This window comes from Tursiops truncatus, chromosome 13 (genome assembly GCF_011762595.2).
Source record: "Tursiops truncatus isolate mTurTru1 chromosome 13, mTurTru1.mat.Y, whole genome shotgun sequence".
Taxonomy (NCBI): Eukaryota; Metazoa; Chordata; class Mammalia; order Artiodactyla; family Delphinidae; genus Tursiops; species Tursiops truncatus.
Genome location: NC_047046.1, coordinates 25,552,377 through 25,672,379, shown reverse-complemented (window position 1 = coordinate 25,672,379; position 120,003 = coordinate 25,552,377). Strand labels below are relative to the sequence as shown.

Below are 120,003 nucleotides of genomic sequence, written 5' to 3'. Positions count from 1 at the left end.
TGCAATGTATCCGCACAGCTCTCGGTGCCTCTGGGTGAGTCCCATCTGCCGTTGGAGCGCGGCCGTTCTCCCGGCCACGTCCCCAGCTCCCGGCTTCCACAGAGCCCGCTGCTAAGTGACTTGAAGACGGTTCTTGCACCTTTTCATGAACTATTGAGCCTTTCAGGTCTCCTTCCATCTCCAACTGCGTTTCTTTTTTCTTGTGAATTTTCAAGATTCCTTTGATTGTCTAAAATATTAAGCTTTGGTTGTTTTTGCTATTGCAAATATTTTTTCTCAGCCAGTCCTCTGCTGAAAAAAAATCCTAATTTTGATGTGAGCCAAAGTTTTATAATTTTGTATCCTGCTTTTTTTCTGTTATTGCAGGTTTTTTTTTTTATTGCAGGTTTTTTAACATTTTTCCTGGCTGCTCAATATTAACCTAAATATCTAGCTATGAGTGGTAGTTGGGCACTTCGATTAGTTTTGCACTATTTCTTCAAACCCCTTCATTCTTTGAAAAATTTAGCACGAGATTCGCTGTAGTTCTTTGCATTTCCTGGCTTCCTTCTTGGAGACACAGCTTTCCCTTAGAATGGAAGTGAGTGCAGCCACAGTGCCCTGGCCTGTCAGCTCACTGGCCCTCTCCTGCAAGGATCTTGCCCTTTGTGCGACCCCAGACACGAACCCCCTCGCTGGCCACTGACCAGTGCCTTTCAAATGTTTTTAACTATGACCACAGTAAAATTTACATGTTATGGGTACAAAATTTCTGTTTCGGATGATGAAAAATCGGGGGGATGGTTGCACTTAAGAATGTGCATGCACTTAACACCACTGCATTACAAACTTAAGAATGGTTAAAATGGCAAATGTTACGTTATTGTGCTTTACTATAGTAAAAAATAGTACAAAACACATTCTACATTATGATCCAGCACCCACATGTATAGAACAAGTTTCATGATCTAATCTGCATCCTTGTGCAAGGCCCTAATATTTTCTATACTCTCCTGTTTTATTTTACTTAACCACAGCCTGCATATGACTCCCTACACAATTTCACAAGCCCTCCATCCGCCACAGCCAGCAGGCTGCCACCCACTGCCTGGTCACCACCCTCCATACCCTCAGTTACGGGCAGCCCGCTCTGGGACACCACTCTGCTCCCTGGCCCCCTCCTGCTGGCGTCCCCACCACAGCCGCCGTCACCACACTCAGGGCCACACTCACTGTCCCCCCCCACCTACCCACCCTCATGTCTCACCTCCTGCCTCAGCCCCCTTCTCACACCACAAACTTTCTGGGAAGACCCTGTCCCGGGTGGATGGGACTCTGCGTGGCTCGGGGAGACTGGGTTCCGGGGCAGTGCCCTCCTCCTGGCTACCCTACCTGCCACACCTCTTGTGTCCGTCTAAGCCCCCTTCCTGGATGGCACTCCTCCCTCCTTCTGCTCCTCCCCCTCTGCTGTGTCCTGCTCCCAGCCGTCTCCCTGCCCACCTGCCACCACCAGTCCATGTGGTCCACCAGTGCACACACCCTTTCTACTGTATCCTCGGTCCCCTCTTCCCTGGGTGGTCCCAGCAGATTATGGGACCTGCTGTCATCTCCACACCCCTCTCCGCTGTCACCATGCTTCCCCGCAACCCTGCAGAGCCAGCCCGGCTCCTCCCACTCTGAGATTCCCATCCCACCCTCCCCACCAAACCTCGGGTCTGATCCTAGCCACATCTGACAGGACAGTCCGAGCAGCATTTCACTCAGCTGGTCACCTTCTTTAACCGCTTTCTCACTCTGGTCCCGGGCTCTGCTCTCTCCTCCTCTCTGGCCCCGCGTCACCGGCTCTCCCACCCTCCTGAGGATGGGGCCCCAACAGCTCCCAGCACAGACAACTCCCTTGAGCCCCGCACTCCAGGCTCACGTCCAGCTGCCGACTGCATCCCCCTCAGAGGTCCATGAGACCTCAAGCTCTGCACACCCTCCATCAAGCTGCCTTCTTCCTCACCTCGGCAGAAGGTGCTGCCCCCTCCCAGCACCGGCCAGAACCCCCAGCCCCTCACCTCCTCTCTCCCCATCACACCCCACAGCCGCCCCCACGCCCAGGGCCACACCACACTCCTCTCGTCTAGATCCTTGCCCCAGCCCACGTGGCCCTGAGCTGCAGGCTTTGCCTCCTTAACTGTGTTCTCTGTGGACAGATGCTTTTAAAACAACAACCAGATCCGCCACCTCTGAAAGCTCCCAGGAGCTTTCTGCTTTGCACAGACTAAAAGCCAGAGTCCCTCCAATGCCCCACGTGGCATGGCTGGTCCCCAGCTCCCCTAACTTCCCGCTTCTGTCCCCTCAAGCTTTGAGGCAGCTGGACGTTGGGAGAGGACTTCCGACACCAACTGCAGGCTTGGGGTCTCCAAGATGACCCTCAGGTTTGACCGTCTCAGAGAAGGACTCGTGGAAAGTGTTACACACTCATGGTTTCAGTTTACAGCAGAGAAAGGATCCAGATTAAACTCGGACTTCACAGGGTCAGGGCAGAGTTCTTCCTGGGGCTCCATCACACAGGCATGACTTACTGATCTCAGGCTCCAGTCCCCCAGGCAAATGGACGCTCTTGTGAGGGCTGAGAGACCACCTCCCAGAAGCAAGGGGTGATGGTAAGTTCTTTCCCAGGAAGCCCCCCCTTGCTCACCGCCTCCAGACACAGCGCCTCCTGCCATTCCGCTCCGTCTCATCTCTGGGACTCCGCACCTGCCATCCCCTCTCCCGAAGGCCCTTCATTCCCGGGATTCTTCTCAAATGTGTCCCCATGCCCTCCAAGCTTGGGGGACAACCATGTCCACCACTCACCCCCTCACATCCCCTGGACTTGTTTTCCCTCCTTAACACTCCCCAGCAAGCATCTTCTTGGTTTGGTTTCTTGCCCCCTCCCCTCACCTGGACACCAGCCACGGAGGGCAGGGGCTTGGTTCCTTCTCAGCTGTGTCCCAGAGGCAGGGGTGCAGGCAGCCTCCGCGAGGACCCAGTCAGGTGGGTGTCAACGGGCTGAACTGTGTCCCCCCAGATGTGACTATACTTGGAGATGGGGGTCTTTAAAGGTGATTAGATTAAAATGAGGCCGTTACGGTGGGCCCTAATCTAGTCTGACTGATGTCCTTATAAAATAAGAAGATGGAGACACAGAGGGTGATCATACAGGGACACAGGGAGAAGATGACTGTCTACAAGCCAAGGAGAGAGGCCTCAGGAGAAACCAAACTGGCGGACACCCTGATCTGAGACTCCCAGCCTCCAGACCGTGAGATATAAATCCTGCTGTTTAAGCTGCCCAGTCTGTGGTGCTTTGTTATCGCGGCCCCAGCAAGCAAATACACTGGGTTTTAGGGGTAGACAAAGACCAAAAGCAATTCTCCAACAGGGTCCCCCCACCTGCCTTCCATCCCTGTCTGCCTAAGACCCCTGGGTAGCCTGGCCAAGCAGCCTGCGTAGGGAATTCAAGGCAGGCTGGTGTGTGGCTGTGGGGCCTGGAGCCCTCAGCCAAGAGAGGGGACGAAGGTTCGCTGTAGCCCCTTGAGGTCTAAAATCTATGCGTCGCTGCTGGTTTCCTGTGTGATATTCCAGCCCATCAGGAAGTAGCTGCTGTCGGCATAGCAACCACAAGCCATCTTACGTTCCTTCCAAATTAAAAAAATTTCCCAGCTTCAGGACTGATGAAAGAAAGATGTAAAAGCAGAGATGAAATTAAATTACCGATGGAAGCTGTTGCCATGGCATCCTGCTGTCCTTGGAGCCTGTCAGCTGCTGCTGTGATTTCTCCATTCTTGGTCCAAATGAAGGGGTCCGAGAGAAGTTAAAACCAGCCTCTCGCAGTGAGGGAGAAAAATCAAGGCTGCGTTTTAACGAGAAATTGTAACTAACGATGGAAATTTATATTTTGAGAATAACTGTATAATCAATGGACAGAGACTTTCAAAATTTAAACAAATCACCTGGGAATTTGTTAAAACGTTTGCCGAAATGCAGTATGTCTGAGGTGGGGCCTGAGATTCTGCATTTTAATGTTTAATTGTGGGAAAATAAACATACCGTCAAGTTTGCCACCTTATAGCAGAGATTCTGCTTTTGAATGGGCTCCAGGTGACAGTGATGCTGCTGGTCCACAGCCCATTATTTTGAGCATCAGGCTTCAGTAGAGACTTTCTCTGTACCAGAGTCTGAGAGAGGCGACGGCCATACCCGAACGAGCAAACCACGCAGCATGCTTTCCAGGAACTTCCTGGCAAGTGGATGAGAAAAGAGGCAAAGTCACTCCAGAGGAGTGGACAGAAAGCTACCTGATTCCCCAGTGAGGCTTGGCTTTGCATGTCGGGGAAGGGGAGGTGAGTGAGGACACGCGGACTCTGTCACCACTGTGTCCACTCGCTAAGTCCCCTAGATCATTCCCTAATGCTGGGCATGCAGGCTACTGACCTTCTTTCTGCTCTTACAAATAATGCTGGACAAACACCTCTGTACACGTGGCCGTTCTCCCTAGAATTACTGTCTGGGAAAAAAATCCCAGTAAAGGAATTACTGAGTCAAAACACATCTTCTGATTTGTTCCTGTCACTCTGCCGGACATATTCATTTACAGCACTGTTAGCAATGCCTTACAACCTCACAATGTTCGGCTTTTATAATTTCACCTTTGCTTAAAAAAACAAAAAAACAAACCACCAACAACAAAACCCCCAGAAAGTAGGGTGTGCACAAAACGGCACTGTGTCTTTATTTTCATTTGCATTTCCCTATTGACTAATGACACTGGGTACTTTTCCTCTTGTAAGCAGACAATGTTCTTTGATCGCCTATCAGCTGGGAATGAGGCAAGGTGTTTGTATTTTTGAGCTTCTTTTATGTTTTGGAAAATAGACTTTTCTTGTTGGGTCCCCATGGCAGATGTGCCCCTGGCTCCCGTGGTGTCTCCTGCACTGTTGTCCTTATGGGTCTGTGTTGAAATCAGATGTGGACATGTTTTTCTCCAATCCTCCAGTTTGTCCAAGACACTGGACTTAACAGTTTTCTACAGCTACATCTGCTGCGCCAACTCCTTGCCCTTCTAGATGCCTTTGTTAGGAAGGGCAGCAAGTGCAAAACTAACTTCCAGTTTTAGCTTCAACATGTAAAGAGCTTGGAAGTCATCACCTGCCCTCACAACAAGAAAAAAGCTGAATAAACTGTGACTTCTAGATCCATCAGATGGTTGTCACAGGACAACCCCAACCCCACAAACTGGAAGAGAGAATCACAGCTTACCAGCAACAAAAGCCACAGGGCCAGGAACTGGCAGGAACACTCAAATGACCCCATAAATGGTAACATCAAAGATGTTACCATCGAAGGAATGCTGGAGGCTGAGTGGACTGGCTTGAAAGTTAAAAAGTCACAGGGACCCAGTCTAAGAGGGCCCCACACTTTCACAAGTTTTACCTCCAAGGAACCCCACCAGGTTCTCACAGTGAAGACTGAAGCAAAATCCCCTGTGCATGACTAGGGACGGGGGAAATTACCATCGGGAAACATGCCCAGATTGTTCTCCACAAGGTCGGTCAGCTAGCAAGGAAGGGAGAGGACTTTCTCAGAGCTTCATCCGACACAGGGGAAGGGTAGACCTAAATCACCTCCCTAGCCTTTCTGTCTTACTTAAGGGGGCCAAAAAGCCCCGAGAAGCACTTGTGAGGGTCACAGGCCCACTAGGAGACTGAGACCTAATCATATGATCAGAAAATGCTTCCTCTCCCTCCGTTTCTTCTGACTGATCAACAGGGCTCCTGTATACTGCAGAGAATTACCGCTGAAAGAACTGCAAGGCTCAGATTCCACCTAAGAAGGAGGAGTCTCTAGGGAAACCCAGGGACAACAGGGGAAACAAAGCAGGGATACTGGAGCACATTTCAGCCTCTGACACCTACAGCTGAACAAACAGTAAGCAGAGCCTTACCTCTAGCCAGAAAAACAAAAACCTCACACTAAAGGCCGGTCTACCCCATTTCTATTACCCAATAGATTGTGTCTGACTTTCAACAGAAAGTTACCCATGTGCTGAGAGAAAAGGAAAAACACAGTCTGAAGAGCAAAGGAAGCATCAGAACCAGACCTAGACATGAGATTTTGGAATTACTGGACTGGGAATTTAAAACACTTACAATTAATATGCTAAGGGCTCTAATGGAAAACATGGACAACATGCAGAAACAGATGAGTAATGGAAGCAGAGAGATGGAAATGCTAAGAAAGAATCAAAAGAAAATTCTAGGGAAAAAAAACCTAACAGAAATGGAGAACGCCTTTCATGGGCTCATATGTAGATTGGATGCCACTGAGGAAAGCGTCAGTGAACTTGAAGATATGCCACTAGAAACTTCTCAAAGTAAAACACAGAGAAAAAAGAATGAAAAAAAAAAAAAACAAAAAACAAACCAGAATGTTCAAGAACTGTGGGACAACTGTAAAAGGTATAACATGTACACAACGGGAATTCCAGAAGGAAAGGTGGGCAGAAGAAATGGTTAAAGTAATAATGGCTGAGAATATTCCAAAATTAATGACAAAACAAATCGTGATTCCAGGAATCTCAGACAACACTGAATGGGATAAATACCCAAAAATCTCCATGCACGTATATCATATCCAAGCTGCAGAAAACCAAAGACCAAGAGGGTATCTTGAAAGAAGCCAGAATAAAACAAACAACAAACAAACTCTCTTAACTATAGAGAAACAAGGATAGGAATCACAGCAGACTTCTTGTCAGAAGTCACACAAGCAAGGAGAGGACTGTAATATTTTAAATGCTTATATGGATCTAAATTTCTGATCTGTATCATTTTCCTTTTCTCTGAAGAATTCTTAAACGTTTTTTGCAAAGCAGATCTACCAGCAATAAACTCCTTTAGTTTTTGTCTAAGAAAGTCTTTCTTTTTTTTTTTGGCCACACCACACAGCATGAGGGATTCTAGTTCCCTGACCAGGGATCAAACCTGTGCCCCCTGCAGGGGAAGTGTGGAGTCTTAACCGCTAGACTGCCAGGGAAGTCCCTATTTCTCCATTTTTGAAGGATAATTTCACTGGTACAAGAAACAAGGATTTTTTTTTCTTTCAGTACAATGTTTAACAGGAGTGGTGAAAGGAAACATCCTCACCTTGTTCCTCATCTTGGGGAGGAAAGCATGCAGTTTCTCATTATCATGTGACCTGTAGGTTTTTTATAGATGCTTTTTAACAAGTTGAGCAAGTTCCCCTCTATTCCTAATTTGCTGAATTTTAATGATGAATGGGTGTTTGATTTTGTCAAATGTTTTTTCTGCATTTATTGATGTGCTCATATGAGTTTTCTTTAGCTTGTTGATGTGATGGCTCACGTCAACTGATTTCCAAGAATTGAACCAGCCTTGCATGCCTGGAATAAATCCATTTGGTCATGGCATATAATTCTTTTTATACATTATTGGATTCCATTTTCTAGTGTTTGGTTGAGCACTTCTGCATCTACATTCATAAAAGATACTGGTTTGTAGTTTCCTTTCTTGTAATGTCTTTATCTGGTTTTGGTATTAAGGTAATGATGGCCTCATAGAATGAGTTAGGTGTGTTCCCTCTGCTTCTATTTTCTGGAATAAACTTTAGAGAATCCATATAATTTCTTCCTTAAACCTGTGCCTGGTACAGTTGTGGTCCTTGGTATTTACCTGAATGACTTGAAAACCTATGTCCACACAGAAACCTGCACACAAGTGTTTATAGCAACTTTATTATTGCCCCAAACTGGAAGCAACCAAGATGTCCTCTGTAGGTGAACGGATAAACAAACTGTGGTCCATCCATACAGTGAACTTTGTTTGTTTGTTTTGCGGTACGCGGGCCTCTCACTGTTGTAGCCTCTCCCGTTGCAGAGCACAGGCTCCGGACACGCAGGCTCAGCAGCCATGGCTCACGGGCCCAGCCGCTCCATGGCATGTGGGATCTTCCCGGACCGGGGCATGAACCCGTGTCCCCTGCATCGGCAAGCGGACTCTCAACCACTGCGCCACCAGGGAAGCCCCATACAGTGAACTCTTCTTCAGTGATGAAAACGATGAGCTGTCATGAACTAGAATAGAATGGTTACCAGGGGCTAGGGGGTGGGGGGAATGGGGAGATGCTGGTCAAAGTGTGCAATTCTTTAGTTCTTCTTCAGTTCCGGTGGCAGGGCTGTCACGAAGGGGGGCTTGGCCTCCATCCTGGGGGGGCCTCAGCTCTCTGCTCCCTGCCTGTGGTCTCCAGCCTCCAGTTTGTTCTGACACTGGAGCCAGGACAGTGGGTGGGCTTGGAGGGAAGAACCAGGAAGGGCGTGGGGTCATGGGGCTGGAGCAGTAGGTGGGCAGCAAGGCAGACCCTCCACAGGAGGGGAGAGGTTTTGAGTAGGAGACTACCATGACCTGGGGATCTCATCCCCGAGGCTCGTGGCTGCTGTCCAAGTGGATAGAGGTGGGGATGTGGTGTCGAGGACCAGAGGGATGGGGGCAAGCTCCCTTGGGGGCCTGATACTGCTTCCAGAACCAGAAATGTACACCTGTTACTTCAAGGAAAAACAAAAGGCAAAGCCAAGCAGCAAAACACAAATGACAAGGAAGGTGTGGGGGGGAGGGGGGAAGCATCGGTGTGGAACCCACTGCAGATGCAGGACACACCCGCCCTCCTGAGTCCTGGGAGCCACCATCCCAATTTCACCAGTGGAGACCCCAAGGGCCTGAAGTACCTCAGCTACAGAGTCAGGCTTAGGCTTCCATCTCTTCCCACCCCTCCCCCACCGGGCTGCGCCCCTCCCCCCAGCAGGGACCAAAGTGGGCCTGGCCAACGGCTCAGCGGCCAGACAGCGGGAGCTCAGGGGACTAGGGGTGAGTCTGCCTGCCTTTTGGAGCCCCTGCTGCCTGTGGACCTGCGTCCTCTGAACCCAGGCGGGGCATCCCACCCTGATGGCCGCACGATTTTAAATCAAGCGGTGGGTGGGTGGGCTGAATACCCGCACCTGCAGCAGCCAGTGTGGGAAACTAGAGAATGCACATTACAGGTCATTCCAGGTCGGCGCCCTCGCTGGCCACCGTGGGGGATGGGGTCAGACCCCACAGTCACCCAGCTACGTGTCTCTGGCCAGGCCAGTCTAAGCCACCACATCTGAAAAAGGGCGAGACGAGCCTGTGATCCCTCCAAAACTCTTAGGCTCCAGGCTATTCTAAGACCTTGTTCCTTGTGGAGCGGCCGGGCCATCCCACGACCCGGTGGGCGGTCAGGGAGGGGCCCCGTGCCCAGCCTCCGTCTGGGAGACAGCAGACTAGGCGTCCTGTTTGCTTGGCCGTCATGACATCCATCATCTGCCTTTTTCGTCCTCCTGACTTCACCCACATGCTCTGTCTGCACTGTCTGCTACTTGTCTTTTCAGGGAATGTACCCTGGTGGCAGCACACACCCCCCGCCTGTTCTGAGCCCCCCGTACCTCCTGGCCAGGGGAGGCCTCCTCTGACGGTCACCTCCTCCTCCTTGCAACCTGCTTGGCCCAGCGTTTCCTTCTGAACCAGCATGTTCACAGACGACGCAGCTGCCTCTGCAGACATGCCCTTGCCAGACGCTGCATCAACACTGGACACTTCATTCTCCATCCTTACAAGCTCTTCTTCCTTATCATCTATCCCCCCACTCCCTATTTGTACTTCTCAGTGGTCTTAACAATGTTTCCTGCCCTTTTTAAAATATATTTTGTTTTTATTAGAATACGATTGCTTTACAATGCTGTTTCTGCCACACAGCAAAGTGAATCAGCCACATGCATACACACATTCCCTCCCTCTTGGACCTCCCCCACCATCCCACCCAACTAGGCCATCACAGAGCACCAGGCCGAGCTTGTTTCCTGCACTTTTAAATCAGGAGGCTGATTTAAAAGTGAGGGAGTGAGGATGACCTGCAGGGTCTCCCTGATCTGCTCAGAAAAAGACAAAACTTTGCTTTCTGATAAAAATGACTCGTTTTCACATTCCTGTTGTCATCATTCAGATTTTAAATCCACACATCTTTGTGGACCTGCACAGACATGGTCATTATCGCACAGCTGGTAGACTCCGGTCCTCTGGGCCTCTTCTGGCTGAGAGGTCCCCCTTCCCTCCCAGGCCGGCAACTTCACGGATTTCCCGGCAGGCAGGGCCTGGCACCCAGTCCACTGCGAGCAGATCAGCCTTGAGGCCGGCAGAAGGTCTGCGTGACCGGAGTCTTCCAGGGCTGGTCACAGCTCAAGGTGATGGGTCTCTCCCCTCCCCTCACTGTTGTCACCCCCCAAGGGTGACCTGGCGAGCCCCAGGAGCCTCATTTGCACAGGACCCGGGTATGACAGCATCAGATCCCCTCCTACCTTCCTGTACCTCCCGCCACGCATGCTCAGCAGTGGCAGGTGCCTGTGCAGCCTTGGTGGCCGTGGCTGTCACTCAGCCGTCTCTCCCAGGCCCCGTATCGTCCAGCCGTGGGTCACCGCTGATGACGTGGCCCCTCAGGTCAGCTCCACTGCAGGCCTCCTCGGATCTCCTCCTCCTCCTCACGACACCGTTCCATTTCACCTGGACAGACATGTCGTGAGCACTGCCACCCCTTCTAGAAGATGAGCTTTGTCCTCAGCCATCCTTGGCGCCCCCATGGCCTGGGTCTGCCTGGACCCACACCCCCAGCCTCAGCCCTGCAGGTGGCCAAGCCCCCATGACACCAGGCCTCGCTCGGCTACTCCTCTGCAGACACCCCAGCTCCTCTCCCGCTCCCTCCCATCTCCACCTGCTCTGCAGTCACGGTCAGCCCTGGACACTCTGGTTCTGACTGAACACAGTGAACTGGGCCAGCCGAGATGCCATCTACAGTGCCAACCAGAATGGCTGCACTGCTGCTAAGGCCGGGGCTCACGATTAAAATGGGGAACGTAGGGTTATCAGACTCCTGTGTCCACTAACAGGAGGATCATTTGAATCGTCTAAAGGATTGGGACAACAGCAAAGCGTGTTCACCTCTCCAGGGAAAGCAAATGCAATACCAGTGCTTCAAACACCCCTCAGAAACTCCCAGTTCAGGTGGGATCCGCTCATTTGCCTGAAGAACGTTTGGGGCAGTTTTCCTCTCAGATGAACAGAAAATAGTTTGCTTAGCAGACACTCTCATGCTGCCTCACAACAAAACTTAAAGAAATAAAAAAACATTTAGGAAGATTTACCGCTTGCTTGGAGGTACTACGCTAGGCACTTGAAGTATCTGTATATAACCTTCACCGTGCTCAAGGGGAGTGTGCCAGCTCCACGGTGCAGCTGTGGGTCCGAGGCCCAGAGCCGAGCTCCTGCTGTCTCACCGTGGACACTGCTGGTATCTTTTCTCGTAAATAAGCCACTGCACGATGCCCAACAGTGACAGGAACCAAATGTCCAACAGTCCCTCCCGTGGTCATGATTTCTTGGTCTGAAAAGAGGCGGCCAGTGACACCTGCCCAGCAGCGGGGGTCGCTTAAGTTCAGGGAGATGAGAGGAGATGCGTGTGGCAATGCCTTCTCCCCCTACGGCCAAAGGTCTGAAGACCACTCTGGACAGACTAGGATTCCAGTGCCTCCAGAGCACCAGCTGACGGTACTACCGCCATGTTCTACGAGCAAAGTCAAACCAGAAGACGCACTTGCTTGGGAAATGTAATAAAGGACCAGGTGACTCCATATCTTCATGTATGAAATTCCAGTTAAACTAGACATGCACAGTACTATGTTATTTTGGTAACACGGACACAATTTAATGATTCTAATTTTTTTGTAGTTTTTGTTTTTTTACAAGTTAGGTGCCATAAACAGTCAAATAATCCATCTTTTAAAAAGTACGTTTACAACATCAAAAGAATTAAGATGAAATATAAACCTTTCTACTTACAATTTTTATACAGATTAACCAAATCACAAATACCACAAATAAATGTTAAGTTGTAACAATATAATGAATAAACATTCAGATTCTTAATAAAATCTTCCCTTAACATTTGTTTTTAGCTTACCATTATACTAAATAATCTATGCAGAGTTTTGGGGTACAATACCAAGAAGGCACCAACAGTACAAAGCAGGTAACAAAGCAGTTTCAGATCTTGAGTGCTCTACACGGATAAACAGCACAGAAAAGGCCACGAGCTTCAGGGAAGCTGGTGCAAGCCTACAGCATCCCTCTGGATTTCCCGTTTCTGACCCACGATGCCAAGCTGGCTGCAGTGAGGAAGACAGCGCGCTTCCTCTGCTGGGACATGCCTCTCATCTGTACTAGGAGGATCATATTTCAAACACCAGCACAACAATTTTAAAGCACAAATGCTTTAAAACATAAGCAAAAGGACTGCTCAGATTTTCAAAACCACTACATTTACAAAAATATTTCCCTTAAACTTGGGATTGCTCCAAAACATTGATTTACAAATATAAAAGTATCATGGAAGGACCCAAAGCATGTGTGCATATGTATGTGTATTAACATACTATTACCATACTATAGAAAAATTACCAATTTAAAATCTGTATTAACACGTAAGCAAATAAAGGTCAGTCTCCTCTGAATGGTCTGCGCATGACTGTTACTCGGCTTGTCGTAGGCAGTACACCTGTCTGCCTCAGGGACAGCCACCGACTACTGTGGCCCCGCCACACCCGTCGCTGTGCATGCAGTAGCAGGAGTCACGTGAACACACCGCACACCAACGCAGTGATCTTCTACCCTCATGTCCACGGTCTGCGTGTCTCTACCAGCTTTGAAGGCTGTGTCTGCACAGTCCTCCTGAGTTCTCTCAAGTCCATTCTGCTGGCTTGCTAGGTATTTTGTTTCATACTAAGTGAAAGGACTGGAATGTTTCGACAGGAATTTTTTGCTTACATTTTAGACACCAAAAAAGCCATCAGTCTGAAACTTATCTGCGTGGAGCAGTAATGGAGGCATTCGGGATCACCAGCATGAATTTAGATGACCTAACCTGTACATTTTTAGAGATGAAATATCCAAATGATGAGTCTTTCACACCTAACAGCTAGTACTTTTCACAGGTACCTTGGTTAAGACAATTCCTGACCTGTTAAACCAAGTTTAGCATGATTAGTAAAAAGCACACAACCTGTGGCTACAGGGACTCTAGGATGCAGTTAGTGGTTTCATGCCCATCTGACTCCATGGTACCAGTGAGGTGGGGGGGGGAAAAGAGCCTAGAGTCCCCAGGGATTAGTAACCAAGGCTATGGCTTTCTTTCTAGTTAGAGGACTGCAGGTTAACCTCATAATACTGCTAACATTCCATTTAAAAAGTACAAAGAAACGAGAGCAATAAAACTATCAATGCTCCTTTAAAAATGTATCGAGGAACAGTCAAATCTCTGTATCTTTTCAATGCTGTGTGGACCTTCACAAGGCAGCTCTGTGCATGGAGGTGAAAATCACGTATCTCAGGGCAAAAACCTAGATGTAGTTTTGATTTCTGAGGATGAGTCAGCCACCTGCTCTGGCCCGTGAGGTGTGAGCACCAGCACGCTGGGCTGGGGGGTGGGGGGTGGGGGGGTGGAGCCCTTTCCAGCACTCAACTGGGACACAGGCCGGCCCTCTTTAGAAAGAATCAGAGAATCCAACCTGAGACATTTGGGCTGCTTCATCAGAGCCTGACAGAACACTGTAGACCTATGATCTGAAGAAACGAACATGTCAGAATTGATTCTCTGCTGTGTGGAAGGAAAAAAGAACCCTCCAGAAATGCTTTCTAAATCACCTGACGTAAAGCTAAGTGTTCGGGCAGTGCCTGGTGGGAAGGGGAGGCCTGCAAGCCTCTCTGTTCTAAAGCACAGACTGAGCCTGACTGTCCATTTGGACCCGCTAATCCAGAGGAAATCAACACCGAATCTTAACATGAATATGAAGATAGAAGATGTACATTTATTTCCATGAATTACAAGTGCATTGCTGTTCATATTAGCAGGCAGTCTTTATATAACCCATTCTCCATTGCTGTCAAAAATCAAACAAGAAAAAAAGGACAGCTGAGAAATGAAAAGCTAAAAATAGAATTATTTTTCCTAAGTGATCTGCTGGATAGCATTTTCCGTGGAACACAACTCAGAGGTAACAATAGATTTTTTGTTTCAATCATAGGCATGTGGCACTTGGGACAGTCATCTCCGCACAGAAAGCTGTAACAGTCATGCGAGGGTACAGTAATTACTGAACAAGGCAGATTTCTCACCACACAGAGCAGTGGGGGAGTCAAGAGGAGGCACCGCACGGGGACAGAACACCGAGTCCACACCACAGGGTGCGGCGGCGGGAACAAACACTAGAGGGCTCAGGAGGGCAGGGGCTAGGGCTCCTTGCACGCAGGACCTAGTGCTAGCTGCTCCTGACGGCCTGAGCTCGGTGACATCAGAGACATGAGCGAGCACTTGACGAAAGAACAGTGCTCCAGTCGTGAGCTCACGGAGGCTTTATTACAAACTGTTATATCGTAGGTTGAAAATGAACTTGAGATGCTGACATGCTGTAGGAGGAAAAGGAAGTGTACACTTTCTCATTGAAAGACGCAGTGTTCCTCTCCGCTAGACCCTCAGGCATCGAGCGTGGCTACAGCGCCCGTGGCACCTGTGCCCACTGGGCGTGGAGCTCAGCCCCACACCACCTGGGCAGCCTGCATGACCTCGCGCACCTCTCACCAAATCCCGAGAGAAGCTGCCACTTTACGTCTTTTTGCATAAGTCTTGCAAACACCCAGAACTGTATATAACACATTTTGGCAAGTGCTGTGCCCCTGTAAATGGTACAGGTGGAACTGCCCGATGCAGGATTTCTTCCTTTTATTTAGAAAAAGGGCTGAATTTTCTAAAAGTTGGGCAAGCAGTACATATACCTTACATCTGCTAGAGATTAATATGACAAAAGGAGAGGTGCTGACGAGCACCCACAGGGTCCAGGGGCGGGAGCACGAGCTGCAGGGCCCCGGCAGGGTGGGAGAGGAGTGCAAAGAGGGGCCGTCACTGCCTTAAAGTGCCCGAGGAGCGGCCACCCTCCCGGAAGGTGAGACGCAGTGACCGACGGTGAGGGCGGGGTCAGCAGGGCATCGGGAGGGAGGACTAGGGAGGGTGGAACCACTGCATCTTTCAAACCAGAAAGCGATTAGTGACTAAAGCAAGGTGAGCAGTAGGTGCCCTGAAGTACATACTGCCACAGGTCACCGGAGGGCGACACACACAGGGGTGCCAGGAACAGTTCTCTGGACTGAAGGAATTCTTTGAAAGCATAAAAGCCACAACTACCAGAAACTGCCCCTCCGAATGGCTCAAAGGAGTCAGGTGGACACGCCGAGACAGGCTGGAGACGGGCCCGGGGTCAGGAGCTGGGAGGAAGAACAGCGATGCCTGCGCGTGGCCCGTCCTCGGAGCCCGTGTCCTGTTGGGAAACAGACAGACCGACTGTGAGCTAAGGGTGAACCACGTGGGAAAAGCAGCAGCAGCAGTGCTAGGAAAACGGAAGAGTGAAAAAGCAAAGGAAAAACACTCCTGCAGAAAAGGTCATCTCCCTCAGAACCACGTGGCACGAGTCACACCCGAGGCTCCTCAAGGGTGGGCTTGCCTCCACGCCCCCATCCCCGGGCACCTTTTCTCTCAGACGTTTCACAGAGGATGTTTCCAGAATACTCAGGGGGAGACACGCACGCTCGCTCACAGCCAGGCCGGCGTCAGTGTTCCCCAGATGCCATTAACCAACGGTCCAAACCAGAGTCTGAGAATCTTTGTAAACACATGTGTGAAGTGGAAAACGCTTCTGCCTCCTATTCTCAGCACGTCTCTCTCTCTGGATGAGCAGGTAGGTCAGAATCAACCACACAGGAGGCAGAAAGTGTTTTTTTTTTTAATGCTCAAGTTTTCTGTGACTAAGCACAACAAGCACAACCAAGTGCTGGTAGGAAGCGTGAAGCTGGTGGGCCTGGACCCTGGAAGTGCAGGAGGCGACCCAATGGCTGCTGTCCCACCAGGCCCCCCTGGCCCTGCAGATGTCCGAGGATCCCTCAGGAGGCCCCTGAGGTCCCCCATCACTCTCCTAACATCTCTATTTTACTTGAGGAAATTATATTCTGGGTTAAATCCACTCCACCTGTTTCCAGACTAGCAGTTCTTGGCTGTGAGCACAGACGGCTGGGGGTGGGGCGTGGGTGGACGTGGGAATTCCCTCCACCCCGAGGACCATTCTGGGGAGGAGAAGCGCACGTTCTCTGTCTCACGACGAAGCCGCGTGGAGACAGCATGAGGGTAATCGAGTGTGTCAGGATGCGAGCAAAGCAGACCTTCCTTCCCCTGGAGACGTGGCCTGTTAAACGCTCACCGGCAGGTGTCACCTGGCTCACAGGCACTGCCAGGTGGATAGTCCTTGTCTGCTGCTCGGGGAGACGAGCTCGGGGGACAAGACGTGACCTCCCCCTAGAGGCGTGCCACCATGAACTGCAGCCACACCTAGCAGCTGGCAGAAAACTAAAACTGCCCTAAATGCTTTTATCTTTAATGAAACCAAAGGGAAACAACAGATGAATGCCCCTAGTAATCAGTCCCCCACCACCCCCCGAGAAAGTCCAGCGACGGGCTGGAGAAGGAGGAAGAAAGGCAGGTACCACCTCCTCTTCCCCAGCTTCTCAGGGAAGCAGGTAAGGAGATGGTCTGTAAGGATGAGGCTGAGACCCAAGGCTGGAGGAATCGGAGACTTGTCACAATGTATTAACCACTTATACCTTTTTACCTTTCCAGTGAAAACATTTCTAAAATAGAGCTCCTTAAACAAAATATAATGAACATACTTTGACCCTTTACAATCACTCAGAGCCGCCACTAAGAACATCAGCGAGCAGGGGACACCTAGGGTCTCCTCTGGAGCGGTCCCTGCTGTCCCCTCCAGCAAAGCCCCCACAGCTGTATGAGCACGTTTCCCCGGCGGCCCCGTGTGTCACAGCACCAACACCTCCAGGCTCTCCTCTGTGCAGTTCCGCCCTCGCTGCAGACTGGGAACTCACACCCCGGTCCCTCCACCTCCCTGGGGAGCAAATCTAGGTGAAAAAAGATTTCTGAGTCTAAAGGACCTGGACTCTCTGCCTAGTTTTGCCACCGATGTATAATCTTGAGCAAAATGCTTAAACACACTCCTTCAGTTTCGTCAAGCGTAGACCTGGGCTGTGTGCTGACTTCAGAAAACGCTGCTGTGATCATCAAAAGGCAATGTCTGTGAAAGAACCTGGCCCAGAGCTTAACAACGCCCCCAACCCACCCTCCTCTGCACTCACTCTTCTATCCTAGATGACTAAATTATAAGTCAGTCTAGATGTTGGAAATTTCCTTTGAAATGCACAGAAAAAAACAAGATGGATTGATGGGCAGATGGAGGAATGCATGGACAGATACGTGAAAAGGCAAAGAAAGTATAATAAAACGTTAATCATAGGATCGGGGTGGTGGGAATATGGGTGTCTACTGTAAAACCCTCAACTTCTCAGAATAGGTAAAAATTGTCATTTAAAAAACGTTTGGGAAAAAAATCAGGCTACAAGCACATTCTGTGCCTTCTGTGTGCCTGGAGGAAGTGAACTAAACACAGAGCAACCCCCCTGCCACCGCCTCCACTGGTGACAGGCCCCAACCCTGGATACTCAGAGCTGGGGTGGGCCCCGGGTGGGCTTGGTCCCCGTGTGCTAATGGCCTCCAGTAGGCATCCAGTCAGCAGCCTTGTCCTGTGGCCCAGGACCCTAGTCACTGTCACGTTCCCCTGTGCCTGCTGCCTGACCAGCCACCCCACAAGTCCCTGCTGAGGTCCCGCCACCCAGACTGCCCAGTGTCAGATGCCCTGACACTTCAGGACCTGAGACCACCTGTGAGGAGAGGCGGGCCCCTCCCCACCAGCGGGGCGCCCCCTCCCGGCGCTCTGCATCTTTGGGGTCGAACCCTCCCCTGGTGCAGCACCACAATGCTGGGCCTGACTCCCCGGGTCCTGCCATCAGGCTGCTAGAAAGCAAAGCCTGGGTCTTACCCATCCGTTCCCTCCTACCCGGCACTAAAGTACGTGACAGGGATTAAATGAACAATGACAAACTGATAGCTCCATCACCCCCAGATGTTCTACACCAAAGATGTGCATGATGGTCTGTGTCTTTCTCCCCTCTCAGGCCACGTGCTCCTCGGGGGCCACGTTCAGTCCTGTCTGTTCTGCTCACTGGGGTGAGCACACAGCATGTATGCCCTGAAACCAGAAGGCAGGGAAATCAGGGGCCATGAACACACAGGAAAGCAACCCATGGAAGGGACCATACAGAAAGTTGCTCAGCTCGACCTTTCAGGCCAGGGGTCAGTGGCCTAATTTGTAAAGAGCCAGCCAAAAGCTTATTCACCCAACGCAGCCAGGCTGACCTGGCACGGACACGGGGACGGAAGAGCAGGCCCCTGGCAGAGACAATCCCCCCACTGTGAATGCAGGCAGAGAGGCCAGGAAGGGGTGAAAACGGCTGGGTCCCAGGGGCCGCTTTCCTTCTGTTGGTGAATGACCGCACAGTGCCTTGTGTGCAACAAATTCTTCAAGAGATTGTCCTGATGTGAGGTGTGGACGGATGAACGCTTCCAACCCCACTGGACTGGCCTCTCTGTCCCCTGCGGCATCTCCCCTTCCTGCTCAGACACTTCCTGAAGGTTGGCTGCTAGGGGCACATGTGCTCGGGCTTGGAGTCTGGCCTCCAGTGTGTCCCAGCAAGGGCCTGCCAGTCCCCCTCCCTTGCTTGGTTAGGGAATCGGGGTCTTTTAGGCTCTGCTCCCCTCACTCCCCTGCAGTCACTGCTTCTCCCGACCACACCCCAGTCTGAGCCCCAGGTCTGGAAGCTCCTCTCCCACCCTCTCCTCTGCCCTGGTCCAGCCCTGGTGGCTCTGTGAGTAGGTGAGCTGATCGCATCTGCTTGTAGCCCCCCTTCCGCCCTTCCCTATCCCCTGATCTGAGCTCCGGGGCTGGGACCCTGCCTTAGCACCGCTGCCTGTCCTTGGCAGCTGCTTCTGGTGGGACTGCCAGTGGCAGGCACTGAGAGGAAAAGCCTTCCTTCTTCTGCCTCTAGTGACACATGGCTCTTCGGGAGGGGTGGTCCTGGGTTTCAGAGGTACTGGAGGGTGGTGGTGACTCAGGCCCCTGAGGTCCCTGGGTCAGTGGCAGTCGGGCTCCTGACCCTCCTCAGCAATGGTGATGCTCTAACAGCTGCAGTTCTGGCAGGGGCCCGGCACCCTCCGGGCCTGCTGACCAGACAGATGCTGGCTCACATCGCTTCCCCTCAGCCCCTGCAGACCCCCGTCTGCAGGAAGCCCCACCGCCCCGCTCTTGCTCTCCAGCCCTTCCACAGCCTCCTGACTGATCACACACCCTCTGTGTGAAATAGCTCAAGCAGCTTCTGATCTCAAGCCTGGACGCTGCCCAACACAGGCAACCTCAGACCAACCCTCAGCCTGACCCCAGTATGTGAAAATAAATAAAAAGGCCCAGGCAGGAGAGAATGGACTTAAGATCCAGCTGAGAATCCCCAATGCCCACTGCTGCAGAATCCCCCACTTCGTAACCCTGCCTGGAGCCCCCTCGGTCACCTGTCTGCAGACCCCACTGCCAGGCCATCCAGCTGCCCCGGGCTGGTCTGTCCAAAGCATTTCCCCAGCAGGTGCCTCAACCCTTGGTCATAATTCTTTATCTCACTGCTCATTTCTACAGAGTTCTAACACAACAAGCCCCACTCTCTCTCCCGTTCCGTATATTCTCTAAAATTGAGATCTGTGTTTCCTCTTTTTGAACACTTTTTACCTGTCTCCTCTGCTAGGATTTACTATATGGTTAAAGCTCCAGGTACCTGAGAAATTTAAGATCTGTATCCTGGCTGGAATCTAGCGGTCTCTTCAAAAATGAGTTCTTTGAGCTTTTCCTTGGGCAAGTCATCCAATTCCATGTCAAACTTGAATGGTGCTTCGGCGATGGGCTTGAAAAGAAAATAGAACGTTTAGACAAAAGTGGTTGCGGCTGAGGCAGTCATTCACTGCTCCACAAAAAGACCATAGCTCAGGCTTTCGAACTGAGATGGCAGGACTGGCACCTGTGATGAGCAGCCCTGTGCTGCACCCCAGTCATGGAAGTGCACCTCCCGAGAGCCCTGAACCAGTGAGAGGGAGCGTCCCCACATGATTCTCCAATGTCTTCAGGCACTGCATGCACATGGCAGCCACAGGAATCTGCTGTGATGGGAGGGCTGCTGCTGGTGGTAGTATGTGTATACAATCAAGACCCTCAATACTTGAATAAATGCATTTGATTACATACATTACGGTATCTTTATATGAAGAAGTAATACGGAGCCATTAAAAAGTGAAGCCGCAAGGAAGGTGAAAATCATGGCAAAATGCCCATATTTGTGTTAAACAGAATGAACTCTATTTTTAAAATTTAGATATAGAAATATAAGACTGAGAAGGAAACACTCCAAAATTTTAATAATGATAACCGCATAACAAGACTACAAAGTGATCTTTCTTGTATTTTTCTGCAAGTTTTTGCTTTTCTTTAGTATACTTTCTCTATAAATAACCAGAAATCTAATACTGTCTATTCATATCAAAAAACCTCCATGCATACTCAACGACAAAAGAGGTAGTCAGTTAATATTTTGATTTGTAAGCACCCCCCTCCAAACGAATGCAATGTTACAGAACCTGATGACGATACAGCTGTTACCAGGCACCCCAGACCTTATCCATGTCACCCTCACACCATGTATTAAGGGAAAGGAAACGTGCACCCCAAACTCTGCGCTAGGCCCTGGCCTCTTGAAAGGGGGAAAAGAGAAAAACAAGCAGCTCCTCTCCCTGAAGGAGGGCTCGACGTACGGGACCCTACACATGCCACCCTTCTAATCCGCCTGGCCCCCTTTGGGTGTGGGGTACCACCCCAGCCTGAAAGTAGGACGTGGGGCTTAGGAAACCGCCAGCTCACAGGGCAGTAAGAGCCCCAGGTCCCATGTTTTCAGCTGCTCCTCTGTTATGTACCACGGAGGTCGCGTCAACTGTTTCCGGGAAAGGCTGTGGAAGGGGAAGCTGACTGATATATGTTTGATTTCCTCTTTCTCTTTTTCATGTAACTGCTTTTCACTTTTGTAGTTAGTTCTTCCTTTCCTCTTCCATTTCCCCTTTAACACATTCCTCTTGGTTCTCCCTTTTTAAAAAACAGAAGTGTGAAGGCTTACTGTCTATGCATTTGAACCTCAACTAGAAAGATCCACATTTCTGGTTCCTACTGCACTTTCCTTCATTATCCTCCAGAGAACAAAGTTAAAAGTGAGTCCCCAGAGGAATCAAAGAGCCAAGGAACGGGGACTTTTGGACAGAAGATGCCCGACATGCAGCACCTTCACCTGCATGCCCGGTGTGCACTGGAGACTCGCGCACGCACCTCTGCGACCAGCATTCCTCATCACGACAGGCTCTCGTGTCTCTAGGGAGGCACACACGGAGGCAGACACGAAGCCACCAAGCTCTGGTGGGACTGTCCTGGCTGACCTGTCCCCTCCTCCGCTCCACCCTCAGGGTGGGCCCTGCAGTTCCATGTCTCTTCCTGCCACAGGCCATGACCACAGTCCTGGGATCCCTTTCCTGCCTGTGCTCCCCTCCCCTTCCATTTCCCCGGCCCCACCCGGTGCAGGGGACCTAAAGGAAGGGGTTTCAGGCTGTGGGGACAGCACTAGTCTCAGGCACATGATGGCAGGGCCACTCAGCCGGGGGGGTGCAGGCTCTCACCTCGTCACTTGGGTCGTAGTACTGCTCCAGGTACGGGTGGGCCAGAGCCTGTTCCACCTCAATCCTCTTATGAGGGTTGAACGTCAACATCTTGTCCAGTAAATCCAGAGCTACAAAGAGAAAGGTTTTGAAGAGGTGAGAAGCCAAAGAAAAAGTCAATGAAATACTCTCTCGTCTTCCTGTTTAAGTCCACTGACCCACAAGACAACCGAGCTAAAGGAGCCCCCACCACCCAGGGGTGCCTGTTCCATCTCTGAGCTTGAGTCTGAGCACCTGTTAGTAGAGACCCAGACTCAGGAAGGTGATATGCTCAGCAAAGGCTCCACATAGTGGCCAGGATTCAAGCCCAAGTCTGCCCCCAAAACCTGGCCTTGTCCTAAATCACAGCTCTGCTCGCAGGGTCAAAAGCAGAGGTTTTATGTATGTACCGCTCTTAAGTCAACTCCAAAGTCAGTTCTGCAATGGTCACTGCCTCCCATGTGGTTTCAGCCTCCTCCTTCCAGGTCCTGGCTGAGAGGCATGTATAAAGCACAGGCCCCCTGGCCTGCTCTGCAGCCTGGCGTCTTTCTCCAAGGCCCCAAACTACAAGTATTCTCTCGACCTGGCCGGCAGTTCAGCCCTGACCACCTTTTTCATGTCGACAATGCAGCAAGGCAGCAAGTGCAGGGCCAACAGGAACAAGCCGGAGGCGGTGGCCAATGAGCAGCCTGCCCTGGGGCCTCTACAGAGTATCTAGGCACCACCTCAGGCCGCGAGGACAGCCAAGGGGCACGGCTGACAGTGGCTGGGACCAGGGTTAAGGGTCATGTGACAAAATACTTCCTGTATTTAGTGTCAGAAGTAGGTTTCAATGAGGGAGAATACATGCTAGAAAAGACATCACTGTTCTGGTAAAGAGGTAACAAAGAGGGCTTCTTTTAAAACTATCTCCTTTTATTTAACAATGCTCAGACCAGTGGTGCTCACGGCCCTGAGACACCCCTGAGAAATCCAAGGGCTCCAAGAAATAAATCTAACAACTACTAGGTAGGGCTTCCATGGTGGCGCAGTGGTTGAGAGTCTGCCTGCCGATGCAGGGGACACGGGTTCGTGCCCCGCTCTGGGAAGATCCCACATGCCGCGGAGCGGCTGGGCCCGTGAGCCATGGCCGCTGAGCCTGAGCGTCCGGAGCCTGTGCTCCGCAACGGGAGAGGCCGCAACAGTGAGAGGCCGCAACAGTGAGAGGCCCGCGTACCGCAAAAAAAAACCTACCAGGTAATTATTAAGAACACACATTTTTAGAAAATGTATTGACACTAACAAAAACAAAAGCACTGGCATCTACTTAATGAAGCCTTGTTACTCACGGTGATAGTTTCTTATTAGGTTATCAACCTCGTCCATCTGCAAATGAGCACCCGACTCTAAGCTCTAGGATAAAGAACGGTGATGGAAAATCACTGTAGTCACTAGGAAATGTGCTCCCCGATGGAGAGCAGCTGGCAGCTGGCCAGGAAGTCGCCAGGAGAGAGCGAGTGGGTGGAGTGCCCCACTGCCCGAAGTTGTGGCCCCCACGTGCACATCCCTGCACACCACCCCTACTCACCTTCAATCAGGAGATCATCGATGTGGTACACTGTGTGATGGACATAAGAAATTCCACACAACAAAGGACTTTTTTCATGTCCATAAAGTGAAGTGTGAAAAACAGTACGTTTTTTTTAAAGCCCACATAATGAATTTCTACAAATAGTACATTTTCAAACTGGTAGATGGGCGAACACACCTGCTGGGCCTCAGAGCCCTACCATACCTAACACAGGTACTAAAACCGACCTCAATTCCCGCTCCCGCCCCCCTCCCCTAGAGCTCACAGACATTTCCCCAAGGAATGCCTTGAGATCAGATAACCTCCATCCATGTCAGGAGAAGCCGAGGGCCCAGCCACAGTCAAGAGTCTAACAGCATTATTTTTAAATTCCAAGTCTTGTTGATATTAAGGAGGGATGCACTCCAAGGCAACTGGATGCTCTGCAGCTGACACACTCCTAAAACAGACCTTTCAGTTCCTTCAAGTTCAATCCTAGGCAACACTTTCAAAAGAAAAGAGCTTTTTAAATTTTTTTTTTTCTACTTGAAAACTGACTGGCTCTCCAGCCTCTTTTGACTGCAGCGCTATTTCTGCACTGCTTGCAGCTACAGGAGGGGAGGGGGGGAGATGGGAAGCAGCTGGCAGGTGCTGCTCCCACAGTCAGAGAGCCCGGCCTCCCTCCTCCCACATGCTCAGCATCCCGCTGGCACCACTCCGACGTATGAATCACACTGGCTGTGCATAGGATGCAGATTTTATTTTCCCTAAAAGACTGAAGCCCCTTCAAGGCCAGGATGACATCTGACCACGATCCTGACTCTCCCTGGTGGCGGCCATGAGCCCACACCTCCCCTCTAACTCCGGGGGGTGTGCAGCAACATGACCCCACCCTTCCGGCTCATCAGTCACTTCTCCTTCCAGGTCCTGGGGCGGGTCACCCGGCTGGCAGCACTGCTCTGGGGCCGTCTCACCTACCCAGCAACACTCTGATCCCAGATTAAGGTTGCCATCTGTCATTTCCATCCTCAGCTCGAATTTCTGAGCAGAGGCAGAGAAAAAGCCCACCTGTGCAGACTGTGCCACCGCAACAGTGCTTCTCAAACTTTCTGATCTCAGAGCCCTACTCTTGAAAACTGAGGATCAATTATTAAAAAGCAGCGAATTCAACTCACAATTCAAACAACTGCACAGCACCATCCTTTGAGGAAACCACTGCACTCAGTACGTGGCAGATGTGTTCTGCGTGCACTTATCCCGCGCTGTCACATGGAACACTAAAAAGACTGGCACAAAGGACAGGACACAACAAAGCGACTTCTCTGTGCTGCTTAACCAAAGGCACCTCACACGCAGCTGCCCTGGTTTTAGCTGGGAGGCTGGCACTGCCGCCTCGCCCTGCGCTGAGCACAGATGGCAGCACAAGGGACAGGGTGCAGGATGCCTCAGTGTCATCATGAAAGGAGTTTTCACCTCACCAACCCCCTGGAAGGATCTTGGGGACCTTAGAGGTCTAAGGAGCATACTACCAAGAACTGCTGAGCCACAAAAACTCAAGATCTTTAATCTTATCATGGTCCCCAAGAGCTCGGGGAAAGCCCTGGTCAGCCCTTCTCTACTCACATGGGTGGATCATGCCCTTCCTGCCCACCGGCCCTCATTCCTCTCAGCACAACTTTCTGAGAAAATCAATATCCCCAGGGGTGACCTTCCTGGGCATTCCTCCACCAGATCCACATGCATCCTTCTGTTCAAAGAGGAGACCCTCTCCCCACCCAAAGCCGATCCTCCCTGCTGCCCTCACCTGGCCCAGTCCTTTCTGTCTCCATGTTCCCATTCCTCTTATGTGGTCACCCATGACCTGAACTGGAGGCCTCTATGCCATGTGGAGGTGCTGAACTCGGCCACATTCTCACAAGGCATTATCTGTGTCCATCTCCTCTACAGGTTGCGAGAATCCCCATCCCTCCTGCACTGCCCAGGGAAGATTCTTGTCCAGTTCCTTACACATCTCACTCTTCACCTCCCCAGCCTCTTCCAGGATTTCAAATGCCATCTGTTAAAAAACTCCTAAATCTACTGTCAGCTCAGGACTCTCACTCTCTGTATACAGAGACTCTCTGTAGGTAATGAAATAGAATACAGCTTATCCCATTGAGAACATATATATGTATATGCATTTACAGGAGCAGTAATAAAGTCTGGAGGCTTTTCAAATACCAGGTTATCTGAGAAATGGACACAGACTTCTCACAAGAACGGCATTTTTTAAAATTTCAAAAAATAGGGGAATTCCCTGGCAGTCCAGTGGTTAATACTCCGCTCTTCCACTGCAGGAGATACCAGTTTGACCCCTGGTCGGGGAACTAAAATCCCGCATGCTGCATGGCATGGCCAAAAAAACCCCCCAAAAACTAAAAAACGAAAAACAAAAGTGGGACCAAGAGAACAGAATTCCTCATCTTTCTTTACGCGCTGACAGCCGTCTGCTGGCTTTGCGCACCTGACCTCTAACCACACGGAGCTGCACTTGCCATGGGGGAGCTCTCAGGATTGCCCGTGGGAGCGGTGACACCAGCTCGGCCACATTCACCAGGTTCTCTTGGCCACAGTGACTGTCAAGGGTGTGGACACAGAGGCAGTGAGTGTCAGCCCCACACTTGGGCTAAAACTATCAGGAAACAGGTCAGCGTGAGCCTGGAGATGCTGGTGGCCATCGTGTCACCATGAGAAAAGAGGCTGGTTAACAAGAAAGATGGAACAGAGGAAGGCAATGCTGAATGACAAAGTCCAGATTGTGGTCAAAGGAGCTACGCCTGGAATCAAAGCCCGGCTGGGCCTGTCGGTTCCGAGAGCCGGTGAAGTCCTTCTTCAGGCCAAGGCCAGTCCCAGTGGGTTCTCATGAAGTGGACAGAGAAGGCCTCAAAGAGCCGACCCTCCAGTCTGTGATGACTCACCCCACGCCCACAGCCCCATTGCTCAGTGGGAACCACTGCTCATCTCTGGACACATTTTGTAGAATTTCCCTGTGCATCTTCTTTCACACAGTTGAGATCATATTATACATAACAAAGGCTGTGTTATCTCCTCAGTCAACTCTGCTCATTAGTATTTTCCCATGCTACAAAAACTTTGTAAAAATCACTTTTAGGGACTTGATATAATATTCCTTTGAGTAGATGTATCAGTTGACTCTGATCCATGAACAATGAACAGTTAGCGCTGAGGTTGTTTCTAACAATTTTTTAAAAAATTTATTTATTTATTCTTGGCTGCGTTGGGTCTTCATTGTTCCGTGTGGGCTTCTCACTGTGGTGGCTTACTCTTGTTGTGGAGCACAGGCTCTAGGCCTGTGGGCTTCAGTACTTGTGGCACGCAGGCTCAGTAGTTGTGGCTCGCAGGCCCTAGAGCATAGGCTCAGTAGTTTTGACGCACAGGCGTAGCTGCTCCGCGGCATGTGGGATCTTCCCGGAGCAGGGCTCGAACTCGTGTCTCCTGCATTGGCAGGCAGATTCGTAACCACTGTGCCACCAGGGAAGCCGTTTCTAACAATTTAACACGGCCCAGACTAAACTCGCAACTGCTAACTCCCGACTGGCTCCTCCCACAGTGACCCTCGGCTCAGTACCTCTTCGTGGAAGTTGTGTGTTCTTGTCCTCTGGCTCATGTATTTTATCCACTGATGTCTTAGAGTTCTCTCTGCTCTTTAAACACTAATAACATTAACGAGAAGTCTAACATTAAGAACTACTGCTCTTAACCCTGCCTAATATTCTTAGCTCTCAACCTTCCCAATTATCCTATGAGGTAGGTAAAACTTGCCCCAATTTTGAGATGAGGAAAATGTGAAAAAGTGAGGTCACAAGTCTGCACTCAGGAGGCAAATTGTAGAGCACAGGACCTAACCACCATGTGTGTGGCCATCAACAAAACAGGACAGGGATTCTTTAGATGTTATTCAATCTAGAACAAATTATACCTATTTGTCCACACCTGGTCTAATCTAGTTTAAATTTTAAACTTTTAAATCTACTACCTTTCATTTATGTTTGTCTTTTTTTTTTAAATTAATTAATTTATTTTTGGTTGCGTTGGGTCTTTGTTGCCGCGCACGGGCTTTCTCTAGTTGTGGCGAGAGTGGGGCTACTCTTCATTGCGGTGCGCAGGCTTCTCCTTGCGGTGGCTTCTCTTGTTGCGGAACACGGGTTCTAGGTGCGTGGGCTTCAGTAGTTGCAGCATGCAGGTTCTAGAGTGCAGCCTCAGTAGTTGTAGCACACAGGCTTAATTGCTCCGCAGCATGTGGGATCTTCCCAGACCAGGGATTGAACCCGCGTCCCCTGCACTGGCAGGCAGATTCTCATCCACTGCGCCACCTTGGTTTGTTTTTAAAGCTTAGGAAGATATTCTTCCCCCACGCAGAGATCAGAAAAATACTGAATGCTCTAAATATCGCTAGTTTTTAATAGTATGATTTTTTTAAAAGTATTTGCTCATCAATTGTTTTGGAATTCACTTTGATGTGTGAATAGTGATTTAAATTGGTTTTCTTCCAAACAGCTATTCAACTAGCCCAGTACCATCTGCTGAAGAATAATCATTTCTTCCCCCTCACAGGAGTAATTTTGGAGAGAATCCTAAGCTAGATTCCTTTGAAGAAAAATCTACAATACTACTGGTTCAAGGGACTCAGCAGTCAGAAATTTCCAACAAACATGTGAAAAAATATTCAACCTCACTCTTAATTAAAGAAAAACAAATTAAAATGTCACTTCCCCCCCATTTGGTTGGCAAACCCAAAAGTGCAATACCCAGAATTGCTGGAACAAAAGACATGTGACAGAATTGCCAAGCTGCCTTTCAGAGAGACTCCACAGATTCACACTCCACCAGCTGCCTCTGAGAAGATCCCCTGCCTTGACCACACAGTGGATTATCAAACTCTGTGATTCTTGCTACTGTGATGAGTGGGAAAAAAATGGAATTACTGACCTTTCAATGTTCATATCTCATATAATAAATAACAATGAGTCCCTTTTCCTATATTTAAGAGACATTTACATTTCCTTTTCTGTGAACTATTTGAGTTCACTTGGGTTTTCCCATAAGATCTTATGGAAAAATGTGAACAAACATTTTGGCCAACCCAATACTATTGACCAGACTTAAAAGCGCCAGTGTTTCAGCTTGAAAGTTTTAATTTCTTGAGATCCCCGAGGTCTTCCATTCATTTCTTCCTGTTATTTTCATGCAAATCTAGACTATTAGCTACCTGCATGCAGGTTCTTAAATCTGTCTTATTGCTGTTCTATGTCCAGGGCCTTAGAACAGACACCCATCTATTTATTAAATGAATACATTTACCAATGCTGTACTAAGAAACCAGAAGCAACCTGGTGGCATATAAATATGGCCCCCATTTCTTTGCAGCTCCTCCCATGAAGGGGTGGATTCATTTCTCCCCCTCTTGAGTCGGGCCTGACCTTGTGATGTGCTCTGACCAACGGACTGTGGCAGAAATGTCCATTTCTGAGACCCAGCCAGGAGAGACCTTGCAGCTCCTGCTCTGGTTCTTTTGGAATGCTGTTGCCAGCATGAGAAACCCAGTCTGGTCCACTGCAGGACGAGAGCCAACAGGGTGCTAGGTGCTGTGAGGCACCCTTAGGCCATGCAGCATGAGGCGAGCCGAGCAGACCCGCCCAGCTGCACCAAGCCCCGTGGGCTTTGGAACAAATATGTGCTGGTCGGGTTTTTAAAATTTTTGGTAATAAGGGTCAATTTTAGTAAGATCCTCTTCTATATCTTATTTCACAAGGTGCCACATTAACCTAGTTTTGGTTTGGTTTGGTTTGACTGAACTGTTTCTAAGTTTCAGGTGTGCAGCATCATATGGGGTGATCTGAAGGCCCGGGGTTGTGGAGAGGTTTGTTGCACAGCAACAGATAACTGATGTAAATGTCAATGTCCAACATGAGGTTGTGAAAGACACTACAGGCCACCCACAAGGGAATGTTATGTACCCATTCTTTATTACAGAGACATAGAAAGGACCCAAGATATATAAATGAAAAACTTTGTCTTGAGATCTCAGAACCTAGTCCTACCAAAACCAGTAGTATAGACATTCACACAACCCTGTGATGCAGGTACTAATATTTTATAAATGGGAAAACAGAGGCCCAGAGAGGTTAAGTAGTTCGTCCAAAGGATGCTCAGCTGGTAAGCGGCTGGGCTGTGGACTGAACCAGGGAGGTCTGGCTGTAAAGCCTGTGCTCTGGACACATGATATTTTATGCCCATTTCAGCACTAAACTCCATCTTTCCACTTGATTCTATGTATAGTTCTTCCCCGCTTTTTCATTATATTCACCCAATACCTACAATTCAAATTTAACTGGATTTTAGTGGGGTTAATTATTACCTGAACGAACCAATCTCAAAGTTCATGACCTTAACCTAAGGAAAATAAGCTAAAAAACCCTCAAATAATTTGATGCAAATTATGACTAACTAGAGAAAAGAATGAGGAAACAAACAGGAGAAAAGCCTAAGAGTTCTGTTTCTTGTAAGGTCTTAATTATACAGTTTTGTTATGTACACACCTCTTAAAAAAGGCAACTCAGGAAATCAGATCTAGGTAACATGCTTGGGATGGACGATACAGCACACAAGCCAATCTAATCAGCAACATGTGCAAGGCATGGGAAATTCTAATTTTGAAGATTCTGCAACTAGAATACATTATATAACTATAACTAAATAGGCAGAAGCTGTGCATACTTTGGTAGAGCAAACATTAAAGGTTATTTTGGGATTCTGATAATTAAAACTATTTCTTATTCTCTGACTTATTTTTTCTATACGTCCAAACTGTCTACCATAATCATACACTACCTTTATATCAGAGAGTTTAAAAGACAGTTCCTCTTATATCCAAAAGAAATTCAATTTTAAACCAAGTGTTTCTGAAACTTGGCTCAGGTCAACACATAAAACAAATTTAACATCTAAGTAAATCGTTGTTAACGTTAAAAAATACACACATATGTACACACACACACATACATATGCATACACACATATTAGAAAAAGCTAAAATTCAGTCAACAGCAGACTGGATGTAAATATTGTAATATCACTGCACCAACATGTCAGCAAGCTGTTCTTGGGTTCCCTCCTCTGACCTCTTCCTTCCACTCTAAGGACTCCTGTGATGACAACAGGCTCACCTGGACAACCCATGCTAATTTCCCCACCTTAAAGTTAGCTGATGAGTAATCTTACTCCTCTCTGTCATGTAACCTAACATGGATTCAGTTTCCGGGAATTAGGACACGGACATCTTTGGGCATGGGGTCATTATTCTGCCTACCACACTTTTATGACAGCATAAAGGTAAAAAAAAATAGCTGCCTAATATATTTAACAGGTACATGTTAAGCAGGAATGAAGGATAATATAATTATTAAACAAAATTAACTTATAAGATATCAAAGACTGGGGCTTCCCTGGTGGCGCAGTGGTTGAGAGTCCACCTGCCAATGCAGGGGACACGGGTTCGTGCCCCGGTCCGGGAAGATCCCACATGCCGCGGAGCGGCTGGGCCCGTGAGCCATGGCCGCTGGGCCTGCGCTCTGCAACGGGAGAGGCCACAACAGTGAGAGGCCCGCATACTGCAAAAAATAAAATAAAATAAATTAAAAAAAGGGGCTTCCCTGGTGGCACAGTGGTTGAGAGTCCGCCTGCTGATGTAGGGGACACGGGTTCGTGCCCCAGTCCGGGAAGATCCCACATGCCGTAGAGCGGCTGGGCCTGTGAGCCATGGCCACTGGGCCTGCACGTCCGGAGCCTATGCTCTGCAACGGGAGAGGCCACAGCAATGAGAGGCCCGCGTACCGCAAAACAAACAAACAAAAAAACAAAACAAAAAAGATATCAAAGACTAAAATCGAATGTATGACCTTTCTCTGTTATGGAACATGCTCTTGGAACATATCTAAGATATCTTCACCCAACCTAAGGCCATGAAGATTCTATCCTGGTTTTTTCTCAAAGCTTAATAGCTTTACTCCTTCTATTTAGGTCCATGTTACTTATTTTTTGCACACAAATGTCTAATTGTTCCAGCATCATTTGCTGAGGAGACTGCCATAGGCACCAGTACAGATAAATCTAAATCTGAAATGCATTCTGCTGACTGGAAGAATCCAGACATAAAAGGCTACATATTACATAATTGCAATTCTATGACATTCTGGAAAAGGTAAAGCCATAGGGACAGGAACCAGATCAGATGTTGATTGCCAGGGACTAGGCGAGGGAACTGACTACGAAGGGGCACAAAGCAACTTTTCGGGACAATGGGAATGCTCCAAAACTTGACTGTGGTGAAGTTACAGGACTGCATATGTTTGTTAAAATTCAAAGACTTGCACAACTAGAAAGGGTGAATTTTACTCTATGTGAATTATTCTGTGATAAACCTGACTTTCAAAATGATCAAATGACAAGATGACCTTAAAAAAATTGAACTTAATCCAAGTTAAAAAGTAGCAAAGAAACTAAAACGTGGAAAACTAAACAGTCACCTCCAGACTCCCTTACCCTATGGCTACCGCTCCTAAATAAGAGGGAAGAAAGCAATGAAGAGTGAGCACCAAATAAGGCATTATCCAACAGCCACAGACTAGTGACCTACTGCTTTAATGAATAAGACAAAGAAACAAATAAAAGCTAAGCCTAAGAAAAATAATCAATGAAATCACATTTACCTTTGGAGTCAGCATTTGGGAACAGCCTGTTCCATGGCACCTTATTTTTGTGCGGAAGAGAAAGCAAATAGTTCCTAGCTTTTAAATTTATTATACAATTCAGGTCTTCCTGGGATGGGGATCCAAGAATACCTATCAGATAAAATAATCAGCTGTTAATTATCAAGACCAAGGTAAACCAGCTGCATACCATCAGCAGTGGGGCAGAATGGGCACTGACATTCAATGTCTTCTCACTACCTCCCAATGCTTTTTACAAAGTCCTTAATGTTTTAAATCAAGGAAGATTTAAAAAAAGCTCATGTCCATCACAGGCTGAAGAGTTGCTGGAACTCTTCTTAATTTCCTGAGGGTACTCTGATGTACACAGTGGGTCCCCAGAATGCTCACGAACCTTACCCAGAATGTGGTTCAGCTGGTCGAGGTAATGCTTCCCCGGGAAGATGGGCCTGTTGGAGAGCATCTCTGCCAGGATGCAGCCTACAGACCAAATATCAATGGACTTGGTGTAGCCCTGCAGTGGAAAGGAGAAAAGATGGAGAATGACCTCTGCTGTTCCATGACACAACGAGACCTTTCTGCATGACAGACACAGGGCTGCTGGAGTGTCAGCTTCTCCTCTGGCTCTATAATTCAGAAATTAGGGACCATGGAGAGACAAATATCATTTGACTTTCTTATAAGACACTAAACAACCCAGATTGCTTGATTTTATTTCTCTCTTCAAAGTTGATTAACTTGTTAAGTTAGAATTTCTGCAGTATACTTTATATCTTTTTTTTTTTTTTTTTTTTTTGCGGTACGCGGGCCTCTCACTGTTGTGGCCTCTCCCGTTGCAGAGCGCAGGCTCCGGACGTGCAGGCTCAGCGGCCATGGCTCACGGGCCCAGCCGCTCCGCGGCATGTGGGATCTTCCCGGACCGGGGCATGAACCCATGTCCCCTGCATCGGCAGGCGGACTCTCAACCACTGCGCCACCAGGGAAGCCCTACTTCATTTCTTTTTTCAAATGATTTGAGAGAAAGAATCAGAATCCTTGTAAGCTGAAGATGGAAAAAGAAAAAAATAGAAACAACCACTGATTGCTTTAGGACATTTGTGGCCCACTTATTTTGGAAACCTGGACTTCCCTGGTGGTGCAGTGGTTAAGAATCCGCCTGCCAATGCAGGGGACACGTGTTTGAGCCCTGGTCCGGGAAGATCCCACATGCCACAGATCAACTAAGCCCGTGTGCTACAACTACTGAGCCTGCACTCTAGAGCCCGCAAGCCACAATTACTGAAGCCCGGGCGCCTACAGCCCATGCTCTGCAACAAGAGAAGCCACCACAATGAGAAGCCTGTGCACCGCAACAAAGAGTAGCCCCACTTGCCGCAATTACAGAAAGCCTGCGCGCAGCAACGAAGGCCCAAAGCAGCCAAAAAATAAAAATAAAAAACAAATAAATTAATTATAAAGGTGGGGGGGCATTGCTACATTTCCAGAATATCTTTATCCATTTTGAAAATCATTAAAAACAAAACACAACAATTACCCATGATCTCTGCCGAAAAGAAGCATGTGCTGGCTCCATCATGTCTCACTGATCCCTATTGCTTATCTCCTTTTTCTATTGATTTTTCAGGTATATTTTTTCTTTTAAAGGAGTTCAGTGAAAAGACATGGAAGAATTATCATACAACAGTAAAAAAAAAAGATGTTACTATATAAGTTGAGTTTTATGGAGAATGCTTAGGCATAGTGATAAATAGAAGAAGAAATGTGGAGAAAAGCTAGAGGGAAAAAAATTTATCCAAATATTAAAGCTTATGGAAACATAGCAAAGTATTTTTTGAAAATCAAAGAATTAATGATCAGATCTACAGCTCTGATAAAATGGGTTGAATTTCAAAACAATTCTCATCAATAAATTACAGAGATTTAAAGTATCTTCCCACAATTTCCTAGTAGATTGATTCATTCATTCATTTATTTATGGCTGCGTTGGGTGTTTGTTGCTGCACGCAGGCTTTCTCTAGTTGCAGCGAGTGGGGGCTACTCTTTGTTGCCGTGCGCGGGTTTCTCATTGCAATGGCTTCTCTTGTTGCGGAGCACAGGCTCTAGGCACACGGACTCTAGAGCGCAGGCTCAGTGGTTGTGGCGCACAGGCTTAGTTGCTCCGCGGCATGTGGGATCTTCCCAGACCAGGGCTCGAAGCTGTATCCCCTGCATTGGCAGGCGGATTCTTAACCACTGCGCCACCAGGGAAGTCCAACGTGGTAATTATTATTACTATAGTTAACGGTAACTATAACCATAATGATGGTGGAGACCTGGAGGACGCCATCTTAACCAAAAGATCAACAAGAACTTCACCGATACCGACACAAACCAGGTGTGCCTCCTGATGTGACAGATGATGCGCTGAGAAGAAAACACTCTTTCTGTGGTATTCACGCCCCAAATGCATGACACAAAACTGAGGCACGTGCTACAAGTAGCTGACCCGCACCCTTCAAAAACATCAAGGTCAAGAAAGGCTGAGGAACTATTTCAGATTAAAGGCGACTAAAGCAACAATGCAACGTGTGAGCCTTGCACACATATTGAGAAAAGCTATAAAGGTTATTATTGGGACAATATCCAAAATCTGAATATAAACGGGGCATTACTATTGGATCACTGTTAATTTTCCCACTTTTGATTACTGTACTATGGTCATGGGAGAGAACACCCTTCTTTCTCACCTCCACTGCTGCCGCTCTGGGCTGGACAAGTCTTTGTTGGAGGGCCAGCTTGCGCACCTCAGGGTGCTCACCACTGCTCTGGCCTCTCACTGCTCGATGCCGGCAGCACCTCCCCTACTAGTTGTGAGAACCAAAAATGTCTCTAAACACAACCAAATGTCCTCAGGGAACATTCGAACTACTGTTCTAAGGACACACACGGTGAAATGCTTAGTGCTAAAGGTGCACATCTATAATCCATTCTCAAATGACTCACAAAAACAGGCACACAGAGAGAGAATGAAAAAGCAAATGGGACAAAACATAAAGAGCTGGTGAGTGTGCATCTGAGGTGAAGGGTGGACAGTTCCAGCCATCAGCTCTGTGAGGCGGCTTCCCTCTGCTATAATACGACTGTGATTCTGTTTTCCTCTTCACTCATTCTCTCACATGTGTACAGGAGATTTTTCTAGAGGTTACATGACATTACAGGATATTATACGTGAAACGTGACAACAGTGAACCGTGCTTCCCTAACGCTCAGTGTTACAGAATTACGCATGGGTGTCGGTGTCAGGAAGAGCAATGGATGCCATGGTTTCAGATTTCACGTGGCAATTAGCCTTTCCTCTGCTGGGTTTTGGTGTGGTATCAATGATGAGCCAAGAGTAGCTGAAAAGACTACTAACTCTCTCTTTCCGAGCTTCGTGCGAAGACTCTTCACTAACTCTTTGCTAATTTCACCAAAACAACATATTTGACAGACTGAATGCAGAACCAGGTGAGAATCCGGCAGTGTTCAAATCAAGCCAGACGCTGAAGAGATTTGCAAAGATGAGAACACCACTCTTCTCACTAAAATGTTTTTGTTGTGGAAAATAAACATTTTTAAAATGAGAACTATCTAACTTTTTAACATTTATTTTAAAATAAATTTAAAAATTAATAAATACTTCAAAAAGTTTCAGTTTTGGGGCTCCAAACTGGTGGCTCAGCAGTTAAGAATCCGCCTGCCAATGCAGGGTACATGGGTTCAAGCCCTGGTCTGGGAAGCTGCAACTACTGAGCCCATGTGCCCTAGAGCCTGTTCTCCACAACAAGAGAAGCCACTGCAATGAGAATCCCGTGCACCACAATGAAGAGTAGCCCCTGATCGCCACTAAAGAAAGCCTGCAACAGACCCAACGCAGCCAAAAAAAAAAGAAAAGTTTCAGTTTTAATTTCTATATAGTAAATATTGATAAATAAAACCCACATAAACAAAACCTGCTTGGGGTCTTGGATAAATTTTTAGACATTCAGACACTGAAGGAGTCTTGAGAACGGAATGTTTGAGAACCCCTGCCTTTTCTTGCAATGTTTCTGCGAATTGAAAATTCTATCAAAATGAAATGTTACAAATACACACACACAGAGCGCTCTAGCTGGCCAAAGCTGGGAAAATGAGTATATTAAAAAAAAAAGATAATGGACAGCAAACAAACAAAAAACCCCCACAGCCACCATGAGTCCACAATCATGTTTTCAAAACAAAGACAGGGGTCAGAGGAAGAGAAAGAGAAAAGGGGGAAACCTCTTCTTCACAGATGAATGCCAGCTCATCGATGTAAAAGAAACAATCAATTTAGAAAATCACGTTTTGCAATGGAGACAATGGTCCTCAAGGGCGCACCCCTGGGGGAGAGGCTGCCAGGAAACAGAGGGGCCACACACATGGCTTCCAAGACTCTGTGGGGTTTGTGCCCGAAACGTGTTACCTAAACCTAATCAGGAGGAGCCAGTCCCAAGAATTCAGAAAGAGACCCGCTGGGCACAACACCACCTCTGTGCTCTGCCAAGTATTCTGTGTCATGGAGAAGCCAGGAAGGCGGGAGGACTGTCCCAGATGGGGGGGGACACACACAACTGGGATGGCACTGAATGAGCGCCGGCCGTCACAGGCACTCGCATGGTACCGCGGCTGTGGGGAAGCACACCACCTTTTCGGGAGTATTAGTGAACTCCTAGCATCAGTCGAGGTGTGCAGTGCTGGTTTATGTTGGTGAAGTGTCAGAGGGTTTGACACAAGGGAAGAGAGAGAAGAGACGGGAGAGAGAGGGAGGCAGAGGATGTCAACAGCTGGTGCTGTAAGGGGAATATGGGTGTTCATTGGACTCTCTTCTGTGGGTGTGAAAATGTTCTAAATCAATAAAAAAGAAAATCCTGAATACATTGCTAAAAGTAACATTCTCAGGCTAGAGGTGCTATAAATAAAAAAAGGATTCAAACTCAGTTTTGACTACAGTTAACTGCAAAAACAGAGGCCACCCTCCTGGCTACTTCCCCCTGGAGGGTGGCCAAGAAGTGAAGACAGGGGAGCGGCTCAAATGGGGACGGATGCTGTAAGACCACAAGGCCCCAGGACGCAAAGGACAGCTTTCCTTCCAGGTGGCAGGCACTGCTGCACACATGGGCGCCTCTGGCGTGGATAGGCTGTCACGTGGCCCATCTATCCACAGCAAGAACCCGTTGTGTGGGATTGTCGTACAGAATTATGAGAGAATCAACACAACATTTTCTCCTTTGAAACATCTGTTACACCAAATCCTTCTTTACAACGGAATTTATTTTAATGAAATTTTATTTCCATAGCTAAACTAAACACAGGTATGATATCAAGAATAACTAACTGCTTTAAACAAATTCCGTTTCCTCACAAAAGCAACCTACATCCCAAGCCCTTTGACTCGTAAAGGATGGAGGAAGAGAATGCAGCCTATGGGCTAATTACACCTGTTCTTTTCATTCCCAAGAAGCCTCTCAGGATGATTTCTGGTTCCTACACCTGAACACGGGGTCCAAAGTTTGTTTTTATAGCTTTTTTCTTTCTTTTTTTTTTTGGTTGCACTGGGTCTTAGTTGAGGCAGGCGGGCTCCTTAGTTGGGACTTGCCTGCTCCTTAGTTGTGGCTTGCCTGCTCCTTAGTTGTGGCATGCAAACTCTTAGTTGCGGCATGCATGAGGGATCTAGTTCCTGGACCAGGGATCAAACCCAGGCCCCCTGCATTGGGAGTGTGGAGTCTTAACCACTGAGCCACCAGGGAAGTCCCTATTTTTATAGCTTTTCTTCATGTATATTAATGTTACATTATGGAAGATGGAACTGAGATCAAGAATCTGTCTTGAGATATGAGATACAGGATTAGATATTAGATGTCAGGTGCACTTAACTTCTCAAATGTGACACCTTATTCAAATACTATTTTCAAATGATATATTAAAAATACTGAAACTCCAGGACCTCCCTGGTGGTCCAGTGGTTAAGACTCTGTGCTGTCAATGCAGGGGGCACGGGTTTGACCCCTGGTCAGGGAACTAACATTCCATATGCCGTGTGGCATGCCCAAAAGATAAAACAAATAAAAAACAAAACTGAATCCCCACAGCAGCCCTCACTGTTTGCCACTGTTGCTCATATACCTAACAAGGATGTTGTACTTCACTTTCTCTTGCTTTTGTAAGTTTTTCAATCATTCCTTATGACCCAGACAAAGACCTTGTTAGAAGTGTGCTTTTGATCCAGATGCAGGGACTACCATTTGGAAGCAGGACCATCACATAATTTTGAAAGAATTATAGCAGCTCCAATTTTTTCCACACCAATGTTTTCTTCCAATTATACTATAATTTTGCTAAAGAGGCATTCTTCATTATCAGGTATGTCTGACCTTTACAGAAAAGCTCTGGTCCGCATTCACAGAAACACACACCGTATACAGAGCTCATCTCTGACACAGAGCCAGCCTGACCCTGGCAGTGGCAGCCACAGGAGTGAAAGCTGCCCCAGGTAGGACTGCAGGAGAGCTGACCAGGGGGTGGGACACAGAACATTCATTGTACCAGTGACTAGGGAGGCGGGCCCTCCAACTCTGTAACACATCAGCACTACCCCAGCCGAGGGCCCAGAAGTTCAGTGTTGAATGGGAGACAAAGACATACCTTGGTTCTGACCAGACAGGCTAGGCCTCAACCCAGGCTGAAAGAAACTTACTGAGTGGGAGGCTTACTGCAACTCACGTCCAAAGTTCTTTTGCCTCTTGGTTTTCTTTTTATGCAAACTTGGTCCTTACCTTGGAATTCAACATAATTTCCGGAGCCCTGTACCAACGTGTGGCAACGTACTCCGTCAGGAACCCTGTGTGATCATGGTCCGGATCTGCAACACGGGCCAAGCCAAAGTCACAGATCTAAGAGAGAAAATAACAGGACACGTTCTTAGAGATTCTAACCAATTTAACATCAAAACATCATAAACACAAAAAAGACAACAGCAGTAATGATGACAAGTAACTGCTACCATTCCTATGTGGCAGATGCTTCTTGGAATTCTACACACTCACTCTTACCTAATCCTCACCACAATCTGAAAGGCAGCTGCCGCGCATCAGACAGGAACAGGCTGGAGGAGCCTTGAACAGAACACATCTTCAGAGGACAGTATCCTCACCTCTCATTATCTGCTTATCCCACAGCAACCTTGCTTAGGCCACTTGACAAAAACTGTTCTGCTCAGAAAATAAGGCTACCCACTAGAGACTAGGAGACCAGACCTCTGCTGCTGACGCTTGGGGGTGATCACCATGGGATCAGTTCCTCTCCCCGCAGACCTGACCTCCTGCTGGTCCTCCACTTGCTCTTCCTACCTCCTTCCTACCTCCTTCCCCCTCCACGTAGCCAAACCCACTCCCAAACCTTTAAAAGATATTTCACATATTGAAGATGAATCTTTTTTAAAAAAACAAACACCCAGCTTCTAATTTCTCCTGACTCACAAAAGTACTTGCTGGCCTTTCACCATTCAATGCTTTGGTGCTACTCCAGCTCCAATGTATAAGGAAAGTAACTATAACATATTTAATCTCGTACAATTGCAGGATATTTTAATTCCTAGCTCCTGGGGAACTAACCCGAGAAAGAGAGAGAGATGTTAACAAAGACAGGCCAGAGTCTAGCAGAAGGCAGCCTGGAAGACAGAGATCACTTTGGAGGCTTATTGCTTTAATTCACCTAAGAAGTGAAAAGGGTCTGAGCTCAGGCCATAAAAATAGGATAAGGAGGAAGGGACACACCTCAGAGATACTCATGAGACGTAAATGGACATCAACCTCTGCTCAGATATCCCATAGTTGAAGTTCTCGACAATTCAGAAAGATTCTGAATGCTCCCATCCACTTCACCAGTGTCTCTCTCTAGCCTTGGACACTGGCATCCCCATGTGGCACCTCTGACCCCACAGGCCCTGCTGCTTGCTTCGACCGCAGCATTCAAGAGAAGTGACGTATCTGTGTTGCCCAATTTCTGTCTTTTGACATACTGTCACTGCATCTTCAAAAGGAGCCAATGCCACATTTGCCTCCCCAGTTGCTCTTCCACAGGCTACGCTCTAAGCGCACCCTAACAGAGCTGCATGGTGAGGCTGTCTGGACCCTCTTGCAGCTGACAGTCCCCTCTTGGCCTTCATCACCACCCCGTGCCCCCCAGCACCAGCCTCACCTCTCGAGCCGGCCAGCCTGCTGATGCCGTCGCACCCTCGACAGTCCCGGGCCTGTCAGAGGATCGGGCTGATGGAGGGCCATAAGTTTTACAGGGGGACCGTGGTAAGCTCTAACCTCAGCTTGACTGATCTTGAGGCTTTCGACATACCTGCACCCTATTTGTTTCCTTAGAGCCTATTCTACCAAGTCCCATGAAACAAACTGCAGGAATACTCAGTTCACTAGCAGTACAATCCCTGCAGGCGTGATTCCAGCTCAGGAAGCAAGAGAGGAGCGATTTCTCCTTACATGCAAAGGTGGGTCCTCTAAGCCATCCAGAAGTCACCATTTGCCACGCTGGACTACAACCAATTCACGTCAATTCCGTGTGGCTTCAACTTTCAATACAGCCCACAGTTTCTCTTTTTCAGGGCTAACACCTCATCCTCTGATTCAAGTTCAATCAAAGCTCAGCACTTGGTCTGCCTTCTGCATGTAAATGGACACTTGAAGCCATATTCTGAATCATGTGCTCAGAGAAGAAATACTGCATCTCAGCAGCAGAGTAAATGCACCGCAAGTCCCTGACCAGGATTCCCAGATCTTTCACTGCCCTCTACTACACTCAGCCCCACACAGCGTGGATGGGTCCAGACTTCATCCACAGCTTTTTGTGGGTCAGTGGAACCACAAAACAAATCCCAGATTAAAAGAAAAACAGCATATAGGAAATTCCCAGCTCAGTGAGGCCAAGTACCGAGGCTGACGTCTCCACACACCTCTGGGAGCGTGGACAAAGTAACAGAAGCCGCACTTTGGGAGGCTTTATGAGATTCTTAAACACAAAGACAGGATAAGTGGTGTGAGTAACTTTAAACACAGCTGTGGCAGACTGGATTTTTCTAAAGAGGATCATCAATACAACCCTTACCCACGCTCCTGTTTCAAGATCTTTGGCTGAATTTTTATCAAGAGGGCAGGATCGGGCTTCCCTGGTGGCACAGTGGTTGAGAGTCCGCCTGCCGATGCAGGGGACATGGGTTCGTGCCCCAGTCCGGGAAGATCCCACATGCCGCTGAGTGGCTGGGCCTGGGAGCCATGGCCGCTGAGCCTGCGTATCCGAAGCCTGTGCTCCGCAACGGGAGAGGCCACAACAGTGAGAGGCCTGCATACCGCAAAAAAAAAAAAAAAAAAAAAAAGAGGGCAGGATCTATCTTCCCTTCTCTTGAATCTGACCAAACCTTTGTAACTGCCTAAACCAACAGAATATAGTGGAAGTGATGCTGTGAGACTTCCGAGGCAAAATCATAAAAATGCAATGTGGCTTCTACCTGGCTCTCTCCACTGGGGTACTTGGAACCCTCTGCCCACGTTGTGAGGACACCAGGCCACGTGGGCTACACGTGGCCGTTCCTTGGCATCAACTGCCAGGCCCTGTGGGAGATGACTTGAGGCTCCACCCACATATCTTCTAGCTGAGGCCCAGAGGCTGGAGCAGAGACCAGTCACTGCCCACCACTGCACCCTGACTGAACTCCTCACCTGCAGAAACTATGAACTCAAACATGATTCTTGTTGTTTAAGCCCACTACATTTTTTTTTTTTAATAACAGATTTTCTTTTTCTAGGGCCATTTTGGGTTCACAGCAGAATTCAGCAGAAAGTACAAAGAGTTCCCCATGTACACCTGCCTCCCCCGCCAGGCAGAGCCTCCCCTACTATCAACATCCTGCACCAGAGCGGGACATCTGTTACAGTCGAGGAACCTACCCTGACACATCATTATCACCTGAAGTCCACAGTTTACCTTCAGGTTCACTCGTGGTGTTGTACATTCTATGAGTTTTGACAAGTGTGTAATGACATGTATCCACCAGTACACTGTCATACAGAAATAGTTTCACCGCCCAAAAAACCCTCTGTGTTCTGCCTTCACTTGGTCTTTTTATCCTCAATTTCTTCTTCTTTGGAAGGCCACTACATTTTGAGGTGATTGTTATAGAGCAAGACACAGCTAACATAGTGGTGCCGGACAGCGTGCGTATTAAGACGGAGCAGCCCTCTCTGAGGAGGACCCACGTGCAGTGACACTGGAACACTGAAGAGATGCCAGCCACAGGAAGACCTTGGGAAACCAGAGCAACTGCCTGGGGGTGTGTGAGGGAAGGGTGGCCCCACAGCTGAAACCTCCCCAAGTGGCTCTTCAACTGGCTGCCCCTCCAACATCTCAACTGAAAGGGCCTTAGTCTGTCTGGAATTAGGGAGACTCACTTTACCTGACTGCAATCTGATTCCTCCTTGAAATTCCTGCCTGAGTGTTATTTCTGAAACATAAATCACCTTTCTGGCTCAAAAATCTTTTAACCAATCCCCTCTGCCTAGTAAATAAAGCCCAAATTCTTTAAGCAAAGACCCTCCACACACTGTCTGCTCGGGTGTCTCCCACCACCATCTATCTCTGTGCCACATCTGCTCCTACCAACAGTTCCATGCCCTTCCTGACTCCGTGACGCCCTCTCAGTTGAGGACCTGATGCTCACCATTGCCTGACCCTAAATACCAGCATGAAAGTGACCTCTTGTGAGAGGTTTCCCAGGAACCAACACCAATCCCACGAACAGCTCACTTTTCTGAACTCTGGTAATACTTTGTTTGACATGTATTATATGTAAGCACATACCCACAATCCATGACAGTTAGCTGGATATATGCCCATCCCCACAGCTGGAATATAAGTCCCTAGAAAAAGGCAATACTCAACTAACTTTTTATCCCTAAGTGGAGTGGGCTCTCAACATCAGGTGAATAAATGCCTTATTTCAAATGTTTATAGGAAGCATAGCAACTCAGGTGGATTAACTGGCAAGAGACTCTAGTACTAACCACTTCTCACAGTATCTGAACTACTGATTATCTCTTAAAAGTAAAAACCAGGGTACACCATTACCATTAATGTAAAATCTTACATTAATACTTAATAATGTTAAAAAAAACTGCATTGTTCAGAGTGGCAAGATGAAGAAGAAAAAGTTTTAGAGTTATTTTATTTTTTGCAGTACACGGGCCTCTCACTGTGGTGGCCTCTCCCGTTGCGGAGCACAGGCTCCAGATGCGCAGGCTCAGTGGCCACGGCTCACGGGCCCAGCCGCTCCGCGGCATGTGGGATCTTCCCAGACCGGGGCACGAACTCATGTCCCCTGCATCAGCAGGCGGACTCTCAACCACTGTGCCACCAGGGAAGCCCAAGTTTTAGAATTAGAGGATGTGATGGGCATTCGGTGAGTCCAGAGCTCCACCCTCCCACGTGCACGTGCCCTGGCTGTTGGACACGCTCCCACGGCAAATTGGTGACTCGGTGACATACCACACTCATCTCTGGGATAAGAGTCTCTCCTGAATATTCATGCCCATGTGGATGATGTACACCCCACATGGACATTTTGAAATGTGGGTGAATTTCACTGCTGTAAATATCTAAAACATCCTATTGTGTTTCTGAGTGTGTGTTAAAATTGCGTTTTGAAAACAATGCCTGGATTGTGCAGACGGCCAACAAGACATATGTATCAGTGTGGGTGTCCACTTTGGTGAGCAGTGAATAAAATGGCCCGAGGTAAAGACAAGTCCACAAACAGTGAAGAGACAACAGACAAAGTAGTCTAGTCCTGTGCTTCTTCTTAAGGACGAGCATTTTCAAGTCAAAGTAAAAGTCATCTTTTCCCAGAAATATTACATACTTAAAATATTAACAATGGCTCTCCAAAAACAAACAAAAGCAATCTGCCATAAAAGGACTGTGATAAGAAACAGAAAGAAAAAAAAAGCACTAGGAGACATAAAAATATTCACTGTAATTTTTTTTTCATGTGCTTCAAGAAATTCTTTCATAATTGAGATTTTATTGGCTGTTTTGAGGATCAGTACACAGACATTTCAATTTGTACACAATTCTCAACATATGTACCAAAAACCTAAAAAATCATGTAGTTGTGATTCTTTTCTGAACAGTTATTCCAGTGACTTTCCAGCTTAAAATTTGGGGGCAAATTTTCCTTCAAAGGATATCAAGTACCAATATCTTCAAATATTGATATGCTGTTACATCGTAAGTCCCACTAATTCACAATTTAATGTCATATACACTACATACTCAAATTGTCAATCGTCACAGCACATTAACAGTTACTAGAAGAACTGGACTACCATGACCAAAGATGTTACAGAGTGCACAAAATTCTGCCCAGGAGAGCCACGATCAAGGGGTGAGTGGTTTGCTTTAGGAAACAATTCTACCAAAAACAATGTGGGAAGAGAAGTAATTTAAAGTGTTTAAGACATTAAATGGACAACTGACTCCAAACTGCCATTTAGTATGCTTTGTATTATAGGATATAAAAGCTACCCTCCATCTGTGGAATGTTAAGCTGACACCCAAGACAATCAAAGCCTCCCATATTTAATATCCCACTATTTTCTGGTTGTACCAAAAAATAAACAATCAGCAAATGATTTCACCTCTGAAAAAAAAGCATTTACACTTAAAAAATGGGATGAGGTGGGATTCCTTCCTTTTTAAAAATGTTTCTAGAGCTACTAAAAAACTTGCATTTACAAAATAGTTGATAAAAATATTCCTCTGGATTGTACAAGAAGGGAAACGGACCACTGATAGGACAAGGTGTGTGGTATTAATCAGACTTGGCTTCTTTCTCTCCTGCTTCATCAGAAGCTGGGCTCTCCTCATTTTTAGTTTCTCCATTTTCTGCAGGTAAGTCTTCTTTAGTCTCTTGGTTAGCCATTTCAGGCTGTTTTCCCTTCACTCCCCTTTTCCCTTTAGTTTGCACTTTTTTGTCAGAAGATTTATCCTTTCCTGCCGCCTTTTTTGGCTTCGTTTCCACTTTTGCAGGAGCCGGTTTAGCTGACAACCTCGCCGATCTCCTCTTGGGCTCCTCCTTCGCCGCCCCCTCAGCGGAGGTGACCTTCCTCTTGGGCATAGTGGTGGTGGGGCGGGCACGTGCCGGGTGCCTGGGGGCCGCGGCGCGCCGAGAGCCTTCACGAAGCTGGGCTGCCTGGCCGCTCTTCACTGTAATTTTTCAAAAAAATCACTAAGAGCCGACAAAGTACGGCCATTCCTTGTGTGCCAACCTGGCTCTCATTTGCACAGATCCATGCACAGGGATCTGGCTACACCCTATGTAGGAAGTACATGAATTTAACTCAGAAGGATCCTAAGAGGTGACAGAGTCCAACCGAGTCATATCTGATGCAGGAAGCTGTCCTCCACAACGTCTCACAGGACATCTGCCATCCTGCTTTAAACACCCAACGACAGCGGATAAGATGACTGCCTGATGACAGGACCCACTGCCTTTTTATTTTATTTTATTTTTTTGCGGTATTCGGGCCTCTCACTGTTGTGGCCTCTCCCGTTGCGAAGCACAGGCTCCGGACGCGCAGGCTCAGTGGCCATGGCTCACGGGCCCAGCTGCTCCGCGGCATGTGGGATCTTCCCGGACCAGGGCACGAACCCATGTCGCCTGCATTGGCAGGCAGAGTCTCAACCACTGCGCCACCAGGGAAACCCCCCACTGCCTTTTTAGATAGTTCCAGAAGGCTCTTCATGATCAACACTTCAGTGATCACCAAAGCTGCAGCCACACAGCGCAGGCCTCAGTGTTGGTACACTCGTCCCTTACTTCTTATTCTTACTATATTTCTGTTGTTCCTTCTGCCTGCGCCCAACACAGCCACTCGCCCACTGCAAGCCTGACATGCTGAGAGGGACAGCACGACAATCCTCCTTCCTGATGCCTCACAGCTTGGCCAGAACCAACTCACCTCTCTCCTTTGTGTGCGTTACAGCAGACAGTACTGCAATCATCTATTGCTTATCAGACCCCTGACCTATCAGTTTTCAGACTGCAGGGACAGACACTCACCTCCCTTGCCAGGTATACCTTACACAGCTTCCCACAGGAACGTCTGTGGAAGTGAGGTCCACAAAATGATCACTGCTATTCACCTATATGTACTTTTCAAACAAATTTATTGAGATATAATTCACATACTACACAATTCTCCCGTTTAAAGTGTGCAGTTCAATGGTTTTTGATATTATATCACAGAGCTATATGACCATTACCACTATCCAAGTTTAGAACATTTTTATAACCTCAAAAAGAAACCTTGTGCCCATCAGCAGTCTCTCCCAATGCCTCTCCAATCCCACCAGTCCACAGCAACTGCTCATCTACCTTCCATCTCTACAGACACATCTATTCTACAATACGTGATCTTTTATGACTGGTTTCTTTCCCTCACATACTTAATAATGTCTGCAAGATGCATCCACATTGGGCTTCCCTGTTGGCGCAGTTGTTAAGAATCCACCTGCCAATGCAGGGGAAATGGGTTCGAGCCTTGGTCCGGGAAGATCCCACATGCCGTGGAGCTACTAAGCCCGTGTGCCACTACTGAGCCTGCGCTCTAGAGCCCACGAGCCACAACGACTAAGCCCATGTGCCACAACTACTGAAGCCTGTGTGCCTAGAGCCCATGCGTGCTCCACAACAAGAGAAGCCACCACAATGAGAAGCCCGCGCACTGCAACAAAGAGTAGCCCCCACTAGCCGCAACTAGAGAAAGCCCACATGCAGCAATGAAGACCCAATGCAGCCAAAAATAAAACATAAATAACTCATTAAAATCCATTAAAAAAAAAGATGCATCCATATTGTAGCACATATCAGTACTTCATTCCTTTTTATTACACTGTATGGATCCACCACATTCTATTTATCCATTGTCATTTGGACATCTGAATTATTTCCTCCTTTGGGCTATTACGCCACTATGAATATTTCTATATCTGTCTGTGTGCAGATGCATGTTTTCATTCCACTCAGGTATACACCTGGGGCCGAATTCTTGCTGACACTTATCATCTGATTATATCATCGTAGTGTGTGTGAAGTGGTATCTCACTGTGGTTTTGATTTGCATTTCCCCACTGACTAATGATGTCAAGCATCTTTTCATGTACTTATTGGTTGTTTGTATACCTTCGTTAGATCCTTGGTCTTTTCAGATTCTTTGCCCACTTTTAAATTATGCCATTTATCTTTTAGTTGTTAAGCTGTAAGAGTTTTTCATATATTCTAGATATAAATCTCTTATCACATATATGATTTACAAATATTTTCTCTCATTCTGGGGGTTGTCTTTTCACTCTCTTGATGATTTACTTTGTAGTGCATGCTTCTCATCTTGATGAAATATTTTTTTTTTGGCTATGCCACGCCACGCCACGCCACGCCACGCCACGCCACGCCACGCAGCTTACAGGATCTCAGTTCCCGACCAGGGATTGAACTCAGGCCATAGCAGTGAAAGCACTGAGTCCTAACCACTAGGCAACCAGGGAACTCCCTGAAATCCATTATAAAAAAAAAATGTTGTTGCTTGTGTTTTTGGTGTCATGTCTAAGAAGTCTGCCTAACACAAGTTTGCAAGAATTTACTCCTGTGTTTTTTGTGTTTTTTTTTTGCGGTACGCGGGCCTCTCACCGCTGTGGCCTCTCCCGCCGTGGGGAACGAACTCACATCCCCTGCATCGGCAGGCGCACCCCCCAACCACTGCGCTACCAGGGAAGCCCCTACTCCTGTGTTTTTTAAGTGCATTCTAGTTTCAGCCTTTAAACTTAGATCTCTAATCCATTTTGAGTTAATTTTTGTACATAGTACAGGCAGGGAGGGGCCCAAACTCATTTTGTTTTGCATGTGGTTATCCAATTGTCCCAGCACCATTTGGTGAAGACTATTCTTTCCCCAGTGAATGATCCTGGCACTCTTGTCAAAAATCAGTTGATCATAAACATATGGGTTGGGGCTTCCCTGGTGGCGCAGTGGTTAAGAATCCGCCTGCCAATGCAGGGGACACGAGTTTGAGCCCTGGTCTGGGAAGATCCCACATGCTGCGAAGCAACTAAGCCTGTGTGCTACAACTACTCAGCCTGTGCTCTAGAGCCCGCAAGCCACAACTACGGAGCACGCATGCCACAACTACTGAAGCCCGTGCACCTAGAGCCTGTGCTCTGCAACAAGACAAGCCACTGCAATGAGAAGCCTGTGCACCGCAATGAAGAGTAGCTCCCACTTGCCACAACTACAGAAAGCCTGTACGCAGCAACAAAGACCAAACGCAGGGCTTCCCTCGTGGCACAGTGGTTGAGAGTCCGCCTGCCGATGCAGGGGACATGGGTTCGTGCCCCGGTCCGGGAAGATCCCACATGCCGTGGAGCGGCTGGGCCCGTGAGCCATGGCCGCTGAGCCTGCGTGCCCGGAGCCTGTGCTCCGCAACGGGAGAGGCCACAATGGTGAGAGGCCCGCATATCGGGGAAAAAAAAAAAAAGACCAAATGCAGCCGAAAATAAATGAATGAATGAATGAAAAAACAAAAACATATGGGTTTATTTATTGACTCAATTCTACTCCAGTGAGCTATATGCCTACTCCTAGCCAGTATCACAATGTCTTGATTACTATAGTTTTGTAATAAGTTTTAAAATCAGGAAGTGTGAGTCCTCTAACTTTGCTCTTTCATAAGATTGTTTTGGCTATTCTGGGTCTCTTGAATTTCTATATGCATTTCAGGATCAGCCTGCCCATTTCTGCAAAAAAAGCCACCTGGGACTCTGATACGGACTGCATTAAACCTGTAGATCAAACTGGGAAGTACTGCCATCTTAACAATATTAAGCCTTCCAATCCATGAACATGGGATGTCATTTCATTCATCTAGGTCTTAAATTCACATGCATTTTTACTAGACTGAATCCACATTCCCTTCATCATACCGGAGACAGCTGTAGACCTCCCTCCTTATTTAGCTCTGCCACGTATTAAAATAGAAATATATATAAATGCTGCCTTTTTTTTTTTTTTTTTTTTTTGCAGTACGAGGGCCTCCCACTGTTGTGGCCTCTCCCATTGCGGAGCACAGGCTCCAGACGTGCAGGCTCAGCGGCCATGGCTCACGGGCCTAGCCACTCTGCGGCATGTGGGATCTTCCCGGACTGGGGCACGAATCCGTGTCCCCTGTATTGGCAGGTGGACTCTCAACCACTGCGCCACCAGGGAAGCCCAATGCTGTCCATTTTTAAGAGAACTCTAAGGACTATAAAGGATCTAGGGTTTTCCTATTTATTGGGAATGCATTATTTAGGAATCGAAATCATTAAGGTCAACTTTTCTGCTGTTTTCTGTTTACTGTATAAAATTTATCGAAGAAAAAGGTGACCAATGAAATAGATCTTTTAATGTACACATAATCCTATTTACATATATAAGTTAAAAAGTACATGTGTATGTAAGAGCATAGAAAAAACTTTGGATGAAAATACACCAATTTGTTACAGTGGTTACCTCTGGAGAAGGAGGAGCAATGGGATGGAGAAGAAAAATAGAACTAGCACCCTTTACTTGCATTTTTTTTTGCCATAAATGTTTTCATGTATTTCTGGTGTAATTTAAAATATGAATAACAATAAATATAAACATGCCCCAGTAACATGAGTTTTTCAACAGATATCACCCTAAGAGTAAATAACCAAGCTGACCTTGAGATCGCAGGTGGTGTTGAGCAGCAGGTTGGAAGGTTTGAGGTCACGGTGCAGCACGTTAGCTGAATGGATATATTTTAACCCTCTGAGGATCTGGTAAAGAAAATAGCAGATATGGTCGTTGCTGAGGTGTTGCGTCTTCAAGAGCTTGTAGAGATCTGTTTCCATGAGGTCTTGTACTATATATCTGTTTGGAAAGGTTAAGGTAACACACCAAAATAGCTGGTCACACTTAGCAAAGCACTGAAAACAAAACGAAGCCAAAGGGTCCATTATTACATCATGAGGCTCGGGAGGGAAATGAGGACCTGATGAAAACTTGGTACACCTCAACAGAAGGAATCGGAAAGTCGTGAACTCCTTCTTAGGTCCTGTGAGACAGCAGGCACCACACCTGCCTGATATGCGCAGTGATGCGCTAGCGGAGACCTGACGCAGGTGGTGTGGATGAGTCCTGGTCTCCAAGCTGTCCACCATCAACAGACGCCCTCTGGGGTTGTTGGAAAGGGCTGGGGGAGGGTGGGGGCCAGCACCAGGCACTCCCTCCTCTCTGGCCTAGCAACAACTCAAAACGTCACTGTTCTTTTACCTCCCTTCTTGTCCCCCTCCTTCTCGACAAAAATCAACCATAAAACTTTTGGAAACACAGGCCTAGAACACATTTGCTACTAAACTCAACCCTCAGTCTATTTGCTTCACTCTTCAATTAAGGTTAAGAGTATAAATAAGTGTGTAAGACTGTAGGAAGTTGTGCTAGGAAGGGGCCTGTCCTGGTTGAGCTCCTCTTGTTTTCCTGCCTATCCGTGTATCTCAGCATATAAAATTTTAGTTATGGCTAACTTCATTCATTCCCACAGAAAATAAATTACAAAAGCGGCTAGGTTTTAACTTCACCACGATATTATTTCATTAGTGTTTTTGCATTTCTTTTATTCATTTCTGTGTAAATATTACACATCTACAGATTCATGCTAGATGAGACATGGTACAGAATTTGAAGGAAACATGACTGGAAAACTTGTCATCTGACAGAGATGTGATTTTCAAGGCAAAAGTTAAAGCAGGACAACAGATGGCAGGAGGAGGCATTTCACTTAAAATATCATCAGAACTTAGTGACAGAGCTGTCTAAAAATGGAAAGGCTAAAAAATAATAATAAAAATAAAAATAAATAAAATAAAAATGGAAAGGCTGCCTGGAGATAGTGAGCTGCCTCTCCCTGGAGGGGCAGAATGCAAAGTGGGCAAACTGGTGGGAACATTGCTGCGGCCAGAACCGGAACCTTCTCCCATCAGGTCCTCCTCAGCACACTTCACACTTGTACCTTTCAAACACAGTCTTTACCCAGGCAGCCTCCTTTACCCAAGCCTTTACCTGCTTAGTCCAGATTTCTAAATGTTTGTCATAGTTAATCACACAACTTCAGAGCTGAGCCACCCTTGTAGATCATGAGGGCGAGCACGCCAGTTTTAAAAACAAGAAAACTGGACCCAGATGTGAAATGGCGCTAAGATCAGGACAGTCTGGACCTGACCAGGTGCTGTACAGGGCACCCTCTTCCACAGTCGACTGCTCTTTCCTTTTCACCATCATAACAAACCATACCTTGAGTGGCAAACACGTGACTGGAAAAGGTGTTCTCCAAAATTTTCCACTATACACTTAAAGGAAATCTTTACTGAAACTGACAGAAAATATTGGATTTGCCAAAAAGATACTAAAATCAGTTACTGACAAATGAAAAAATGAATCAGAGAAAAAATGTAAATGATGCAAGTATTACAGTAAATGACAAGCAAAGTACAGTTTCCCCTTAAATGTGCTTTATTACTTTTCCTCCACCCCTATAAGTGCAGACACGTCCAGTTACATTACTCAACCAGGTGACGGAGCAGTGGAGCAGCTGCCTGAAAAGGATACACATCTTTCATCTGCTCGATGGTTGGTGCTCGAATAATATCATTGATTCCAATGATGTTCTCATGTCTGAAGCGCAGTAAGATTTTTATCTCCCTCAGGGTTCTCTGGCAGTAGGTCTGGTGCTCAAAAGGGCTGATTTTCTTGATAGCTACTCGAACTTTGTTGACATTATCATAAGCAGAGCTAAAAAAATAAATAAAAAAGGAGGGGAGGAGGGGAGATGGCATTAAAAACAGTTCTCAGAACAAGGCGGTAAAGTATTAAATGTTTAGCACTCTGAGCAAATACTTGTTTCATACACGTGAAGGCAGCATGTGTATAATCCACAAAGAGGCCTTAAACTAGGGAGGATGCGGCTGGCAAAACGCAGCACACACAGAATCTCAAAACTAACAGAGGGCCTGGCCCTGGGAACTGTACAGATGTCCATTTTCATAAATCCAGGAACATGGGCGTATGACACACATAAGCCATTTTCCCACTGTTTTTAACAGCAACTGCATTCTGGTGAGAGCAATCATTTCTGCCTCCAAAACAACTTCCTACTGTTGGATTAGATTCCACTGACTCAGCAGAAACAATCAATTGACCATCAACCACATCTTCAACCCGAACAAAAATGCACCCAAGAGAGCAATAAGGATATACTGCATAGCACAGGGACTTATAGCCATTATCTTGTAATAACTCCTAATGGAGCATAATCTGTAAAAATACTAAATCACTATGCTGTATATCTGAAACTAATATTGTAAGTCAACTATACTTCAATTAAAAGGTGGGGCAGGAGGATGCATTGATTGCTTGCAACAACTTTGTCTTACGTGCAAAATGACATGACTATTTCTTCCTCCCCCCCCACAAGAAATTTAATCAAGATGTTTGGGTAGTCTTATAACAAAACCTAAAAAGTATTGTTCAAAAAATACCTTCACAGCCATAACATAGGGCCCAGTTCTTTCCAAGTTGTCCTGAAGGTCTGACTTAATAGAATTCCAAGCAGAAGCAATAATAATTTTATCTTCAATTTTATGATGAATTTGAATCTTGAATATTACTACTATCTTTATGAACAATATTCTATTGAATCTTTTCTGTAAGAGCTTTTCATATTAACAAGTATCAACATCTGGTCCACTGACCGAAGCAATGAAAGAACACGGACGGGCAGTAAGACATTACTTCTGGTCTCCTCTGGGTAAGTGCTAGAAACAGGAAACAGTAAAATAAGTTTATTCTCAAGTTTGTGCTTCTACAATGATATCTATCAGTCTACTTATACTGAGAATTACTGATGCATCTGTCTGACTCTACCACAAAACTATGCTGTAGGAGGGACCTTGTCTCACTCAGCTTCAGCTTTCTCACACCATTTATACATTGCACTCGGGTACCCCAACACTTTGAAATGACGTCTATTTCCTTAAATAAAAGAATAGCTACTCAAATCTTATTTTGCTTTGGTTTGCTGCAAGAAGGCCCAAACCACTGATTTTTAGGTAGACAGGCAAAGGGATATGTCGTTCAAGCAAGCTTATTCAACACTGGGAGTAAATACTATTAGAAATCAAAACTTTTTTGGTAATTCAGATTTTAGAGCCTGAGTTCAACAAAAGAGAACACAGGTTAAAATAGTTATAAAATACTGGTTTACACTCAACATTATAAATAACCAGGGCTTCCCTGGTGGCGCAGTGGTTAAGAATCCGCCTGCCAATGCAGGGGAAACGGGTTCAAGCCCTGGTCCGGGAAGATCCCACATGCCGTGGAGCAACTAAGCCCATGCGCCACAACTACTGAGCCTGCGCTCTAGAGCCCATGAGCCACAGCTACTAAGCCCTCATGCCATAACTCCTGAAGCCCACACGCCTAGAGCCCATGCTCCACAACAAGAGAAGCCACTGCAATGAGAAGCCGGCGCGCTGCAACGGAAGACTAGCCCCCGCTTGCCGCAACTAGAGAAGGCCCGCACGCAGCAACGAAGACCCAACGCAGCCAAAAATAAATAAATAAATATTTAAAAATTAAAAATAAATAAATAAATATCCAGTTTTACTGAAGCATGGTAGTCAAACAAACACGGGCATAAACTTGCCTTTGAGAATAAGACTGCTTGGGGAGAGGGGCTTATGGTCAATGTGCCCCTCCAACAGTACCGACTGACACTCAGTGATGAAATTGGAACTGGGTATGTTATTTAAAACAGAGAGAGGGTGTCCCTGGTAGCACAGTGGTTAAGAACCCGCCTGCCAATGCAGGGGACACGGGTTTGAGCCCTGGTCCTGGAAGATCTCACATGCTGCGGAGCAACTAAGCCCGTGCACCACAACTACTGAGCCTGCGCTCTAGAGCCCACAAGTCACAACTACTGAGCCTGCGTGCCACAACTACTGAAGCCCGCGCACCTAGAGCCCATGCTCCACAAGTGAAGCCACTGCAATGAGAAGCCCACGCACCGCAACGAAGAGTAGCCCCCACTCACTGAAACTAGAGAAAGCCTGCGCACAGCAACAAAGACCCAATGCAACCAAAAATAAATAATAAATAAATTTAAAGTAAATAAATAAATAAAACAGAGAGAGAGGCGCAGACAGACACACACACACACAGACACACACACACACCCCTAAGTAAAGGAGGGAACTTTTATCCAGCCATTTGGTTATATTAACAGGATACAAAGATTATACTATTACTGTGCCCTTGAGCTCAAGCTATTGAGAGCACCCAATCATCTTACATAAATGCAGCTTCAAGTCCCAGATGAATCCTATCCTAAGATACATAAATGGTGGGGAATGGGAGGTCAGGCCAATAGGTGAGCACATTCAATTCTTAAAACGGTAGATTCCTACTATTCAGCAATAAAAGGAAACAAACTGTTGATATATACAACACAGATGAATCTCAAAATAATTATGCTGAGTAAAGCCAGACCAAAAGAAAAGTACCTCTACTTATATAAAATGCAAACTAGTCTATGAGGACACAAAGCACGTCAGAAGGGTTTACCTGGGGCTGCTGGGCGGGAGGGATTACACAAATGGAAATGGAAGCTAGATAACTTTTGGAGGCAATGAATGTTCATTATCTAATTGTTTTGATAGCTTAATGGGTGTATAATATGTCAAAACTTAAACTGTACACTGGTATATTGTTCATCAAGCAATTCTTAAGAGAGCAATTAAAAAAAGGAGCCAGGGCTCTCCAAATGCATGGTGAATTCCAGGGCCAGGGTGGGTGGGAACAGAGATTCCAGAACTATATTTGACCAGTTAATGTGGAAGTAGAAGCCCACAAAATTCTGGAGTAGATTATTTAACAGATGTTTTGTGATCACTTAGGGAAGAAAAGGGAACCAGCATGAGTCAATTATGAACAAGTCATGCTAAACTAACCTCATTTCCTGTTTTGACAGGGTTACCACAACAACAGGAGGGTGACGCCAGAGCTGTGGTGGATTCAAGCCACACTTGTCAAGCACTTCCCACTTCTGAGACTTCGTGTTAGTACTGGGGGCAAAGCCAATCAGCGATCCTGCTCTTAAAAAACTGGCAATTTAGTGAGGGAAGGAGACAGGAACAGACAGCATGCACTGCTTTTATCACAGTAAAGCACTTCTGAAACCCAAGGAGAAGCTGGGTAGATTAAGTCCAAATAAGGGCAACAAAGAGAGGATTAAAAGAAGATGAGGCCTGTAGAAACCATACCCTGAAAGATGAGCAGGCTTTCGAAAGAGGAGCAAGGGCACAGAGAAGGCGAGAGGCAACATGTGGAGAGGAAAACAATCAGGCCATCTACTGGGGACAGCTGGTCCTCACCCAACCAGGCACCTCCTCACCCAGTGGTGATTATTGGGTCCGGGGAATGTGCCATCAGGAGCCCCAGAATCCCAAGGCAGCGAGCAGAATGCTCCTCCAGGGTGTGTACCACAAGCGGTGGCCAAGGGGAGCTATCTGCAGGGTATACATGGTGCGTGAACTGTTGGGCTGGGGGGTCCACAAGCTCCAGCTCATGGGGGTTGGGGGGGCACAGCACTGGCTGGGAAGAGAAGAGGGCTATGCTGGAGGCCTGCTCTCCTCGAACTGCTGACACCCAACTCTAAAAAGCCCAAGATTTTTCAATTTGAACCTGATCTTCCAGGTCTTTAAGAAAGTTTATGTCTCGGGGGTGTGGGGGGGAGACTACATTTCTTGTTTCTTAGTTTGATTTATATGGTATGTGATGCTCCATTTGTATTCCTGACCCAGGCCTTGCAAAGAAAACATGAGGGGCAGGCCTGGGTTTGGGAGGCACAAAATGAAGATGGGGGTAGGGGAAGACAATGACAGTCTTGTACTTCCTGATTTAAAGATCTGAGGAGGCTTGCAGGTGATTCGGATGGCTCTGCGCTTCTAGCAGCATTAAAGAGAGAGAACAAGGTTAGGCGTAAGATATGGGAATTTTTAATGGAAGCCACAGAGGGTTGAACTACTGAGGAGAGATAAGTGGAGAAAACAGGTCTGATGACAGAACTCAGGAGCAGACAGAGGAGGAGGAACCAGCTAGAGAGTGAGGAAGCACCTATGAGCACCAGGAGAGAGTGGTGTTTCAGAAGCCAAGATTATAAAGAGTTCCAAACAGGAATGCTTCACAACAATTGGAAAGCATTCAATGAATCTGCAATCAGCTGATGTGTGGTACCCTGGGTGGCAGTAAGTGGAGGGGAGTGGGGACAGGAGTGGAAGCAGCACAGGTGACTACTTTTAAAGAAGGCGAGGAGGAGAATGACTGGCAAATCCAAGGGAACAACCAAAAGGCACACGCTGTTATGAAAGCAGTGGGTGGGTCGAAGGCTGGCGGACCAGGTGGGGTGAAAAGAAGACTCCCCAAAACTAGGCAGGTGTGAGAAGGCAGCACACACTTCAGGCAAAGCAGAGGTGCATGCAAAGCTACAGAGGCCTGCGGGAACCTGTGGCAAGAGAGTGGGACCCAAGGGGACACGGATGGGGTTGAAGCTGGAGGCATAAGCAGGAACCAGGCCATGCTTAAATATCTACAATTTTACCCTGGGGAGGCACCAAAAGATGTTAGGCAGGGATTTTAAGCATGGCGGTATTTTTATGAAGTTCCCTCAGGTAGTAGTTTATTGAAGGAATGGAATGGGGAGGGGAGTGCACCAGGCAGGAGCCGTCTTAGCCAACTTGGAACGATGGTGGAGCCACAGCTTTGGACAAAGTGGCCACAGGCAACTCAAGAAGTAGTGCCTACTTCATAAACCTCATGTTTCCTAGCTTGGTCCTGTTCAAATGCTCTCCATTCAATTAGACTATATTCCTCAATGGCAGAACTATACGTTCTAAATCACTTATGTCTTCTTTCTAGCAGCTGTAACCAAATTCACAGGGGAGAAACAAACAGTGGAGAAGAGACAAATCCTCCTAACAGAAGAACTTGGAGTAATATGTATAGATCCTCTCCCCTCCAGGAGGCGGGACTCAATCTCTCCCAGCCCCCACACCTTGCGGGCAGGCTGAACTTAGAGACTTGCTTCAAAAGAACAGAATGTGGGCTTCCCTGGTGGTGCAGTGGTTGAGAGTCCGCCTGCCGATGCAGGGGACACGGGTTCGTGCCCCGGTCCGGGAAGATCCCACATGCCGCGGAGTGGCTGGGCCCGTGAGCCATGGCCGCTGAGCCTGCGCGTCTGGAGCCTGTGCTCCACAACGGGAGAGGCCACAACAGTGAGAGGCCTGCGTACCGCAAGAAACAAAAACAAAAACAAAAGAACAGAATGTGAAGAGGGAAGGACAGTAACTTTACAGTGGAGAAGCCTGGCAGATACCACCTCCACCAGGCGATCAGTTACCACTACCAGTGACGTCATGTGGACACTGTGACTCCCTGATAGGATGAGGCGAGAAAGGCAGCTCATCTCTGTGATATTCTTTTCCCAAACCTGTAACCCCAGGCTAATAGTGAGAAGAACATCAGACAAACCCAAGTTGAGGGATATTCTACAAAATACTTGACGAGTACTCTTTAAGTCATGAAAAGAAAAGTGAGAAAACAGTCACAGAGAGACAGGCAGACATAACAACTAAATGCATGTAGTATCCTGGATTGGATCCTGGAACAGAAAAAGGAAATCAGTGGAAAAGCAAATTCCAAATAAAGTCTGAAATTTCTTTATACCAATGCTGGTTTCTCAGTTTTGATAAGCGCATACAGTAATGTAAGATGTTAATATCAAGGGAAACAGAAACTGGGTGGGGGCTTACGGGAACCCTCTGCACTATCCTGGCAACTTTTCTGTAAACCTAAAATTATTCCAACATAAAAGTTTATCTGAAGAAGGTCTTCCACTAAATTATACCTCCAAAATTGATGACATAATTATAATTAACATGTAGAAAATATGGGCTTAATTTAATAAGTAGAAGGAAACATAAACATTTCATAATTATCTACTTTAACCCCCATAAAAATAAAAATGAATGCCCAATGGAACAAAAATATTCCTAAAAATGTAACTGAAAACTTTACCTAATTGAACTTTAAGTTATGTTCCACCTCAATCATTTGACAAACATTTACTAAATACCCAATATAGGCTAAATCTCACTACAGATTGAAATAAATAGATCATCCCACCTGCCTTTCTCCCTTTGAGCATCCTTAAGAATAGGTATGATATTTGAAGGTATTTACTGCAAAACTACCTAAAAGAACAAAACCTGTATTGCCAAACATAAGGATTAATACATTATGGAATATTTATATAACAGGTCACTATGCAGCCATTAAACTAAGTATGAAGATCGTATTAACTAAAGGTGAGATTCAAAATAAACCAACGGACTGCAGCTTAAAAATATTTATCTAGAAGAGGCAATATACAGAACAAGCTAGGATGATGGGACCATGAGTGATTTAAAACGTAATTTAAATTGTATTTTGTCTTACTATTTCTGTCTGTTCTGTTGGGAGAAAAAAATAACCAGTGAGGGGTGGGTAATATAAGATAAGGCAGCTTGAAGGAAATAACTTGAGTTTTTAAATGAGTTCCGAAAGTTCTAAATACCTTCACAGGCTTTTGCTTCTTAACTTAAAAAACCAGACAGTATTTATGAAATAACAGTTTTCTGACACCCAGCAACAGGCAACACAGGCCAGCAAGCTGAGTCCTGTGACTGCCCCAGCTTACTGCCTGGAGTTTCCAGGTTTCAGTAAACAGAAGGGAAACCCAAATGGAGCCTGGTAGTCTCCCTGAGTTGAGACAGAATTCAAGATCTGGAGAGTCCAACTCAGAATTTCTGCGGCTGAGTACAGGAGAGGAGAACTTCAGAGAAGGTTGGGGAGATCCACAGAGGGTTCCCTCTGAGTGTCCAGCTGATAATGATCAGAGCTTGTGCATGATCAAATTCCAAGGCTGGGGAAGGAGCCACCAGAGAGGAGCAGATGGACTAATCCATGTGGAACAAGGCTGGGAACAGTTCCTCTTCTACCACTTTTCCAGTAAAGACCTCCTCACACCAGGACAAAAAACTGAGTCCTCAGAAAGGTGTTGACTCAGTACTGGGGCTAAATTAGCCTTTGACTAAAGGTTATTCTGGACTAAATGCTTAAAAGAGAGCTAAAATGCTTAAAAGAGAGTTTTCAAGGGATCAAAGTGTTCCAAGTAACTTAACTGCATCCCAGAAAAAAAAGTCCCAAAGTATTTAAAGAAATACCAAAAAAAGCCCTAGCACTCAATGTAAAATCCAGTGTCTTGCATCCAATCAACATCCAAACCCCCCCCCCAAAAATAAAAAATCCCCAGGAACTATATTCAATACCTTGCAATAACCTATAATGGAAAAGAATCTGAAAAAAACATAAATACTGAATATAATGAATCACTTTGTTGTACATCTGAAATACTGTAAATCAGTAAAAACAACAGCCACAAAACAAAAAAGCAGGAAAATACAATCTATAATGAAGAGAAAAGCCAATAAAAAAACATACCTAGGAAGTAGAGATGATAGAATTAGTAGACAATCATGTGTACTGGTATAAATATACTCCATATGTTCGTGAACGTACAGCACAATATAAAGAGAGAAGTGGAAGGTATAAGAAAGACTCAAAATGAACTTCTAGAGATGAAAAAAATACAATGGTTGAAATTAGCAAGAGATTATACACTGAAGAAAAACCTGGTGACCTAGAAGACACAGCAGTACAATCTAGCCAAAATGTAATGCAATGGAGACATCGGGGGGAAACAGAACACCAGCGAGCTGTGGGACAAGGTCAAGGAGATTAACATACATTTAATTGGAGTCTAACAACTTCACATGTACAAAATCCGAGGGAAAGTAAATATTTCTAGAAAAGTGCTAAATGTCAAGGAAAAAAGAAACATACAAGTGCTCTCTCTACACTGGTTTCCAACTTAGCAACAGGCACCACTTAGTAGCTGAGACTGTCATTACAACAGAGAGTGAAAACTTATGCTGATGCCCAAGTATTAGCTGAGAGAAGCTGCATTCAGATACCTATGGTATTAAGCTGAGATTATAAAAGAATTATTTTCGGATTCCCACTTGGACATACAGAAATAATTTGATATATTATGGACTCTGAGAAACAGAGGAGCCATTTCAAATCTACTACGTTTGCCAGCTGGAATGACAGCAGTCTTGCATGTGAAGGAAAAAAAAGGCCTGCTCCAAATTGCTCCATGAAAGCTGTACCCTTTATTCTTTAAAAAAGCATTATTCCAAAATTTCAGGATTTCTAGTTATTTGGTTATTAGAGTTTAGGAAAGAACCTTTATTCCTAAGACTTTATTCATCTGAATAGCTTTACTTTTGTGGTATAGTTCCTTTCACTGTTAGAAGTTCTCTGATCGTGTCTCATAAAATTGACCTTCCCCCGCCATCCTGAACTTTCCTGCTTTTTTTCTAGGTATATCTGGGTCTGTCCATGGCCCTGATGGCAGGGTGCTCAGCATGGTCACTACTCTCCAGTGCTGGTGGTGCCCACACCAGCTCCACTTCCAATTCGGCTACTGCATTCTCACACACACTCCAAGGCTGTGGGGTGTGAGGAGCCGCCCACAGGGCTGGCTTGTACTGCCAATTCTTCACACCCTCGACTCCTGATCACACCTCCTCCTCTCAAAGTCATACTTACTACAGTGCAAACAGCAACAACAGTTAACAGGGTTGATGCAGCACTTTCAAGTCTTGTTTCCCCCAGGTCAAGACTTTTATTTTTGATGTATATTACATATGAGGCATATTTTCACTTTACATGATGTTTACTCACAATTATTGATATATTGTGCTGTCTTGTTTCTCATATGGACATCACTCAAGATACTTATAGTTGGGTGGTGATAATAAAAAGAAATCTTATGAACAATTCTTATTTAATAATATCTACAACTTACTGAGTGTTTACTATGTGTCAGACATTGCTCTATGTTAATATCTGTGAACCTCTTTCAGAAGGTGGTATTTATTTAAGGTGGGTTAAAAAGCACAGCAGGGTTTAATAGGCAGTCTATGAGGAAAGGCTTGCAGAAGGAAGTAGCCACAGGAACTAAAGCATGGAAGGCTGGGTACAGGTGCGAAGTTGTCCAGTACAGCTGGAGTTTAGAGCTCATCTGGGCGAAAAGCAAAAGGTAACATCACACAAAGAAAGCTGAGAAATCTGTACTTTATTCTTTTTTTTTTTAATTTTAAAATTTTATTTATTTTTTTATACAGCAAGTTATTAGTCATCAATTTTGAACAACACATCAGTGTATACATGTCAATCCCAATCGCCCAATTCATCTCACCACCCCCACCCCCGCAGCTTTCCCCCCTTGGTGTCCATACGTTTGTTCTCTACATCTGTGTCTCAATTTCTGCTCTGCAAACCGGTTCACCTGTACCATTTTTCTAGGTTCCACATATACGCGTTAATATACAATATTTGTTTTTCTCCTTCTGACTTACTTCACTCTGTATGACAGTCTCTAGATCCATCCACGTCTCAACAAATGACCCAACTTCGTTCCTTTTTATAGCTGAGTAATATTCCACTGTATATATGTACCACATCTTCTTTATCCAGTCGTCTGTCGATGGGCATTTAGGTTGCTTCCATGACCTGGCTATTGTAAATAGTGCTGCAATGAACATTGGGGTGCATGTGTCTTTTTGAATTATGGTTTTCTCTGAGTATATGCCCAGTAGTGGGATTGCTGGGTCATATGGTAATTCTATTTTTAGTTTTTTAAGGAACCTCCATACTGTTCTCCATAGTGGCTGTATCAATTTACATTCCCACCAACAGTGCAGGAGGGTTCCCTTTTCTCCACATCCTCTCCAGCATTTGTTGTTTGTAGATTTTCTGATGATGCCCATTCTAACTGGTGTGAGGTGATCCCTCATTGTAGTTTTGATTTGCATTTCTCTGATAATTAGTGACGCTGAGCAGCTTTTCATGTGCTTCTTGGCCATCTGTATGTTTTCTTTGGAGAAATGTCTATTTAGGTCTTCTGCCCATTTTTGGATTGGGCTGTTTGTTTTCTTAATATTGAGCTGCATGAGCTGTTTATATATTTTGGAGATTAATCCTCTGTCCGTTGATTCATTTGCAAATATTTTCTCCCATTCTGAGGGTTGTCTTTTCATCTTGTTTATGGTTTCCTTTGCCGTGCAAAAAACTCTGAAGTTTCATTAGGTCCCATTTGTTTATTTTTGTTTTTATTTCCATTACTCTAGGAGGTGGATCAAAAAAGATCTTGCTGTGATTTATGTCAAAGAGTGTTCTTTCTATGTTTTCCTCCAAGAGTTTTACAGTGTCCCGTCTTACATTTAGGTCTCGAATCCATTTTGAGTTTATTTTTGTGTATGGTGTTAGGAAGTGTTCTGATTTCATTTTTTTACATGTTTTGCCAGCACCACTTATTGAAGAGACTGTCTTTTCTCCATTGTATATCCTTGCCTCCTTTGTCATAGATTAGTTGACCAGAGGTGCATGGGTTTATTTCTAGGCTTTCTATCTTGTTCCATTGATCTGTGTTTCTGTTTTTGTACCAGTACCATATTGTCTTGATGACTGCAGCTTTGTAGTATAGTCTGAAGTCAGGGACTCTTGATTCCTCCAGCTCTGTTTTTTCCCCTCAAGACTGTTTTGGCTATTCGAGGTCTTTTGTGTCGCCATACAAATTTTAAGATTTTTTGTTCTAGTTCCGTAAAAAATGCCATGGGTAATTTGACAGGGATTGCATTGACTGTAGATAGCTTTGGGTAGTATAGTCATCTTCACAATATTGATTCTTCCAACCCAAGAACATGGTATATCTCTCCATCTGTTGGTATCATCTTTAATTTCTTTCATCAGTGTCTTATAGTTTTCTGCACACAGGTCTTTTGTCTCCCTAGGTAGGTTTATTCCTAAGTATTTTATTCTTTTTTTTGCAATGGTAACTGGGAGTGTCTCCTTAATTTCTCTTTCAGATATTTCATCATTAGTGTATAGGAATACAAGAGATTTCTGTGCATTAATTTTGTATCCTGCAACTTTACCAAATTCATTGATTAGCTCTAGTAGTTTTCTGGTGGCATCTTTAGGATTCTCTATGCGTAGTATCATGTCATCTGCAAACAGTGACAGTTTTACTTTTCTTTTCCAATTTGTATTCCTTTTATTTTTCTTCTCTGATTGCCATGGCTAGGACTTCCAAAACTATGTTGAATAATAGTGATGAGAGTGGATATCCTTGTCTCATTCCTGATCTTAGAGGAAATACTTTCAGTTTTTCACCACTGAGAATGATGTTTGCTGTGGGTTTGTCATATATGGCCTTTATTATGTTGAGGTAGGTTCCCTCTATGCCCACTTTCTGGAGGGTTTTTAAGCATAAATTGGTGTTGAATTTTGTCAGAAGTTTTTTTCTGCATCTATTGAGATGATTATATGGTTTTTCTTCTTCAATTTGTTCATGTAGTGTATCACATTGATTGATTTGCATATACTGAAGAATCCTTGCATCCCTGGGATAAATCCCACTTGATCATGGTGTATGATCCTTTTAATGTGCTGTTGGATTCTGTTTGCTAGTATTTTGTTGAGGATTTTTGCATCTATATTCATCAGTGATATTGGTCTGTAATTTTCTTTTTTTGTAGTATCTTTGTCTGGTTTTGGTTATCAGGGTGATGATGGTGGCTTCACAGAATGAGTTTGGGAGTGTTCCTTCCTCTGCAGTTTTTTGGAAGAGTTTGAGAAGGATGGGTTAGCTCGTCTCTAAACATTTGATAGAATTCACCTGTGGAGCCATCTGGTCCTGGACTTTCATTTGTTGGAAGATTTTTAATCACAGTTTCAATTTCATTACTTGTGATTGGTCTGTTCATATTTTCTATTTCTTCCTGGTTCAGTCTTGGAAGGTTATACCTTTCTAAGAATTTGTCCATTTCTTCCAGGTTGTCCATTTTATTGGCATAGAGTTGCTGGTAGTAGTCTCTTAGGATGCTTTGTATTTCTGCGGTGTCCGTTGTAACTTCTCCTTTTTCATTTCTAATTTTATTGATTTGAGTCCTCTCCCTCTTTTTCTTGATGAGTCTGGCTAATGGTTTATCAATTTTGTTTATCTTCTCAAAGGACCAGCTTTTAGTTTTATTGATCTTTGCTATTGTTTTCTTTGTTTCTATTTCATTTATTTCTTCTCTGATCTTTATGATTTCTTTCCTTCTGCTAACTTTGGGTTTTGTTTGTTCTTCTTTCTCTAGTTCCTTTAGGTGTAAGGTTAGATTGTTTATTTGAGATTTTTCTTGTTTATTGAGGTAGGCTTGTATAGCTATAAACTTCCCTCTTATGATTGCTTTTGCCGCATCCCATACGTTTTGGATCATTGTGTTTTCATTGTCATTTGTCTCTAGGTTTTTTTGTTTTTCGTTGTTTTTTTTTGCGGTACGCAGGCCTCTCACCGCTGTGGCCCCTCCTGTTGCGGAGCACAGACTCTGGATGCGCAGGCTCAGCGGCCATGGCCCACGTGTCCAGCCGCTCCGCGGCACGTGGGATCCTCCCAGACCAGGGCACGAACCCGCGTCCCCTGCATTGTCAGGCGGACTCTCAACCACTGCGCCACCAGGGAAGACTTCTACGTATTTTTTGATTTCCTCTTTGATTTCTTCAGTGATCTCTTGGTTATTTAGTAACGTATTGTTTAGCCTCCATGTGTTTGTGTTTTTTATGTTTTTTCCCCTGTAATTCATTTCTAATCTCATAGTGTTGTGGTCAGAAAAGATGCTTGATACGATTTCAATTTTCTTAAATTTACTGAGGCTTGATTTGTGACCAAGATGTGATCTATCCCGGAGAATGTTCTGTGCGCACTTGAGAAGAAAGTGTAATCTGCTGTTTTGGGATGGAACGTCTTATAATTATCAATTAAATCTATCTGGTCTCTTGTGTCATTTAAATTAAAGCTTGTGTTTCCTTATTTCTTTTGTGTCTGGATGATCTGTCCAATGGTGTAAGTGAGGTGTTAAAGTCCCCCACTATTAATTGTGTTACTGTCGATTTCCTTTTATAGCTGTTAGTAGTTGCTTTATGTATTGAGGTCCTCCTATGTTGGGTAAACATATATTTGTAATTGTTATATCTTCTTGGATTGACCCCTTGATCATTATGTAGTGTCCCTCCTTGTCTCTTGTAACATTCTTTATTTTAAAGTGTATTTTATCTGATATTGAGTATTGCTACTACAGCTTTCTTTTGATTTCCATTTGCATTGAATATCTTTTTCCACCCCCTCACTTTCAGTCTGTATGTGTCCCTAGGTCTGAAGTGGGTCTCTTGTAGACAGCATATATATGGGTCTTGTTTTTGTATCCATTCAGCAAGCCTGTGTCTTTTGGTTGGAGCATTTAATCCATTCATGTTTAAGGTAATTATCGATATGTATGTTCCTATGACCATTTTCTAAGTTGTTTTGGGTTTGTTTTTGTAGGGCCTTTTCTTCTCTTGTGTTTCCCACTTAGAGAAGTTCCTTTAGCTTTCGTTGTAGAGCTGGTTTGGTGGTGCTGAGTTCTCTTAGCTTTTGCTTGTCTGTAAAGCTTTTGATTTCTCCATCGAATGTGAATGAGATCCTTGCTGGGTAGAGTAATCTTGGTTGTAGGTTCTTCCCTTTCATCACTTTAAGTATATCATGCCACTCCCTTCTGGCTTGTAGAGTTTCTGCTGAGAAATCAGCTGTTAATCTTATGGGCGTTCCCTTGTATGTTATTTGTCATTTTTCCCTTGCTGCTTTCAATAATTTTTCTTTGTCTTTAATTTTTGCCAATTTGATTACCATGTGTCTCAGCGTGTTTCTCCTTGGGTTTATCCTGTATGGGACTCTCTGCGCTTCTTGGACTTGGGTGGCTACTTCCTTTCCCATGTTAGGGAAGTTTTCGACTATAATCTCCTCAAATATTTTCTCTGGTCCTTTCTCTCGCTCTTCTCTTTCTGGGATCCCTATAATGCGAATGTTGTTGTGTTTAATGTTGTCCCAGAGGTCTCTTAGGCTGTGTCTTCATTTCTTTTCATTCTTTTTTCTCTATCCTGTTCCGCAGCAGTGAATTCCACCATTCTGTCTTCCAGGTCACTTATCTGTTCTTCCGCCTCAGTTGTTCTGCTACTGATTCCTTCTAGTGTAGTTTTCATTTCAGTTATTGTATTGTTCATCTCTGTTTGTTTGTTCTTTAATTCTTCTAGGTCTTTGTTAAACATTTCTTGCATCTTCTCAATCTTTGCCTCCATTCTTTTTCCCAGGTCCTGGATCATCTTCACTATCGTTATTCTGAATTCTTTTTCTGAAAGGTTGCCTGTCTCCACTTTATTTAGTTGTTTTTCTGGGGTTTTATCTTGTTCCTTCATCTAGTACATAGTCTTCTGCCTTTTCATCTTGTCTATCTTTCTGTGAATGTGGTTTTTGTTCTACAGGCTGCAGGACTGTAGTTCTTCTTGCTTCTGCTGTCTGCCTTCTGGTGGATGAGGCTATCTAAGAGGCTTGTGCAAGTTTCCTGATGGGAGGGACTGGTGGTGGGTAGAGCTGACTGTTGCTCTGGTAGGCAGAGCTCAGTAAAACTTTAATCTGCTTGGCTGATTGGTTGGTTGGGGCTGGGTTCCCTCCCTGTTGGTTGTTTGGCCTGAGGGAACCCAACACTGGAGCCTACCTGGCCTCGTTGGTGGGGCTAATGGCTGACTCTGAGAGGGCTCACGCCAAGAAGTACTTCCCAGAACTTCTGCTGTCAGTGTCCTTGTCCCCACAGTGAGCCACAGCCACCCCCCACCTCTGCAGGAGACCCTCCAACACTAGCAGGTAGGTCTGGTTCAGTCTTCCCTTGGGTCACTCCTTCCCCTGGGTCCCAATGCACACACTACTTTGTGTGTGCCCTCCAAGAGTGGAGTCTCTGTTTCCCCCAGTCCTGTCGAAGTCCTGCAATCAAATCCCACTAGCCTTCAAAGTCTGATTCTCTAGGAATTCCTCCTCCCGTTGCCAGATCCCCAGGTTGGGAAGCCTGACGTGGGGCTCAGAACCCTCACTCCAGTGGGTGGACTTCTGTGGTGTAAGTGTTCTCTGGTCTGTGAGTCATCCACCCAGCAGTTATGGGATTTGATTTTACTGTGATTGTGCCCCTCCTACCGTCTCACTGTGGCTTCTTCTTTGTCTTTCGATGCGGGGTATCTTTTTTGGTGAGTTCCAGTGTCTTCCTGTCGATGACTGTCCCGCAGCTAGTTGTGATTCTGGTGTTCTGACAAGAGGGAGTGAGAGCACGTCCTTCTACTCCGCCATCTTGGTTCAGGCTCTAAATTCCTTTAGTAAAGACAATTCCCAAATCTGTACTTTATTCTGATAACAGAAAGAATTCTCCAGCCACGAGTGACACTATCAGAAATACAGGTATTTCCAGACACTGAAGGAGGCTAAACAGAGAAATATTAAGACCAGTAAAAAGCCTACAGTTGTAATTCTCGAAATATTTATATGTCTCACTACTTTGAAATTACAGTAGTTGTCACATCTGCTGCTTGATCTTGCTATTTAAGGAATTAATAAAGAAGCACACACATTAAAGATGTATTTTCTTAATATTAAAAAAAACCAGTACTTCAACATAACCGATTTCCTTGGTAACCTTACATAATTTATTCTATTCATTTCAGACCACTAATCTGATCTGGCAGTGAGGACCTCCTCAGGAGAACATGCCTCTCACAAAGGATCTCCTGCATCCCTCGCCAGAATAGGACACACAAGAAGCACCTGCTGCAGAGCCCCACCTCCTACTTCATGGATGTGAAATGCCCAGGATGCTATAAAACCACCACCATCTCTAGCCAGGCACAAACAGTAGTTTTGTGTGTTGGCTGCTCTAATGTCCTCTGCCAGCCTACAGGAGGAAAAAGCAAGGCTTACAGAAGGATGCTCCTTCAGTTGGAAGCAGCACTAAAAGCACCCTGAATCAAGATGAATGGGAAACGATCCCAATAAACATATTTTGGATTAAAAAAACCAAACCAAACCAAAAAACAACCCACTAATCTGAGAAGGAGCCACAGGTTTCACTGACTACCTAAAAGATCCATGACACAAAAAAGATTAAGAACTCTTATTATCAGGGCAATTTACAGATTCAGTGCAAATGGCAGAGACAGAAAACTAGTACATAGAAGTTTGTACTCAAGATAAAAAATGTCAGTTGGGATCTTGAAGGAGGCACGATGAATAAACTTAAAACCATTCAAATGTTAAAATCAATTTTATCAGGTATTCATTAATCGTCTACATGGTTAAGCGCTATGGATACTACAGCGAAAACAGAAAATTCCTTACTCTCATAAACTTTATACAACATGGGGGAAATATAAAGAGACATGTATTAGGGGACTTCCCTGGTGGTCTAGTGCAGCAGGGGGCACAGGTTCAATTCCTCGTCAGGGAACTAAGATCCCATAAGATGCGTGGCAAGGCCAAAGGAAGAAAAGGGGGGGTGGGGTAAGGAGACATATATTAAAAATAGATAAATTATGATAGATACTAAGAAAAAATGCAAATGCTATAATTAACATCATCATGGATAACTAGAGAACTTGGTTTAAATTAGGGGCTCAGGGAAGGCTCTTCCTCTCTAAGGAAGTGGCATTTAAAACAGAGACCTGAAGGACAGGCTGGAATTAGCCAGGTGACGGGTAGCTGAGAAGGCAAGTGTTCTACTGAACAGAGAGAGGTTAGGCAGGTGAATCTGTGGACCCCAAAGAAGGCTACTGGTGGCGGGCACATACCAAGCCAAGAGCACATGGCTCAGGATGAGGCTGTGACCTGGAAGTTGTGCTAAGGGTTTAAGACTCATCTTAAGTGCACTTCCACTTTAAGGAAGGACTAAAAGTACCCAATTTATATTTGTAAATGCTCTCTCCAGCTGTGATATGAAGAATAAATTGTAAAAAGGAAAGAGTGAAAAAAGAAACCATTTGAAACACTGCAATAGCACCAGTAAGAGATGGTAGTGGCTTGGACTAAGCAACAAGCACATAACTGGCATTTTAAGCCAGTCAGTTCATTGTACGAAATCATGCCGCCCACTGCAGAACATTCGGCGTCCCAGACTCGAGGGCACTGTGAACCAGCAGCACTCTCAAATCAGTAAAATACTCACAAAAAGAAAAAGCAGCACACCTCTAAGGGCAGTGGTAAAGCCTCTGGAATGTACAAGATGACGACAGTGGAGACAGGAGGAGTTACTGAGATTGAAAAGGAAAGGTGCTGACTGGGATCTAGTGAGCAAGGTGGGTGAACAGGCCAGATAATACTGTCAAGGTCAAAAATGAGCTGTGCATATGGGAGAAAAAATTTGCAACATGTAGGACTTGTATTTAGAGTATATAAAGAACTCTTACAACTTCAAAATAAGACAAACAACCCAAAATTTTAAATAGGCAAAAGAACAGACATTTTTTGTGTGACAATACACACACACAAAGATGAATGATGTCATAAGGGAAATTGTAAATTAAAACCACATAACATACCCATTAGAATAGCTAAAATGAAAAAGAATGACCATACCAAGTGCTGATGAGGTTGTAGAAAAGCTAGAACTCTCATACCCTGCAGGTGGAACTACAAAATGGTACAATCACTATGAAAAGGCTTGGTGGTTTCTGAAAAATTAAATGCACACTCACCATACAACCCAGCAGTTCCACTCCTAATTATTTACTCAAGAGAAATGAAAATATATGTCTATGACAATAGCCAAGATACGTACACAACCTAGGTGTCCACTAATGGATGAATGGATAAGGAAGACGTAGTATACGTGTACAATGGAATACCAGTCAGCTGTAAAAATGAAAGAAATCTGCCACAACATGGACGGACCTTGAGGGCATTACACTAAGTGAAATAAGTCAGACAGAGAAAGACAAATACCACATGATGTCACTTATACATGGAATCTAAAAAACAAAACAAACAAAACAAAACCCAGGTGGTTGCCAGAGGGGTAGGGGGTAGGGATGGGGGGGGAAACAGGTAAAGGGGGTCAAGAGGTACAAACTTACAGGTATAAAATAATTAAGTCACGGGGATGCAACATACAACATAGGGAATACAGTCAATGATACTGTATTGACTTTGTATGGTGACAGATGGTAACTGTGCTTATTGTGGTGATCATTTCACAATGTATACAAATGTCAAACCACTATGTGGTACACATGAAACTAATAAAATATTGTATGTCAAATTACTTCAATTAAAAAATAAAGAAAATATACATCCATAGAGACTTGTATACAAATGTTTGTAGGAGCTTTATTCATAACAGTCACAAACTTGGAACAACCCAAATAGTCATCAACAAGGAAAGAGTAAACAAACTGTGTGTCACCGTGCAATGGAAGAGCACTGAGCAACAAAAGGGAAATGACTACATGCGACAACAAGGATGAACCTGGAAAACCCTATGCTAAGTGAAAAAGCCAGGCAAAAAAGAGCAAAGACTTCTAAATTCCATTTATCTGAAACGCTAGGTAAGCTGAGGCTGATCTACAGTGATAGAAAACTGATCCATGGTTGCCTGAGCTGAAGACTGACAGCAAAGGGCACAAGAGTACTTCTTCCTGGGGTTATGTAATGTTCCATATCTCCACTGTGGTGGCGGTTACACAGGGTATATATTTGCCAAGACTCAACTGAACTTTGCACAAAGAAAAGGTCCATTTTCTTGTATATAAATTATACCTCGCTTCCCTGGTGGCGCAGTGGTTGAGAGTCTGCCTGCCGATGCAGGGGACGCAGGTTCGTGCCCTGATCCGGGAAGATCCCACATGCCGCGGAGCGGCTGGGCCCGTGAGCCATGGCCGCTGAGCCTGTGCGTCCGGAGCCTGTGCTCCACAAAGGGAGAGGCCACAATAGCGAGAGGCCCGCGTAGCGCAAAGAAAAAGAAAAAAATTATACCTCAAAAGGTGATTTTTAAAAACTGAGCTATGCTACAAAACTGTGGGGCTGATTTTCTCTCATGGTTCATATGCTCATACTGAGGACAATTTCATAGGAGGTGTTACAAACAGGTTTTGAGCAATGGCAACATCATTAGAATAAATGCCCAGGCTTCCACAGTCATTTCTGAGGCTTTGGCGTAAATATAACATTTCTGGTACATTCAGGCTTTCTCCCCATCCTCCCCAGCCCCCTGTCATTACAGTCATTTCATAGCAGAGGCTCAATAATATTTGTGGATAATAAAGTTTGTCTAATGAAGGAGCTATCTCCTCATGCATTAGCACCACATACTGTACACGTTGTTAAGCAACTAAAATGCTATCAACTGTTAATGGGTTATTTTTAGAGAAAGCTATTAAGCTGTTCTCTAAGCTACCCATTTCGGTGCACTTTAATTATCTGAACACAAAACCACAGTACTTTGTTTCACAGATAAAAATTAACTTGTCTTCAGATGCTAAGTAAGTTAGACTGATCCAAATTAATGTTCCAAAAGTAAGTAGGTAGATAATACAAATGACAGCTTTAAAAGAAAACGTATTCGTTCCTTTAGCCTGATTCTCTCATAATTTACTAACCAAGAAAGCCAGTGCAAAGGTTTCTTTAGAGTGTGTGAACCATTCAGTGAGCAAATAAAAGCTAAAGTCATTTTAGCTGTAAAACCATCATAATTTTACATTATTTTAAGACTGAGTGCTCCAATAATACTTCAGATATTGCAACTTAAAATCTGATGTCATGAACACATGTGCACCCTCTCTAGGAAAGGTGCTCCATACAGCCCAGAGCTTGAACAAATTTGGTTGTCTACATATGCATTTTTAAATCTCTTCAGTAATAGAACAGGGGCCAAAGAGTCAGGTGAGTTCCAATTCTGGCCCATTCCCTTACTAGCTGAGACATCACTGAACTACCCAACACCTCTGAGCAACCATTTGCTTGACTCAAAAATGAAGAAAGCCTATGGGGTTATGAAGATTGCAAAAACAGCAGATGAAAAGCCTGAAAGATATTAGACCATCCCCAAAAAAGTGGAAGTCATTTTTAATTACTTTATTATTTTTTATTAATTTATCCAATGAAACCATAAAAAGAAAGTAACATCAGAAAAAAAAACTAGACTTCAAATCAGGAGGTCTGAGTTTTAGTCCTAGCTTGGCTATGCCCTGTATGTCTGCCCTGATAGTGTTGGCCAAGTTACAAAAAGAAGATACCATTATTCTGTGTTCAGGCTTCTTCCAAACATAAGTGCAAAACTTCTTTAAAAATTTTTTATATGTATACAAGAGACTGGAAAAAAACCCACACCCAATTATATGACTGAATGTACATACATACATATATATGCATAGATATAGCCATAGAAAGATGAAGACTTGTAGTGACTTATACTCAGTAAAGGTTCTACAAATTTTTGGTGGGCTCAAGTACACAAATTATTAAAGGAAAAAGTATGAAAAACATTTCTCTCCGATTAATAGGAAAAATGCGTCTCTATTACTAGATCTAAGATACCCCATCAGAATTTAGTACCGTGACTATCATCATCCTAAAACCCCACAACCATAAACTCTGTTATTTGAAGCACACTAGAGCAGCACAAAGTCAGAGTTAGTACTCTGCAACAGATCCAATCAGTACTCTAATCCAAGCACTCCTCTTTAGAAATGACCTTTGGAGTTCACCTATGCTCTGAACTTGTCACGAGAGAGACCCTGATGAAGCAGATGGGCTACTACTCACTTGTGGATCATCCCCCTACATTTCCTTCCTCCTCAGATATTCTCTTCTGCCTTCACTGGCCAAGAATTCTAGGACGGTCCAGGTCGGGCTGGCTCGCGGTGAGCTCTGAGAACAGCCAGACGTATTGAACCAAGACTAAGAGCATCGAGTCTCCTCCAGTGCTATGCATTCCGGGTAGCCGCCCAGGCAGCTCTGCGCACCTCTGGCCCTGAAGTTGAGTGAGACACTGAGAGAGGACCTCAGTAACCATAATGACCACCGCTTACTGAGCCCTCAGCACAGTGCTGAGAGCTTCAGAAAAACCTTTACTTGCTGTCTTCACCACAACCCTATGGCGGTAAAGCACAGCCCCTACTTTACAGGTGAAGAAACTATGGCAGAAGGGAGGAGTCAAGTAACTTGTCTCTGATTACACAACCAGCAGCCAACAGAACTGGGATTTAATCCCAGGCGTGCTGACCTCCAAAACCCCTGTTTCTCAGCCACTACACCATGCGAGGGTCAGTAGTCCTCCACTGGCTATGCCCTTTTGCTGGTGATGAACCAAGGTTTGGCTCATGATTCTGACGGGGCAACTGTAAAGAAGCTGAGGACAGCAGACAATGAGGACAAAAACAAAAATCATCGTACTGACCACGATACAGAAAGCATTCTGCTTCCCAAGGGAGCCGATCCATTTTGAAGGATCTGGCTATTTAGATCTTCTTCATCAGGATAAGCCAAAACCTAAAACCTGTCTCCTCTGAAACAAGAGGCAAATATGTCCTGTAAATGAGGTGTGGGAGAGCAGACCTGAAGGCAGGAGATGAAAAGGCAAACCAAACATGAGGGGAGGGAGGTGAGATCAGGGTCTGAATGGGGACAAGTAACAAGATATGCTGGAGACCAGCAGGAATGAGAATCCAGAGATTTTTAGTAGTGTCGATCGTGACAATCCAGTAATTTTCTTTAGCATATACCATCAGCCTGTAAGATCAGACAAAATAAACAGTTGGGTTCTCGTAAAATGGGAGTGGAGTCGTCAAAAGAGAGGAGAGGTCAGCAGACAGATCCAGACCCAGGCCAGACAGGACTAGGAGATTAGGAAACCATAAAGGTGAGGATCTCAAGTGGGGGTACAGGGGAGAAGGAGCAGGAGGAAAGGGAGCTACAGTCCGACAGAGGATGATCTACTTCGTAAGGCCACCCTTGCTCACCTTTGTAAACTGTACCCCAATGAGTCAAGTCAGAGAAAGAAAGGCTCGGATGATCATCCCCATCATGGAAACTTTAGGTCAGTCAAGAAATGCAAGTTTCTCATGAACTGCCCCAATGTCAGAAATATTAACACCCACCCAGACCTATGGAAGACGGAAAAGTGTTTAAACTGGAAGCAAACAGCATTATTATCTAAACTGAAAAGAACTGCCCGCACAACTAAGCAGACAGTGAGATGTTACACAACAGATGCTAAACTAGGTAAAGTAGAAAACTGTAACATACAATTATAACTCTAAAATACCAGTAAAAAAATCTCCAGTCAGAGCTGGAAAACTAATTTTACTTCTTTCCAATAAAAAACCTTCTACAGTTGGAGTTGTTTTTTTCTTTCCCCAACCCATCATGATAGAAGAGGAAGTAGATAAGGAAAGGAAGACCCTGAACAAAATCTGATAATCATTCATATGTATGCATCATAAAATATACGCAATTAACTCTCAAACACTGCTGGTGGGAAGACAGGTTATAAACCCTTCTGGACAGGTTGGTAGGACAGTCCTTACCAAAATCAAACATCTGCACCTATCTTTTGATTCAGCAATCCCGCTCCTAGGATTCTACCCTAAACATACATCTCCAGTGATATGAAAATACATAAGCACAAGGTAATTCACCGCAACATTATTTGTAACTGCAAAATACTAGCAGCAACCTAAATACTCATACACTGGAGAAAGGCTGAATGAACTATGATACACTCACATGGTGGAGTACTATGCAGCTGTAAAAAAGGAATGAAAAAGATCTACAAACTAACACGGAGTGGTTCCAAGATACAATGTTAAGTAAAAAAGCAAAGTATAAAAGATTTATACTATGCTACCCTTCATATAAGAAAGAAGAGTTATAAAAAAACATAAATGTATCTGCTTATCTGTATAGCAGAAATATAGAAAGGATAAACCCAGAACTAAAGAGATCGACTGTATACAGGGGATGAGTGGGAAAGTGGTGAAGGGGAGGATGGGAACAGGGTGGTAGGGATGAGAAGGGAGGGACTGTTCCTTGAGTATACCTTGTGTGTAGCTCTTACTCCGAAAGTCACAGTCATATCACATATTCAAAAAACTAAAGAAACAAGAATGAGGATACGGGAAGAACCCCAAATGGAACACCAACAGTAACAAATGAACCTAACTGTATTACAAATCAATGACATAACCACACTGAAGGGCATGAGGAACTAGAAACCAGCCTAAGCAACTTTAGAAAACAGTATTTTAACTGCATGCTGTAAAGCTAAAGCAGGAAAAGGCTGAACACAAATCCTGTAATCTAATTAGTGAACATGTTTCTCACAAGGATATGGGTTAGCAATTCTGCATCTACTTTATGTATAAACAGAATGGGACTGAACAAATAAGCAAACAAAATGGAAGATAATGAGAGCCAGGCTGGGGAAAGAATACAAGCAAGAGGAAAGGCTAAAATAAACCACATGGTGTTGGATTGGAATCAGGGACATCAGTATGAACTCATAGTTTTTAACATATACACAGACAGAGAAATACAGATGTGTGTATGTGTGGGTTGGTGTACACACATCTATTTTCCCAGCTCTGTTCACTAAGAAGACTTAGAAGCAACTACACCCCAGTAGCAACGAGCACACTTTGCCCTTAAAAAGGTACTCAAACAAGGGTGGGGTTTGTTGAAAGCAGTCACTCTGAAGGAGCAAACAAAGGTCGAAGTTGCAACAATTTGAAATAAAAAATGACAATACTGGATTACAAACCTACAGAATATAACAAATACCCATGAGTTCATACTGACACAAATAAGTAAGTGAATAAATCAGTGGGGAGAAGGAACAGCTCTTTCTCACAGAGGCACTCCAATCAGATGGAATGAGGAAAATAGAAAAACTGTCATTAGGTAAATACCACAATAATTTTTTCAGAAAAAGGTCCATGGATGGATGCTTAATCTAGTGAGTAGAAATCTGAGAAGAAACAGGGCATCTGCTTAGTCTCAAAGTACATCCTCTAAGATATTTATTAATTACAAAGGGGTAAATGGATGGACCCCATCTTAACCGGGTGATTAAAGTTAACATCCCTAAGGATAAAATATCTCCATAACACCAACTCTCTGATGTGATGTATCAAGAAAGGCACATCACTTCTGTTAAAACTGCATAATCTCATTCCATTCATGAAAAACCATCAGATAAACACAAACTGAGGGACAGCCTACAAAAATAACAGTCCAGGGCTTCCCTGGTGATGCAGTGGTTAAGAATCCACCTGCCAATGCAGGGGACACAGGTTCAAGCCTTGGTCCGGGAAGATCCTACATGCCGTGGAGCAACTAAGCCTGAGCGCCACAACTACTGAAGTCTGCGTGCCATAACTACTGAAGCCTACAGGCCTAGAGCCCATACTCTGCAACAAGAGAAGCCACCGCAATGAGAAGCCCGCACACCGCGACCAAGAGTAGCTCCCGCTCACCACAACTAGAGAAAGCCCGCGCACAGCAACAAAGACCCAACACAGCCAAAAATAAATAAATACAATAAATAAATTTACAAAAACAACAATCCAATACTCATTAAAAGTGTCACGGTTATAAAAGACAGAGGAAGGCTGAAGAAATGTCACAGTTGGAAGAGACTAAGGAGACACAACAATTAAATGCAAAATGAGAACCTGGAAGAAAAAATGACATTAGGGGAAAATGGGAACTGTGAATAAGGTCTGCATCTAGTATTGTACCAGTTTTAATTTCTTGGTTTTGATGACATTCCTACAGACATACACCATGTTCACATTAGGAAAAGGTGGTTACATGGGAACTCTCTAGACTATTTTTGCACCTTTTTTCTAAGTCTAAAATTATCTCAAAATAAAAAATTACATCCTTTTGTTAAAATTATATGCATATATGTATATTTGTGTGTGCATGTGTGTAACAAAGATTTTAAAAAGAGAACAGAGAATGAGAAGAATGTGAAAAGAGAGAATGATGGAGCCACTGCCATGATTCTTGATAATTTCCCAATTCCTCAATTGAGTCCTCCTTCCCTTAGGTCCTGGCCTGAGTCCCTGTGTTTCAATAATCTGAGAGTGTACACAAAGGATCCCCAAAGACTTCAGAGACTGTAGTGGGATAACTGAGGACATGGAAAGGAGACGTGACCCATGAGCCCACCCCCAGCAAACTGGGGGCTGGCGAATAAGCCAGAACTGCAAACAGTCCTGATTGCTTTGAGCCCCCCCCCCCGGCAAACCGGGGGGCATGCGAATAAGCCAGAGTTGTGAACAGTTCTGAATGCTTCGAGCGCCCCCCCCCCCCCCGCCCCGGCAAACCGGGGGCCTGCAAAAGAAGCACTGAGTGCTTTGGGCACTGATCCATGAGATGTCCTCAGTATAATCAGAGTGGTGGGAACGCAAGGAAATGTCCTTGTGCTACTTCAGTATAATCAAAATAATGGTGGGAACTTTGTGCTGTTTTTGCGCTCAAGGAGGAAGCACAGCAGGTGCTCATGAAAGCCAATTATTGCTCGTATAATTAATAAAAACATAGGATGCTGCTTTGGCACTTCTGAAATGTTAAGAAAACAAGTCTTAAAATGTAAATCTAGATAATGCTTTAATAAAAGTTACCACAGCAGACAGACGGCGCTGTTTTGCCTGAGCGAGCGGCAGCCCTCTACTGCTGTGCTTTGGCACAATTCATCTCGTGTGATGAGCTTAGTTTCGGCCCTGTCCTAAGAAACTACAACAGAGACCGACAAGAATTCCATAGGATCCTGGTCAGCACAACCAAGAATTTCTCAAATGTTTCATTGCTCAAGTTACTGTAGAAATCTTATTTCTGAAATCAGTTTCTTTTCTTTTCTCCCCATATTATCTCTTCACTTTTGCCCTTGACCAATAAATATATCTGTTGCCAGACACAATCAAAGATCCAGACAGAGAGGAACACTGCCAGAGACAGTGGCTGCCCCCAGGTAACTCCCAACACTGATCCTCCGCACACTCAGAGTGACAGCTGATCTCCAGGACAACTGCTGAAACTAGGGCCTGTACTCCGAAAAATCTACCCATGTGACAGACTGTCAAGAATCTGAAGAAACAACCTTAAAACTAATCAAGTTTTATTTTGGGTCAAGTTACAAAAGCCCTGGTCTTGGAAGTCCTGAATCTGAATTCAAGTTCTTGCACTGTCACAACTCTGTGCTTGTAACCATGGGCAATTCTCTTAACCTTGCTGAACCTCAATATCTCCCCCATAAAATGGAAAGAATACTTATCTCTCATATATAGGCTTATTTGGAAGAATAAGTATCTGCGAACTCACTTCATAAATTCAATACAAATGCAAACAATACCACTGCCACCTACGTGACAACAATTTTATCAGAGTTCCAGCCCAACAATCTCTCTCTTTTTTTTTTTTTTTTTGGCGGTATGCGGGCCTCTCACTGTTGTGGCCTCTCCCGTTGCAGAGCACAGGCTCCGGATGCACAGGCTCAGCGGCCATGGCTCACCGGCCCAGCCGCTCCGCGGCATGTGGGATCCTCCCAGACCGGGGCACGAACCCGTGTCCTCTGCATCGGCAGGCAGACTCTTAACCACCGCACCACCAGGGAAGCCCAACAATCTCATGTTTTAATTATTTCATTATCATTTTAAAATAAATCAGTTAATAATTATATCAATTTTCAGTTCATCACTGTACACTGTATTATTTTAATTTTCCTTATATTCCCATTAGATATAAAAATTATGCTAATTTTTAAGAACACAACAACTATATAAAACTTTAAAAGAATTAAGTCCTACCATATAGTCTAAATATCTTAGCCAAAGCTACCCAATGCGAGGGCTAGGATTAACACTTGGTCCTTCCTCTGAATTCTGTGTTCTTTCCATTATGTAAAAATGTGCCCAGAAAGTCTTACACAACAGAACTTTGGGAAGCACTAAGTGAGAAGTGGTACAGAATGCCGCCTCCTTCAAAACTCAACAAAATAAACATGTTATAAACAAAGAACAAAGATAAGACTCAACTGAAGGAACACAGCAAGCAAATTTTAAAGGGCAACCAGGAGCGGGAGTGGCCACTAAGCACAAACAATACAGGTCCAGGAGAAAAGGAGCAGGCTTAGCAGAGTCATCTCTAAGAATGGAGATAAAGACAGAATGGGACTCATAAACACATTTAAAGTGTTACACACAAGGGGAATGCTAAATAAAAACAGACCAGAATATATTCTGCAGAACCGTGACATATTACAAAAGAATTTAAAATAAAAAAAGAATTCTGCAAATAGCAGAATCAGGATTTAAAAAAAAAAGAATAAGTCAAGCAGAATGTAAATTAAAAAATAATAATTTATAAGGTAACAATAACAGAAATCAGTTAAATAGACGGAAGAGAGTGCAGATGATACCATCAGAGCTGGAAAACAGATTAAAAAAGAATTAGGGACTTTCCTGGCGGTCCAGGGGTTAGGACTCTGTGCTTCCACTGCAGGGGGCACAGATTTGATCCCTGATCAGGGAACTAAGACCCTGCAAGCCGCACACCACGGTCAAAAAATAAAAATAAAAGAATTAAGCTACAATAACAGAGGCCCACAAAAAGAGTTAAGATTAACTGTTTAAGATCAGAGAGACAGTAAAATTAGAAAATAAATAAATAAAAATCAGAGAGAAAATAATCAAATAATATTTTTTGAATTAAAAACAAAAAAGATATCATTGGCAAGAATAAAAGAATAGTGTGCCTACCAATCAGGGTTAAATCCAAGAGGAAGAGGCTCAAAAAGGAAGAATAACCAGTGGCAAAAGGAGGAAAAACGAAGATCTCAGAATGCAGAAAGAGATGAGAAAATGATGCACACCCAGGCCCAACTATGAGAAGTAAAATAAGTGAAGGTGGTTATTCGCCAAGTTCATTTTACAGAGCCAATGCCAAATAGCAACTAATGACTCTGAAAAGTAAATCTTGACAACTTAACAAAATAGTAAAATGTAAAATGCATGTGAAAAGAAGCCGGAATGTAAAAGGGCACCCCTTCCCCCAGCTCCACGTTGGCAGGAGGCTTTCTGCACAGGGGCTGATTACTGGGGAAAATATGGGGAGTGACTGCTAGGTGCAGGGTTTCCTTTTGGGGTGATAAAAACGTTCTGGAATTAGATATCACCGCCCCTCAAAAAAAGCATGGTCTCATTAAAAAAAAAAAAAAAATTCTTTTTTCAAATCGGTATATCAGGGGCTAACACTTAAAGAGTTCAACGAATTCCCTGGCAGTCCAGGGGTTAGGACTGGCGCTTTCACTGACTAGGGCCTGGGTTCAATCCCTATCCCGAGAGCCGCACAGCGTGGCCCAGAGTTCAACCTGAAAAATCTCTTCACTCTGGAGAGCTACCAGCAACCAAGACCAGGCACAAGAGCAAGGAGAAAAACTGGCTCTGAGTTCTGGGAGTAGGGAAGAGGGAGAGAAGAGGCATCCTGATGATATATACGTTTTATCTTGGCCAACCCACTCCACCAGAGTATGAAAACTGACAAGGATTCAAGGTAGAAGCCCTGCTAAGAAGTTAAAGAGCAGACATCTGGGCAAAACAAGAGTAAAAAGCCTTATAATACCAGGTTATAGTTAAAAATAATAAACTAGACCAATGGAACAAACAGATTCCAGAAAGACACAGGTAAATACCTCTAAGTTTAATATGAAAACTCATGTGAAATTAGACAAGGTGTCTAATACTGCTAAAATTATACTCTTAATATGGAATAAAATACATAAAGCATATAAATGCAGCATTCTTCTCTGCAATCATTTCCACACAGCTTAAAAGGCTAAATTAAAGGTTAAAGGCCTTCATGTATTTCACCAATTCTGAAGCAATAAAAGAACACAGCAAACAATTAGTTGATGAATTTGATTATACAAATATTTTTAAAGCTTTCAGAAAAAAATTTAAAGGCTTTCAGAACATTAATGCTTAGCTTCTAGTGCATAAACGGTTCCATAACTTGAATACAGTTCAAACATCAGATAAGTGAGTAAAACTTAGAAAAAAGTTTGGCCTCACAAATAACCAAAAACAAGGCACCTAAAAGGTTTATCTCATTTCTATTCAATTACCTATAAATAAAAGAATAATACCATGTTGTCACAGCAAGAGGGAACCGGGGCTGGGGTGGGGGACACAGAGCAAAGAGGGACTTTTAAAGATTAACAGGGACAGGTGCCTGGGTGGGGGGGGGGATGTGGGTGGGAAAAAAAGATTAACAGGGACAGCACAAATTCAAATGCTATTTCTGGAGAGCAATCTGCAGAAGTCCTATCTTTGACCTGGTCATTCATTTTCGGGGAATAGGTTCTAAGAAAGTTACTCAGAGGGGGTGGGGGTGGGGTCCTGTTTGTGCTAAAATGTTTACAGCTGCATCATTTAAAAATAGTGAAAAGGACTTCCCTGGTGGCACAGTGGTTAAGAATCCGCCTGCCAATGCAGGGGACATGGGTTCGAGCCCTGGTCCGGGAAGATCCCACATGCCGTGGAGCAACTAAGCCCATACGCCACAACCAGTTAGCCTGCACTCTAGAGCCCGCGAGCCACGACTAGTGAGACCGAGCACCACAACTACTGAAGCCCTCGCGCCTAGAGCCCGTGTTCCGCAACAAGAGAGGCCACCGCAATGAGAAGCCCGCGCACTGCAACGAAGAGTAGCCCCCGCTCACTGCAACTAGAGAAATCCTGCACACAGCAACGAAGACCCAATGCAGCCAAAAATAAATACATAAATAAATCTATTTTTAAAAAAACAAAAATGAAATCAAGAAAACACTTCCATTCACAATACCATCAAAACAAAATACTTAGGAATAAACCTAACAAAAGAGAGGTAAAACTTATGCTCTTAAAACTATAAAACTTTGCTGAAAGAATTAAATAGATGGAAAAACATCCCATGTTCATGGATCAGGAGACAAAATATTGTTAAGATGGCAGTATACCCAAAGTTGATCTAAAGATTCAACACTATCTCTATCACAATACCAGCCTTTTCTTTGTAGAAGTTGACAAGCTGATCCTAAAATTCATATGGAAACTCAAGGGAACCAGAATAACCAAAATAATCTTGTAAAAGAAGGACAAAGTGACAGGACTCACACTGCCCAATTTAAAAACTTATTGCAAGGCTTCCCTGGCGGCGCAATGGTTGAGAGTCCTCCTGCCGATACAGGGGACACGGGTTCGTGCCCTGGTCCGGGAGGATCCCACATGCCGCGGAGCGGCTGGGCCTGTGAGCCATGGCCGCCGAGCCTACGCGTCCGGAGCCTGTGCTCCACAACGGGAGAGGGCACAACAGTGAGAGGCCAGCGTACCACAAAAAAAAAAAAAAAAAAAACTTATTGCAAAGCAAGTAATCAAGAAAGTAATCAAGACAGTGTGGTACTGGCACAAGGATAAACAAACAGAATGGAGGAGAGTCTGGAAATAAACTCATTTGTCTATGGTAAACTGATACTCCACAAGGGTGCCAAGACCACTTAGTGGGGAAAGGACAGTCTTTTCAACAAATGACACTGGGGCTTCCCTGGTGGCGCAGTGGTTGAGAGTCCGCCTCCCGATGCAGGGGACATGGGTTCATGCCCCGGTGTGGGAGGATCCCACATGCCGTGGAGCGGCTGGGCCCATGAGCCATGGCCGCTGGGCCTGCGCGTCCGGAGCCTGTGCTCCGCAACGGGAGAGGCCACAGCGGTGAGAGGCCCGCGTACCGCGAAAAACAAACAAAAAAAACAAATGACACTGGGACAACTGGATAGCCACATGCAAAAGTATGAAGTTGGACCCTTACCCCATACCATATACAAAAAGTAACTCTAAATGGATCAAAGACCTAAATGTGAGAGCTAAAACTACAAAATTCTTTAAAGAAAACACAGGGATTGTCTTACATTTGGGCTGCTAAAAAAACCAAAAAGACACAGACTGGGTAGCTTATAAACTACAGAAATTTATTTCTCACAGTTCTGGAGGCTGTAAGTCTGAGAACAGAGTGCCAGCATGGTTGGGTGAGGGTCCTCTTCCTGGTTTGCAGAGTTCCCACTGTACCCTCACATGGTAGAAGGGACCAGGAAGCTCTGTGGGGTCTCTTTTATAAACAGCACTAATCCCACTCATAAGTGGACTGTGGACCTGTACATATCTGACCGAGGGATGAGTTCCAACCCTTAGAACCAATTCCAGTGGTCGTGGCCCCTCCCTTCTTGGCTCTGCTGAAGTAAGAACTCAGGGGTTGCCAGTGTGAGGGGGTACAGACCGTTATTTGGAGATGAGACAAGAGAGGCAGAAGTTGCAGAGAACTTGCTGCAGCAAAGGGCAAGGCAGAGCTCTCCTGTCAGAGGCAGAGCACAGGGGTCACCAAGCAGCCCTCTGAGGATCACTATATTTCAACTAAGCCCCTTAAATTTGTACTTCTGATATACCTGATAATTTACTTGAACTGTGTCATTTTATACCTCTGCTGAGCCTTGGAGATCTAGTCAGAATGTATTAAAATGTTATGTATTTTATACAAAAAAGTATTATAGTTTTAAAGCTTAGTTGTATAAATTCATACAGTAAAGAGTCAAAACCCTAAGAATTATTAGCACATTTTTAAGAACAGGTGATATTTATGTGAAATGGACACTGCAGTAAAATGGTTACAGAAGATAGCAACACTTAACATTGAGCTCCACCTTACACTATAGCGATCAGCTTACGTGGTATCCACTCAAGGTAGGGGACATTAAGTTTCCAACTATCTCATTAAAACCTCTATTCTATTTTAGAGAGTTTAAAAGCCAAATATAGCTGTGTTAGCTACAGTTCCACTAGATGAGTCTATATAGCAGATGACTTCCCTAACCTCCAAAAGCCTAATTCTCCTCCCCCTGGAATATAGGCCAGACTTAGTGACTTGCTTTACAAGTAAAATGGGGTGGAAGTGATGCTGTATGTCTTCTGAGGCTAGGTCATAAAAAGGTGCTCTCTGGGAAGAGCACAGCCAGCCACGATGTAGTGAGGATACTCAAGCAGCCTATGCAGAGGGCTCCACTGAGAGAAACTTGAGCCCTAACCCCCCATCTCCCCACCACAACCAACCAGCGCCAGTGTGTCAGCTGGGTGAGCTAGGAAGCAGATAGATACCCCAGACCCAGCTGAAATCTTGGCTGCAACCTCATGAGGCCCTGAGCCAGAACTGCCCAGCTAGGCCCACTCAATTCCTAACTCACAGAAAGTGTGAGAAAACAAATGTTTATTGATGTTTTAAGTCACGAAGTTGTAGGGCATTTATTACACAGCAATAGATTAGTACTACAACAAATGAAATGAGGAAAAACAAGATTACAGAAAACTCTGTAGGTGTCATTTGGTCTAGAAAAGGAATGAAGAGAATGTGAAGACCACCTAAAAACATCTTCCTTCCAGAACTGGAGCATCAAGAGCATGGCAAAGCCATGGGTAAAGTCCTTTCCTAGGTTGTTAAGTAGGATACTTTAAAAAGTAATTTTAAACCACAAATACACACAATATGATTCTCACAACTGTTGAGTGAAACAAACCACACACAAAAGAATACATACTTTATGATTCCATTTATATAAAATACAAAGCCAGGCAAACATGTTAGAAGTCAGGATAATGGCTATTCTGGTGGGTGAGGGGTGGGTAGTGACTAAAAGGAAGAACACAGCAGGCTTCTGGAATGCCTATCACTTCTGCTTCTTGATCTGGGTACTAATTACCCAGGTGTGTTCAGTCTGTGAAAACTCACTGGGCTGAACAATTAAAGATTTGTGTACCTGGCTAAATGTATATTTCAATGAAATATTTTTAAAGATAAAGTACTATTTATTACTGCTATTAGGAATAGTAACCCATAATTAGTGCTTTTCTTCAACTAAGGCCTCTCATAAAAAACTCGACCACCATAAAAGCAATTAGGTAGTTTCATCATATGCATTAAAACCATTTAAAAAAAATACAATTCATACTAACTCCAGGAACAAAGAAGAATGCTTTCTATGCAGACAATTCTGAGACCACTTAACAGAGAAAGTACCTCTCATCCCTGCCGCCCCCCCGGCCACTCCCCACAGGTGAAGCAGGCTGGGCTCTCCCCACCTTCTCGGCACACACTATCCTTTGGGGACTCTCACTTGGCTCCATCAAGGGATAATGGAGAACTTGAGGGCAATGCCCAGCTTCTCCCCTCAGGGAGGCCGTAAGCCTCATCTTGGAGGCCACCTGAGATAAGTACAACTAACAGACAGACGCTGGAGGCCCCATCCCAGGGCTGAGGAAAACGGAGGAGTCTCCTAAAGTCACCTGCAGGATTATGGGTATCAGAGTACTTATGAAGTCTAGTCTAATTGGAAAACTCATCTTGAAGACTTATAAAATTCCACTGAAAACCTACGAAATAAAAATAAAATGTTCTTCTACACCTGAAACTAACAAACATTGTAAATCAACTAAACTTCAATTTAAAAAATAAATAAATAGGGAATTCCCTGGTGGTCCAGTAGTTGGAACTCTGTACTTTCACTGCAGAGGGCCTGGGTTCAATCCCTGGTTGGGGAACTAAGATCCCAGAAGCTGCGCAGTGTGGCAACAAAATAAAATAAGGGACTTCCCTGGTGGTCCAATGGTTAAGAATCTGCCAGCCAATGCAGGGAACATGGGTTCAAGCCCTGGTCCAGGAAGATCCCACATGCCACGGAGCAACTAAGCCCGAGAGCCACAACTACTGAGCCCATGCGCCTAGAGCCCGTGCTCCACAACAAGAGAAGCCAGTGCAAGGAGAAGCCCGCACACTGCAACGAAGACTAGTCCCTGCTCGCTGCAACTAGAGAAAGCCCGTGTGCAGCAATGAAGACCAAGCACAGCCATAAATAAATAAATAAACAAAATTTATAAATAAATGAATGTTAACTTTCAATGCTTGGCATCATTAATTCATTAACAATGGTGATACTAGACGACCATGTGATTTAAGAAGTACTTTTATAATTGTCTAGGAACAAAGAGAAAATACATACACACGTGTATATACACACAGACTTCTAAGTTGTAAGCGCCCTACTGTATTTACTAAAGGCTCCTCTGAGGTAAGGGTTGTGTTTTATTCATATTTTTATCCCAGCAAGTGCTTAACACAATATTTGCTGAGAGTCACTCCCACTTTAGCTTCCAAATATTTAGTGCTGACAGACAGCACACCAAACACACAGAGCACAGGACCCATCAAAACAAACTCTCCACCTCACACACATTAGGATGGTAACTATCAAAAAACAGAAAAGCAGTACTGGTGAGGATGTGGAGAAACTGGAACCCCTGTGCACTGTTGGTGGGAATGTAAAATGGTACAGCTGCTTTAAAAAACAGTAATGGTAGGGCTTCCCTGGTGGCTCAGTGGTTAAGAATCCACCTGCCAATGCAGGGGACACAGGTTCGAGCCCCGGCCCGGGAAGATTCCACATGCCATGGAGCAACTAAGCCTGTGCACCACAACTACTGAAGCCTGTGCACCTAGAGCCCATGCTCCACAACAATGGAAGCCACCTCAATAAGCACGCGCACCACAACGAAGAGTAGCCCCCGCTCGCCACAACTAGAGGAAGCCCACATGCAGCAACAAAGACCCAATGCAGCCCTCCCCCAAAAAAAAACAACAGTATGGTAGGGGACACTTCCCTGGTGGTCCAGTAGGTAAGACTCCATGCTCCCAATGCAGGGGACCCAGGTTTGATCCCTGTTCGGGGAACTAGATCTTGCATGCATGCTACAATTAAGAGTTTACACACCACAACTAAGAAGTCCACATGCCACAACTAAAACCTGGTGCAGCCAAAAAATAAATAATTAAAAAAAAAAAAGTACGGTAGTTCTCCCAAAAATTAAATACAGAATTACCATTCCACTTCTGGGTATATAGCCAAAGAATTGAAAGCAGAGTGTTAGAGATATTTGTACATCTACGTTCATAGCAGCATTATTCACAACAGCCAAGAGGTGAAAGCCACTCAATTGTTCATTAATGGATGAATGGATAACAAAGAAAATCCTGCCATTTGCAACAATATGAATGAACCTTGAGGACATTAATGCTCACTTATATGAGGTACTTAGAGTAGTCAAATTCACAGAGAAAGCAGAATGGTTGTTGAAAGGGGCTGAGGAGAGGGGAGAATGAACAGCTGTTAATGGGTAGTTTCAGTTTTGCAAGATAAAAAAGTTCTACAGATCTGTTATACAGCAAAGTGAATGTACTTTACTGAACTGTACACTCAAAAATGGTTAAGATGGTAAATTCTGTCATATGCATTTTACTGCAATTAAAAAATAATTTTAAAACCCCAAAACAAGCTCCACAAGTTACCTACTTACATCAGTGTTCAGCCTGCACCCAATCATTCATTTCAATGCTTTATCTTCTAAACCCATATTGAGATGGATCAGGATTACAGTGGTTTAGTTGATGTAGTCATTTCAGCACTCAAAAGGCATGATCCCCGTTTCACCAAAGAGTGAAATGAGACTCTGAGAAGTTAAATGACATGCTGTCAATCACCCAGCTATTAGTGCCAGAGATGAGATTTTTAAATGCAGTTTCTAATTGATAAAAGAGATATGTTCCTGCTGCTCTTAAAGAGGCCTAAGGGGCACGAGGAACTTTATTTCTTCTTTCATTCAGGTATTCAAATAATATAGGGAAGTAAATGGAAATGTGAGGACAGCACAGAGCTAGCAGCCTCAGCTAGCTAGCTCAGCCTCAGTATACCATCACTGGTACTATTCCACCTGGCTGATTTGACAAATATTTTCTGAGCACCTACTATGTGCAATGTGTGTACTAGGTACTGTGGTGACAGCAGTGAACAGAGTCCTCACTCTCAAGGAGTTGGGTCAGTCCTTTGCTTCATCTCTGGTTGACTTTCAAGCACACGAGAGCTGTCCCAAACTTTCGCCATGCTTTCCAAGCCTTCGATCCTCCAGGCAATGCACTCTTGGCAGATGTCCGACCTAACCTCCTACTTGACTCAGAAGCTAAGGCCACCTGGCAAAAAAACCTGTCACATACCCTCAGTCTGCCATGGTTTCTCCAGTGATGTCTGTTCTTCTAGTGCCCTTACTTTCCTTCCCTTGAGCTAAGGGAAAAGACCTCCTCTAACCTTCCCAACTGTGATCTCACAACATGCACAACTGCACCAGACACAATGCAGGCACAATACAGGCCAGAGGCCTGCTCCTTACTGCTTCCCTGGAGCTTCCTCCCACCAACAGCCCTTCTGAACCCTGCCAGTCTTGCCAGCAGAAAGCAGTTGAGAAAATGATGACGTTCACCAGAGAACTGAAATCTGTGACACAGAATCAAAGAGACTCCCTTAAGAGCATGAAAAGGTAACTCCCGAAGTGGAGAAGGTATTTGCAATACATAAACCTAAAAAAAGACTCATGTCCAGTATCTAGAAAGAACTCCTATTATTTAATAAAAGGCCAAAATCTCAATAGAAAAGAAATGCAAACAACCTAAACACTTCACAAGATAGCCAAAAGGCTAATATAAAACAGAGCTAAAATAATCAGGAAAATGCAAACAACACCCAACCCACAACAAATACCACTTCATGCCCCCCCAGAATGGCTAAAACTAAGATAGAAAATATGATGTGTTGATCAGAATACGGAGCAGTCTGAACTCTAATACACAGATAGTGGGCATGAATACAATTTAACCATTTCAGAAAATGTCTTGGCAACATCCACTAACGTAGAATGTATGCATACCCTGTGATGCAGCCACTCTGCTCCTAGGTATACACCCAACAGAAATTTGCACACATGTTCACTAAAACACATGCACTAAAATGGTCATAGTAGCGCTAATAATAATGCCCCAAAACTGGAAACAACCCAAATGCATATTCACAGTAGGACAGATAAATAAATTATGGTATAGTCACACCATGGAATACCAATACTGCAATGAGAATGAATAATCCACAACCACACAAACATGATGCTGAATAAAAGAAGCCAGCTACCAATGAGAACAAACATATTATACGACTCCATTCATGGGAAGTACAAAACAAAATGAATCCATGCTGTTACACATCAGGATAGAGCTTCCCCCTGGAGAATGGCAACTGGAAGGAGTCCAAGCGGAGCTTCTGAGGCGCTGGGGTTCTGTTTATCTGAACACTGGTTAGTTATATGGGTGTGCTTAGTTTGTGAAAATTTATCAACCTGTAATCTTATGATATGCGCACATTTCTGTATGTATATTATACTTCAATAAAAGTAAAAAATTAAAAAAAAATTCTTAATAAGTAAAAAATAAAAAGGGGGAGAGGCAGAAAAGAACAATTATCACCCAAATTGAGGATAGTGGTCAACTCTAGAAGCGGATTTGATAAGACATTTCTAAGGTCCTGACAGTGTTCTATTTTCAAATTTGCACAATGATTATGTATATTTAACTTATTCTTTAAACAGCACATATAAAAAAGAATACAGGATTGGTTCAAAATGTTGGAGTAGAAGGCTGTGCACTCACTCTCTCTTGCGAGCACCAGAATCACAACTAGCTGCGGGACAGTCACTGACAGGAAGACATTGGAATTCACGAAAAAAGATACCCCATATCCAGAGACAAAGGAGAAGCCGCAATGAGACAGTAAGAGGTGCGCAATCACAATAAAATCAAATCCTGTAACTGCTGGGTGGGTGACTCACAAACTGGAGAACACTTATACCACAGAAGTCCACCCAGTGGAGTGAAGGTTCTGAGCCACATGTCCGGGCTTCCCAACCTGCGGGTCCGTCAATGGGAGGCGGAATTCCTAGAGAATTAGATTTTGAAGGCTAGTGGGATTTGATTGCAGGACTTCGACAGGACTGGGGGAAACAGAGACTCCACTCTTGGAGTGCACACACAAAGTAGTGTGTGCTTCGGGACCCAGGGGAAGCAGTGACACCATAGGAGACTGAACCAGACCTACCTGCTAGTGTTGGAGGGTCTCCTGCAGAGGCGGGGGATGGCTGTGGCTCACCGTGGGGACAAGGACACTGGCAGCAGAAGTTCTGGGAAGTGCTCCTTGGTGTGAGCCCTCCCAGAGTCGCCATTAGCCCCACCAAAGAGCCATTAGGCTCCAGTGCTGGGTCGCCTCAGGCCAAACAACCAACAGGGAGGGAACCCAGCCCCACCCATCAGCAGACAAGTGGATTAAAGTTTTACTGAGCTCTGCCCACCAGAGCAACACCCAGCTCTACCCACCACCAGTCCCTCCCATCAGGAAGCTTGCACAAGCCTCTTAGATAGCCTCATCCACCAGAGGGCAGACCCCAGAAGCAAGAAGAACTACAATCCTGCAGCCTGTGGAAGGAAAACCACATTCACAGAAAGACAGACAAAATGAAAAGGCAGAGGACTTTGTACCATATGAAGGAACAAGATAAAACCTCAGAAAAACAACTTAATGAAGTGGAGACAGGCAACCTTCCAGAAAAAGAATTCAGAATAATGATAGTGAAGATGATCCAGTACCTTGGAAAAAGAATGGAAGCAAAGATCAAGAAGTTGCAAGACACGTTTAACAGAGACCTAGAAGAATTAAAGAACAAACACCTAGAAAAATTAAAGAACAAACAGAGATGAACAATACAATAACTGAAGTGAAAAATACCACTAGAAGAAATCAACAGCAGAATAACTGAGGCAGAAGAACAGATAAGTGCCCTGGAAGACAGAATAACAGAATAAAGAAAAAAACGAATGAAAAGAAATGAAGACACCTTAAGAGACCTCTGGGACAACAGTAAACAGAACAACATTCGCAATATAGGGGTCCCAGAAGGAGAAGAGAGAGAAAGGACCCAAAAAAATATCTGAAGAGATTATAGTCGAAAACTTCCCTAACATGGGAAAGGAAATAGCCACCCAAGTCCAAGAAGCGCAGAGAGTCCCAGGCGGGATAAACCCAAGGTGAATCATGCTGAGACACATAGTAGTCAAACTGACAAAAATTAAAGACAAAGAAAAATCATTGAAAACAACAAGGGAAAAATGACAAATAACATACAAGGGAACTTCCATAGGTTAACAGCTGATTTCTCAGCAGAAACTCTACAAGCCAGAAGGGAGTGGCATGATAAAGTGATGAAAGGGAAGAACCTACAACCAAGATTACTCTACCCAGCAAGGATCTCATTCACATTCGATGTAGAAATCAAAAGCTTTACAGACAAGCAAAAGCTAAGAGAATTCAGCACCACCAAACCAGCTCTACAACGAAAGCTAAAGGAACTTCTCTAAGTGGGAAACACAAGAGAAGAAAAGGCCCTACAAAAACAAACCCATAACAATTAAGAAAATGGTATTAGGAACATACAAATCAATAATTAACTTAAACGTGAATGGATTAAATGTTCTAGCCAAAAGACACAGGCTTGCTGAATGGATACAAAAACAAGACCCATATATATGCTGTCTACAAGAGACCCACTTCAGACCTAGGGACACATACAGACTGAAAGTGAGGGGATGGAAAAAGATATTCCATGCAAATGGAAATCAAAAGAAAGCTGCAGTAGCAATACTCATATCAGATAAAATAGACTTTAAAATAAAGAATGTTACAAGACACAAGGAGGGACACGACATAATGATCAAGGGGTCAATCCAAGAAGATATAACAATTATAAATATATATGCACCCAACACAGAAACACCTCAATACATAAGGCAACTGCTAAGAGCTATAAAACAGAAAATTGACAGTAACACAATAATAATGCAGGACTTTAACACCTCACTTACGCCAATGGACAAATCATCCAGACAGAAAATTAATACGGAAACACAAGCTTCAAATGACACAACAGACCAGATAGATTTAATTGATATTTATAGGACATTCCATCCAAAAACAGATTACATTTTCTTCTCAAGTGCACACAGAACATTCTCCAGGATAGATCATATCTTGGATCACAAATCAGGCCTCGGTAAATTTAAGAAAACTGAAATCATAACAAGCATCTTTTCCGACCACAATGCTGGAAGGTTAGAAATCAATTACAGGGTAAAAAAGGTAAAAAACTCAAACACATGGAGGCTAAACAATACGTTACTAAATAACCAAGAGATCACTGAAGAAATCAAAGAGGAAATCAAAAAATACCTAGAGACAAATGACAATGAAAACACAACGATCCAAAACCTATGGGATGCAGAAAAAGCAGTTCTAAGAGGGAGATTTACAGCAATACAAGCCTACCTCAAGAAACAAGAAAAATCTCAAAAAAATAATCTAAGCTTACACCTAAAGGAATTAGAGAAAGGAGAACAAACAAAACCCAAAATTAGTAGAAGGAAAGAAATCATAACGATCAGAGCAGAAATAAATGGAACAGAAACGAAGAAAACAATAGCAAAGATCAATAAAACTAAAAGCTGGTTCTTTGAGAAGATAAACAAAATTAATAAACCATTAGCCAGACTCATCAGGAAAGAGAGAGAGAGGACTCAAATCAATAAAATCAGAAATGAAAAAGGAGAAGTTATAACGGATACTGCACAAATACAAAGCATCATAAGATCCTAAAGATGCCACCAGAAAACTACTAGAGCTAATCAATGAATTTGGTAAAGTTGGCGAATACAAAACTAATGCACACAAATCTCTTGCATTCCTATACACTAACAACAAAAGATCAGAAAGAGAAATTAAGGAAACAATTGCATTCACCATTGCAACAAACCAAATAAAATACCTAGGAATAAACCTACCCACGGAAATAAAAGACCTGTACTCAGAAAACTATAAAACACTGTTGAAAGAAATCAAAGATGACGAACAGATGGAGAGATATACCATGTTCTTGGATTGGAAGAATCAATACTGTGAAGATGACTATACTACTCAAAGCAATCTACAGATTCAGTGCAATCCTGATCAAATTACCAGTGGCATTTTTTACAGAACTGAAAGCCTTTAAAATTTGTATGGCAAACACAAAAGACCCCAAATAGCCAAAGCAGTCTTGAGGGGAAAAAACGGACCTGGAGGACCCTGACTTCAGACTATATTACAAAGCTACAGTAATCAAGACAGTATGGTACTGGACAAAAACAGAAATATGGATCAATGGAACAGGATAGAAAACCCAGAGATAAACCCACACACCTCTGGTCAACTAATCTATGACAAAGGAGGCAAGGATATGCAATGGAGAAAAGTAGTCTCTTCAATAAGTGGTGCAGGGAAAACTGGAGAGCTACATGTAAAAGAATGAAATTAGAACACTCCCTAACACCATACACAAAAATAAACTCAAAATGGATTAGAGACCTAAATTTAAGACCGGACACTATGAAACTCTTAGGGGAAAACATAGGAAGAACACTCTTTCACATAAATCACAGCAGCAAGATCGTTTTGGATCCACCTCCTACAGTGATGGAAATAAAACCCAAAATAAACAAATGGGACCTAATGAAACTTAAAAGCTTTTGCAAAGCAAAGGAAACTACAAACAAGACGAAAAGACAACGCTCAGAATGGGAGGTAATATTTGCAAGCAATCAATGGACAAAGGATTAATCTACAAAATATATAAACAGTTCATGGAGCTCAATATTAAAAAAACAAACAACCCAATCACAAAATAGGCAGAAGGGGGCTTCCCTGGTGGTGCAGTGGTTGAGAGTCCGCCTGCCGATGCAGGGGACACGGGTTTGTGCCCCGGTCTGGGAGGATCCCACATGCCGTGGAGCGGCTGGGCCCGTGAGCCATGGCCGCTGAGCCTGCGTGTCCGGAGCCTGTGCTCCGCAACCAGAGAGGCCACAACAGTGAGAGGCCCACGTACCGCAAAAAAAAAAAAAAAAAAAAAAAAGCAGAAGACCTAAATAGACATTTCTCCAAAGAAGACATACAGATGGCCAAGAAGCACATGAAAAGCTGCTCAACATCACTGATTAGTGAAATGCAAATCAAAACTACAATGAGGTGTTATCACCTCACACCAGTTAGAATAGGCATCATCAGAAAATCTACAAACAACAAATGCTGGAGAGGGTATGGAAAAAAGGGAACCCTCTAGCACTGCTGGTGGGAATGTAAATTGATACAGCCACTATGGAGAACAGTACGGAGGTTCCTTAAAAAACTAAAAATAGAATTACCATATGACCCAGCAATCCCACTATTGGGCATATACCCAGAGAAAACCATAATTCAAAAAAACCTTAATTCAAAAACATGCACCCCAATGTTCATTGCAGCACTATTTACAAGAGCCATGTGATAGAAACAACTTAAATGCCCATCGACAGATGAATGGATAAAGAAGATGTGGCATATATATACAATGGAATATTACTCAGCTATAAAAAGGGACGAAATTGGGTCATTTGTAGTGATGTGGATGGATCTAGAGACTGTCATACAGAGTTAAGTAAGTCAGAAAGAGAAAAACACATATCGTATATTAACGCATACATGTGGAACCTAGAAAAATGGTACAGATGAACCAGTTTGCAGGGCAGAAACAGAGACACAGATGTAGAGAGCAAACATATAGACACCAAGGGGGAAAGTGGTGAGGGGGTGGTGGTGGTTGTGGGATGAATTGGGAGACTGGAATTGACATATATACACTAATATGTATAAAATACACAACTAATAAGAACCTGCTGTATAAAATATAAATAAAATAAAATTGAAAAGAAAAATACAACATAACCAACTAGGATTTACTCTAAGAACGCAAGGAAGATTCAATATAAGGAAATCCATTAGTATGATCCTCAATGCTAAAGAGAGAAAAACCATATGATCACCTCCATTAAGGCAGAAAAGACATTTGAGAAAATTCACTTATTTATGTTAAAAAAAACCAAAATAGAAGTGATGGATATTTCTGTAAATATAATAAATAAAATATACCTCAGCCTAATGCCAGCATCTTAATAGAGGCTTTCCTGCTAAAGCCAAAAACCACATAAGGCCAAAATATTTTCCAATTTACATTTTTATAGTTAAGCACTACATTCTAGGATGCTAGATAAACATCTACCAGTTCTTGAATGCTACATTCTGCCTGCTGGGGTATCCAGAAGCATTCCTAAAGTTTCTATAAAACTTTAGCCCTCTTATGACTAATTTCTGTCTTATACTTTCTCTGTGGCAGGAAACAAATGGCTCTTTCCAACAGTTATGTCAGAGTGGACAAAGAATCAAAAATGTCTTTTCGGGCTTCCCTGGTGGCGCAGTGGTTGAGAGTCCGCCTGCCAATGCAGGGGACACGGGTTCGTGTGCTGGTCCAGGAAGATCCCACATGCCGTGGAGCGGCTAGGCCCGTGAGCCATGGCTGCTGAGCCTGCGTGTCCGGAGCTCTGCAACGGGAGAGGCCACAACAGTGAGAGGCCCGCATACCGTAAAAAAAAAAAAAAAAAAAGTCTTTTCTTTCCAGCTCTTTGGACTAAAGAAATAATTTACAACACTCTTAAGGGAATACCACTTTTACCATCACTTGAATTAAGGGATAAGAGTTGTCATGAAAGGATGCTTGAAAACAGCAAAACACACAACAAGTAGAATGGCTCAATGAACATACCTGGAAATGGTAATAGATAATGGATTACTTAGCATTCCTATCAAATGGTTTCTCACTGGTCTGAAACATAACATCAAATATTTTTATATGTCTATATAGTCCTGAGGTAAAAATTAACTCATGGGAAAGGATTATATTGATCCTTTAAAAAAAAAAAAAGTATCTGTTTCAACCATGAAACAGAAAGATGATGTAATGAGGGAAATACAAGTTTGAGGATGGGTTCAGCACTGATACACTGAAAATGGAAGGAAATCTCAAATAAGCCCCAAACTAAACATTTTTACATATCTACTGAAGCAATAAGTAACAGTACCCTGAACTTAGCTACTGACTCAAGATAAATCCTTGTGACCAAGGTACATTCTATAGGTTTTACTCTCTACTTAGCAAGCCTGACCTGTGATCAGTGGCAATTTAGGTATTAATTGGAGAAATGTAATGGTTTTGCTTATTTTCCTTAGCTATGCAGCTAAAACTATTTGTTCTATAAATAAGACTGTACTTACTTTTTCCCCAGAATTACTTTTAATCAGTTCTATTTAAGAATTTCCCTATCTCTGAAACTCTACATTTTTCACTATACATTCCCCAATGACAGTGTTCCCAATATTCCCCATGACAATGTGGCAACATTAACATTTGGTCTAAGGACTTCGCTGGTGGCGCAGTGGTTAAGAATCCGCCTGCCAATGCAGGGGACACGGGTTCGAGACCTGGTCCAGTAAGATCCCACATGCCACAGAGCAACTAAGCCCATGCGTCACAGCTACTGAGCCTGTGCCCTAGAGCCCACGAGCAACAACTACTGAGCCCACGTGCCACAACTACTGAAGCCCGCGTGCCTAGAGCCCGTGCTCCGCAACAAGAGAAGCCACCGCAATGAAAAGCCAACGCACCACAACAAAGAGTAGCCCCAGTTCACCACAACTAGAGTAAGCCCACGTGGAGCAATGAAGACCCAATGCGGCCAAAAATAAATAAATTTATTTTTAAAAAAAGAAAAACAAAGAACATTCTTTCCAGCCACTCAGTTAAAAACTCTCTCTTAGCCAAACACACGTGAATAACCTAATCACTCGAGGTAAACTATTACTCTGGAACAACAGTATTAGAAAGTTCTTTAACTTTATAGTACAGAAAATAATTTTCCTCAAGGCTTTAATTCTGGGCTTAAATGATTTATCAATAAACTGAAAAAAGTATCTTAGACATGTCTATGATAAGTACTATAAAAAAAAAAGAAGTAAAAGGAAACTATTTATTTATCTATTTAGGCCACACCATGCGGGTTGTGGGATCTTAGTTCCCTGACCAGGGATCGAACCCATGTCCCCTATAATGGAAGCGTGGAGTCCTAACCACTGGACTGCCAGGGAATTCCCAAAAGGAAACTCCTTAGAAGGAACCTAAAGCCAAGGCCTGACCAAACCTTTCTAATCCTCTCTTCAAGCCACTCCCATTCAGCCAGGCACCCATAGACCATGAGGGCTAGATGTTTCGTTTACCAATGTAGTGAAACAACTAGTGCGTGCCTGGTGTACACATACACTATTTGTTGATTTAATTAGTAACTGGGAAGCCCAAGTGGAGTTAGTTGCTCTGTCCAGAATGATCTCAGAACAGTGTTTTTACCACACGACACAGTAATTTATTTCCTTATCAGTCTGTCTCCAACAATGCACTGCAACATTCCTGAGGGAGGGCAGGAACATGGACCAGGGTAGGCACAGGAGATGCTCTGTTAAATCAAAGAATGGGAGAGGAGACTTCCCTGGTGGTGTAGTGGTTAAGAATCCACCTGCCAGGGGCTTCCCTGGTGGCGCAGTGGTTGAGAGTCCGCCTGCCGATGCAGAGGACACGGGTTTGTGCCCCGGTCCGGGAAGATCCCACATGCCGTGGAGCGGCTGGGCCCGTGAGCCATGGCCACTGAGCCTGTGCGTCCAGAGCCTGTGCTCTGCAACGGGAGAGGCCACAGCAGTGAGAGGCCTGCATACTGCAAAAAAAAAAAAAAAAAAAGAATCCACCTGCCAATGCAAGGGACACAGGTTGGATCCCTGGTCCAGGAAGATCCCACATATCGCGGAGCAACTAAGCCTTTGCGTCACAACTACTATGCCTGCGCTCTAGAGACCACGAGCCACAACTACTGAGCCTGCGCGCCACAACTACTGAAGACTGTGCTCCTAGAGCCCGTGCTCCGCAACAAGAGAAGCCACCAGAATGAGAAGCCCACACACCACAACGAAGAGTAGCTCCCGCTCACCACAACTAGAGAAAGCTTGCGTGCACGGCAACAAAGACCCAACGAAGCCATAAATTAATTAATTTAAAAAAAGGGAGAGGAAGTTGCTCAAGATCAACTAATGTTAGTCAGTTGGTCATGGCATATCCCATGCAGACCCCACCCATACATACACTCCACTTCCCAGCTCCTACTAGCTGTGGATGGGTTCAGAACCCAGAGCCTGCCCTAAGACTCAGCATCTGAGAGAAATCTTGGAGAATGTCTATCCTGTTGACTTTCCAATGTATGGGAGCCCCAAGAGAAGCAAACGGGGAGAAAAAGCATTTCAGGGTTAGGCAGGTGGAACAGGCTGGATGCATAATGGTGAGGTAGCTCTAGATGTTTGTTGGGGAATCAGTTGTTTTTTATTTAGTAGATATGTTAATGTGAGATGAGGAATAAATTATAGATGATTCCTGGGAAAACTCAACTTGGATGCTTTTCATGAGACTCTTTTTATAAATACTTGAGAATTGAGAGCATTCCCATTAAATTCATGGGAATGGCCTATCATTTAGAGCTAACCACCAGGCTGTTATTAATATAAATTTAATTTTGTTTGAGTTTTACCTGCACTCAAAACCGTTCAGAAACTCTGGATATTCTGCTGCTCATCTAAGCTGGTCTCCTCACATCTTTGAGCTCCAAAAAGCATAGAAGAGACATTTTTATTAAAAGTTAAATTAACAGTTAACAAGCAAAACTATGAATCTGAATCCAGATGCATTTCCAGGTCTCGAGCCTTTATAGATGATATATACTACTGCTGGCCCTGCCTTTCAAACAGGTGGTACAAATACCCCCAGCAGAGCTCCAGGGAGGGCAGGAGGGAGCACTACAGCAGAGAGTAATAAGCACAAGTTTACAGAGGAGACGAACCTTAGAGGAAAACTGGACTTGAACAGGGCCCAGTGTTTCTTGGGGATGGGTTGGAGGGAAATACTGCTGGCCTCTTAGCAGGATGGTCCTCCAGTGCAGGACTACACCGTGAGCTGCAGGTTGTTCAGCACATCTGCCTTGACCATACACACACCGAAGGCCAATAACACTCCCCAATCAATTTAACAACCAAAAAACAAAACCTAACCCACATACATTTCAAAATGCCACTGGAGAGGGGGTAAAAATCACACCCACTGAATACCCCTAGATAAGAAGAAAGAAGAGAAAATAAGCACAAGCAGGTAGAGAGCATAAGAGAGACAAGGAAGGGAACACAAAATGTGATGAGGAACTGGCAGAAAAAGGGCATCCTCTAATGACTTTCACCTAAAAAATCAAGTCTAAACTCAGTAAACAATGTCCTTCAGAATCTGGCCAGGCCCATCCCAACTGTCTCAACTCCAGCTTTCTTCCGAAGGCACTCAACCCATACCCCTAGCTTCCCAAAGAACTCCTGGTTTTCCTGACCTGATGTGCTGTTTTCATACTTCTGTGCCTTTGCATGTACGTCTTCCTCTACCTAGAATGCACTTCTCAAGGCAAACTTCCAGTCACATATCAACATCCAGCTCAAAAATTTGTGAAGCCATACAAAGACAGCCCCGTCACTCAGGCCTTCTTTTTTCCTCACAATACTGCACACGTCCCTTCTGTATGACACTGGTACATTCTTTGCATTACTGCCCAACTCCATCCCACTATCTGGACTAAGGGGTACTAAAAGGCTGAGACCATGTGCATCCTAGCATATAACAAGTGCTCAGTTAAAGTTTTCTGAGTGAATAACCTCGTATGAAAGGTTTTTGGTTTTTTGGCGGTACGTGGGTCTCTCACTGCTGTGGCCTCTCCCATTGCGGAGCACAGGCTCCAGACGCGCAGGCCCATCGGCCATGGCTCACGGGCCCAGCCGCTCCGTGGCATGTGGGATCCTCCCGGACCGGGGCACGAACCCGTGTCCCCTGCATCGGCAGGCGGACTCTCAACCACTGTGCCACCAGGGAAGCCCTGAAAGGTTTTTTAAAAGGCTAAAATGTAAAAAAAAAAACCAAACAAAAAAAGCTAAAACGTGACACAGGGCTTCCCTGGTGGCACAGTGGTTAAGAATCCGCCTGTCAATGCAGTGGACATGGATTCGAGCCCTAGTCCAGGAAGATCCCACATGCTGCAGAGCAACTAAGCCCATGCTCCACAACTACTAAGTATGCACTCTAGAGAGCCCGTGAGCCACAACTACTGAAGCCCACACGCCTAGGGCCCGTGCTCCGCAACAAGAGAAGCCACTGTAATGAGAAGCCCGCACACTGCAACAAAGAGTAGCCCCTGCGTGCAGCAACGAAGACCCAAGGCAGCCAAAAAATAAATTTAAAAAATTTTTTAATTAAAAAAAAAATAAAACATGACACAAGCAAAAAGCAGACAACAGATATTTTCTGTTACTGAAAACATGTATTTTCTCAACTTGGGTCTTTGGTTGAGTATCACTCAGGAACCAGATTAGGATACTCTATCACTTGCGAGCTGGGTGTCCATGGGCAAGTTAACCCTTCTGTGTCTCAAATTCCCACTTACTTAAAGTAACCACCTTGACAGTGTGAGGATTAATTAATGTATGTTAATTAATTAATGTATGTATGTTTAAAAAACAAAACGTAACAAAAGTTCTATTAGTCTGCCATAACGACAAAAAAACTTCACAGGACAGGATATTATACCATCAGGAATGTGATCACAATGAAATTTTAGTAGGAACCATCTGGTTTTTCGGGTTTTTTTAAGGTCTCACACATTTATTACTGAGCCAAAGCACTAGTGCACAAACACACAAAGAGAAAAATCATTTTCGCAATAAAACACATCCAGCTGTTCAGACAGTAGTGATGTTCTCAGAGTGACATGGTAAGATGCAGCATAAATATGTGTGCCACCTCATATGCAAGGCTCCTTATAGACCCAGCTTGGTTCTTCTCCAATGTCTTTTCTTGGAGTTGTATCTGATTTTATTACCAGTTTTCACTGGAATCCATTGGTGAATGGGATGATTCTGCTTTTGTTTCTTGGCCAAGAATCGCTTGATCCTGAAGTCTTGTGAGAAGGCATGGTGAGGAGCAAACTCAACCACACACAGGATGGCAGAGAAGAGAAGACAGCCCATCTGTTAGAAGAGTTGAAAGTTAACAAATCTAACAGCTGCTCTTCCAGCTGCACGGTGCTCTCTACAGTATTTAAACCAATCCCTAATGACCACGACCTCCCTTGGCTCCTTTGATAGTGTGAACTCTGGTTCTCTGGTCTCCGACCACATTTCCTCCGTCCTCTTCTGTAACTTGCCCTCTATTGACACCTGAAGTCAGGCATTCCTTTGGCTCAGCTCTCACATTTTTCTCATCTTGTCCACTCTCAAGGCTTCAATTAGTGTCTCTATGGAGATGACCCCACGACCTCTCAGTCACATTTTAGAAAGTGTTTCAAACTGAACTTATCCAAAATACTTATCTTAATTAGATGACCAAGCAAAGAGCTTCAATTTCTCCTCTTTCATACTATTTTTTTTTTTTCCTGATTCTTATACATCTCACCAGTCCAGAGCTTCCTCTTCCTCTGCTCATCTATTAAAAGCACTTGTTTGCCAGAGCTACCTCTTTGGTCTTTCTCTTCTGTCTCACTGGTTCTTAACCTTTCTGGGATAATGGACCCTTTGAAAATCTAATGAATGCTGTGGATTGTGTCACTAAAAAGGTAAACATACAGAACATATGCATGCAATTTCACCTAACCAATGACCTCAAGTACGAATCTGTCCTCTGGACTTCCCTAGTGGCACAGTGGTTAAGAATCCGCCTGCCAATGCAGGGGACACGGGTTTGAACCCTGGTCTGGGAAGATCCCACATGCCACAGAGCAACTAAGCCCATGCACCGCAACTACTCAAGCCAGTGTGCCTAGAGCCCGTGCTCCGCAACAAGAGAAGCCACTGCAATGAGAAGTCCGTGCCCCGCAACGAACAGTAGCCCCAGCTCGCTGCAACTACAGAAAGCCTGCACGCAGCAACGAAGACCCAACACAGCCAAAAATTAATTAATTAAAAAAAAAGAATCTGTGCTCCTCCACCCAAGACTATCACTTACACAAATTTTCATCTCCAGATTTTACTTCCCTCTTATTTTCAAGATGCCTTCTGGATATAGCTTAAATGGCCTAAAGGCATCACAAACTTAACAAGTCCAAACCAGAACTCACTATTTCTCCTCAGCAAACCTCCTCTGCCTATATGGTATTCCTTCTCTTATAACAGCACCACCATCCTCCCAGGCTCCCACGCTAGAAGCCTTGGAATTAACAGCCATGTCCATGCCATATCATCAAGCCTGGAAATCCCTCTCAAATCCAAATCCCACCTCTCTCACCTCTTACCCATTAAGACCTCACTCATCATCCTCTGCTTCATCCCACACTTGCCATGATTAGAAGTCCATCACTCTTCTGACAAGAGCCCCTGTTACTGATTCTATCTTTATAAGGGCTCTCATCTCCATCTGCTATTTTCCATGCCCACTATATTACTTCACCTCTAGAAGGTTACAACAGCCTAGGTGATTCCCCACCTGTTTTTTTTCCTGTCATTTCCACCAGTGTTGGTCTATCGTCCCACCAAATTCCAAAACTGACCATGTGCCTGCCTCTTTTCAAAAACATTCATGCATCTCCACTGCACAAATATACAAACAAATTCAGTTTTGCCTTTAGAGTCCTCTACAAGTTTGTCACCTAAATACTTTTCCAGGATTAGATTCCACAGCTCAAACTGTCACTTTCACCTATTATCTTTCTATCAAAATCACACTCACTCCTAAAGACCCAATTCAAACCCCACTTTTCATCTTTATATCCTCCACTTGATGATTAGGAAAGGACTCTGCAAGAAAAAGGCAAATTCCTAATGAATTGATTCAGGAAATTAAAAAAGAAAAACCTCTTTTCCTGAAAATCCTTAAATCCTTCTGGAAGCATTAATTTTTTAAAAATGTCACTATTCAAATATTAACATTTCAATCAAGAAATCCTCCATAAACTCAACATTGTTAACCAACATTTACTAAATGCTAATAGCATACGACGTAGATTAAATTCTTATATTAAATAAATATCATCAACCTGAAGATAAAAAGCTATAATTTGGACACAGATTCTAATTCCAATAATATTTGTACTTGGATCTTACTTAAGAAAAGAACATCATAGTAAGAGGACTTGATATTTCACCTGACAGAGACTGAGAAGGTCAAATAAGCCTACAGCAGTGACAGAAAATTATCTAAATCAGCTTCAGATTAAAAAGAAATAAAAAAAAACTTGCAACTGAAATGTCATAAAACTAGTTTTTTTTAGTACATATTTTAAAGGACTGAAGGACGTGATGGGCAATTCTGAACCTCTCATAAAGAGACATGTTTACTGGGATACTTACCAGCAGGTGCAACAGAAGTGATGCTGCGGGCAGTTCTTTCTCTCCGTTACATTCTAGGACCTTATTTCTTTTAGGCCTGACCTAATTTAATTTCTCTTTTGGCTCCTAAGCCTCTGAGTTCATGTTAATTTTCACAGTTGTGCACTGTGAAACATTTTGCTCCTAAAGAGTATGAAAATATTCAAGATTCAATTGAAGTCTTTTTTTAAAAAATAATTTTAACTAACACTTGGCAAAACATGCGCTCTATGGTATTTCTAAAATTATGATCATTCAAATTTGAATACATTTCTGAAATAGAAATGCTAAGAGGAAAACATCCTAAAATTCTAATATGATTAATAACACTATTTAAGGAAAGTGGGGTGTAATGAAAAGAACTGCAGCAACTGAAACAGGATCTCAGTCCACAATCTCAAGTATGCCTCTTTAGTTGTATGACCTTAGGAACTGGTTTCACCTCGAAATACTTTCTCATCTGAAAGACATCACCGCGTTCCCCTCCCTCCAGCTGTTTGTTCAAATGAGATAATGGACCTAGCACAGTACCTGCCACGAAGTGTTCAATAAATATTAGTTCGCTTCCTTCGTTCAACAGAAAAGACAACTCACGAGAAAATTTCGGTGTAAGGGAGTCTACACTTGCACAGGTCTTCACCAGCACAAAACACGACAGCTAGGTGGTTCTAATGAAAAACAAGACTGTCACCCCGATTCCACAAACGCTTCGGTGAGCTGGATCGAGACGAGAGAGCCTGAATGTGATTCTGCAAGAACTCCATTAGAGCTACACACATACTGACCACTAAAGCATTAACAGAGAAAGTTCACAGTAATTGTGCTAAAACGTCTGGATGCCTTTATGCTGGTAAGAGAGCCCACGCGGGGCAAGAGAAAAACAAGTCAAATTAGGCCCAACTCCAAATGACTCCTTAATAAACCAAAAGAGCAATACTGGCTTATCCTTCCTGAAACGCTAGCAGTACGGTATTAAAAACCCTTTGAAGACTTCAAGATTGAAATATTCCACAACGAACACTGGTGCCACTAACGCCTTTTAGAAAGCCTGCGTAGGAGAGCCCGCCTGGCACCACGGAAGGCACTTAACGAAAGCCGTTCGCGGAAAACGCAGGCGAGGGGAGGAAAATCATATGATTATTTCGGAGCTGTGCACACACGCCGCGACGAGCATCCGAAGGAATTCGAGGCCGCGCTGTGCGCACACTGGGGGCGGGGGCGCCTCGCTGCCGGTCCCGGGGTCCCGGCCCCAGCCTCCGCCCCTCGGGCCCAGCGAGGAGCAACGCCCAGGCCCGACGGCCCGGCCCGGCCCGAGGCCCCCAGCTCGCGGACGACGGCGCAGCCCAGGTGGAGGCCGAGGTCGGGGGCCGGGGCCGGGCCAAAGCCCGTGCGAGACCGCGGCTGCGTCCGCCAGGCCCAGGCAGGGGCGGCCGAGCTGCGGGGCGCGGACACTCACCACACCATGCCGTAGGCGCCCTCGCCGATGTAAGAGAGATTCGTGTAGCGCGGCCCCACGTCGAACACCTGCCCGCGGACCATCTCGGGGCCCGCGCCCGCCGCCGCCGCCGCCATGTTGGCTGCCGGGCCGCCGCAGCCGCCGCGCTGGGCTCGACGCTCCGCGGCCGCCGCTCGGCCCACGCCGCGCCTCCCAGGGGACCGCGCCGCCGCCGCTGCAGCCGCCGCAGCCGCCGCCGCCGCCGCCGCTGGCCGGGAGGAAAGAGGGAGGCCGCCGCTCGGGAGAGCCGAGGAGCAGCCAGCCGCTCGGACCGACTGCCTGCCTGACTGACTGACGGGCGGGCCGGCAGGCGGAGGGAGGGGCGCGCGCCGATGAGGGCGTCGGGCGGGGCCGGGAGACGTGCGCGCGGATTGGCTCCCCGCGCACGGGGGCGGGGCTGCGCGGCCGGCGGAAGCCGCGCGCTCGGGGCGGGGCACTGCGGCGGCTCTGCGGGACGCGGTCACGTGCACTCGCGGGAGGCGGACCCCTAGGCGCAGGGGACGCGGAGGCTGAGCCAGTGGGCCTGCGGGGCCTAGGAAAGGAACCTTCACCATACCTTGCCGCGCGCCCTGGCCATGCCTGTGCGAGTCCGCGGCCCACACGGACTTAGAGTCCTCTACACACGGACAGAAACTGGAAGGGTGACCGAGACCGAGAAAGACATTTGCATCCTGAGAAAGTGTGAAACCTAGAGGTGGAGGCCGAGACGAGAGGCCAGGACGGGACCCGCTGATCAGACAGAGGCTCGTTCAACAAGTTACCCTGATCCTGTGCGTCCACTCTGCCACGAGTTACATTCCAGCAGAAGGAGATGTGGATCGATGGATGGATGGGTCGCGAGGAAGGGAGGGAGGGAGAGAGACTCGAGTTGTGATAAGTGCTATGATGAAATATAAAGATCAGTAAGGGGTTCGGGAGTACGGGGCTGAGACACTGAAAAAAACATTGAGATTCAGAGACTGAGACTCAGATTGGTACAGATGGACAGCGTCTCAGACATAGGACATACTGAAATAGAAACGCAAAGATAGAAACACTGAAGTCCAAAGCATCAAGATCTAGAGAATATGAGACAAACACCCTGAGCCTCAGAAATAGTCACAGACACCAGAGGTTGAAAAATAAAAGTCGGAATCTTGAAGCAAGTGAATGCCAAGAATAGCTAACAATGAGACAGAAGATGATCTAACCACTGCTTCTGAACCGACACCCGGGCCATCTCTGGATGGGGAGTAAAGGTGGGGAACCCTGCATCCTGATTGTCCAACATTGTGATCTTGTAAGCCTGGACGTCCAGGCATCAACAACAAAGATCAACTAGACAATATCAAAGGTGAATAAGGAAAAAAAAAAAATTTAACCCTCTGGGGAGAGAAATATGTGGCATATGAGAAAAATAAAGTGCTAGAGCCAAAAATTACTCCTTTGCAATATATTTAGTCCATGAAGCAGAGCCCAGTTCCAGAAAACACCTAATTCTTACTCTCAACTAAAAGAGGACATTGCATCTTTTAAAGAACAGGCCAAGATAAATGGAGAGTTCCATGAAATTAAAACCATGATAGCCAAAGTAAAAGCAATGGTTGGAGCACTAAAAAGCAGACTTAACAATGTAGAAGAGCAAATCAGCAGTATAGAAGAAAAAGTCAGTGATGAAATTCTTTAAGAGAGAAAAAAATGTACAGGAGAATACCACGGAGAGTCAAACTATAGGCACCCCCCAAAGAAGACAGAGCAAATCAATTAGAGACAATAACTTAAATTATAGTAAAAGAAAACTTGCCTTAGGTCTAAAAAGATCTGAGGTAGAAGTGGAAAATTGAGTGAGTTCTCTGAATCCAGAAAAATTAATAAGCAGAAACCAACTTCAAGACATAACCTGGAAAAGTTCTTAAATTTCAGGGATAAAGAACACAGTATCCAATCAGAAAAAAAAAAAAAGAAAGATTATTTATTTAAGAAGCTAAAAGGTGGTTTTCTTCAGAGTCCTCCTCTGAATAATTAAATGCCAAAGGAAAATGGAACAAGATTGGCAGCACTCTGAGAGGGTAGGTTGTTGCCGTTCTTACATGGTTTAATTCCCACTGATGCCTCACTTCCTCCCAGGTCTTTAACTGTCAGAATATGTGGTCAGCTTGTCCACCCGGACATCTTGTGACATCCTACAGGGGCTTCAACTTTACATTTCCAAACTGCCAATGGTTAACTGCAGGAGTTCTGCCCTCAGACTACCAGAAAGAGTTTGAATCTTGGCTCTTCCACTTACTACCTGTATGACCTTGGCCTCAGTTTCCTCACTCTTAAAGATCACAATAGGGGGGCTTCCCTGGTGGCGCAGTGGTTGAGAGCCCGCCTGCTGATGCAGGGGACATGGGTTGGTGCCCCGGTCCGGGAAGATCCCACATGCCATGGAGCGGCTGGGCCCGTGAGCCATGGCCGCTGAGCCTGCGCATCTGGAGCCTGTGCTCCACAACGGGAGAGGCCACAACAGTGAGAGGCCCGCGTACAGCAAAAAAAAAAAAAGAAAATCATAATAGCACCTACCTCCCTATTGTACAGAATAAATAAGACAGCATATGTAAAGAACCTGGCACATAATATATACCCAATAAATGTTATCTCATTATTATCGACCCCACGCAAACCTGTTCCTCGTCTTGTACTCGTGGATTGCATCACCACCCAGATACTCAAGCTGGAAGTTTGGGGATGGTCCTTAACAATGCATTTTTCCTTGCTCCCAACCCGTCTTCCCATCCAACCCTCACAAACACCTATAAATTCTATTTCTTAATATTTTGGAAATTGTTGCTGCTCAAAGTGTGGTCTCCAGACCAGCAGCATCAGCATCATGTGGGGTTTGTTTGGAAGGCAGCATCTCAGGCCCCGCCCCAGACCACTGATTCAGGGTCTGTATTTTAATAAGATTCCCCAGTGGTTCATATGGATATTAAACTTTGAAAAGCACTGTTTTATTCGCTTTTTTTAAGTTGAGGTATAATTGACACACAACATTACCTGCCGTCCTCACCTGCCCTCCCCTGTGCTCCAGCCGGACCAGGCAGCTCTCAGTTCTTTCCTACCTTTCAGCCTTGTAATATGTCCTCTCTTCATTCTTCCAGTGTTTATGGACATTTAAAGTCACCATATTATCATGGCATGATGCATCTGGCCAATAACCTTTCTCCAGAGAACTTCTCTTGATTGGTTCTGTGGTCACTAAGCTACCTTATGATTAGAGTTTGGCTTCATTTGTGGTTTTTGACAGGGAAAATGCACTGACCAGGAGACAGCCCTGTTTAGGTCCTTTGGCAATTACTGTTCCCTCTAAGATGGGATTTAGATATACATCTGTCTCTGCTGAGTCAGGCTGGCGTGAGACAGGCCCATAGGGGACAATCATCTAGCTAGACTGACAACAACAGATTTCCAGAAGCACAGACCTGAGAACCTGAGAACGAGGCACTGGAACACTGTGAGACCATGCTAAACCACTATCTAAGCCTAAGACCCTGCTTAGATGGCCAGCTGGCCACCTGGATGTCTTCCTTATTGTCTCTCTAGAGTGGTGACAGTTCACAGATCTAGAATCTTAGAAAACAATGGATATCTGTTATTTTTTGCCTACCCAGCATTGACCCCTTCTCCTTCTGGTAGCAACAATCCGGGGTTTTTTTTTGGTGAACTGTCCCTTTTACACCCTTATGTGGTTTGCAGGGCTGGCCCCACCCCCAAGTCAAGAGTAAGAATGTGATCCAGGGCTCCACAATCAGAGTCGTAGACGTTGGTTTAAAGGATAGGTATGAGACCTGATCCAGGCCATTGACACTCAGCCCAGACTTTTATTTATTTATTTATTTATGGCTGTGTTGGGTCTCTCTTGCTGCACGCAGGCTTTCTCTAGTTGCAGCAAGCTGGGGGTGCTCTGCATTGCGGTGCACAGGCTTCTCATTGTGGTGGCTCCTCTTGTTGCGGAGCACGGGCTCATGGGCTTCAGTAGTTGCAACATGCGGGCTCAGTAGTTGTGGCTCACGGGCTCTAGAGCACAGGCTCAGTAGTTGTGGCGCACGGGCTTAGTTGTTCCGCGGCATGTGGGATCTTCCCGGATCAGGACTCGAACCCATGTCCCCTGCACTGGCAGGCGGATTCTTAACCACTGCGCCACCAGGGAAGCCCAGCCCAGACTTTTAAAAATATATATTTATTTATTTGACTGCGCCGGGTCTTAGTTGTGGCAGGCGGGATCTTTGCTGCCATGTGCGGGAACTTTAGTTGTGGCATGCTGACTCTTAGTTGCAGCATGCAGGCTCTTAGTTGCGGCATGCGGGATCTAGTTCCCTGATTAGGGATCAAACCCGGGCCCCCTGCATTGGGAGCGTGGAGTCTTACCCACTGGACCGCCAGGGAAATCCCTCAGCCCAGACTTCTGCAGAAACAATTGGGAAAGGAGTGCTCTCCTTCTGCCTGGGTGCCAGGGCAGGGAGTACGAGTCTGGGGCCAGACATGCCACCATGTGAGAACTGCCCTCGGAGAATGAAGCTGAGATGGGGAAAGCAGGGTCCAGAGATGGAGACAGTTTCCTGATGACAGAGTTCGAGGCTGTATTCAGTTGAGGCTGGACTTTACAGGTTCATGAGACAATGTATTCTCTTTTTTTTTTAACTGAAATCAATTTGAATTTGGATTCTGTCACTTGAAACCACAAGAGTTTGTGACTAATACACGACCCAACTAACTCCCTTTTTTGCAAAAATTGCTCAGAGTCATACAATAAATCACCGGGACATGAATCAGAAACTCATGAATGATGAAACAAGAGAAAAGAACTGGCAATGAGCCTTGAAACTAGCTAAAGATAGAGAGATAACTGAATAAAAACACTCAGTAGAGACCGATGCTGATAAGTTGAAATAATTGTTGTTGCTATAGTAACAAACAAAATGCAAAAGGAAAAAAATTGAGAAAGAGCGATTTTTTAAAATAGGGGGTTTGGGCTTCCCTGGTGGCACACTTGTTGAGAGTCCGCCTGCCGATGCAGGGGGCGCGGGTTCGTGCCCCGGTCCGGGAAGATCCCACATGCCGCGGAGCGGCTGGGCCCGTGAGCCATGGCCGCTGAGCCTGTGCATCCAGAGCCTGTGCTCCGCAACGGGAGAGGCCACAGCAGTGAGAGGCCCGCGTACCGCAAAAGAAAAAAAATAAATAAAATAAAAATTAAAATTAGGGCTTCCCTGGTGGCGCAGTGGTTGAGAGTCCGCCTGCCGATGCAGGAGACACGGGTTCGTGCCCCGGTCCGGGAAGATCCCACATACCGCGGAGCGGCTGGGCCCGTGAGCCATGGCTGCTGAGCCCGCGCGTCCGGAGCCTGTGCTCCGCAACGGGAGAGGCCACAACAGTGAGAGGCCCGCGTACCACAAAAAAAAAAAAAAAAAAAAAAAAAAAAAAAAAAAATAAAATTAAATAAAATAGGGGGTTTTAACCTCAGATTAATGCAATCAGATAGGAAGAAAGAGGGTAGAAAGAGCAAGGTACTAAGTCTTTGTTTTACATAAAATGAGGAAAAAGGTTATTTTAAAAAATTATAGAACTTCCCTGCCGGTCCAGTGGTTAAGACTTCACCTTCCAAGGCAGGGGGTGCGGGTTCGATCCCTGGTCGAGGAGCTAAGATCCCATATGCCTCACGGCCAAAAAACCAAAACATAAAACAGAAGCAATACTGTAACAAATTCAATAAAGACTATATATATATAATTTCAGATATTTTTTCAGTGTAAAATGCTGTATGTCTACCTTATAAATTATTATAAGAGATAAAAGGAAGAAGGTAATTCATACAGCAAAAATCAAGAGTATGTAACCAGAAGTATGCTAGACACTTTCTTCACGTTGTAAATAAAAAAGAAATGGCAAGGAATCATTAAAAAACAACATCAAAATACAAGAAAATTAGACGATGGAAAGTGAAACTAAGTGTAGCAAATAAGGAAAATGTAAATAAATAAGAAACACATAAATAGCTAAAATTCCTATATAAAAATATGAAAATCTCAGATCAGATCAAAGGACAAACTCTGAATATGTAATGTTATTAGAAAAGATGTGCAAAAAATACACAGAATAAAAAGTCATTGTGAAACCAAATGCACCAAATTATACAGTAACACAAACCAGGAAACGGTCTTTAGAAATACAATACAACTAATAGAAACACAGTTATAGTAAAATATATTACACACCACTATCAGACTGTGATGTATAAAATAAACAAAAATAAGAATAAAGATGAGTTGAACAGCAGAATAATAAGGCATAAAAACACATACTGAGTTCTACACCTACATAAAATATAAAAAGTATCCTACACTGGACCATAAAACATTTTAATAAATTCAAAGAAGCATATATTGTTCAGGTCAGATGCAGTAACATACTGTAGAAAATCATGACAATAAGATGGCTACGACTGAAAATTTGGAGGGCAATTTTAGTATTAGGCTGAAGGCTGGGCTGGCCGCTGGCACCATTATGATATAACAGCACGCTGGCCCAAACAGAGCAGCTGTTATTCATCTCCTTTTCTGAGTTCCTCTTACCTGTCCATTCCTTACATTTCAGTGTCCTCTGCTTGTCAGTTAGAACCTTTCAGCTGTAGGTTCAGAAAACTTTGAATCACATAGGGTCAGGACCAGGAAGAGATGAGTGAGGCACTTAGGGTGAAACATTTAAGGAAACACTCACTCTCGGGGTCACACAGTGCAGCAACAGCATCTGACAGCAAGCGCCTCCTTAATTGCTACATCCTAGGCACGAAGTGGTGGTCCTGCCAAACCAAACTGGTATAAACAGTATGGACTCTTTCTCACCTGACAAAAATCCCACAAGTACAGCTTCTGCTCCCCTTCTCTGCCCTTGTAGCCTATTCTGTGCATTGGCATCATGCTCAGGCAGGTAGGGAGGTGGCTGCAGCAGTTCCAGACTATACATGGCGCCACACTATTCAAAGGCAGAAAGGATGGTCTCCCCTGGTGAGTCCCCTTCTTAGGAGTGAGGAGACAACCAGACACACAGCAGCCTCCCCTCCTGCCTCATGGCAGACTGGGTCACATGCCCACCCCGTCTAATCATTATCCAGAGGAGATCCATTATGTTCAAATTGTGGAAACCCAAAGACAAAAAAAATTGTTTTAATCAGCCAGAGAGAAGTGACTCAGTATGTACAAGAGATTCTCGATAAGATGAATAGCTGATTTCTCCTCATAAATCATGGAGGCCAGAAGAGGAAGGATGGAGATGTAATATAATTTAATATTGAAAATAAGTTAGTATAATTCACAGTATTTTATATTATAATTTTAAAATATTTTTTTCTTTCTTTTTGGCCGTGCTGCACGGTATGTGGAAGTTCCCCAATCAGGGCATGAACCCATGCCCCCTGCAGTGGAAGCACAGAGTCTTGACCACTGGGCCACCAGGGAAGTCCAATAATTTTTTAAAATTGTTACTTAATTGAAATTGTTTATGTGTTATATTTATTTTATAATTGTTATAAATTTAAGATGTTAATTGTGATTCCCAAGGTAATTACTAAGAAAATAAAAATATACAGAAAAGGAAAGGGGAAGGGAGTTAAAGTGGTATGCTACCAAAAAAATCAACTAAATTTTTTAAAAAAGAGGCAGTAATGGGGAGATTGAAGAACAAAAAACACAAAAGATACACAGAAAACAAATAGCTAAATGACAAAAATAATCTTTCTTGACTGGCAAAAGGAAGTTCCAGGACAACATTTGTGTACCAGGTTTAGTGAGCAACCAGTCCAAAGTGGAGCAGAAAGACAGAGGTCTGTGGGATTACGTCTCCAAGAAAAAGATGGAATTGATCAGTTATGGGTTGAATATTTGGAAAAATTATTGCTATGTGTTTGGAACCTTTGGAAGAGAACAGCTCTAGGTACTTAGAAAACTAAAAAAATTGAAGAAAGAAATAATTATTAACTCCAGATAAAATAAACTTGTAAGAAAAAGAAAATGTAATAATAATTTACAGCTTGAGTGAACAAAGTTTACTTACTTGGTCAATAATGTAAACACTAACTATTGATTTAACTATACACAGTGGAAAAATATATTGTGAGGATGAAAGGAGAAAAGTGGGGGTTACAGTATCACAGAAGAGCTAATTCCTCACTGCCAGAATAAGAAATAAATATTGTCTAAAATTGATAAATAAAATAAATCCTTCTTTACTACTAATTATATTAGGGAATTCCCTGGTGGTCCACTGGATAGGACTCAGAGATTTCACTGCTGAGGGCCCAGGTTCAATTCCTGGTTGGAGAACTAAGCAGTGTGACACGGCCAAAAAAAAATAATAATAAAATAAATGGACTAAACTCTCGTATTAAAAGACAGAGACTGGCAGAATGGATAAAAATACAGGACCTTATCTTTATGAGGTCTACTAGAGGTTCACATTAGATATAAAAACACAAAGAGCTTGAGAGTATTGATAAAAGAATGGAAAAAGGTATTCTTTGCAAATAATAAACAAAAGAGCTGAGGTCACTATATTATTGTCAGACAAACAGAATTTCAATTAAAAAAGATTACACGAGGGCTTCCCTGGTGGCGCAGTGGTTATGAATCCGCCTGCCAATGCAGAGGACATGGGTTTGAGCCCTGGTCCGGGAAGATCCCACATGCCATGGAGCAACTAAGCACGTGTGCCACAACTACTGAGCCTGCACTCTAGAGCCTGCAAGCCACAACTACTGAAGCCCGCATGCCTAGAGCCCGTGCTCCGCAACAAGAGAAGCTACCGCAATGAGAAGCCCACGCACCACAATGAAGAGTAGCCCCTGCTCACTGCAACTAGAGAAAGCCCGCACACTGCAACGAAGACCCAACGCTGCCAAAAATAATAAATAAATAAAAATAAATTTTAAAAAAAGATTACAAGAGACAAAGAAGGTCATTATATATTGACAAAAGATTAAATAAATCAAGATGGACAGAACTGAAGGGAGAAATGGACAATACTACAATAATAGCTGGATACTTCAATACCCACATTCAATAATGGATAGGACAACCAGATTGAAGAACAATAAGGAAATAGAGAACTTGAACAACATTATAAACCAGTTAGACCTGACATAAACAGAACACCACACAACAGCAGCAGAATACACATTATTCTCAAGTGCTCATGGAACATTCTCCTGCACAGATCATATGTTAGGCTGCCAAACAAGTCTTAATAAATTTTAAAAGGTTGAAATCATTCAGAATATTCTTTTCAATCATGATGGATTGAAACTAGAAATGGATAACAGAAGGAAAGCTGAAGAACTCACAAATATGTGAAAATTCAACAACATATACTCTTAAGCAACCAATGGGTCAAAGAATAAATCACAAAGGGAGTAAGACAATACCTTGAGATGAATGAAAATGAAAACACAATATACCAACATTTAAGGTGTTCAGTGAAAACAGTGCTCAGAGGGAAATTTATAGCTGTAAATGTCTACATTGAAAAAGAAGAGCTCTGTCTCTAAAATCAAGAACAATACCAAGATGTGTGCTTTCAACACTTCTACTCAACATACTATTAGAAGTTCTAGCCAGAGAAATTAGGCAAGAAAAAGAAATAAAAGTCATCTGAATTGAAAAGGAAGGTAAAATTACCTATGTTTGCACACGACATGATTTTATATGTACAAGACCCTAAAGATTATACAAAATACTGTTAGAACTAATAAACGAATTGAATAAAGTTACAGGATATAAAATCGACACACAAAAATCAGTTGCGGGCTTCCCTGGTGGTGCAGTGGTTGAGAGTCCGCCTGCCGATGCAGGGGACACGGGTTTGTGCCCCGGTCTGGGAAGATCCCACATGCCGCGGAGCGGCTGGGCCCGTGAGCCATGGCCGCTGAGCCTGCGTGTCCGGAGCCTGTGCTCCGCAACAGGAGAGGCCACGACAGTGAGAGGCCCACGTACCGCAAAAAAAAAAAAAAAAAAAAAGCAACAGCAGGCGGACCTCCAACCACTGCGCCACCAGGGAAGCTCCGAGGTGATCATTTTTAAATGTATGGAAATATAGGATCTATACGTTGTGAACCAGGAATTAACATAGTGTTGTAGGTCAATTACACTTCAAACAAACTCATAGAAAAAAAGATCAGATTTGTGGTTACAAGAGGTGGGGGGAGGGGAGGGGAATTGGATGAAGGCAGTCAAAAGGTACAAACTTCCAATTATAGGATGAATAAGTACTGGGGTGGAATGTACAACATAATAAATAGGATTAACACTGTTGCATGTTATATATGAAAGTTGATAAGAGAGTAAATCCTAAGAGTTCTCATTACAAGGAAAAAATTTTTTCTATTTCTTTAATTTTGTATCTATATGAGATGATGGATGTTCACTAACATTACTGTGACGATCATTCCATGATGTGTGTAAGTCAGATCATTACGATGTACACCTTAAACTTACACAGTGCTGTATGTCAATTATATCTCAATAAAGTTGGAAGAAAAAAATAAAAATTCATTCTAGATGTTTTTAAATGTACAAACATCCAGTTATAAAATAAATAAGTCATGGGGATGTAATGTACAGTATGGTGATTATAGTTAATAATACTGTATTGCATATTTGAACTTGCTAAGAGCGTAAATCTTAAAAGTTCTCATCACGAGAAAAAAAATCTGTAGTGGGTATGGTGACGGATGTTAAGATTTATCATGGTGATCAATTTGCAATGAATACAAATATTGAATCTTTATGTAGTACTCCTGAAACTAATATAATGTATGTCAATTATACTTCAATTAAAAATAAAAAACTCCTACAACTCAACAACAAAAAGACAACCCAATTAAAAAAGGAGAAAAGGACTTGAATAGACATTTCTCCAAAGAAGATACACAAATGGCAAATAAGCACATTAAAAGATGCTCAAGGGAATTCCCTGGCGGTCCAGTGGTTAGGACTCAGTGCTTTCACTGCCAGGGCTCGGGTTTGATCCCTGAACAGGGAACTAAAATCCCACAAGCTACGTGCCCAAAAATAATAATAAATAAATAGGGCTTCCCTGGTGGCGCAGTGGTTGAGAATCTGCCTGCCAATGCAGGGGACATGGGCTCGAGCCCTGGTCTGGTAAGATCCCACATGCCACGGAGCAACTAGGCCCGTGAGCCACAATTACTGAGCCTGCGCGTCTGGAGCCTGTGCTCCGCCACAGAGAGGCCGCGATAGTGAGAGGCCCGCGCACCGCGATGAAGAGTGGCCCCCACTTGCCGCAACTAGAGAAAGCCCTCGCACAGAAACGAAGACCCAACACAGCCATAAATAAGTAAATAAATAAAATTTAAAATAAATAAATAAAAATAAAATTAAAAAAAGATATTCAACATCATTAGTCATTAGGGAAATGCAAATCAAACCACAATGAGATATTGCTTCACACCTACTAGGATGGCTATGATTAAAAACAAACAAACAGGGCTTCCCTGGTGGCACAGTGGTTGAGAGTCCGCCTGCCGATGCAGGGGACACGGGTTCGTGCCCCGGTCCGGGAAGGTCCCACATGCCGCGGAGCGGCTGGGCGCGTGAGCCATGGCCGCTGGGCCTGTGCGTCCGGAGCCTGTGCTCTGCGGCGGGAGGGGCCACAGCAGTGAGGGGCCCACGTACCGCAAAAAAATAAACAAACAAACAAACAAACAAACAGGGCTTCCCTGGTGGCGCAGTGGTTGAGAGTCCGCCTGCCAATGCAGGGGACACGGGCTCGTGTCCCGATCCGGGAAGATCCCACATGCCGCGGAGCGGCTGGGCCTGTGAGCCATGACCGCTGAGCCTGCGTGTCCGGAGCCTGTGCACCGCAACGGGAGAGGCCACGACAGTGTGAGGCCCTCGTACCGCAAAAAAAAAAAAAAAAAAAAAAAAAAAAAACAGAAAATAAGAGTTGGCAAACATGGGGGATATTGGAACCCTGTACCTTACTGGTGGGAATATAAAATGGTGCAGCTGCTGTAGAAGACAGTTTGATAGTTCCCCAAAAGGTGAAAGATACAATAACCATATCATCAGCAATTCCACTCCTAGGTATTGATACACACCCCAAAGATTTGATAACAGGAACTCAATGTTCATAGCAGCATTATTTACAATAGGCAACGTGTGGAAACAACATAAATGTCATGTTTGTTCACATGTTTATCCATGAATGGATAAACAAAATGTGTACATACATACAATGGAATGTTATTCAACCATAAAAATGAAGTTCTCATATATTCCACAACATGGGTGAGCCTTTAACACATTATGCTAAGTGAAATAAGCCAGATATGAAAGGACAAATATTTATGATTTCACTTATATGAGTATTTAGTAGTGACGGAAAGTAGATTAGAGGTTCCAGGGGTTGGAGGTAGGCTGGAGACTGGGGAGTTATTACTTAATGGGTAGAGCTTCTACTTGGGGTGATGAAAATGTTTTGAAAATAGATAGTGCTGATGGCTGCACAACACTGTGAATGTGCTTAATACCACTGAATTGTACACGTAAATGATCAAGGTGCTAAATTTTGTTATGCATATTTAACCACAATTAAAAAATGGTTAGGGGACTTCCCTGGAGGCGCAGTGGTTAAGAATCCGCCTGCCAGTGCAGGGGACATGGGTTTGAGCCCTGGTCCGGGAAGATCCCACATGCCTTGGAACAACTAAGCCCGTGCACCACAACTACTGAGCCTGAGCTGTAGAGCCCGCGAGCCACAACTACTGAAGCCCGCGTGCCTAGAGCCTGTGCTCTGCAACAAGAGAAGCCACAGCAATGAGAAGCCCGCACACTGCAACGAAGACCCAACGCAGCCACAAATAAATAAATTTATTTAAAAAAAATGGTTAGAGTGGCAAATTTTATGTTAGATATTTTATCACCAAAAAATCAGTTAGCTACATTTGTGAAAGCTGATTTCTGGATTTTTTCCAGTTCCATTGATCTGTCTACCCTTGTGGCAGTACCAGACTGTCTTGATTACTGCAACTATGCAGTAAGTCTTAAATCAGGTTCTGTGAGTCCTCCAATTTTATTCATATTTTTCTAAATTGTTTGAATGGTTTTAGTTCCTTTGACTTCCCATGTAAATTTTACAGTCAGCTTGTCTATATCTATTTAAAAAATTCGGCCACTGGAATTTTTATTGTAATAACATTGAAGTTGTAGATCAGTTTGGGGAGAATTGGCATCTCTACTATTTTGACTATTCCAAACCATGCACGTAGCCTGTCTCTCTATGTATTTAGATCTTCTCTGATTTATTTCATCAGAATTTTGTAGTTTTCAGCATAGAGTTCTTGTTCATATTTTGTTAGATTTATAGCAAGTATTTCATGTGTTTTGGAGCTATTGTAAATGGTAGTGGGGTTTTTTGTTTGTTTTTTTTTGCGGTACGTGGGCCTCTCACTGTTGTGGCCTCTCCCGCTGCGGAGCACAGGCTCTGGACACGCAGGCTCAGCAGCCATGGCTCACGGGCCCAGCCGCTCTGCGGCATGTGGGATCTTCCCGGACCGGGTCACGAACCCGTGTCCCCTGCATCGGCAGGTGGACTCTCAACCACTGCGCCACCAGGGAAGCCCATGAATTTTTTAAATTATAAAAATATTTCAGACTTCCCTGGCCGTCTAGTGGTTAAGACTCCATGCTTCCACTGCAAGGGGCATGGGTTCGATCCATGGTCCAGGTAACTAAGATGCCCCGCAGGTGGAAAAAATAAAAATAAAAATTCATGCTCATTTTTGCAAGTTCAAACCATGCAAAGCCTGTAAAACAAGGCATGAGGGCCAGAGCAGAGAAGCCCCTCCACTCCACCTCCAAGAGGTACCTGCCCTTCTTTCCTGTGCTTTTAAGAACATACTTGCATATTTACATAATTAAAAATGTTAAATAAATAAACATTCGAATGGGATAGTTTTGTATATTTTCATTGCTTTTTTCCTAATAAATCTACCACAATCTTCTAACCAGACACATCGGAATCCATTATTAAAATGTACCATAACTTAGCCTTTTACCTCCAGATTCCGTTTTCAAAGGTGACAGTCATGTGTGATGATGCCCTTCCCAGCCACCGGCTGCCTCAAAACCCCGCGCTGCATCCGCTGGCAGCTTTGGACCGGGCTTGGCAAGGGGAGGCTGGCAGGAGCCTGGAGGGGGAAGAAGAGGGTTTATTCGCTGGCTCCCTGCGTACAGAGCGGAGCTCAGATTCCCCTGCCGCGGGAGCCTCCATGCACACGCGGGGCAAACACTTGTGTCCCTTGGCCAGTGGGCGAAGCGGTCACGCCCCCTTCCAGGCAGCACCGCCCACCGCGGAGGGCTCTTCACAACGCGAATGCAGTTGCAGAGACCATAGGGGGCTTGTCATTGACGAAGGACACGAGACAAACCCCAGTGCGGCATCCCAGGCCCCTGGCCCTCACCCACCACCCCAGGCCCCACGTGCTCCACCTTTTCCACCTGTGTTTGCCCTTCTAAAAGTTCTTGAGACCTGAGACTTCAGCACAGCATGCTTAGGACTAATTGCCGGCGCACACAGTTCTGGTTTCTAACAGGCTGACTCTTTTCTCACCCAGCCCCGCGGGCAGCCAGGCAGCTCTCTGTCCCGTAGGGTCCCAGCCACAGCCCGTG

At 44.6% G+C, this 120,003-nt stretch overlaps 2 protein-coding genes across 5 annotated transcripts; both read right to left on the bottom strand.

Moving 5' to 3' along the window:
- Positions 1-13,931: 13,931 nt before the first annotated feature.
- On the bottom strand, positions 13,932-105,585 carry MAPK1 (mitogen-activated protein kinase 1). Of its 4 annotated transcripts, XM_033837359.2 has the most exons (11): positions 105,266-105,585; positions 101,331-101,478; positions 53,080-53,142; positions 51,938-52,120; positions 50,014-50,203; positions 38,994-39,110; positions 32,581-32,695; positions 32,182-32,313; positions 21,847-21,956; positions 19,914-20,039; positions 13,932-15,454 (listed from the first exon to the last, which is right to left on the bottom strand). In XM_033837359.2, exons 2-10 carry the CDS (start codon positions 101,348-101,350, stop codon positions 19,923-19,925), a joined length of 1,047 nt encoding a protein of 348 aa, XP_033693250.1. In that variant the 5' UTR covers positions 101,351-101,478; positions 105,266-105,585; the 3' UTR covers positions 13,932-15,454; positions 19,914-19,922. The 4 variants fall into 4 exon arrangements, with proteins under 4 accessions (XP_033693250.1, XP_073646489.1, XP_033693251.1 ...); XM_073790388.1 differs by lacking the exon at positions 53,080-53,142 and having other exon boundaries at positions 105,266-105,583; XM_033837360.2 differs by lacking the exons at positions 101,331-101,478; positions 105,266-105,585 and adding an exon at positions 101,252-101,271.
- Positions 39,067-50,153, bottom strand: LOC101319360 (non-histone chromosomal protein HMG-14). The gene is made up of 2 exons (XM_019926192.3): positions 50,014-50,153; positions 39,067-45,480 (listed from the first exon to the last, which is right to left on the bottom strand). The coding sequence occupies exon 2, from the start codon at positions 45,389-45,391 to the stop codon at positions 45,086-45,088; it is 306 nt and encodes a 101-aa protein (XP_019781751.1). The 5' UTR covers positions 45,392-45,480; positions 50,014-50,153; the 3' UTR covers positions 39,067-45,085.
- Positions 105,586-120,003: the final 14,418 nt, after the last annotated feature.

Bases quoted from the DNA above. Each gene is read 5' to 3' on its own strand.
- LOC101319360 (XM_019926192.3), bottom strand. From the start codon at position 45,391: ATGCCCAAGAGGAAGGTCACCTCCGCTGAGGGGGCGGCGAAGGAGGAG.
- MAPK1 (XM_019926182.3), bottom strand. From the start codon at position 105,381: ATGGCGGCGGCGGCGGCGGGCGCGGGCCCCGAGATGGTCCGCGGGCAG. The intron at 50,204-51,937 runs GTATCCTTTTCA...CTTTCCAAACAG, and splicing joins ATCGAGCAGATGAAAGATGT to ATATATAGTACAAGACCTCA. The intron at 21,957-32,181 runs GTAAATGTGATT...TTCTCTTTGTAG, and splicing joins CCCAAATGCTGACTCCAAAG to CTCTGGATTTACTGGACAAG.